General features: G+C 43.8%; 2 protein-coding genes across 4 annotated transcripts in view; one reads left to right on the top strand and one right to left on the bottom strand.

Annotated features, from left to right (window-relative positions):
* The first annotated feature begins 48,238 nt into the window (after window positions 1-48,238).
* LOC311240119 (glycerol kinase) lies at window positions 48,239-107,484 on the top strand. Of its 3 annotated transcripts, XM_084328649.1 has the most exons (21): window positions 48,239-48,375; window positions 60,705-60,778; window positions 62,111-62,217; window positions 63,710-63,787; window positions 66,622-66,701; window positions 69,740-69,877; window positions 76,045-76,154; window positions 77,807-77,873; window positions 78,248-78,265; window positions 86,421-86,456; window positions 86,787-86,854; window positions 88,061-88,103; window positions 88,237-88,317; window positions 89,485-89,563; window positions 90,772-90,868; window positions 94,143-94,227; window positions 100,062-100,182; window positions 102,549-102,692; window positions 104,011-104,097; window positions 105,759-105,845; window positions 106,611-107,484. In XM_084328649.1, exons 1-21 carry the CDS (start codon window positions 48,280-48,282, stop codon window positions 106,619-106,621), a joined length of 1,707 nt encoding a protein of 568 aa, XP_084184775.1. In that variant the 5' UTR covers window positions 48,239-48,279; the 3' UTR covers window positions 106,622-107,484. The 3 variants fall into 3 exon arrangements, with proteins under 3 accessions (XP_084184775.1, XP_084184777.1, XP_084184776.1); XM_084328651.1 differs by lacking the exon at window positions 63,710-63,787; XM_084328650.1 differs by lacking the exon at window positions 78,248-78,265.
* Window positions 107,485-119,686: 12,202 nt separating this feature from the next.
* mpp4b (MAGUK p55 scaffold protein 4b) overlaps window positions 119,687-144,179 on the bottom strand; it is a gene marked incomplete at both ends in the record, with an annotated part of 63,990 nt that continues 39,497 nt past the window's right edge. The window contains 6 exons of the mRNA XM_084320826.1: window positions 119,687-119,878; window positions 138,683-138,817; window positions 139,606-139,714; window positions 140,497-140,632; window positions 141,664-141,744; window positions 142,958-143,131. Coding sequence (XP_084176952.1) covers window positions 119,687-119,878; window positions 138,683-138,817; window positions 139,606-139,714; window positions 140,497-140,632; window positions 141,664-141,744; window positions 142,958-143,131 — 827 coding nt within the window. The remainder of the gene's footprint in view (window positions 119,879-138,682; window positions 138,818-139,605; window positions 139,715-140,496; window positions 140,633-141,663; window positions 141,745-142,957; window positions 143,132-144,179) is intronic.

Below are 144,179 nucleotides of genomic sequence, written 5' to 3'. Positions count from 1 at the left end.
TCGGAGGAAGCACGTGATAGCCTCCACTCTCCCAGATGATCTGACTGTGGGGGGTAAGTGCGCAGCGACCAGGAAGGGATTGGGAATTGGCATACGACTAACATTGGGATGGGAGAAAATAATAATAAAAAAAACAAAAATGGGGACCAAGGAACAAACGTTCTAATTCATCAACCTGTTTACCGGGGCTAAGAATACTGCGGCTGAACACTAGTGGGAGTTTCCTCCTCTCTGTCATTTCTTTTAATTGGTTGGTTATGTATTTCAATAAACGAATAGCCTAAAAGGGAAACCGTTTCAGTTATTTTCCAACATCACTGTCAATAGTAAAAGGAAAGAACACACTCATGTAATACTGCAGTTTTTTTTAATGCATGTGTAAAGAGAAGTTGAAGGAGAAGAAATAAAATGTGCTGTGATATTTATAGCTGATCTGGGACCAGCAAAACATCCCGTACCCAAGCTCCCTCAGCCAAGTGTGTACTGTACGTACCGTAAGTGTGGAGAAATGGGATAGCCACTCAGTGACCGTGTGGAGCATTGGATTATGGGATACACTTCATACTGGAAGCTTGCATTTTATACCCTTCATGGAAGGGAAGAAGAACAAGGGATTATAAATTAAGGTTATGCTCCCAAACTTCACAACTCTTAAAAGGAACACGCCAACTTTTTGGGGAAATTTGCTTATTTGCCATCTACCCTGGAGTTAGACAAGCAGATACATCCCTTTTCTTCTCTGTGCATGCATTAGGCTTAGGGAACAGCAGCACCGTTAGCCTAGCTTAGCGTCATTCACTGGAAGTAGGTGTGCCAGTGTAGCCTAGTTCCCAACAGTCATGAAATACACTCAAACGTTCCTGTAAACATGTTGTGACCTGTGTATTTACCACGCGGAGAAATACATTTAATCTTTGACATTTTAGTTTTCTAAGCAGATATATACTCGGAACTAGTTTTTGCCGAACCACTGCTGCCTGGGCGCAGTGATTCACCTCAAAAGCCCTGTTTTTTTTTTTAAACATGGCTTTTGAGGTGATGAAATCACTGCCCAGGCAGCAGTGGTTCGGCAAAAAGAAATCTGAGTATATATCTGCTTAGAAAACTAAAATAACAAAAATTATTCTCTACGTGGTAAATACACAGGTCACAACATGTTTACAGGAAAGTTTTGGAGTGTATTTTGTGACTGTTGGGAACTAGGATACACTGGCACACCTACTTCCAGTAAATGACACTAAGCTAGGCTAACGGTGCGGCTGTTCCCTAAGCCTAATGCATGCAGAGAAGAAAAGGGATGTATCTGCTTATCTAACTCCAGGGTAGATGGCAAATAAGCGAATTTCCCAAAGAGTTGGTGTGTTTGGGCGGCTGGGTAGCGCAGTGGAGAATGCACTCGCCTACCACTGCAGAGACTCTGGGATCGAATCCAGCTGTCAGCGGTACCTCCGGCTTGGTCAGTCGTCCCTACTAAAACAATTGGCAGTGTTAGCGGGTGGGAAGCCGGTGGGGTATGTGTCCTGGTCGTTGTAAACTGCGGTTCCTACTGGTCGGTCGGGGCGCCTGTTCAGCAGGGAGGGGATCGGGGGGCAAATAGCGTGAACCTCTGCACGCGTTACATTCCCCCAGTGAGAGTCCTCACTGTCAGGTGAAAAGAAGCGGCTGGCTGACTCCACATGTATCGGAGGAGGCATGTGGTAGTTCTACACCCTCCCTAGGCCGACAGTGGGACAATGCGCGCAACGAGTCCGACCAGGAAGGGAATTGGCATAACTACTCAATTGGGATGGGAGCAAAATACAGAAAAAAGTGATAAACAAATATAAAAGAGTTGGCGTGTTCCTTTAACCAAATCCCACTTTGTATGGGAGCTCCACCCACTGCTATTCATAACGCAGTTTTTGGCCCAGATAATTATAGCCACTCTCCTCACAAAAAGCCCCAGACGATACTTTCAACTGGTAGAACAAACAACCACTCAAACTGTAGCCGCACCCTGCGCCACACAATGACGTTTGTCGGTTGATGATTAGTTGGAGAAATGCCTGTCAAAATGGCGTCTGCGTTTTTCATTCAAATGGCTACTCCCCTTAAATAGGAGACAACAAGGTTTTTGCATCCAAATAGAATAGAATAGAATAGAAATCCTTTAATAATCCAGAGGGAAATTCGACACTCAAGTTGCCTCAAACCTCGACTACAACCGCGTGGAATCAGATTATTCTTTCCCTTTGGGACTTTTGAGTTTTTAACCAAGAGGCGATGGGTGCACCGTCAAGTATTCGAATTCAATGCGGCCAAAGCACCCGAGTTGAGGCTGGAGTTTTTATAATCCATCATGGATTATAGCGGGTCAAGTGATTACAGGAAGTTGTGGTGACAAAATTATTATTATCATTCTTTATTTCGCTCTAAAACATTAGCTTTTCTCTATGTTGTAGACCATCTCACAGAGGTGGAATATGCAATGTAAATAAATATTGGCTCTACCACCGATTTAAGAAAATATATATTTTCGGTGGCGGCGGAAAAACGCTTGACCTCCCTACTATGACACGGTGTGAGTCCTCATGTGGACCTTCATGTTTCCAACCTGACTGAACCCTTTACCGCAAACACCACACCGGTATGGTTTCTCCCCCGTGTGGGTTTTCATGTGTCGCGTCAGCTTGCCGTTCTCCCGGAACCGCCTCTCGCAAACATTGCAGCTGTATGGTTTCTCTCCGGTGTGAACGCTCATGTGGGCCTTCATGTTTCCGACCTTACTGAACCCTTTGCCGCAAACGCCGCAGCGGTGTGGCCTCTGTCCCACGTCGTGAGCGTCCATGTGGTCCGTGAGCGCGGACTTGGCCCAGAGGTTCCTCTCGCAGAGACCGCAGCCGCACGGCGTCTCTCCGGAGTGGCCCTTCGCGAGGAACGCCAGCTTGCGGTTTTCTCTCGATTTTCTTTCGCAAACACCGCAGAAAACGTACGGTTTCTCTCCCGCACGGACGCTCGCGCTTCCGACCGCCCCCCGGAACGCTTTGCCGCAAACGCCGCAGGTGTGCGGTTTCTCTCCGGCGCGGGCCTTCGTGTGCGTGTCGAATTCCCCGATGGAAGGAAATCCTCTGTAGCGGACGCGGGAATATGGGACAGGACAATGAGACTCGTCGGTGGTCGGTTCTGATGATCCACAGTCCTCCTCGTCAGCCTCGGTTTCCATCTGTTCAGAGGAGGTGCTGGGTAAAGGCCCTCCCTCTCTGGTTTCTACAGAGTTAAGATGTGGACTTTGGTGTTGATCATGGAGGCTTACGACAGGGATTATAGCGAACATGGAGTCTTTGGTATCAGCCTCCTCCAGCCATTGAAGCTGCTCTTCCTCCTGACTGGTCCAGTCATCCTCCTGTTCCTCTTTAATCTGTGGGGCCTCTGGCTCCTCCTGGCCCAGACTGGGGCTCCTCTCCTGCTGCTCATGGAGGACCTCGTCTTCATGGACAGAGAGTCGTGGAGGGTCTGGAGGGAAGAACGGAGAAACTTTTAACCTTCACAATTTTACTCAAATAGAATGTGTTTCATGTTCAGGGGAGGCATTTGTGAGGCTCACTGAATACTAGGGGTGTAACGGTACACGTATCCGTACCGAACCGTTTTTCAGTACTGGACCTTCGGTTCAGTACGTGCTGTGTACCGAATGAATGCAACGGTATGTTAACCACGTGCAGAACTTTTTTTTCCCGTGCAGAATTTTATTAAAAACTCCAAATTCACCCCTTCCCAAAATAGATGTTTGTAACACAGCAGGGTCATTAGGCCTAACAAAAATAATAGTTGGTTTCAGGTTGCCGACCGACCCTGCCGATTTAGGTGCGACCCAATATATTTTATGAGTTTTTAAAAAAAATTATAAAAAAGTAAATTAAAAAAAAAAAAAAAAACTTTTTTTTTTTTTTTTATAATAAATTTTCATAGAAATCTTAGTCAAACATTTAGTATTATGGATATTAAACATGCTGGCAGAGTACATGCATCCATGTTGTTGTGAACATTTTAATTATATAAAGAAATTCCCTGTCCATAGTCGCCGTGGGAAAGAATAAAATAAAAAATAAAATAAAATAAATTCCCTACCTACCCATGGCCAAACTGACAACCAACCTGAAACCAACTATTAATTTTGTTAGGCCCTACTGAACATTTTCATAATTTTCTTGTTCGCCAAATAACACACACACCAACTTTCTTCCGTGACTTTCACTCACAGCTGATCCAAGAAAAAAACAAATCCAAAATATTGATAAATCAATATGTGTAACATGTCATCTCAGAGTCTTCTTTCTCTGCTTCACGTGAAGTTAAATCTACTCTAGAAGTGAAACTGAAACTTAAAAAGCACGGTAAGGCAATTAATTTACTCAGTGGATGCCTGAACACAGAATGTCAATTTTGTTTTTACAAGCCCTGGAATAAGTAGCCTACTACACCCAAAGCAGGCTTCAGCATTTATCTCCTGGTTTGTAGATTGAAGAGATACATTTAACTTTCACCCAAATTACGTTTATTGCATTAATAGAAGGTCTGAATAAGAATTAAAACCTCTTTTGGGTGTAAGAGCTCACAAAAAAACATTTTATGACCTCATAGTCAGAGCTCCATTCATTGTCTATGGAGCAGCACCATTTCTTTTACATCCCAGTTTGGAGGTTTCAAAGAGGGTTCCATCTCCGATTTCTAGCTTTAGGAGAGTGCGGTGCATGTTCACACACACACACACACACACTCAATTGTCATAGGGCACGATAAAATGGGTGGCATTCCCCTTTAAAAACAGTGTGAAATGGCATTTAGAGCGTATGTTGCCCGAGTCTCCCTGGCTACTTCCACCATCGGCTCTGGAAAGATATGCAGACCGGAGAAACTCAGACAATGTATTATACCAGTAAAGGTACAAAAGGCTTATTTGATTGTTTAGGGTCTTAGAAAGAGACTCCTTCATGGGGCTCCTTCATACACATGTTTTTTTTATTGTAAATGTTATTGTAAATAGTTTGAGCAAGTTTGTAGGCTATGTCTGGTTTGTCTATATTTCACTATTAATTTCATTCAGCACTACATTAATTTCAAACCTTAAAACAGTAACTGGTCTGTTTGTCAGGAGTTAATTGATGCAGGTGGTGATGTTGATTAGTTGATCAAGCCTTGATTTAAAACCAGGTGTGTTCATGGTGAAGGCGCTTTTTGCATAGTACCTGCCAAGAGATGTTTGTAACTTGCTTTTTATCAACATTAAAAACTATATTTCTTGTAGGAATGCTTCTCATTGTTTTGTTTTTTAAAGCCTTTCGGTGCACAAGGTATGGCCAGCCTTGTCGCATAAAGACAACGCGGTTAAGGTAGTACTGATTAGATTTTTAATTAAACAATATTTATTTACAATATTGAAATTGACCGCTATTCCGGAGACAATTGTCGGTGTGCACATATAAGGGTGAATGACGTGGTGTTGATTGTTCGGCGAGATCATCGCCTCTTCCTACACTCGAAGCTCTTTGATCTAGCTGCTGGAACATGATCCATTCCCCAGTGAATCGGGAGGGATTTGATTTGATTGTTCAAAAGCGGGCGTACCAATAACAAACATTCAGAGCTGGATGCTGCTAGCTAGCATTGCACACCAGCACCAGTTCTCCCTTTGAGTCTGAAACAGGCAGAAAAGAAGAACTTTGACTTACCATGGTGGTGCGTTGTGATAACAATGACTTCCCATCTACACTGTTACGTATGCTGATTATGTGTGGAGTTTATGTATGGGGATTTATGCTATGTATGTTATGTAGGCCTGTCTTGTTTTGTTCTGTTGTCTTTTGTCTTCCCCCGTCTTTCTCAGGCCATGTCCCCACGTATCTGGATCTTTTGCCAAACGCACATTTTATTCCACGATTGGGCCTTTCATCCACACGTAAAGGGTGTTTTCAGAAACAAACAGAGATTTTCTTAAACGCATTTTAAAGTGAAGATTTTCCAAAATATCCGTTCAGTGGATCCGTGTAGCCACTGTAAACGCATAGTCTAGAATGTAAACTATGACGTCACAGCTCACTACGCATGCTCAGCCTGTTGTTCTATCTATGGCAATACAATAGGCACCCGTAGCCTTGAAGCGCAGAGGTAATAAGATGGACAGCGCCTGGTGCTGAAATGACAGACAGAAATAGCATGTAGTTTCTTCCCCCTCGAATGTATATATTTTCTCTTATTGATCTCTGCCTCTTAAGCAGTACTGTATATTTGTATATCTTGTATATCATTCATAAATGTCTAGATGTAACAGCTACTGTATACTCCAGTGCAGACAGATCCGGCCATCAGACGCTGCTTGCGTGTTTGATTGATTGATTGAAAAGTTTATTAACAGATTGCAGAATGGGTACAGTACAGTAGTACAGCTCAATACATACAATCAGGGGAGGAAATTAGGCCACTTTACTAGCCAAATGCTAGTATTTTTTACGTTTGGCTGGTAAAAAAATCAGATACCCGCCAGTTGGCTGGTAAGCCAAAAAGTTAGTTTCCTCCCCTGCTGGCGAGTATACAAAAAAATTAAACATTCTGCAATCACTGCACTGGCAAACGGTGCGCGTCTTCTGAGTGTTCGCTTTAGTTGACAGTGCCACAAGAGCACTGCACAAGACCACCCGCGGACATATAATGTTTAATAAACGGTTGCGCAGTACTGGCCAACCCGCGGACATATAATAATAAAAGTCCCGCGGTACTAGGCTAGCCATCAGGAGCACTCGCAAACAGATAACGTTAAACACAGCAGAAGATGGAAAACAGACAGACTGACCAACAGGGAACTGCATCCAACCCTAGTACAACCCTTGAGTATAAGTTACTAAGGACACATTTAAATCACAGAGGTGTAATGTTAGTCTACTGGAACTGTATACAGTGGTTAGCTTCTAGTTAGCGTTTTAGCTATAGCTGCTTGCTAGCTAACGTTAGCCCCGTGTGCTCAAAGCAGCCAGCTAGGTGTATCTGTTATGACTATAATGTTTCCAAAAAAGCACCGGACTACGACGTAAGGTTAGACATTTTATTTCATGCTCAAAAGCCCCTGGCTTGCACATCGCAGTCACGAAAGGGGCTAGCTCAACCAGTGCACTGTGCACAACAGCACACCAACCCAACTGACGTTACCACAACACTTGACGGTACTTCACAGCTGTCGTAAGACCACCGTGCTGTCTTAAAGGCACAGTGTGCCTACCCAGATGCATACACAACATTGACGCGGCTTGACATACAAAGAAGTAATTATCACAATTAGCGATTTTTTTTGTCTGGTAAAAAATCTGTTTGGCTGGTTAAAAAAATCAGATACTCGCCAGTTGGCTGGTAAGCCAAAAAGTTAGTTTCCTCCCCTGCATACAATTGTTAAGAGGATGCAGACCTGAGAAAGACTTTCGTCTTGTTTCCATCAGGGTCCCCCATTTTCAATTCATCATATGACACACACGACATACAGATAGACAGTACTGCTACATCTATACATTTATGACATACCAGATTTTCAAATACAGTACTGTTTGTGATACTAAAAAAATTCAGAAAAAGAGTGTATATACATTTGACATAGAAACTGTGCATTGTAGGAGGTTGGGTAGGTGGGGTGGGGCTGTACATTGGAGGTGGGGGGGGGGGGGTGGGTAGGGGGGGGACACACTGTACATTGGAATACTGACATACATTTGACATAGAAACTGTACATTGGAGGAGGTTGGGTAGGTGGGGTGGGGTTGGGTGGGGCTGTACATTGGAGGTGGGGGGGGGGGGGGGGGGGTTGGGTACATTGGAATACTGACAAAGCCATGCTTGGTCTTTATTGTACAACTGGGTTAGGACATTTGTAGGGGCCAGTTTTGAATTGCAGTCTCCCGTAGGTGTTCTTTGAGAGTGTTTTTGAAGGTGGGTAGTGATTCACATTCCTTTACAGCTTTGGGTAGGGCGTTCCACATTGATGTGGCATAATTACGAAACGTGTTTAGTCCCTTGTTTGAGCCGAATCTGGGTTTTACATGATTTGTGGAGCTCCCTCTGGTGTTGTGATCGTGGTATTCACTGACCTTTGGGAAGTATTTTGACATGTACATGGGTACCTTGGTCGTGTAGTGTATCTTATAGACCAGGCCCATTGCAAGTTGCTGTACTCTGTCGTCTACTCTAAGCCATCCTAGGTTGGCAAAGTGTGCAGGGGTGAGGTGGGTTCTAGGAGTCAGGTCAAGCAGTAGTCTGACTAGTTTGTTTTGAGATGTTTGTAATTTGGTTTTTAGTGCCTTTGAGGTGCTTTGGTACCATGAGGTGCAAGCATAGTCGTAGTACCCTTGAATGAGTGCTCCTGCTAGAGTCTTCAGGGTATTCTTGTTTACCAGAGAGGAGATCCGGTACAAGAATCGAGTTCGTTGATTGACTTTTTTGATTACATTGGATGCCATTTTGTCACAGGAAAGATTAGCCTCTAGGATGGAACCCAGGTAGGTAATTTCATCTTTCCTTGTGACAATATTGTCACCCACTGTAACTGAGAAGCCGTAGGTCTTGCTGAGTTTGTTATTTGAACCGAAGAGAATGGACTCTGTTTTGCCCATGTGTAATGATAGTTTGTTGTCGGCGAGCCATATGCAGATTTTGCCTAGTTCCGAGCTGAGGGTTTTTTCAACCTGTAACTTGTTCTTGTCAGAGACCAGCAGGGCTGAGTCGTCCGCAAACAGGAACAAGTTGCAGTCACAAGCTGACGACATGTAATTTGCATAAATTAGGGATGTATCTGTTATTTAGTTATACTGGACATTTTCGTTTACATAAGTAGATTTTTCGTTTTTGTTTATTTATTAAGTTAATATAAACCATGTTTCGAACATTTTTGAGGTTGTTAAATACAAGCTTTTGATTTATTTGAGTGGCGAGTGACGTTTTTTTCGTCCGCTTATTTCTCAAGCGATATCATACAATGTCAATGTTGAGTTGAGATCACAATATCGCGATTTCCGAAACAAAATAAGGCGAGGCATTATCACAAACTGTTGCAAAGATATTTAATGTTTTGCTAAACATGTCTAGTTTTGCGCCCAGCTTCAGTTAAAAGTCAAATTGCATTCTAAATTTAGTTAATAGACGGCGCGACAGAAGAGGTCTGCACCTGATGCTCTCTGATGTTGCGGATAGTTGAGGATGTCGGCACCACACGTGAACAGTACAATGCAATTAATGAATGTCTTGTTGTTTTGATTGATTGATTGAAAAGTTTATTAACAGATTGCAGAATGGGTACAGTACAGTACAGCTCAATACATACAATTGTTAAGAGGATGCAGACCTGAGAAAGACTTTCGTCTTGTTTCCATCAGGGTCCCCCATTTTCAATTCATCATATGACACACATGACATACAGATAGACAGTACTGCTACATCTATACATTTATGACATACCAGATTTTCAAATACAGTACTGTTTGTGATACTAAAAAAATCCAGAAGAAGAGTATATACATTTGACATAGAAACTGTGCATTGGGGGAGGTTGGGGAGGTGGGGTGGGGCTGTACATTGGAGGTGGGGGGGGTTGGGTAGGGGGGGGGGACACTGTACATTGGAATACTGACATACATTTGACATGGAAACTGTACATTGGAGGAGGTTGGGTAGGTGGGGTTGGGTTGGGTGGGGCTGTACATTGGAATAGCCATGCTTGGTCTTTATTGTACAACTGGGTTAGGACATTTGTAGGGGCCAGTTTTGAATTGCAGTCTCCCGTAGGTGTTCTTTGAGAGTGTTTTTGAAGGTGGGTAGTGATTTACATTCCTTTACAGCTTTGGGTAGGGCGTTCCACATTGTTGTGGCATAATTGCGAAACGTGTTTAGTCCCTTGTTTGAGCCGAATCTGGGTTTTACATGATTTGTGGAGCTCCCTCTGGTGTTGTGATCGTGGTATTCACTGACCTTTGGGAAGTATTTTGACATGTACATGGGTACCTTGGTCGTGTAGTGTATCTTGTAGACCAGGCCCATTGCAAGTTGCTGTACTCTGTCGTCTACTCTAAGCCATCCTAGGTTGGCAAAGTGTGCAGGGGTGAGGTGGGTTCTAGGAGTCAGGTCAAGCAGTAGTCTGACTAGTTTGTTTTGAGATGTTTGTAATTTGGTTTTTAGTGCCTTTGAGGTGCTTTGGTACCATGAGGTGCAAGCATAGCCGTAGTACCCTTGAATGAGTGCTCCTGCCAGAGTCTTCAGGGTATTCTTGTTTACCAGGGAGGAGATCCGGTACAAGAATCGAGTTCGTTGATTGACTTTTTTTATTACATTGGATGCCATTTTGTCACAGGAAAGATTAGCCTCTAGGATGGAACCCAGGTAGGTAATTTCATCTTTCCTTGTGACAATATTGTCACCCACTGTAACTGAGAAGCCGTCTGTTTTGCTGAGTTTGTTATTTGAACCGAAGAGAATGGACTCTGTTTTGCCCATGTGTAATGATAGTTTGTTGTCGGCGAGCCATATGCAGATTTTGCCTAGTTCCGAGCTGAGGGTTTTTTCAACCTGTAACTTGTTCTTGTCAGAGACCAGCAGGGCTGAGTCGTCCGCAAACAGGAACAAGTTGCAGTCACAAGCTGACGACATGTCATTTGCATAAATTAGGAACAGTAGTGGTCCTAGTATGCTTCCTTGTGGAACACCACAGTTCACTGTGAGGGGGGGGGGGATAGGGTACCGTTTACCTCCACCATCTGTTCTCTCCCCTCCAGGTAGGATTGTATCCAGCTCACTGATAAACTATCAAAACCAATTGCTTTTAGCTTGTCAATCAGAATGGTGTGATTGACAGTGTCGAAGGCCTTTTGTAGGTCTAGCATGACCATGCCGCAGTATTTGCCCGCGTCCACCTCTTGCTTGATGTGGTCGTTCAAATAGAGAAGGCATGTGTCAGTGGAGTGGGATGTTCTGAAGCCAGATTGGAATTCGTAGATTAGATTTTTATCCGTAAGGTACTTTTCGACCTGTTCGTATACTATTTTTTCCATGACTTTCGAGATGGATGTAAGGATAGAAACAGGGCGGTAGTTGCCTGGGTCTAATTTGCTGCCCTTTTTGTGCAGGGGTGTTACTCTCGCTATTTTGAAGTCCTTGGGGACGTGTCCCTGTTTTATGGAGAGGTTTATTATGTGTGTGATGACTGGGGTGATGGCGTAATTAGTATATATATAGTTTGTGATAAGGACTCGCCATCGCCATATTTAGTTTCAGAATCCGGAGATTGTGATCTCAACATTGACATTGTATCTCTCAGTCGCCAAGTGCGCAGAAGTAAAGCATTGAATCGTGTCATATCTAGATTGGTTGTTTTCTTTGGACTGCATCTAATCCACCGCTATATCCATCTATTTATTATCTACTGTATGTATGTCAATATAGCCAATGGAAGTGCTAGGAATGGTCACGTGGGCTGGGGGAACCAATGGACAATTCCTATCGTTTCTCAATAGTCCTGACCGCTCGTACCCAGGGGTGCAGTCGTAATATGGGCGAAGGCCAAACGCCCGCGTGCGCGTGCACGCGCATACATGTTCCCTCGGTTGCGCACAGAACAGATGATACACCTTGTCTCATCCTTCCAGTCGAGAGATCAAGCAACCCCCCACCTACAGGGCTTGTATTTGGTTGTCGGTATCCTATTATTATGCAAAGTATAGGTGATAAGTGCCGGCGACGAGTCATTTGTGTGGCCGGCCGGCACTTACCACCTAGACTTTGCATAATAATAGGATGCGCGCACTTCGGCCTCAGTGACGAAGCCCAAACGTCGTTTGACCGCGTATGCCCAGCACTGCACCCCTGCTCGTACCACTATGGTATTTGAGATATCGTTTATCGCCACCTACTGGCCCGCATGCTTGTTGGAGCAATTTATATGCGTTTGTGTTTGCGTCTGGATCAGGTTTTTTTTTTTTTAAGGGGAACTATTTTACTATTTCTTTCACTATTTGGGCACTTTTACACAATTCCTGTGAGTCTATGGAACACCTCTGTAATATATATTTTTTTTTATTCATTGTTTTGTATTTCTAATCAAGTCCTCAAAAACAGCATTTTTCTACCTCAAGATCTCGAGCCGTTTTGAGCTGATGTGGACTGGGGTGCAGGTGCTGGTGCCTGAGGAGCCACATTAACATGCAGCAGTGACTATATGACATCACATATAGGCACATTTTCAAACGACTCAGTTCAGTGAGGGTGAATATTGTGAGAGGAGAATTGGAAGAATGCGCCAATATGAGAATTTTGAGACATAGATCATATTAATATAAGTTCACATAGCTAGGAAACAATGCTAAACACTCAAAAAGGCCATTTATAAGATAGTTCCCCTTTAACACTGTCGTGTGGACGAGGATTTCTTTTTAAACTGAGCCTGAGAATATCCGTTTGGCAAAAGATCCAGATACGTGGGGACATGGCCTCAGATGCCTCCCCTGATTTCAGTCATCATCACCACCTGGTCCCAATCAGTACTTCAGTCCTCCCCGTCACCACCTGGTCCCACTCTGCAATCAACCTCCACACCCCTTTATGTATCCATTTTGTGTTCAGTTCTGTCTGTGGCTTTTGGGGTATGTTTTTGGTGTAGAGCTGGTGTGAGCTCTGGTTCTTTGTAGAGATGTCGCCGACTAAGGATTTGGATGGTCGACTAGGATTGGCCAAAATTTGCCGTTAGTCGACTATTGGTCGACTTAAACAAAAACAAAAAAAAAGTATAATATATATATTTTTTCTTTTTATCATTCCATTTGGGCTGTGGGGGTGCTTAATGTCTGAAGGAGTTGACTGAAAGCTTCTTGTCCTCTGCAAAAGCATGCAATTGGTCCACTGATGGATACATCTTGATATTTGTCTAGTATAGTGTGTTCATTAGATGGGTGAAATCCTCTTTCAGTGCCTCTGTGCCTGTTTTCGTAGGCAGTTAGCCTCTGGTATGCGTTCCATTAGCGTTAGCCACGCTTCAATGCCTCTTTTCTTTTGAAAAAAATGATAAAACAAATATATATTTTTTTATTATATTCGACTAAGAGGTTGGCCAGTCGACTACGGCCCCTTTCGACCGATTAGTCGACTAATCGATTAAAAGGGGTCAGCCCTAGTTCTTTGCGCTGTTTAATATAGAATTGTATCTTTTGTGAGCTCTGGTTCTTTGCGCTGTTTGTTTATTGAAACATATCTTTTGTTTTGTGGTACCCGTCATTGCACATTTCTGTTTAACCCCAACCTTTGTATATTTGTTATCTGTCATTTGTCACCCAGCCTACTGGGTAAATATTCCTATGTATTTACCTTTTGTTTTTGCACACAGGGCTGACAGGAAGATACCCTGGGGTCTACATTTTACATCACGTAGGTTACCTGCTGTTAAACCCCTAGTTTAGAGTGAGCACCACCCACTGTACTTTTGTGTGCTTGGCAAGGTGTAATTAAAATTACAAGAAAAAACAAAGAAAAAACAAGTGGACATGGGCACTCGCTCGTAAAGTTGACGTGTTCCTTTAACATTAACATCAACAGAAAGAAGACTGATATATTCTCTATCAAACAGGTTCCCAGCAACTGCAAAAACTACAAATTTAGAAATAACCGTCAACACTAATATGAGTGGCCGGGTAGTGAATTAGAAGTCTTGTTTTTCTTTAAATGAACTGCCTTCCAGAACTGAGCCAGGTTTGTGTAGGAACTTGTAATTAAGGCGAGACACTGCAGGTGAATAGGCAAATATACTTTTTTTGTTGATTTTGAGATTGTTATATTTTGCTTCCTAAACATGTCTTCTATGAAACTAATGACAATAAAACGTCAATAACACACATTTAGTTGTTTATTTTACTTCATTTAGCCTTATTGCATCCATAAATGTGCACATATTTAATGGGGAAGTGCCTCATTTGCATATATAAACATAAATTTCAGAAAACTTGCAATATATTTTTTCTTAGTTTATATGTACATAACAAACTGGGAAAGTTTCATAGTGATATCTATTTAAATATTTTTTGCCTATTAGGGGGTACTACACTGTACTACACTGTTTGTAGCCTGTGTGTAGTTATGTTCAGTTCAATAACATCATTATTATTATTATTCAGTTATCAGGCATGTGTTTAGGTTGTCTATTACTAATGGTTTGATTAGATATTGTGTTTGTAAATATCTGTTTCAAAAAAAAAAGTATGGCATTTTACAATACAGAACTTTGAAGGCGTTTTCCCAAAAATGAGTTTTAAGAGTTTTTCCTCATACTCTGAGCCAGAAATCTCCACTTCAGTAGCACTCACATACACCAAAACTTCCAGTTCTATTCATATCTATGTTCTAAAGGTATTTACAGAAGGGTTTGTTGATATCGCATTCATACCCAGATTTATATCACATTTTATTCCTAAAAACATGGCGAAATATGGAATTTTACCATAAAAATGGACTGAATGGAGTATTTTCTGATTTATGGAGTGATAAAAAGAGATATCCAAAATCCCCTCTGTAATAACCTTTGGCTCTAATATGTCAACCAAATGAAACTATAATTTTGAAAATGGCTTTATCCAATGTTCAGATTTCTGTCCTGGAATTATATGCAAATTAGTGCATATTTTAGTAGATAATGCCTCATTTGCATATTTAAACATACAATTTCAGAAAACTTGTAATACAAAAAAGTCTTGTCTTAATATAAGTAATCAACTGGGGAATTTTCATTGTGATATCTATTAGTTAATTTTTTTACCCTATTCACCTGTAGTGTCTCCCCTTAAATCTAAATAGTCATCCGATTTTGACTCTCATAGCTGTGGTACATCGGTTTCTGAGCCGTTTAAAGTCAAGCCAGTGTTGTGAATCACCTGAGCATCTAGCGTGTGACCAGGCCTTATTCCTGCCAGAGTTTACAGCTCATGCGAGAACCAGGGTGCTGTTCTATATTTAAGAGTCTCTTGACAGGAGCATGTTTATTGATCAGAGAAATAAAAGTATTCAGAATCTGCACCTGGCTCGCTGACAACAAACTATCATTACACCTGGGTAAAACGGAGTCCATTCTCTTCGGATCAAATAACAAACTCAGCAAGACCGACGGCTTCTCAGTTACAGTGGGTGACAATATTGTCACAAGGAAAGATGAAATTACATACCTGGGTTCCATCCTAGAGGAAAATCTTTCCTGTGACAAAATGGCATCCAATGTAATAAAAAAAGTCAACCAACGAACTAGATTCTTGTACCGGATCTCCTCTCTGGTAAACAAGAATACCCTGAAGACTAACAGGAGCACTCATTCAAGGGTACTATGACTATGCTTGCACCTCATGGTACCAAAGCACCTCAAAGGCACTAAAAACAAAATTAACATCACAAAACAAACTGGTCAGACTACTGAACATGTCGGTATTTTAAAAGTTTCTAAATAATGTAAGCCAATTAATAAAGACATTTTAAAATTGTAGAGCTGCCTTGGATCTCAACTTTTCTTCTATAACGAATCCTACCCCGGATTTAATCCAAAGAGCACCTACCGAAACAAAACAAGAACGCTGAAGCCCTCTCCATATCCTCTTTTTTGGTCAGACTACTGCTTGACCTTACTCCTAAAACCTACCTCACCCTGGGCCCTGCCCACTTTGACAACCTAGGATGGCTTAGAGTAGACAGCAGAGTACAGCAACTTGCAATGGGCCTGGTCTACAAGATACACTACACCACTCAGGTACCCATGTACATATCGAAATACTTCCCAAAGGTCAGTGAATACCACGACCACAACACCAGAGGGAGTCCACAAATCATGTGCAACCCAGATTCGGCACAAACAAGGGACTAAACACGTTTAGCAATTATGCCACAGAAACCCACAGCCGTAAAAAAAAAAGTGAATACCTACCCACATTCAAAACCGCTTTCAAAGAGCACCTACAGGAGGTTGCAATTCTAAACTGGCCACCGTAAATGTCCAAACCCCCCCTCCCAATGACCCACCCCCTCCTAATGGACAGTCTCCTCCCCATCATATATTATCTGTTAGGATTCTGGGTAACAGTACTGTATATTTGCATATCGTATATGTCACAAATGTAACAGCTGGTCGTTAGCCGGTTAGCTGCTCCGGTCGATATGCTAACATACTCCTCTCACCAACTTCGGAGCTTTTTCAACGCAGCTGCGCCAATCTGGCTGGATACCATCAGATCACTCGGACTCCTTCAACGCCCCCGCTATATACATCGAGCATCCCGCTACAAACTCATCTGCACAGATTCCACTATTCCAGTGGTAGTATCTGCTCTGCGCTTCCGTGTTGTTCATCAACGTCATCACAACACACCTCACGTGCGCACCAGCTGTCTGAAGCCCCTGGCCTGCTCAGACAGTAGCACCCCTCCCACTCTGCCTGTCTCCTCCACAGCCACGTTCATGCTGCTCAATACTCGCTCCCTCAATAACAAGGCACTACTCATCCATGATATCATCACTGAAAGAAAACTGGATTTTTTATGTTTGACTGAAACATGGCAAAATAAACAGGATTTCATCACACTAAACCAAGCTACACCCCCTGGTTACATCTACCTCCAGAAACCGCGCTCCACGGGCCGTGGCGGCGGGCTGGCTGTCATTCATCGTACAGACTTCCAGGTCAAGGAGATCCCCACTCCTGATCTCACATCATTCGAATGCATTACATTCTCTCTCTCCGGATCTCCTGAACCTCAACCTCAATTCGCCCTGATTTATCGCCCCCCCAAAGCCTCCACCACCTTCCTGTCAGAGCTAACCGAGCTCCTGTCCTCCTTCTGCTCCAGGTCCCTCACCACCTATCTGCTCGGAGATTTCAACATCCATGTTGACTCCACCAACTGCAACTTTGCCGCTGATTTCCTGTCGCTTCTGGACTGCCTCAGCATCACGCAGCATGTCCAGGGCCCCACCCACTCCAAAGGTCACACTCTGGATCTGGTCTGCTCCACCGGTAACCCCCCCTCCCACCTGCAGTGTCTAGACCTTGCGGTATCTGACCACCATGCCATTCTTTTCACTGTCCCTATCCCCCCGCCCAGGCAGCGCCCAACGCGCACCCTCACATTCAGGGACACCAAGTCAGTGTGTGCATCAGCCCTATCTGACCTCATCACTACCCACATGGCCCCGGTTCCCTCCGATACCTCCCCGGACACCTTAGCGGCCTGTTACAATGCCGCCCTCTCCCTCAGCCTGGACTCTCTGGCGCCCCTCAGAAGCCGGAATGTGTCCTTTCCTCGCCCTGCCCCATGGTTTACCTCTGACCTCCGCTCTATGAAAAGAGTGGGTCGACGACTGGAGCGACTCTCCAGGCGATCTGGCCTCACCGTCCACCGTCTGGCCTTCGTCGACCACGTGAGGTCCTACAGAGAGGCTCTCTCCAAGACTAGGACCGCATACTACTCCACCCTCATCACCTCACAGCAAAATAACCCCAGATCGCTTTTCTCAACCATAAATCGTCTCCTCCGCCCTCTCACTGCCTCCCACACTGATGCTCCTGACCTCTGCTCTAAGTTCCTGGACTTTTTCCAGGCTAAAGTGACTTCCATCCACCAACAACTCATGGTGCCCGCCCCCTCCCCTCCTCACTTACCCCTGACGCCGGACTACATGCTCCCAGCTGCATCCCTCCATCCCCAGTGCTCTCTCTCCTCCTTCTCCCCAGTGGATGTTCCGCTGGTCATGAAGCTGGTTACCAGAGCCAAAGCTTCCACCTGCTCCCTCGACCCCATGCCTACGGTACTGGTCAAGGCCTGCCTTCCTACCCTCTGCCCCATCATAACGGACATCATCAACTCCTCTCTGTCATCTGGAATAGTTCCCTCCTGTTTCAAAACCGCCTCCATCACTCCCATCCTAAAAAAGCCTGGTTTGGACCCTGAGGTGCTGGACAACTACCGGCCGATCTCCAACCTTCCTTTCCTAAGCAAAACCTTGGAAAGGGCAGTCGCCGCCCAGCTTCATCAACATCTGTCCAACCATGAGCTCTACGAACCCCTTCAGTCAGCCTACCAAGCACATCACAGCACAGAGACCGCCCTCATCAAGATCACTAATGACCTCCTCCTTGCTGCAGACTCCGGACACATCAGCCTCCTCATCCTTCTCGACCTCTCCGCGGCGTTCGACACAATATCCCACTCAGTCCTCCTCAAATGCCTCTCCGACAACCTAGGCATCACCGGTACAGCTCTGTCATGGTTTCATTCATATCTCACTAATAGATCTCAGTTTGTCAGCGTCAGCGGCTCATCCTCCCCCCCGGCCCCAGTCAACCACGGTGTCCCCCAGGGCTCTGTGCTGGGTCCCCTACTATTCACCATTTACATGCTCCCCCTCGGTCAGATTATACGTCACCACGGACTCAACTTCCACTGTTATGCTGATGATACTCAGCTCTACATCAGCACCTCACCATCCTCCCAGCTCCCCCCACAGTCTGTAGTCAACTGCCTCCACGCTATAAAAACCTGGATGGCAACCAAATTACTCAAACTCAACAGCAAAAAGACAGAGCTCATGGTTGTGGCCCCCAAGGCACTGCTCGGGAAGGTTGGAGATCTCCTCCTCCACGTTGACGGCTGTTCCATCTCCCCGTCTCTCGAAGTCCGTAACCTGGGCGTCACCCTTGACTCCACACTTTCATTTCACTCCCACATCAAATCTGTCACCAAGTCTGCCTTCTACCACCTCAGGAACATCTCCCGTCTCCGACCCTCACTCTCAGACTCTGTGGCGGAGACCCTGATCCACTCATTTGTCACCTCCCGGTTGGACTATTGTAATGGAGTCCTGTTCGGGGTACCCAGCAAAGCCCTGGACAGGCTCCAGTATGTCCAGAACTCAGCTGCCAGGGTTCTCACTCACACCAAGCCCTGGCAGCACATCACCCCCACCCTCATCCTTCTCCACTGGCTTCCAGTCAGGTTCCGCATCACCTTCAAACTCCTGCTCCTCACCTACAAATCCCTCCATGCCCTCGCCCCCCGGTACCTGTCTGATCTCCTCCACCAGTACACTCCATCCCGGAACCTACGATCCTCTGATCTAGGTCTCCTCTCCATCCCTCGCACCAGGTTACGGACTTTTGGGGACAGAGCCTTCAGCGTGGCGTCCCCTACCCTCTGGAACTCTCTCCCCCCCGAAATCCGCAACGCCCCAACCCTGGACACCTTCAAATCCGCTCTAAAAACACACCTCTTCACCAAGGCTTTCCCCATCAGTTAGTTTTAGACTAAATTAGGTCCATTATCCCCTACTTTCCCTCATCCCCTCTTCCCTCTCCCCCCCTACTTTCCTTGCCCTATTTTTTGTCCTGATTGTAAAGCGACCTTGGGTTCTATGAAAGGCGCTATATAAATTTGATTTATTATTATTATTATTATTAACAGTACTATATACCTGTATGTCATGTGTAGGCGCCGTAATGTTGGTCTCTTTATTATGATTCAGTATTCTATTTGTGTTGTATTATTAGTTGTACTGTCACTTTAGGTGGTGGGCGTGCTCACAGGGGTGTGGCGCTAATGGGAGTGTTTTATGGAATTTCATTCACCTTTTCACGGCTGACAGGTCTCGGTGTTTGACAGTTCACAGAGGTTGACAGTTCACGGAGAGAGGGGGTGAGAGCTAGGAGAGCATATTTTCTTTTGACCGCAATAATACCGCAAAGTGCAAATCGTATTTTGTTTGTCTCATGATGAAGCGAAAGAATAAATGCCTTAAAAGTATTTCCTGGACGTGGAACAGAGTTATTTCACGTTGCGTGTCAATTGTTTGAACTCCTCCGCTCAGCCCCTCGGCACTACCTGTCTATGACAGTCTACTGCCGCAACATCATGTATGTCCCTATGTCATAAATATCATGATGTCATGTATGTTGTGTAATGTGTATGTCATAAATGTCACTATGAATTGAAAATGGGGGACCCTGATGTAAACAAGACGAAAGTCTTTCTCTGGTCTGCATCCCCTTAACAATTGTGTGTATTGAGCCGTACTGTATTGTACCCATTCTGCAATCTGTTAAATAAAGTTCTCATTCATTCATTCATCTACTATGCTAATATGTACTACTATGTACTATACTGCCTATACTACTACCTACTATGCTAATGATGTAAATATAGCCTAGTACTACCTATGCTAATATGTATACTACGTACTATGCCTATATTACTATCCACTATGCTAATAATATACCATCTAGTATCTACTATGCTAATTAGCCCCTTCCGTGACTGCGATGTGCAAGCCAGGGGCTTTTGAATTCAAAAGCCCCTGGCTTGCACATCGCAGTCACGAATGGGGCTATATGCTAATATGTCTATACCATCTACTATGCTAATATGTCTCTACACTATGCTGAATGAATGAATGAATGAAAACTTTATTTAACAGATCGCAGAATGGGTACAATACAGTACGGCTCAATACATACAATTGTTAAGGGGATGCAGACCTGAGAAAGACGTTTGTCTTGTTTCCATCAGGGTCCCCCTGGTCCCCCATTTTCAATTCATATAGACATTTATGACATACACAACACATTTATGGCATAGGGACATATAGGTATTTAGTACTGATACATTTGTGACATAAACGGTATTAAAATATACAGTACTGTTACCCCTAGATCCTGACAGAGTATATACATATGATGGGGAGGGGACTGTACATTAGGAGGGGGTGGGTGGGAGAGAAATATACACACGGCGGGGAGGGAATATATACATGCGGTGGGGAGGAGACTGTCTATTAGGTGGTGGGGGTTTTGGGCATTTATATATATAATATATAATATATCTATACTACTAGGGATGCCCCCCGGACCCCGGTTTTAAACGGGAACCGGTACTATATTAGAAAATACCGGAGTATTTATAAGCTCTGACGTCCTCGGTACTGCTATCGATACTCTAGAGAAATTATTATTATTATTATTATTATTTAAAAGTTGCGAACGATCCTCTCTGTCTCTGCACGAGAAGCGAGCCGCAGCCAGCGAGTCAATTATTACACACACTCCTCGCGAGTCGCTCGCTAGTGCTACACATAGACATCCGGGTACTACATACGGGTACTCCTTAATGAAAGTCCCCGACGCCCCGTGCTATAGCGCTCTGCACACAGACAGCAGCTCTGCATGCACTGAGTCGTGATCATGGCGGATAGAGCGAAGCGTTCTAAAGTATGGATATACTTTACAAGGGTCAATGCCGACAATGCACGTTGCCACAAGTGCAACAAAACATTTGCCAGTAAGGGTGGCAATACGAGCAAATCAATTTATCAAAACATCTGTTGGCAAAACATGATATTAGTGTGCAGAAATGCGCGTATTCGACTGCCTTGCGCGCAGTGTTCCATCTGCATCCACTGCAGCCGTAACCGTAAGCCAAGATACGGAGTTGCCTAGGCTAATAACGAATTATTACAAATAGGCTAATAAACAAAACAATTGTTTAGCTACAAATACTACAATCTAAACTTTTTATAGATCGTCAAGCTGAGGCGTCAGCCACTATGTCCCAGGCCAGTGAGCCCAGGGCCACCACACATGCATCCTCCCTCTACCTCCCTCCACCACCCAAAGTCCTTTATCCCTAGCAGCTAGAGAAAGGATGACAGAGGATAGGGTGAACCAGTGTCACAGTTCTGTTAGCCTTTTGCATTTGTTGTTTATTATAAAAAGTCTATAATTCAGAGTCAGACACATTTAAAACATTGTTGCTGCTGTTGCTGAAGAAATTATATTAATTTATTATATTTATTTATAAAGTTATATAAAAGAACATTGCTGCTGCTGTTGCTGAAGAAATTATATTTATTTATAATACTTATTTATAAAGTTGTATTTATAAATAATAAAGCAATGTTGATTCTGTTCTTAATTAATTGTCTTTTTTTCTTGCAAAAAAAGAACCAAAAAGAACCGATAAGAGTATCGATAAAGTACCGAACCGTTAAGCAGTATCGATAAGAGTAGTAGTATCGATAAAATCCTAACGATACCCATCCCTATATACTACTATGCTAATATATCTACTATACTACTAGTATAATGCTAGGAGGTGGTGAATAATGGCATTGGGTGATCTATGGCTGTGTATTATGGTTATGGAATACGTGTAATGTATGGAATATCAGACATTCCGGATTATTCGGAATAGGACGGAGTAAGAACAGAGGATCTTCCCTCAAAACGACGAAAATAGTTCAGTTAACATGCGCTATTATTGTATGTTAACGGATTTCTATTTAATCTTCCAATTTCTCTGTCAAAAAAGCAAACTGTGTATACATGATCACAAACCTGCTCTTTGCATCTTCACGTCGGGGTTCATAACGAGATCCAGTAGTCTGTTTTGACGTTCTATATCCCCCTTAGAACGGGGCTCCTCGTCGTAATATTTAATCACGTTTTCAAAGACTCCAAATATCTCCTCGGCCGCTGCCGTCAGTCGCTCGATAACAAACGCCTTCAATTGTACCGGGTCGGACATGTCTGTGGATGAAAGCAGCATAGAGGATGAAAGTGAAGAGCAGGGTTTAATGATGTGTTTGTTGACGTTCCCACGGCGAGGCGACAGCAGGCTTTTTCCGTCGCATAACTGCTACGTCACACAGCATCTAGACCATAGATAGACCACTACTGCACTTCCGCGTTACTTTGAGCTCATGGGAGAGAGAGCGGGGGGAGAAAATGAATGAATGTGGATGGGAGCCTTGGCATTAAGTAGTTGAAGCTACGGCTGTGGGAGTGCTGGAGACATTATCCAATATACTTTTATAAATGCCTGAGTCTCCTGAACACGGAGAGACCAATCCCAAGTCGATCGGCACTTTCTCGGCCGAGCTATAGGCGCTTTTTTCACACCTACTCTGCATGCGCAGATTGATAAACCTAGATCTCTGGACAATCCAGAGAGACTCCGTGGCCAATCTGAGCATGTGGAGTTGAGGAGTAGGTGCGAAAAAATTACTATAGCTTGGCAGAGAAAGTGCCGATCGATTTGGGATTGGCCTCTCCGTGTTCAGGAGGCGTCTATTCGAATGCTAACGCGTGTTTGCTTCCGCGTTCACATTTTGCGCTCTGATTGGCCACTGCCGTTTCTGGTGCGATCTGATTGGCCACTGACGTTTCTGGTCATGTGACATGTGCGCCCAATCGCGTGACGCGCCCATTTCCGCCTCGACCAGCAGCAAACTACCTAACGCCTAGTTTATCACTGGTTAAGCTTAGGCGACTCTTTCGAAGTTGGTTAAGGTTAGAGTATGGAATCAGGGCTGGCGTTCTATCGCCCTGCTCTAAGACAAACTCTAACCATAACCAACTTCGAAAGAGTGCCTAAGCTTAACCGGCGAAAGAACTTGCCGTCACACGATTGGTGCGACCAGAAACATCAGTGGCCAATCAGAGCGCAAAACGCGAACGCGGAAGCAAAAACGTGTTAGCATTCGAATAGACGCGTTCAGGAGACTCAGGCGTATACAAGTCTATTGGATCATGTCACCAGCACCCCCGTAGCTATAACCACTTAATGTCAAGGCTCCCATCCACATTCATTAATTTCCTCCCCCTGCTCTCTCTCCCATGATTTCAGAATAGCGGAAGTGTTGCAGTGGTCTATATACAGCTCTGTTCAAGAGAGCCAGCGTTCGTTTAGTCTTTGTTGTTTTTGTCACTGCTTTTTGCTTTGTTTCGTGTGTACGTGGCTGATTTTGATGTGTTATTTTAGATCCACTCATGGAGAACCACAGGGGACGGGTGAGCATAAGAGATCCACTTTCTCAAAGCGGGACCACATCCGTCTGACAGTGACGGGTTCCCCCCTTGAGTCATAAGGTCTGCTCTCACATTGTGGAGGAAATGTAGACTGAGGCCCTATACGCCATAGATCCAGACGTTGTTGTCGGTGGAGAGCTGGAGAGCGTGCTCTGCCTGTTGGTGTAACGTTATGCCACCACGGTCTGGCGGTCGTCACCAGATGGTGGCAGTGTTTCAGTGTGCATAACACTGCGGAGAGCTACAGCACATTGATGTGACTATTCTGGGTCTCTGGCCATAGGCCTCCTATCGAGGAGGTCTGGTATGTTCCTCCCCAGCCCTGTGGGGATGGGAGGATGGGATAAGAGGATGCCCATAGGGAACCCCCTCGCTAGGGTGCGGGGGTTCCGCCGGTGATCCAGGTCGCATTTGACAAAGAAGGGATGGACGGTAATCCCGTGCGTGTGGAGCAGGCCACTAGGTGGGCCGTAGACATCAAGCCTAGTAGGCGCATGATGGACAGGGCTGTGACCATCTTGTGGGGGTGGAACAGCCGTAGTAACAACAGAATACTGTCCTCCTGATACTGTGTGGAGAGTGCAGCTGTCATGGAAGCTGAGGTCAGAAGGATGCCCAGATACGTCCTCTGCTGACTGGGGAACAGGGAGCTCTGTCTCCAGGAGGGTGAGATGCTGGGCGGCTAAGTGGCGCAGTGGGCAAAGCGCTCGCCACTAACGCAGGAGATGCTGGGTTCGAGCCCAGCTCTCGGCGTTGCTTCCGGCTTGGCTGGTTGTTCATACTAATACAATTGGCAGTATTAGGGGGTGGGAAAGCCGGTGGGTGGGGATCGGACGTTGTGGACAGCGACTCCTACAGGTCGGTTGGTGCGCCTGTACAGCAGAATCAGGAAGTATCGGGGGCAGCGTGAGCCTCCCACGTGTTACTCCTCGCCACTGAGAGATCGCGCTGTACATGTGAAAAGATGCGACGGCTGCCTCCTCGTGTACCGGAGGGGACACGTGATGCAAGGCTTCGTCCACATTGCAGCCGACCAGTGGGAAGCATGGTCTAACAACGTTCGAGACAGGGGAGGGTAGAATTGGATAATACGAAATTGGGATGGGAGAAAAAGTAGATTAAAAAAAAGGAGGGTGAGATGCTCCACCGGGGCGGCACGGTGGTCCAGCGGTTAACACTGTCGCCTCACAGCAAGAAGGTCCTGGGTTCGGTTCCCGCTTGGCGACCGGGTTGCCAGGTACCCAGGTGAGGTATCTCCCGGGCCTTTCTGTGTGGAGTTTGCATGTTCTTCCCCCGTGCTCACAAGGGTTTCCCCTCCAGAAAAAAGAGATCAACCCAATGGAAGAACATGCAGAACAGATCGCTAACACTGTCGCGTCCCTGACGAAGACTGAGAGGAGCACTTGGATTGGTCCCCGGATGCGGCCCCACACTGCAACACATGTCTGCGCCCAGCTGCCCTTGGGGGGGAAGGACGAGGGGATGGGTCAAGCGCAGAGAACATTTCACAGCCGACACACAAAAAATGCATGCATGTGTGTATGTGTGTGTGTGTGTGTGTCCTAGGCTATATGTATTGGCTCCATTCCTTTAGGTGAAAGCTATCCTAAGTTGTCTACTGTATCAACAAAAACTAGTACACTGATTAATGAACGGTCTAACAACCTGATACCCCCAATGTACTGTTTTTTTGTTCCATACAGATTTGTAAATATTGTATTGTAATATGTATTAATGTGTTGTTTCATACATAGCCATTATACGCATTCATGTGATACTGTGATGATATCTACCTGTCAATCTAGCCCTGCTAATTACTGATCATGACGTCAACCTAGCCTGTTTGCTGATTGCTGATTATTCCCACCTGCATGTTGTCAAAGTACAGCCTAGTTAAGGTTTGTTTGTCACAACTATCATTGCACACTGATGAAGGCCGGATGGCTGAAAGTTATACAACTTGTGCATATTAAAATAAAAACAAGATTTTCCACGAGTGCGGTCCCTACTCCATTTTTTTGTCCTATATGTCGCCCATTTGGCATGTGTGTGTAGTGTACGCTGCATGGCAATGTAGCAACGTGTGCTACAAATAAAGACTTCTTCAAGTCCAGTTTCAGTAGCCTGGTGTCGCTGCCTCCAGGATGTCGTCCAGGTAGAATAGAATCCTTATTCCCTGGTGGCCATAACGGTCCCCGTGCCGTGGTCACACATCATGGGGCCAGAGAGCATCCGAACGGGGTCCACTGGTACTCGCAAGCCATCCCTAGCAAAGCAAAATGGAGAAATGTACCGTGGCACAGAAAGATGGGTTACTTCGACATGCTAACCTTCAGATGGCCAGGTGTAAAATGGAACATGGATATGATCTGGATATGAGAGGCAGATGGGGCCTAACTTACAAATGTCACATTGGATTTGAAAAACATCTGATTTGCCTGCTGTGTGAACAAAGAACGTTTTGTTGTTCTAATAATAATAATAAATTAGATTTATATAGTACTTTCTTAGAGCTCAAAGTCACTTTACAATAAGGGGCGAGGCGCGAGGGGGGGGCGGAGCTGAGCGATCATGGAGTAGACGTGTTTCACATGAGCTCCCTTCTACCGTGCTGAATATACGTTTCTCCCCATTAGTCTTTATTTTATTTTTATTTGTTTTTTATCTGTTTGCTAGGTCGTCGTGTTTAGTATACATTCATCAACTTTTTTCGACTTTCTACGATGGCGGGGGTGGAAACCAGAGCCATGAAAGAATTAGGCACGACACCGGCACCGCCGAGCATGGCCGCACCGTCTCCCGCTGTCGGGGAGTTAAGCGAAGCTGTGCTCTTGGTCATGACCAAGCTACACGCAGACTCTGAGACACGCATCGCTGAAGCACAGAAGAAAGTGTTGGCGGATTTCTGTATCAGCCTCCGTCGTGAGATATCAGAAGAAATTCGGCTGGCGGTAGTACCGCTGACAGACAAGATGGAGGCGATACACGCTGCCTCTTCGGCTAATGCTAACGAACTAGCCATGCTAACAACGGAGGTATCATCACAGTGTGAGAAGATGGCGGGTCTTGAATCCGCCCTGCTGGCTAGGCAGGCTGAAGTCAACAAACTACAGTCGGCAATGGAGGAGATGCAGTCCCGGGATAGACGCCACAACGTCAGGATTGTTGGAGTACCGGAGACCAGCGGTGAAGGCCGTCTCTCTGAGACCGTGCCCGAACTGCTGCAGAAGATACTAGGGACGGATGTCCTCCCTATGCCTCCTATCTGTGAATCGGCCTACAGAGCGGGCAGGTTTTCTCCCGGCGTGAACAAAGAGCCGAGGCCCATCATAGTCAAGCTGAACAGACTCCAGCAGAGAGAAATCATCATGCGGTCGGCTCGTACCAGGAGGGGTAATCTGAGGCTTGGCGATCACAAAGTGGCCATTTTCGAGGACTTTACACCGGAGGTTCAAGCACAGAGAGCCGAGTACAAGGTGGTCCTGACTAAGCTATGGAAACTAGGCCTGAGGCCCACGTTATTCGCTCCCGCGAAATTATCTGTGTTGGAGAAGGTCGGTGGTCAGCGTTTGTTTTGGTCGTTGGCTAAAGCGAAGGAATATCTCGCGGAGACACCCGAGTCTGTTGCTTGATATCAATGGAGGGTGAGTGACTTGGCGGTTTGGGCCTATATACATTGATTAGGTAGACTATTCACAAACACTTGCTGTCATGCCCAGACATGCTAACTGTCCTCTGCCCATCCAACTAGCGGGGCTTCCCAATGACTTCTGTTACTTGCTAAAGCTGACCTCATGGTCGTACTTGTGTATCGCCTCTTTGGAAGCTAACGAGCTAGCTGAACAATGTACATAATAAGCTAACGTGCTATCCGGATTCATCACTAGCTTACGCGCTAGCCTCGGGCTGGCCAGCGGGCTTCGCCTATAGTCTGCGCTGAGACATTCGAGACCCGTTAATGGTTACGTATTTTGGTTGCTGTTGCTGTTCAAAGGGACATTGGTTTGCACAGTTAAAGAGTGACCGAGTCCCTAACTAACTTCTGGTATGCTTTTATTTTTATATCCAGGTTTTTTTTGAGCGTTGGGATCCAAGTAGATGCCAAGGTCGGTTGAATATGCATATACAATATATGATAACAGGTTGGGTCGGGTATGGCTTGCACTTCAAGGCTATATGGTTATATGGCCTGCACTTTAGCCATGCCCCTCTTTTCCTTTCTTTTTTCTTTCCTATTGTCGCTGTTTTTATGTCATCTGTATGCGCGATTTAAATGTGATCCGATTCTACCTTGGACTAACTGCTGATTCGCCTTAATTTTGTTTTGAATTTTCCGTGAGCCACTTATGCTATAACGTTGCGACATTAATATGCAGACTCCAAGGTAGATGGTTACAGGGCTGATGCTGAGTAATTATATAATAATTATTGTCGCTGTTTTAATGGCATTTGAATGAGCAATTTAACTGTGATTCGATCCTACCTTGGACTAACTGCTCCGACCGATATCTTTATTGAAACAATGTATGATAACAGGTGGTGTCAGGTGTTGCCTATTACCATCCCCGGATTAATTAATGAAGGTGTTTAATTCTATTCTTACATAGGTTATGTCATTTCAGCCGTTGTGCCTGATCAGAGGGACAGCTAAAGGGGTGCATTTTGACCGTAACCCTTTTTTCCCTTCTTTTTTTTTTGTCATGGTTTAATTGACACTGTTCACACAATTTTGCACAATTAACCTGTGACCCGAACCTGCCTTAGACTATCGGCTGGGATGCTTTAATTTAATTTTGTTTTGAATTTTCCTAAACCCTTTTGGGCTATAACAATGTGATGTTGAAGCGCAGATTCGGAAATAGAGGGCTGCAGGTTGATGTGGAGTTATTATTTAATAATGGCTATTTTTACCATTATGGTTGTCTCATGTTGGGGCCAGGGCTCAGGTGGGTTTCGACCGATATCTTTATTGAATTTTATTTTATTATTATTTGTGTTTATTGGACTAGTGGGGGTTCACTCAGGGGTTTATCTAGAGGGGGGTTGGAGTGGGCAGCGTCTTATTAATCCATGTCTCTAGTGGGAAGTGATAGGAGGATGACCATCCTCAGGGGATGGGGCATAGGGTGGGGATTGGAGAGTGGGTATAGGGGACCTTATATTAGGACGGGTGGGTTAGGGTTTAGAGTAGAAGGGGGAGGGGTTGTAGCTGGGGTGGTATTTTTATGTGTTTTATGTACTGTTTTATGTGTGTGTAATTGTTCCTCCTCTGAACTCCTGGGATTGACCGTCCGGGCCCGCCGGGATCGGCACCTCTGTACTCAGCCTGGCTGCACTGGTATGTTCTCTACGCATTTATACAAGCTCGACCATGGCTAAATTGAATATTTTAATTTGGAACGCAGGAGGGCTTAACGCCCCACACAAGCGTGCCAGTGTCCTTTGGCTATTGAAGAGGAGAAATATTGACCTTGCTCTCCTTAGTGAAACGCATTTATTGGTAGGTGACGTGTCAAGACTGGCAAATCGGCAATATCACGTTATCTCCTCATCCTCAGCCGATGATAAGACGAAAGGAGTAGTCATAGTTACAAGACGTAACCTTGATATCAAAATCTTGGATGTATGGTCGGACACGGAGGGAAGGATTACTATAGCAAAAGTTGAATTCTTGCATAGGAAGATGGCTATAATAGCATTGTATGCTCCTAACACATTTGATTCAGCGTTCTATAATACAATCACGAAGAATATGTTGGAACTTAATGGATACGCTCTCATGGTGGGTGGCGATTTTAATGCGTGCTGGGATGCTGAGATGGATAGGTCCGGGCCCTCTGAAACGAGCGACCAAAAACGGGCCTCTAAGGCCCTTAGGATGTGGGCTAAAGACACAGGGCTCACAGACCTTTGGCGTTTATGCAACCCCACCCTCAAAGATTACTCTCACCTGTCAGCCAGACACAAAAGCTTCTCTCGAATTGACTATGCATTCGCGTCCCCTAATATGTTTGATAGTTTCGATGTCTCATTGGTTCCCTTGGCTCTCTCAGACCACAAGGGGATTTTCCTTACGGCAACCTTTGGCAGGCTCTCCGCAAGAGCTCCCAGATGGCGTTTTAATTCGACCCTGCTAAAGAACGATGACTTCTGTTCTGAGTTCAGGAGTAAACTAGCTGAATTTTTGCAGATCAACGTTGGCACAGTAGAAGACCCTAGGGTCCTGTGGAACGCATTGAAAGGATTCATCAGGGGTCATGTCACACTATTTGCCTCCAATTTGCGAAAATCCCGGTCAAAAAAGCTAGAAGGACTGGAATCATTATATGCGGACCTATACGCATCCTTTCAAACTGACTATAATGAACGACTAAACACACAACGTAAGATAGTCAAAAAAGAAATAAACTCCATACTTAAACAACAGTCTGAGTTCTTGATACATAGGACAAGACAAAATTACTATTTTCACGGCTCCAGACCTAGCCATCTATTGGCAATGAAAATACGCTCAAATGATCATTTCTCGGATATCCCCTCGATTAGGACGAGCCAGGGTGCAGTCACTACTGATTCGAAAAAGATCAATGACACTTTTAAAGAGTTTTACTCACAGTTATATAGCTCAGAGGGTAATCTGGATGACTCTAAATTTGAATCGTTCATTGGCGGGCTTGAGATACCCCACATTTCTGAGGAAGAGGCCAAGGAACTGGGGAGACCGATTACTCTCGTAGAATTGAGGGAGACTATTGTTGAAATGCAGAGGGGTAAGGCACCAGGCTGGGATGGTATTCCACCCGAAGTGTATTTAGCTTTCTGGGACCAACTGGGTCCATTGATGCTCGATATGATCAATTACGCTATCGAACAAGGGGAGTTCTCAAGAGATGTCAATATGGCGTTGATTTCTTTACTTCTCAAGAAGGACAAAGATCCCAATGATTGTGGTAGCTATAGACCCTTGAGTCTTCTCGGGGCCGATTTAAAGGTGTTTGCCAAGGTGCTGGCCCGTCGCCTGCAGAGATTTATGTCTGTATTGGTACACTGCGATCAAACTGGTTTTATCCCGGGGCGGCTGGCTGCAGATAATCTTAGGAGGCTGTTGCATGTAATCGATAACAGTAAAGACAATACAACTCCATCCACAGTTCTGTCTTTGGATGCCATGAAGGCGTTTGACAGACTTGAGTGGTCATACCTGTGGAAGGTACTTGAGGTCATGGGTCTCGGAAAGAGTTTTATTCATATGATTAAAGTCCTGTATGCCTCGCCGTCTGCGATGATACTGACAGGCAAAAACTGTTCCACACTCTTTCCAGTCTCCAGATCTTCTAGACAGGGTTGCCCTCTGAGCCCGGGACTGTTCGCGCTTTCCCTCGAACCTTTGGCCCAATTTATTAGGCAATCGGAGGACATCGTCCCCATAATGGTCAACAATACTCCACACAAAATTGCTCTCTATGCGGATGACCTGCTGATTTTCATGGACGACCCCTCCCGGTCGGCCACAAAATTATTGAGGATAATCGACGACTTTGGTAAATTGTCAGGTTTTAAGATTAACTGGAACAAATCAGCCTGCCTGCCTCTTAATGAACTGGCCAAGGCGGTACGACTACCAGCTGATATCCCCATAGTAGAACATTTTAAATACTTGGGCATAGAGATATTCCCCACGCTGAACCAAACTACCAAGTACAACTTCACGGGTACTTATGATAAAATACGCCAGGATCTAGACAGGTGGTCGTCCCTTCCTAACTCCTTACAAGCCCGGGCTTCCATAATCAAAATGAACATCCTGCCTAGGATAAATTTTATTAGCTCAATGCTCCCCCTGCCCCCTCCAATAGACCACTGGCGCAAGGTACAATCGATGGTATCTAAGTTTGTCTGGAATAACAAACGCCCGAGAATCAAAAGGGCTACTACTCAACGTAGAAAACAAGATGGGGGCCTCGCAATCCCTGATTTTAAACTTTATTTCTGGTCCTTTTCACTGAGACCTCTGATGTGCTGGCTGGACCCTGTAGAGGCTGTATCGTGGCGCTCCTTAGAAGCGGCGGCGGTATCTCCGCTAAGATTGCAGGATGTAGTGTACTCCACTGTCTCTATTTCGAAATGCCGGCTGAGGTATGGACCGATCATAACTCACGTGATCCAAATGTGGCGTAGTGTACAGAGGTCGTGTGGGGTTAAATGCCCTTGGCACCTGGACTCTCCAATTTTTAATAACCAGCAATTACTTGTTGGACACAAGCCGGTTAATATTCCTCAATGGCAAAGGAGGGGAGTGCATACTCTGGAGGATATTTATGATAAGAACGGCCTCTGTGCGTTTCAGGACTTAAGAGAATTTTATGATCTTCCCGGCGAGTCCTTCTTTCTTTACCTTCAACTAAGGTCAGCACTGAGGGCGCATGGCGTACCGTGGGCTCAAGCCTTGCACCCACACCCCTTCCTCAGGCTCATAGTGGACAGGACGACATCCAGAGGGTTTGTCTCCGACTTTTATACGCTCTTAATTCAATCCACGTATAAAAATTTATCATTGGATACAATCTGGCGTGTGGATATCCCGGAGTTGGACCCCGAGTTTGACTGGGATGATGTTTGGGCAAATGTGGCATTATCTTCCCGCAACCCCAATCACCAGCAAATTAATTTTAATTATATCCATAGGACCTATCTTACACCTAGGAAGCTATATGCTATGGGACTGATAACCGACTCTCGGTGCACTTTGTGCTCTCAAAAGGCCACCGGCACTTATATGCATATGTATTGGGATTGCCCACCAGTGGCCCGCTTCTGGAGGTCAATAACGGACAAACTTTCAGATCTGTGTGGCTTAACTATCCCATTCACAGCTGTTACGCTACTCCTGAACGATATAACGACACTACCCGCGTCCGTACAACTGAAAAGGGTTGTCCTAGCGGGCGTCACAGCAGCGAAGAAGCTAATAGCAATGAGATGGAAGGAGCCTGAGAAGCTTACAATGATTAACTGGTCCCTAACTCTATTGGATGTGATTTATCTTGAGATATCCACAGCCCGGGTGATTGGGGTGGGGCAGGCTGGAATTGACCTGTGGTTCGCAGCAGCTGAGAAGGTAAAGACCGCAGTGTGCGCCTGAGCGGGGTTGGGGTGCGTGTTCGGGTGAGTCCGGCGGTCTCTTGGGAGGGGGAGGAGGAAATGTTTTTGTCTGTCTTGTCCTTTGTCTTGTCATCTTGAGTTTAGCTGGGGATATTATGGGGGGGCAGCTATTTGACTATTTCTTCACTGTTTGGCCACTTTTACACGGTCTCTGTGAGTCTATGGAACACCTCTACAGGTTTTTGTTTTTTCATGAAGGTTCATTGCTCTGTTTTCAGGTCGTGTTCCCAAAAATTGTCCTTGTGGTGGATTGGAGATGTACGTTTTATTAATATAGGGTCACACGGCCGGGAATCGGGGCTGAACACTGGGAAAGACCATTTATTAGATAGTACCCCTTGGAATTAATTTAGAAGGTTTAACTCTGTTTTTTCTTTTCTCTTGTCTGTATAACTGTTAGTCTGTATTATTATTATTGTTTTTGTTATTTTCTTGTGAAGTTCTATGTATTGTGATTGTGGTTAATGTGTTGTCTTGTTTCGTGTGAATAACAATAAAAAAAATTTGATCAAAAAAAAAAAAGGGGCGAGGCGCGAGGGTAGTCGTTTTGAAAAGAGCTTTTTGCACTCTGGTTGGATGCCAAACTTCTTTTTGTTGTGCTGTATAATGACAATACATTTGAACCTAATCTAGTGAGGCGACAGCAGCTGGTTTTGATTCCAGCTCCTCCCGGCGGTGTGTCGGAAGTGTCCTTGAGCGAAGAACCGTAACCCCTAACTGCTCCCGATGAGCAGGTCGGCACCTTGCGTGGTGTCTGTGTGTGATTGTGTGAGTGAATGGGTGAAATCTGAGGAACAAATTGTAAAGCGCTTTGGATAAAAATCGCTATATAAATGCAGTCCATTTACCATTTGAGGCAGACAACGTACAGACGACACAGACGCATGGAGATGGAGAGGGGGTGGGGGGGGGGCTATGAGAAGACTGAGGTGAAGAGGAGGGTCTCGGGCCGGGTCTTCTATTGGAAGATGGAGATTAGATTCAAATGCATTGTCATTAATTATACAGCACATGTACAGTACAACGAAAGGAAGTGTGGCAGAGTGCAAATGTAACTATAAAGTGCAATAGTAATATACAGGTAATAAAAAATATAAATGTTTTTATTTATTTTTTATTTTATTTTTTTTATTTTGCACCATTTCAGCAAAACAGTCAAAATCGAAACATTGACCATGACAGAAAGTGTATATAATGGTGCTAAGTAGAGGCAAGAGACCCAGACGGGCCTATACGGGGTCTCAACTCCTACATATATACATTATACATAATCAGATTGTTTTTAGTAATACTGTGCACGAGCATTACACTAGAGGTTCCAGTAGTGGGCAGCTTGAATTGCCAGGTCCTAGAACCAGCGCTCTGGGGAGATCTTTTATTTTTAGAGCATTAACTCTGTGGAATGGCCTGCCTCGGAACCTCTGCTGCATTTACAGTAGATTCACTTTTAAAAAGAATCTTAAATTGTTTTTAAATTGTTTTTAACACTGTAAAGTAATTTTTTGTTTTTGTTTTACACTAATGTAATTTTAGCTATATTAATTGTTACAGTAGGTTCATTATGCATTGTGTGTACTGACTTTTAATAATTTTGTTTTTTGCAATAGTGATTGTTTTTGTGTGTTTTTTTGTGTGTGGACCCCAGGAAGACTAGCTGGTTGCTATCGCACCAGCTAATGGGGATCCCTAATAAAATCAAATCAAAATCAACTCATTAAATCATTGGATTAAAAAACACAAAAAAGAAAAAAAATTACTACTGAATAATAGTGCTAATCAGGTATAGAGTGTTATGGTGTTATTATTTACAGTGATAAAGGCATAAGACGCTATGGTAGTAAGTCCTACTGGCCAGCATGTAACTAGTAAGAGTAGGTAAGGGATATGTACATGTAATAGGGTGGATTATCCCTACTTAGTGAGGGTGAATTTATACTGTCACGGGGTAGTGGGAACCCGGCAGAGCTGAGTCCGGCTGGGCCCCCGACTGCAGTGTAAGGGTACTAGATTCGAGCAGGGGCGTCATTTTGGTATGGCAAGGTATGGCCAAAAATGTTTAAAAAAAAGAATGTATTACAATCTTTTATGTTGATTTAGAATTAGAATGTCAACATTATGAACAAAGCTTCGAACTATTCGGTACAGCCCTAGCATGTTTTGATATTGTCAATATCTCACTTTTACTAGGTGACTTTACTGTGACTAACTGAAATATGCCCCAAAAAAAGAAAATGGACATAGGGACGTTTTTTAATCAAAGGGCAGCAGAGACAAGTGATACAGGGACACAGGTAAGGTCTGGCTTAGTGATTATAATAGTGCAGTTCAGCATTCAGTAACCCATACTTTTTGTGAATGTGTTTTTGATACTGCATTATGTTGAACACACACCTCAAAACCGTACCTAAGGAAAATTGGCTCAATTGCAAGAAAAGTAATAGACAGTTATGATATTACATTCTGCATAATTCGTATGCAAAATATTGTGGTTCCCTGCTTTAGTCTGTTGACACATTTCTATACTAAAAATGCTTGTGTAGTCCTGTGTCATACCTAAATGTCATATAACTGAATTGTATAGAAACAACTCACCAAAAGTGACTATTGCACATGTTACATTCAAGCCTAAAATATGGCTCGTCAAGGCCTTGAATGCGACGTGGTGGACACAGGACAAAAGTTTATCAAAAATAACTATTTATTTACAACTAACTAAATGGACAGAAATAGTGGGAGCTGGGTGTTCCAGACTCCAAAGTTAAATAACAAAACTATAGGCAAAAGGAAGAACAAGCCGAATGTACAACAAAACAATGAGAGCAGGTGAGACGCTGGAGAGCTGAGACATCTCCTGTGAAGTGGGGGAGACTTGACAACTGCTCCCTGCACTGCATTTGTAGGGCGTGGTGCCTCATCACCACACCTGTGATGAATTAGAAGGGCGGCCATTTTAATAACAAAAACAGGAAGAAACAGTGTGTCAATTAAACCACCAATTAGTGACAGCACACTTAACCACAATGTGAATATGCACCACAGACAGTAAGTATCCCTCCACCATGTGAAAGTAATACGTAACACCCCCACACCGAAGATTTATGTTCTTCTCCCAACTATAGCCCAAAGAAACCATCACCAAGAGAATGAACATAAATAAATAAGGGGATACTTACCAACCTTACCAAAAAAAAATGCAACCACACACTCCAACATGTGCAGCGCCTGTACTGTGTTGAGTGTGAGCCCCGGTCAAGAGTCACACTCAACTGTACACCAAAAAACTGTGACCCACGAATATGGAATTACCGTGAGTCACCACCACAAAGCGATAGTGGGTCGGCCCCTGTCGAACACGACCTTCAACTTAACCGAATGCTCCCCACCGGAGAACATTCGACAATGTTGTTCAACATAAACAACACTTCCCCGACTCCCGGCCAAACGAGACCTCACAAAAGGCCTGCAAAACAGAGACAATGAACTGGAACCAGCATGAGAGCTAAGCTCACCGCTCTCAGGACAGAAAACAGGAAAACAAAAAGAAACACGTCCCCGTGGCACCGCCACCGAGTCCGCCTCCCCCACTCCTGGCGTCACCAGGTCAGGAGATAGCAAAGCAGGATGAACCGCCACAGGCATGTCGTCCTCACCGCTGGAACACAGTAAACCATTATCCACAGAAACCGACATGACATCCCCACCACAGAAAATGGTGGCACAAAAATCAACGGCATGACTCAAAACGGAGGCACAAAAGTCTGCACGGTCATAAGCCACAAACTCTACTACAACAGGCCGCTCCACCGATACCGACCTGGTAAATAGAGACAACAAACCAAAGTTATGCCCTTGACAAAAATCAAACTCATTGCGCTCAGGACAACCAACAGGAAAACCATCAGCATACTTCCCCGGTACCATCACAGCACCCAACTCCTCCCCACCTGGCACTGTCAGGACAGGAGACCGTACTGAGGGCTGTACCCCCGTCAGCTGTACAAGAGACTGTGATTCACGAACATCCAGAGCAGGATGTACCGCCTCAGGCACGTCCTCACCGTCCCTGGAACATAGCAACACATCGGTCACAAAAGCACTTGGATCACCTCAAAATGGTGTCACAAAAAATAACGTGGTCAGGATCCAAAATGGTGTCACCCAAATCAGAACTGTCATGAGCAACAATGGTGTCACACACATCAACCTCGTCATGAAACAAAACGGTGTCAGAAACTTTTTTACTGTCACAAGCCAAAATGGTGGCACACACAGTAACATTGTCATGACACAAAATGGTGGCACACACACCAATTTCGTCACGATCAAAATGGTCGTCACCCATTAGACTAGGTTGTGAAGACTGCTCCTGCTGCACAGGACACAGGTAACTAGGTTGACTAGCATACCCAGTGCCTGGCAGAGAGTCAGTGTGGTCACATGAATCAATATCAGAACTACTGACCATACTGGGATCATCACTGCTGACAAGTGAGACATCATGAACGTCAGAGCTACAGGAAGGCCGGCAGCCTAATTCTGGCCCTGTAGCCTCTTTAACCAGAATGGTGCCACATGAAACATCAGAAATGGTGCCACACGAAGTAGCAACATCCCTCACAGCACCATTCTCACTCTCATCCTCCTCCTCCAAATCGTCTGTGGCCTCAGCCACTGCAAAGGCTGGGAAGCCCCCGAGATACTGCTCCGCCACTTGAGTATCTGGCACGCATGTCACCTCCGGTTTCAGCACCGGGCCTGACACTAGGGCACAAACAGGAACAACATTATGCAGAGGTACATTCACAGTGTGCACTCCAAAATCTTCAACAACAACACCTGCACCTGCAATAACTAAACCACGCCGTGCCATCACACGGTCAAACGCAGCCTGGGCACGTACCTCCTGTGCACGGTCAAACGCAGCCTGGGCACGTACCTCCTGTGCCAACTCAATAGCTTCCTGGGCCTCATGTTCTGCTCTGGCTGCAGCTGCTGCTGTAGCTGCTGTAGCTGCTCTTCCCTCACGCTCTCTCTCGGCAGTAGCATACTGAGCCACTTCGATAGCCTCTTGGGCCTCGCGCTCCCGTTGTCTCTCAGCTGCCTTTGCCTTTGCAGCTAGCACTTTAACAGCTCCTATAGCCACTTGAATAGAGCGAAAGCGAGCGCCGAGAACCTGGGCCTCGCCCCCTCGTTTCCTCTCAGCGTGCCATCTATCAAAACACTCACCCATTGCTTGCAGTAATACCTGCTTCTGTTCCTCTATAGGCAACAAGGATATGTCAAGATACATGACAAAATGCAAACATCCAAGCAACTGATATTGCAAGTACTCCTTCTCCAGGCTTGCATCAAACGTTAACATAGAATAATGAGCAGCTAATTGCACCAACTCATCGTCAGAACATTCTTTTACCTTTGCCACTGTTGGCCTCGCAACAAAATCCTCCATGTCCAACGTCATTTTTACTATGAGTAAAACCAGTAAATGACAACAAATGAAAAACAATATTAACTACTAATTAATTAAGTAATCAATCAATTAATTAATTACTAATACAAGGCAATACTACAATTAATCCACAACAAGGGATATAGTTCAGTATCCAAAACACAAGCAACTCACCCACCGTTCCTACGACCTGGGGTTCAAACTCCAATTTCCCTGTATCCACAAAAAGGTGTAGCACGTAATTAAATGACAGTGATTGAAGATACACGGCATAACACGCACGCAATTAAACTCACAAGCAGTAGTTCAAAACACGGCATTTTATGTTAGCACGCAAAACAAATCACACTGTATTTAAGACACACGGCATAACACATACTGGATCAAAAAGGTCAAGCTCAATAATGCACACAGATCCTATACTAGAGAATCACAGCAGACACTGCTACTGGACACTAGCTACAGGCCTCTGCTGAGATGAACCACCCACAAGACTAACCCTGTGGTAGGCATTTATCCCAAAATACTGGAACAAACGCTCTTCAGTAACAAACCAAGTGAGGCAAAACCCCTTGTGTTACTCAACAAACAAATTCAACAAACAAATTCTAATAATACAAACAGGTGCTCCATACAATCTGATTTGACTCACAAATAGCTTCTAAAACCTATACTGCAGTCAAAAGAAGGACTGCTAGGCCCACCACATGTCTAATCTAACAAAAACACTTACATCAGGTCCTAACACACTAATTACATTTCCCGGCCCCCTAACCTACCTATACTGAAAGCTAATGCACTGTAGACCTAGCTTTCTTCAACCACACCTGCTACCAGCCAAAGATCATATACCAATCACTTCTTTGACTGCCCCAGGAGTACGTGGTACACAGGAGGCTAACAACAGCCAGAAAACAATGAAATTACCTACCTGTGGTGTCCACTAAACTAAATATTTTAAAGCATACCAGTAGTCAAATCAAATTATAAATTAAGAGCATACTTACCTGTTTGAAGACCGGCTAGAGCCCCCATGTTACATTCAAGCCTAAAATATGGCTCGTCAAGGCCTTGAATGCGACGTGGTGGACACAGGACACTGGACAAAAGTTTATCAAAAATAACTATTTATTTACAACTAACTAAATGGACAGAAATAGTGGGAGCTGGGTGTTCCAGACTCCAAAGTTAAATAACAAAACTATAGGCAAAAGGAAGAACTAGTGATGTGACGTTTGAAGCGAGGCTCCGGAGCTTGTGTCGAGCAATCCAGCTTTTTTTAAGTGGAGCCTGTATCGAAGCGCGTATCAGGTGACGTACTGATGACGTCCGAAGCCTCGGTCCGGGGGGTACCGCCCCCGAAGCCCCACTCCGGGGGGTACCGCCCCCGAAGCCCCACTCCGCGTCACTGATTCAGGAAATGGCTTCGGGGTTGGTGCGCAACGCGTCTCCAACACGGGATCATCCCTATGTTCCCCGGAACATCCCCGCAACACAAGTGTCGACATAGGAATTCATTACGAGTTTCTTTGCGTTGGAGAATCCCGTGGAGTACTGGGAAAGACAAATAAATGTGTATCCTAATAATCCCAACATATATATATATAACAGATGGTAGCACGAGGCACTGTCAGTCACGATGGACTTCAAGCGTTGTGAAGTGACTGGCGAGTAGCGGTACTGCGAGTTAAACTCACTCCACTTAAAAAGACACACTTTACACGTCATGAAGAGTGAATTCACCTTGGTGTAGCGGTCTGTGCTGTCACCTGTCGCCCGTGTCACGGCAGACCCGGGTTCTAAACTCCCTCGGGGCATCGAAGAAAGTTAAACACAACGCAAAAAAGGTGACCATATGATATCATCTCCGTTACATATAAACTTGCTGTAATGTCTAAATTGCTGTGCCTAATCTGATCACATCTGTATGATCCAAATGCAGGATGGCATGTCGATTTTGAGTTGCTTTTTCTGAATAAAAATGAATGAAGCAAGCACTTGTCCCTGCCATCATTGTTAGAAAAACACACTATATTAAATTATAGAATGTTGTAGTAACACAAGCACTTTCTCCTCTGTCCCTGCCATCATTCTGTTAGAAAAACAGACACATTATTATTTGTTTATTGGCATCATCATCACTCTGCCTGTTCTACATTTATTGTCCACTTGATGGCACAGTAGAGCAAATGCACCATGAAGCTTCGACACATGTGTGGTACAATTGGATGGAAAGCCTCAATGCTTCATGAAGCTTCATCTCGCCATCACTAGGAAGAACAAGCCGAATGTACAACAAAACAATGAGAGCAGGTGAGACGCTGGAGAGCTGAGACATCTCCTGTGAAGTGGGGGAGACTTGACAACTGCTCCCTGCACTGCATTTGTAGGGCGTGGTGCCTCATCACCACACCTGTGATGAATTAGAAGGGCGGCCATTTTAATAACAAAAACAGGAAGAAACAGTGTGTCAATTAAACCACCAATTAGTGACAGCACACTTAACCACAATGTGAATATGCACCACAGACAGTAAGTATCCCTCCACCATGTGAAAGTAATACGTAACAGCACAGCACAACTGATTTGACAAAAAAAATCCACCAAGGGGGGGAAAAACGGGTCACAAAACAAAATTAATTACACAACAATAATTACACAACAGTTGGAATGACAGTCAGGCACATTCACATGTCTACATACAGATAAAGATATAGTATGTAACGAGGATTATAGGCAGGTATATAGATGTGGATAAATATACAGTATACTGTAAATATAAACGTATGTATACGGTATATACAGCTATTTGGAGGTAGTGGGGTCCAGAGCCCTGGGGCTGCCCTGGAGGCTCTGTGAGGAGGCTGGACTGAAGGCAGGCTGAGATCTGCGGGGCCGGTGAGGTGTTTGTGGAACAGTGGTGCATCGCCTCTGTTTCCAGGACTCACAGCAGAATTATGAGCATATTCTCTGATGCTTTTTTTAATGACTGTTTTGTTCCCGACAACTGGAGTGGAACCAAGCAGGTGGACCCGATAGCCCAGATAAAAATCTGTTCCCTTGACTCAAGTTCTGGAGAGATGTTTTAGGGAATAGCCTAGGGCTTAAAGTGGAAATGAAGCAGTGCAATAAATACATATTCATATCATCACATTAGTATTTAGATAAGCCACAGAAAAAAATCACGTTATAAAAATAAGCAGTTTCTAAGAAAAAACGATTTGTTATGTGCATTTTTGAAGCATTTATCATTATGGGCGCGGCCATTTTGTTGCTGACGTCATGGAGCTTGTTTGGTGTATACACTGCTGGTTAGCTGCCTATAGTGAATGGGTCAGTCAGTAAATAAAATGTTGCCTACAAAACAACGGGACCGCGGTGGTTCTGTTTGTATTGCTCCTGGCTGTTCAAACTAATTTTACCATGTGAGAGAGAGGAAAGTTGGTTAATTTCCACAAACTACCAGTGAAAAAAACAGTGTTGTTGGCATGTTGGCTCAGGCTGGCTGCACTCAGGCGGCGTGATCAGCCTGTTGGACAGGGAATGAAGATCCCCAGAGAACACTTCATTGCCTCGGATTATGTTGTTGGGGGTGGAAGGTTTGTCCAGAAGACCACTAATCAGCTGAAGCCTGATGCGGTTCCCTCGGTCTTCGACAGACAGACCGGCGTTAGCTCTCGGGAGCGATGGCTAGCTAGTTAGCAACAGCCGGGGACCGGCGTTAGCAACCGGGAGCGTCGTGGAGCATTCAGCCTGCTGGCTACCTAGATCCACTTCAACCAGCGTCGCGGAGCATTCAGCCTGCTGGCTACACAGCTTGTCGGTGTGCTGGAACCTCGGCAAGCTAACGGTAGCTGGCTACACAGCTTGTCTGTGTGCTGGAACCTCGGCAAGCTAACGGTAGCTGGCTACACAGCTTGTCGGTGTGCTGGAACCTCGGCAAGCTAACGGTAGCTGGCTACACAGCTTGTCTGTGTGCTAATAGCCTCGGCAAGCTAACGGTAGCTGGCTACACAGCTTGTCGGTGTGCTAATAGCCTCGGCAAGCTAACGGTAGCTGGCTCCAGGCTATTAGCACATCGACAAGCTGCTGGAGCTCCCGACGCTCGGCTGGTTGAAGTGGATCTAGGTAGCCAGCAGGCTGAATGCTCCGCGACGCTCCCGGTTGCTAACGCCGGTCCCCGGCTGTTGCTAACTAGCTAGCCATCGCTCCCGAGAGCTAACGCCGGTCTGTCTGTCGAAGACCGAGGGAACCGCATCAGGCTTCAGCTGATTAGTGGTCTTCTGGACAAACCTTCCACCCCCAACAACATAATCCGAGGCAATGAAGTGTTCTCTGGGGATCTTCATTCCCTGTCCAACAGGCTGATCACGCCGCCTGAGTGCAGCCAGCCTGAGCCAACATGCCAACAACACTGTTTTTTTCACTGGTAGTTTGTGGAAATTAACCAACTTTCCTCTCTCTCACATGGTAAAATTAGTTTGAACAGCCAGGAGCAATACAAACAGAACCACCGCGGTCCCGTTGTTTTGTAGGCAACATTTTATTTACCGACTGACCCATTCACTATAGGCAGCTAACCAGCAGTGTATACACCAAACAAGCTCCATGACGTCAGCAACAAAATGGCGGCGCCCATGTTGAAAACAGGGATATTATATTTGATTTTTCAGACAAATAAGATAGATTTCACATTTGATTATAGAACCCTGTCTTACACAAGGTACACAACAAACAAACTAGGATCACATTGTTCACTGCTTCATTTCCACTTTAAGCTATTGCTATTATAAATAGAAAAGCAATATGAAGCCACTGAAATGTATAATTAAATATTGTGTTCTTGATTGGTACATTTCATAAACCACAAAACAAAATAATATTTAAAAAAAATGATAAACATTATGACAGTCTGTCATATGGTTTATTATTAGTGTGGGTGACCTGGCGAAGCCAGGTTGCAACCCACACTATACATATCTATACTATTTTTATTTATTTATTCTTTATTCCACCGATTTTGCAAACACTTTGCAACACGTAAGCGTTCGCGCCCCATACACGTGAAAGGTATCAAAACGAGCGGCTTGCCTATGGCAACACCGGTCTCCGAACTCGTAAAGTTTCACCGCACCGTCTGGCTACGAATCGACTTTAAACGGTAAAATTTCAGAAATGCATGCAATTTAGAGTGCGAGATCCACCGATTTTGCCAACAAACTCCTCCCAGAGCGTTCGCGCCCCATACACGTGAAAGGTATCAAAACGACCGGCTTGCTCCAACTCGATGTGCTATTCGAACTCGTAAAGTTTCACCGCACCGTCTGGCTACGAATCGACTTTAAACGGTAAAATTTCGGAAATACAGTGCAATTTAGAGTTTCAAACACTTTGCAACACGTAAGCGTTCGCGCACCATACACGTGAAAGGTATCAAAACGAGCGGCTTGCCTATGGCAACTGCGGTCTTCGAACTCGTAAAAGTTTCACCGCACCGTCTGGCTACGAATCGACTTTAAACGGTAAAATTTCGGTCCCATTGGGAATGCATTGCAATTTAGAGTGTAGCAGCTGAAATAATCTTTTTCCCCCTACCTTGGGTGAATTGCGAGTGTGATCTCAATTTTGGACGTAGAAATAAAACAAACACATCAAAACGATGACACGGCTGTCAGTCCGCTCACAAAAGAAAAATAAATGGAATTGGACATTTCTATCTCAACTGACGACCATTTGTTTGAAGGTTCTCCTCCCCATTGACCGCCATGCAATCGCACTCTAGAAATCACTTTTTTCACACTATTTTTTAGCCTTCTGTTCCGATCGCCGAAGGAGTGCCACAATATCGCACGAATGCCACAATCTCGCGCACAACCCTTCGCCTACTCATTGTAGTGCTCTTGTGCGAGTCACAACGCTTCATCTCTTATAGTTTTCTTTTAATCAATGTGACAATGCAGTCATGCATCTGCCTCCATAGAAATGCATTGGATAGAAAATATGCAAGTCATAGTGATTGCTTCACCTGTGTGGCTCATGCTCACTCATGATTGGTTCAGCTGTGTGGCTCGTGGCTGAGCTGCCAATGACCTCATCCACTTTAACCCATCATTGCCCATCACTGTGTTGCAGTACTGAATTGCTGGACAGCGCCCTCTGTCTTGTGGGTTGTGTCATTGTACTCAGTAGGGATATCCTCTTTCATTTTTCATTGGTCCATGTTGACCACCTTTCATTGGTCGATGTTGACCACTCCCCCGATCCGTAGACCACGCCCCCTTTGGCCACACCCCCTCAGTGTATCTCTTGAACCGTTTGTCGTAGAGACTTGCGGATTGTGCCATTGGTCGATGTTGACCACCTTTCATTGGTCGATGTTGACCACTCCCCCGATCATTAGACCACGCCCCCTTAGACCACACCCCATCAGTGTATCTCTTGAACCGTTTGTCGTAGAGACTTGCGGATTGTGCCATTGTACTCGGTGTAATAGTGTAATAGTGTGTAATAGTGTAATAGTGTGTAATAGTGTAATAGTGTAATAGTGTGTAATAGTGTGTAATAGTGTGTAATAGTGTAATAGTGTAATAGTGTGTAATAGTGTAATAGTGTGTAATAGTGTAATAGTGTATTAATAGTGTAATATTGTGTAATAGTGTAATAGTGTAATAGTGTGTAATAGTGTAATATTGTGTAATAGTGTAATAGTGTAATAGTGTGTAATAGTGTAATAGTGTAATAGTGTGTAATAGTGTGTAATAGTGTAATAGTGTGTAATAGTGTAATAGTGTAATAGTGTAATAGTGTGTAATAGTGTAATAGTGTGTAGTGTAATAGTGTGTAATAGTGTGTAATAGTGTAATATTGTGTAATAGTGTAATAGTGTAATGGTGTGTAATAGTGTAATAGTGTGTAATAGTGTGTAATAGTGTAATAGTGTAATAGTGTGTAATAGTGTGTAATAGTGTAATAGTGTAATAGTGTGTAATAGTGTAATAGTGTGTAATAGTGTAATAGTGTGTAATAGTGTAATAGTGTGTAATAGTGTAATAGTGTGTAATAGTGTAATAGTGTAATAGTGTGTAATAGTGTAATAGTGTAATAGTGTGTAATAGTGTAATAGTGTAATAGTGTGTAATAGTGTAATAGTGTGTAATAGTGTAATAGTGTGTAATAGTGTGTAATAGTGTAATAGTGTGTAATAGTGTAATAGTGTGTAATAGTGTAATAGTGTGTAATTGTGTGTAATAGTGTGTAATAGTGTAATAGTGTGTAATAGTGTAATCGTGTGTAATAGTGTAATCGTGTGTAATAGTGTAATAGTGTGTAATAGTGTAATAGTGTGTAATAGTGTGTAATAGTGTAATATTGTGTAATAGTGTAATAGTGTGTAATAGTGTAATAGTGTGTAATAGTGTAATAGTGTGTAATAGTGTAATAGTGTAATAGTGTGTAATAGTGTAATAGTGTAATAGTGTGTAATAGTGTAATATTGTGTAATAGTGTAATAGTGTGTAATAGTGTGTAATAGTGTGTAATAGTGTAATAGTGTAATCGTGTGTAATAGTGTGTAATAGTGTAATAGTGTAATATTGTGTAATAGTGTAATAGTGTGTAATAGTGTAATCGTGTAATAGTGTAATAGTGTGTAATAGTGTAATAGTGTGTAATAGTGTGTAATAGTGTAATAGTGTGTAATAGTGTAATAGTGTAATAGTGTATAATAGTGTAATAGTGTAATAGTGTAATAGTGTGTAATAGTGTAATAGTGTGTAATAGTGTGTAATAGTGTGTAATAGTGTGTAATAGTGTAATAGTGTGTAATAGTGTAATAGTGTGTAATAGTGTAATAGTGTAATAGTGTGTAATAGTGTAATAGTGTGTAATAGTGTAATAGTGTGTAATAGTGTAATAGTGTAATAGTGTGTAATAGTGTGTAATAGTGTGTAATAGTGTAATATTGTGTAATAGTGTAATAGTGTGTAATAGTGTAATAGTGTGTAATAGTGTAATAGTGTAATCGTGTAATAGTGTAATAGTGTGTAATAGTGTAATAGTGTGTAATAGTGTAATAGTGTGTAATAGTGTAATAGTGTGTAATAGTGTAATAGTGTGTAATAGTGTAATAGTGTGTAATAGTGTGTAATAGTGTAATAGTGTGTAATAGTGTAATAGTGTAATAGTGTGTAATAGTGTGTAATAGTGTAATAGTGTAATAGTGTGTAATAGTGTAATAGTGCAATAGTGTGTAATAGTGTGTAATAGTGTAATAGTGTGTAATAGTGTAATAGTGTGTAATAGTGTAATAGTAGGTAATAGTGTAATAGTGTGTAATAGTGTAATAGTGTAATAGTGTGTAATAGTGTAATAGTGTGTAATAGTGTAATAGTGTAATAGTGTGTAATAGTGTAATAGTGTGTAATAGTGTAATAGTGCAATAGTGTAATAGTGTGTAATAGTGTGTAATAGTGTAATAGTGTGTAATAGTGTAATAGTGTGTAATAGTGTGTAATAGTGTAATAGTGTGTAATCGTGTAATAGTGTGTAATAGTGTAATAGTGTGTAATAGTGTAATAGTGTAATAGTGTGTAATAGTGTAATAGTGTGTAATAGTGTAATAGTGTGTAATAGTGTAATAGTGTGTAATAGTGTAATAGTGTAATAGTGTAATAGTGTGTAATAGTGTAATAGTGTGTAATAGTGTAATAGTGTAATAGTGCAATAGTGTGTAATAGTGTAATAGTGTAATAGTGTTATAGTGTGTAATAGTGTAATAGTGTAATAGTGTGTAATAGTGTGTAATAGTGTGTAATAGTGTAATAGTGTGTAATAGTGTGTAATAGTGTAATATTGTGTAATAGTGTAATAGTGTTGCGGGTTGTGTCATTGCACTCAGTAGGGATATCCTCTTTAATTGGTCTATGTTGACCACTCCCCCGATCCTTAGGCCACGCCCCCTTTTTGTATCCTTTGAACCGTTTGTCATAGAGACTCGCGAGAGACCCTCTCCCCCGTTGGCCGGCGGTGCACAGGCGTCACCCACACTTTCACAAATTCCCCCGCGCGGAATTGTCTAGTTATTATTATTATTATTATTATTATTATTATTATTATTATTATTATTATTATTATTATTATTATTATAAATTTGTCAATTTGTCAAATCCATGATGATGCCTCGACTCTGGATGATGTAACAACAAAAACATGTTGGCGTGGTGGTCACGTCATCACCGAGTGCCTAGTGTTTGGTCTGACGCACGTACGCTAGCGGCGTCTGAGTCTGACTGACGGAAAGGGGCGTGATTTATTCCCCGTAGCCTATGTGTGCGAAGACGCTCTCTGATTGGCTAGCCGCGTACAGCGAAGACCCTCTCTGATTGGTTTAGCGCCGAAGGGTTTTTTCCGCCTAACCCTAACTCTAACCTTAACCCTAACCTTGTCCTTAACCCTAACCAACCCTAACCATAACTCTAACCTTAACCTTAACCTTAACCTTAACCTTAACCTTAACCCGGTCCCTAACCCTAACCCTAACTCTAAGCATAACTCACTTCGAAAGAGGGACAAAGCATAACCACTTTGAAGCAGAGAATATTATGTACAAGGCGGAAAAGACCCTTCGGCGCTAAACCAACCAGAGAGCGTCTTCGCACACATAGGCTATGGAAAAGAATCACGCGGACTGACCGCCTCTTCGACCCCCCGCCCGCCGGTGTGTGGGTTTGTGTTCACCCCCCTCTCTCCCCTCAGTACCGGGAAGGTTCGTGGCTGAACAGCGGAGCCAGCGCACATGAAAGGTGCCAACATGGCCGCATCATCGAACCGGATCACGATGGGACCTCTGGTCGCTGCTATCGATCAGGGCACGAGCACGACGCGCTTCTTGGTGAGAAAACACTGATCACTGATGATGTGGTTATTTATTAGCGTCACGCAAGCGTCCGTTAGCTACTGTAGCTATTAGATAGTTCCTGCTGTGTGCCCTTGAATGCAATTAACCTTACCGACTGACCCATGGTGGGAATAGAATGAACTAGCCTGGTCCGGTCCGATTAAAGGACTAAACATGCCAACACAAGCACGCATGTGTAAAGCACGCAACATGCAATGTACAGTTTCTACGTCAAATGACTCTTTTCTGGACTCTTTTTGGATCACAAACAGTACTGTATTTGCAAATCTGGTATATCATAAATGTCTAGATGTAGTACTGTCTATCTGTATGTCATTATATGTTATGATGAATTGAAAATGGGGGACCCTGATGTAAACAAGACGAAAGTCTTTATCTGGTCTGCATCCCCTTAACAATTGTATTTGATTGATTGATTGAAAAGTTTATTAACAGATTGCAGAATGGGTACAGTACAGTACAGCTCAGTACATACAATTGTTAAGGGGATGCAGACCAGAGAGACTTTCGTCTTGTTTACATCAGGGTCCCCCATTTTCAATTCATCATAATATATATGACATACATTGATTGAATTGATTGAAAACTTTATTAACAGATTGCAGAATGGGTACAATACAGTACAGCTCAATACACACAATTGTTAAGGGGATGCAGACCAGAGAAAGACTTTCGTCTTGTTTACATCAGGGTCCCCCATTTTCAATTCATCAGGACATATATGACATACATGACATACAGATAGTCAGTACTGCTACATCTATACATTTCTGACATACCAGATTTGCAAATACAGTACTGTTTGTGATACAGAAGGAGTCAAGAAAAGGGAGTATATACATTTGACGTAGAAACTGTACATTTGATTGGAGGAGGTTGGGTGGGGGGGGGGTTGGGTACATTGGGATATTGACAACCATACTGGGTAATTTACATTGGAGGTGGTTGGGGGGGGGGGGGGGGGCACACTGTATAAACAAGCAAAACTGTACATTGAGGGGGGGGGGGGGGGGGAGACACTGTACAAACAAACAAAATTGTACATTGGACTATTGACAAAACCATACTATGTAAATGACTGTACATTGGAGGGGGTTGGGTTAGGATATTTACAGGGGCCAGTGTTGAATTGCAGTCTCCCGTAGGTGTCCCTTGAGAGAGGTTTTGAAAGTGGGTAGTGATCCACATTCCTTTACAGCTTTGGGTAGGGCGTTCCACATTGATGTGGCATAATTGCGAAACGTGTTTAGTCCCTTATTTGAGCCGAATCTGGGTTTAACATGATTTGTGGAGCTCCCTCTGGTGTTGTGATCGTGGTATTCACTGACCTTTGGGAAGTATTTTGACATGTACATGGGTACCTTGGTCGTGTAGTGTATCTTGTAGACCAGGCCCATTGCAAGTTGCTGTACTCTGTCGTCTACTCTAAGCCATCCTAGGTTGTCAAAGTGGGCAGGGGTGAGGTGGGTTCTAGGAGTAAGGTCAAGCAGTAGTCTGACCAGTTTGTTTTGAGATGTTTGTAATTTTGTTTTTAGCGCCTTTGAGGTGCTTTGGTACCATGAGGTGCAAGCATAGTCGTAGTACCCCTGAATGAGTGCTCCTGCCAGAGTCTTCAGGGTATTCTTGTTTACCAGAGAGGAGATCCGGTACAAGAATCGAGTTTGTTGGTTGACTTTTTTTATTACATTGGATGCCATTTTGTCACAGGAGAGATTAGCCTCTAGGATGGAACCCAGGTAGGTAATTTCATCTTTCCTTGTGACAATATTGTCACCCACTGTAACTGAGAAGCCGTCGGTCTTGCTGAGTTTGTTATTTGAACCGAAGAGAATGGACTCTGTTTTGCCCATGTGTAATGATAGTTTGTTATCAGCGAGCCATATGCAGATTCTGCCTAGTTCCGAGCTGAGGGTTTTTTCAACCTGTAACTTGTTCTTGTCAGAGACCAGCAGGGCTGAGTCGTCTGCAAACAGGAACAAGTTGCAGTCACAAGCTGACGACATGTCATTTGCATAAATTAGGAACAGTAGCGGTCCTAGTATGCTTCCTTGTGGAACACCACAGCTCACTGTGAGGGGGGGGGATAGGGTACCGTTTACCTCCACCATCTGTTCCCTCCCCTCAAGGTAGGATTGCATCCAGCTCACTGATAGACTATCAAAACCAATTGCTTTTAGCTTGTCAATCAGAATGGAGTGATTGACCGTGTCAAAGGCCTTTTGTAGGTCCAGCATGACCATGCCGCAGTATTTGCCTGCGTCCACCTCTTGTTTGATGTGGTCATTCAAATAGAGAAGGCATGTGTCAGTGGAGTGGGATGTTCTGAAGCCAGATTGGAATTCGTAGATTCGATTTTTTTCCGCTAGGTACTTTTCGACCTGTTCGTAGACTATTTTTTCCATGACTTTCGAGATGGAGGTGAGAATAGAAACAGGGCGGTAGTTGCCTGGGTCTAATTTGCTGCCCTTTTTGTGCAGAGGGGTCACCCTCGCAATTTTGAAGTCCTTGGGGACGTGTCCCTGTTTTATGGAGAGGTTTATTATGTGTGTGATGATTGGGGTGATGGCGGCTGCTGAGTCTCTGAGGAATTTGGAGGGGATGTTGTCATGGCCAGTGGCCTTGTTAGGTTGGAGGGCGCTCAGTTTATTGAGTACCTCATCTGTTGTTACCATTTCCAGCTTGAAGTCGTCCTTGCGGACCCCTAGGTTTTTGTAGTAAGCTACTATGTGTTCTACCCCATAAAGCCCTGAGTGGGAGGGTAGTTTGTTTACCAGTGTTGTGGCTATGTTTGTGAAGAAAATGTTTAAGTAATTGGCTACATCCAGCTTGTCTGTGATGAGCGTGTTGTCCGTTTTTATGTTTATGTTTGAGAATCTGGTTTTAAGTTTTTTACTGCATCCTAGTTGATTATTGAGTAATTTCCAAAGTTCACGTGGTTTGTTTTTGTTTTCCTCAGTTTTGTCATTGATGAAATTCTTTTTTGCAGTTTTGATCATGGAGTTTACGTCGTTTCTTAGTCTGTTTCTTTCTAGTTTGAGTTCAGTCACGTGGGCTTGGAGTTCACTGCTCGTGCTTTTAGTAAGCTTTGACTGACTTTTACGAAACTCAGAGCATTTTTTGTCTCTGGTTTTCATAGCGGCCAGTATTTCGGAGTGCATCCACGGCTCAGCGCAATTTTTTACCCTGGTGGTTCTTAGGGGGGCCATGTCGTTTAGTATTGTTGAGAATTTGGTTTTGAAACCAAGCCATGTTTCTTCAACCAGTGTACCATTGAGTTCCTCTGACCAGTCCAGACTCTCCAGTTCAAGGTTGAAGGCCTCGCTAGAGTAGGTTTTGAGGTCTCTAGATGTGACTGTTACATGACATACAGATAGACAGTACTGCTACATCTATACATTTATGACATATCAGATTTGCAAATACAGTACCGTTTGTGATACAAAAGTGTCCAGAAAAAGAGTGTATATACATTTGGCATAGAAACTGTACATTGGAGGAGGTTGGGTGGGTGGGTGGGGTGGGGTTGGGTGGGTGGGTGAGGGCTGTACATTGGAGGTGGGGGGGGGGGGGTTGGGTAGGGGACACACACACATTTTACACTGTACATTGGAATACTGAAAAAGCCTTACTTGGTCATTTACTGTACAACTAGGTTAGGAGGACATTTGTAGGGGCCAGTTTCGTGTATGTATTGAGCTGTACTGTATTCTGCAATCTGTTAAATAAAGTTTTCAATCAATCAATCAAAACGCACGATCGCACTGTACGTTGACGTTAACTAACCTAGCTAGTGACCCCTGGGCTTCACTTTTCCAAAATGTTCCCCTTTTCTTTTTTGCTTGCACGCAAACGGTGCTGTCCAGGTTCTGATTTCATATACACACACACACACACACTCTACTAGGCTACTACAGCGAGCCCCACTCATTTCATATAGTGCAAATTAATTGTTCAAATGAAGGCATCCAATATGATTAACGGTTCACTGATCATGAAATATGAACTAACTATACAATTGCAATAGTATTAGAAAGGATATTAACAACACAACAAGGTTTGTTTAAAATTCAAGGACATTTAATCAAGAGGTTTATTTGTCACACATACCAGGGCAAATGGGCAATGTGAAATGCAGGTGGTCATGCCTCATCGATTGTGCAAAATACAATAATAAGATAAGGAACTTGTACTTTTTAAAGAAGTTCGATGAAAAGGAACGTTTCTGTTTCCCAAAATATGTTTTAGGATATTCTGGCAGGACTGGCTGAGAGGGGCCAGTGTTTTTTTCTCCCAAATCAGTGTGGGGTGGATTACCTGAAGCCTCAGGTGATCAGGTCACAGTGTTGTTATGCCCAGGGGCAGGGCTCGCTGTGGCTTCACGGATGCGATCTTCTAGAGCTTCTGAATTACTGTTATCCTGCTCCTTTGCCTTGAAAAAATTACGTATATCCATTTTGCATTTGTGCGGCTGTCGCTGGTGTTATCTGCAAATAACTGGCGGGTGCATTCGAATGCAGATGTTTATACAAACGGGTGTGTGCGGCGTGATTGGTACTGCCTGCAGTCTGGAATGTTAATGGTCACCAACCCTACCCATTGACACCTCCGTCGGCCGACCCCAGCCCCCCCCCCCCCACACACATACACACACACAATATCGTAGCCTAGGCTGCCTATATAATAATACTGGGGCTGCCGCTGCCCACATATATTATTTATATATAAATGCTAAATATTTACATCAGACATGTACAGACAATGTACAAACAAAAAATAATTCTACATATTAGGTACAGGCAAGCATAATGGTGTTAGAGTTCTGCAGGGCTATGTTCACAAGTTATTTCTTAACCATGTTTTGAAGTGGGGGTGGGTGGGGGCGGCTATAAGCCGATTGATTGATTGAAAAGTTTATTAACAGATTGCAGAATGGGTACAGTACAGCTCAACTGTACACTGTACACTGTACATTGGAATACTGACAAAGTCATACTTGGTCATTTACTGTACAACTGGGTTAGGACATTTGTAGGGGCCAGTTTCGAATTGCAGTCTCCCGTATAGGTGTTCTTTGAGATTGTTTTTGAAAGTGGGTAGTGATTCACATTCCTTTACGGCTGTGGGTAGGGCGTTCCACATTGATGTGGCATAATTGCGAAACGTGTTTAGTCCCTTGTTTGAGCCGAATCTGGGTTTAACATGATTTGTGGAGCTCCCTCTGGTGTTGTGATCGTGGTATTCACTGACCTTTGGGAAGTATTTTGACATGTACATGGGTATTGGGTACCTTGGTCGTGTAGTGTATCTTGTAGACCAGGCCCATTGTAAGTTGCTGTACTCTGTTGTCTACTCTAAGCCATCCTAGGTTGTCAAAGTGGGCAGGGGTGAGGTGGGTTCTAGGAGTAAGGTCAAGCAGTAGTCTGACTAGTTTGTTTTGAGATGTTTGTAATTTGGTTTTTAGTGCCTTTGAGGTTTTTTGGTACCATGAGGTGCAAGCATAGTCGTAGTACCCTTGAATGAGTGCTCCTGCCAGAGTCTTCAGGGTATTCTTTTATTGCCACATGGCCAGGCCGTCTGGAATGTTAACAGTCACCACACCTACCCATTGACACCTCGGTCGGCCGACCCCAGCCCCCCCACACACACACACACACAATATCGTAGCCTAGACTGCCTCGAAAAAGAGATCTTTGATCTCAAGTGACTACCTGGTAAAATAAAGGTAGGAAAAAAAAATTCGTCGACTGGTCTGGGAAGGCATAGCCTGCCTGTGCCTTACATACCCGCCGCCTATGCATGTACATCACTATGAATTGAAAATGGGGGACCCTGATGTAAACAAGACAAACGTCTTTATCTGGTCTGCATCCCCTTAACAATTGTGTGTATTGAGCCGTACTGTATTGTACCCATTCTGCAATCTGTTAAATACAGTTTTCATTCATTCATAGAACGCTCCATCTAATTTATTGCGGGGATTCGTCCCACTCTGTTTTTACTCACCCAATAATTAATTGCTGTGACTTGGGGTCAGCTCGTGTCATATAGTATCAAATTAATTTGAAAGTTCTGACAGAAAACGTATATTTAGTAGAATATCTCTCTACTTTTCCACGAGATTAAGTTAATGAGGACCACATTCTGTGAAAGCGACAGCGTTCAAACGCAGGGAAAGACACAAAAAAACGCACATTTAATGAAGCTGATTTCGGATGGCAAACACGGCAGCACCAATCACATCACAACTTCCGTTGATGAGTCAGGTGTGTTTACAGTAAGCCCCTCACCATGCTGATGACCCAGGTGTGTTTACAATAAACCCCTGCTTCATGTGATTGGTGCTGCTGTGTTTGCCATCCCAAATCAGCTTCATTAAATGTGCGATTTTTTTGTGTCTTTCCCTGTGTTTGATCGTATTGCCTTCTCAGCCCCCACAAACCGCTCAGTTGCTCTGGTTAGGAAGCAGAGCGTCTCAAACTGGTGGACCAGGGTGTGATCGTTTGTTGCAGACCCGAGTTCCATTACTGTGTTCACGCCAACCGCACCCAGGGGGATAAATGCTCGAGGGTTACATTCAACCGGCCTAAACGAGGCAGAGGTTAAAGCACCCTAAACCTCATTTGCGTCTTAAGGATTCACACGTCAAAGTACTGTACGTCCACTAAAATAGCTTGTTTTTGCCACAGACGGGGTCAGATTGTTGTGCATTGCAGTGTGTAAAGGATCCCTACAGAGAGAGACCTTTTGAGTCTCTCAAAAGCGAATTGTCCTGCAGCACAGAAACGACGTGTGAATTCCCCAAATGGGTGACATTCCCCATTAAACCTGTGTGTCAGGAAATATTGGTTGGGAGCAGTTGCACCACATATATAGCTAATATATACTATTAGCTATGTACTATTACTTTTCTATTACTTACTGTCTCATGAAGAATAGTTATAGTGCAGAAATGAAGGCTATAGGTATCATTTAAACAAAAGATGGCTATGTGCACTGACACGTTCAGGAACATCACCACTAGCCCTAGACACCAGCAGGTTTACTGCCACCTAGAGGACAGACATTACCACTAGCTCTAGAGACCAGCAGGTTTACTGCCACCCCAGAGGAGGACAGACATTACCACTAACTCTAGAGACCAGCAGGTTTACTGCCACCTAGAGGAGGACAGACATCACCACTAACTCTAGAGACCAGCAGGTTTACTGCCACCCCAGAGGAGGACAGACATCACCACTAACTCTAGACACCAGCAGGTTTACTGCCACCCCAGAGGAGGACAGACATCACCACTAACTCTACATTTACATTTACATTTAGTCATTTAGCTGACGCTTTTATCCAAAGCGACTTACAAGTTCTGTACGACAAGTCATCAGGAAGGGCACAACTCTATCAGCTGAGTAACAATGTTCATCAAAGTGTTGCGTGTTACAGTGTAGGTTAGTTTATTAGGACAAGTGCATGACAGTAAGGTTAGTTAGGGTTCGATTTTTTTTTTTTTTTTTAATTTTAGATAATGGTTGAAGAAGTGAGTCTTTAGTCGACTGCGAAAGATTGGACGGGATTCGGCTGTCCTAACTGGGATGGGTAGTTCATTCCACCATTGTGGGGCAAGGACCGAGAATAGGCGGCTTCACTTTGATGACCCTCCGGGAGCTTGGATAGGAGTAGGTCTGAGGCGGCCAGAAGATGCAGAGCGTAGGGTTCTTGAGGGTGTGTAGTTAGAGACCATTGACCGGAGGTAGGCGGGAGCGGTTCCCTTTGCCGCACGGTATGCTAGGTCGAGGGCCTTGAAGCGGATACGTGCAGCAATGGGGAGCCAGTGCAGGTCCCTAAGAAGTGGGGTGACATGGGCCGACTTCGGTAGGTTTGAGATCAGGCGGGCCGCTGCGTTTTGAATGAGTTGAAGAGGCTTGGTGGCAGTGGCCGGGAGGCCAGCTAGCAGTGCGTTGCAGTAGTCGAGGCGGGAGATGACTGTTGATTGGACGAGGAGTTGGGTGGCTTCTTTTGTCAGGAAGGGGCGGATCCTTCTGACGTTGCTCAGGAGGAATCTGCAGGTTCTGGTTGTCGCTGCGATGTGAGCAGAGAAGTTCAACTGGTCGTCGAGGACAACACCAAGGTTCTTGGCGGTCGGCGACGCGGTCACAGCTGCATTCTCGACTGTGAAATGTATTTGTATAGCCCGAGATCACAGCCCCCATGGGCTGTACAAGTCTTCTACAAGTCAAGAAGAAACATCACAAAAGATCAAAAACAAAAACCATAAAATCCAAATATGCCACACTCCCAGACTTTCCCCAATGAAGAGGAGGAACGACTCACTAAAAACCTAGCAATAGGGGGAAAAGCACCACAGGCAGCGTGGAGGAGAGACACCTCAGATGGGCCGTTCAAAGGGGATCGATCCCCCAACAGGATGTCTGTGATGATAATATAGTGTCGCAATGGCTGATAGATGGATGGAGAATAGAACAGGCAAATAATTGGTATGAATGTATATATATATACTAGGGATGGGTACCGAATTCGGTACTTTTAAAAAGGTACCTACCGAAACACGTCGGTACTACAGAGTATCGATTCACGCGAGATCCAACGGTGCCAAAAAATATTCATTATAACTTGGCTCTGCACTGCCACAGGTCGCTGAGAGACAACCATTGTTCATGTATTAATAATATATAATATTGCAGCAAGCGTTGTCTGCATCTAGCTTTGTAAAGTGTAACAACACTTGCAACCGTTTTCGGCTCGCCATTCCCCCGACTGCTTTACTGTTGAATCAAGTCAAATCGTCACTTTTTTTTCTTGTACAGCAGGGCTGTACACTGCGACGAGATTATCGCAAATTGCCCCTTAATTTGGCCCGTGCGAGTGGTAAATAATATTTGGGGGCAACCTTGCGAGTAGTGATTTCAACCCTTCATTCGCATTTCACTCCTAAATTAATTGTAAAAAATAGTAAAACATTAGCCTACAACCAGGGCTGTACAGTGCGACATAATGCCGCGATGCTATGAAAGAATCGGCAATGAATGAATTTACTGCCATAGCCTGTGTAGGGAAAAAAAGATTTGCGTGTGAAGTGAATCTGGGTTACGCTATTCTACTTGGTAGTTGTAGTCTATCGTGCGATTAAATACCATGTCCCCGTCTGGTAGAGTCCATACATCCAACACCAAATCCCATAATTCCTAGCGAACAATCGAATCGAAACAGAATGTGAACTTCCTTTCAATAAGTTTAAGCCGCTAATTTTGCTCTGCAAGAAGAACGGAGCGGATATCAGTCCATCTTATGACAACCACGTCCGATGTGGAGAGATGATAAGAGACCATAACCTGATAAAATGTGCCGGAGGGTATGGATTCTTACCTATCTTGATGTGATTTACCTAGATATATCTACCGCACTAATTCTAGGTGTTAATGAAGCCAGCATAGCAATCTGGTCAGAAGTGGTGGAGAGGATAAAGCATTATATGAACTATTAATCCTTGGTATCAAACGGAATAATGGATGTATTCAAGGGGGGTCCGGTGGGGGGGGGGAATGAGTAAGAGCATTTATGTGTTTTATAGTGGATTTCTACTGTAAATGTTTGTATGTCATGTCAAAAAAAATTAAAAACATTTGTTCACAAAAAAATTTACTTTTAAGAAAAAGTTGAAAAACGCTAGAGACCAGCAGGTTTACTGCCACCCCAGAGGAGGACAGACATTACCACTAGCCCTAGACACCAGCAGGTTTACTGCCTGCCACCCTAGAGGAGGACAGACATCACCACTAGCCCTAGAGACCAGCAGGTTTACTGCCACCCCAGAGGAGGACAGACATTACCACTAGCCCTAGACACCAGCAGGTTTACTGCCACCCCAGTGGAGGACAGACATCACCACTAGCCCTAGACACCAGCAGGTTTACTGCCACCCCAGAGGAGGACAGACATTACCACTAGCCCTAGACACCAGCAGGTTTACTGCCACCTAGAGGAGGACCGACATCACCACTAACTCTAGAGACCAGCAGGTTTACTGCCACCCCAGAGGAGGACAGACATCACCACTAGCCCTAGACACCAGCAGGTTTACTGCCACCCCAGAGGAGGACAGACATCACCACTAGCCCTAGACACCGGCAGGTTCACCCCAGAGGAGGACAGACATCACCACTAGCTCTAGACACCGGCAGGTTCACCCCAGAGGAGGACAGACATCACCACAATATTGTCACAAGGAAAGATGAAATTACCTACCTGGGTTCCATCCTAGAGGCTAATCTCTCCTGTGACAAAATGGCATCCAATGTAATAAAAAAAGTCAACCAACGAACTTGATTCTTGTACCGGATCTCCTCTCTGGTAAACAAGAACACCCTGAAGACTCTGGCAGGAGCACTCATTCAGGGGTACTACGACTATGCTTGCACCTCATGGTACCAAAGCACCTCAAAGGCGCTAAAAACAAAATTACAAACATCTCAAAACAAACTGGTCAGACTACTGCTTGACCTTACTCCTAGAACCCACCTCACCCCTGCCCACTTTGACAACCTAGGATGGCTTAGAGTAGACGACAGAGTACAACAACTTGCAATGGGCCTGGTCTACAAGATACACTACACGACCAAGGTACCCATGTACATGTCAAAATACTTCCCAAAGGTCAGTGAATACCACGATCACAACACCAGAGGGAGCTCCACAAATCATGTTAAACCCAGATTCGGCTCAAATAAGGGACTAAGGCCTAACAAAAATAATAGTTGGTTTCAGGTTGCCGACCGACCCTGCCGATTTAGGTGCGACCCAATATATTTTATGAGTTTAAAAAAAAAATTATAATAAAAAAAAATACGATTTTTTTTTTTTTTTTTTTTTTAAGAATAAAGTTTCATAGAAATCTTAGTCAAACATTTAGTATTATGGATATTAAACATGCTGGCAGAGTACATGCATCCATGTTGTTGTGAACATTTTAATTAAATAAAGAAATTCCCTATCCATAGTCGCCATGGGAAAGAATAAAATAAAAAAATAAAATAAAATAAATTCCCTACCTACCCATGGCCAAACTGACAACCAACCTGAAACCAACTATTAATTTTGTTAGGCCTAAACACGTTTCGCAATTATGCCACATCAATGTGGAACGCCCTACCCAAAGCTGTAAAGGAATGTGGATCACTACCCACTTTCAAAACCTCTCTCAAGGGACACCTACGGGAGACTGCAATTAAACACTGGCCCCTGTAAATATCCTAACCCAACCCCCTCCAATGTACAGTCATTTACCTAGTATGGTTTTGTCAATAGTTCAATGTACAATTTTGTTTGTTTGTACAGTGTCTCCTCCCCCCCCCCCCCTCAATGTACAGTTTTACTTGTTTATACAGTGTGCCCCCCCCCCCCCCCCAACCACCTCCAATGTAAATTACCCAGTATGGTTGTCAATATCCCAATGTACCCAACCCCCCCCACCCAACCTCCTCCAATGTACAGTTTCTACGTCAAATGTATATACTCCCTTTTCTTGACTCCTTCTGTATCACAAACAGTACTGTATTTGCAAATCTGGTATGTCATAAATGTATAGATGTAGCAGTACTGACTATCTGTATGTCATGTATGTCATATATGTCCTGATGAATTGAAAATGGGGGACCCTGATGTAAACAAGACGAAAGTCTTTCTCTGGTCTGCATCCCCTTAACAATTGTGTGTATTGAGCTGTACTGTATTGTACCCATTCTGCAATCTGTTAATAAAGTTTTCAATCAATTCAATCAAACTAGCTCTAGACACCGGCAGGTTCACCCCAGAGGAGGACAGACATCACCACTAGCTCTAGACACCAGCAGGTTTACTGCCACCCCAGAGGACAGACTTTGTTTGGTGTGTGAGCTACTGCAGGAGAAATTGAGAATGTCTACGAGGACATCAGGGAAGTACTTTTTAGTAAAATGTCCTCCATTTATGTAGATTTTCTTGAGCGGGATGAATATGAACGACTTGAGTTGTGCTTCAGGAAGGGAACCTGTTTTGTAGCCGATTTTATTTGCCAAGCTTGGAAGAGAAGATGCAATACTTTGTTTAACCAAGCTGTAATCTGTATTTAGATAATGGAATGGAATAATGGAACACTGCAACAGTATTTTTGGTGCCTTTGTGGGTTGGGCTCTTTGTGTGTGACATGAACATTAAATAATCTATCAATCATACAAGGTATATCTAGTTTTCGGCATTAATACTATTATAAGGCTGTTGTACATTTCCTGTCCTGTGCTCTTCTTTTGTTGAAGGTGTTTAACTCAAAAACGGCAGAACTCCTCAGCCATCACCAGGTGGAGATCCAGCAGAGTTTCCCCAAAGAAGGGTAAGTTAAAAATCGTACCTCAGCATGCTCCCTTAAAAATCGTACCTCAGCATGCTGCATTAGGGCTGCAACGATTAGTCGACATAATCGACAACGTCGATTATAAAAAATTCGTCGACGAGGAATTGTTGCGTCGATTAGTCATTAAAAAAAAATATATATATATATTTTTTTTGCACTACCTATCTTTGTGAAAGTGGCTTCTCAGCTCTGGTCCAGCCAGCTGAAGACTTCTTAGCTTAACATAACAGACGACAGTAAGTTTGGGGGAACTAATGGGATAACTGGTCCTGACAAGAGTCTCAAAGCAACTCTGAGGTCATGCTCAATGTCCAATCTGTTCCTCTGCTCTGTCTTCAGCTGGACCAGAGCTGAGAAGCCACTTTCACAAAGATAGGTAGTACAAAAAAAAATAATTATAATTATTTTTTAATTTATTTATTTATTTTATATATAATTGTTTTTCGATTAGTCGACTAATCAGCATGCTCCCTTAAAAAACAGATCTCAGCATGCTCCCTTAAAAGTCTTACCTCAGCATGCTCCCTTAAAAAACAGACCTCAGCATGCTCCCTTAAAAGTCTTACCTCAGCATGCTCTCTTAAAAAACAGACCTCAGCATGCTCCCTTAAAACGCTTACCTCAGCATGCTCCCTACCTAGCATGTCCTATATGCTCTGTAAATAACTATGTACAGATACCGAGATGTCGCACCATGTTACCTGTTACCTGTTATTGCACAATGTTGTTTTTATTGGATTCTATTATATGTTGTACCACTGTATTGCACATCGTTGCGGGCAAGACCACCCGCATTTCATTGTATACTTGTATGGCGTGACAAATAAAACTTGACTTGACTTGACTAAAAGTCTTATCTCTGCATGCTCCCTTAAAACGCTTATCTCTGCATGTTCCCTTAAAATGCTTACCTCGGTATGTTCCCTTAAAATGCTTACCTCGGTATGTTCCCTTAAAATGCTTACCTCGGTATGTTCCCTTAAAATGCTTACCTCGGTATGTTCCCTTAAAAAAACAGACCTTAGCATGCTCCCTTAAAAATCTTACCTCAGAAAACTCCCTTAAAAAGCTGACCTCAGAAAACTCTTACTTACCATTGAACTTACCTTCAATACCCCCCCGCCCCTCCTTTGCTACTTGAATTGGATTATTTTCGGATGCTGGACCAGATGAGACATTACCACTAGCTCTAGATACCGGCAGGTTCACCCCAGAGGAGGACAGACATTGCGTTGGACAGAGGGTGGAACACGAAAAACGGCGATGACGTAACCACCACACCTCCCTATACTCTGTCTGGTTTCTCTTTAGATGGGTGGAGGAGGATCCCAAAGAGATCCTGCAGTCAGTGTACGAGTGCATGGAGCGGACCTGCGAGAAACTCACCCAGCTCAACATCGACATCTCTAACATCAAAGGTACTCACTCACTCATTCACTCACTCACTCACTCACTCACTCATTCACTCACTCACTCACTCACTCACTCACTCTGGAAGCCCTCCACCACCAGCCTGCACCCTTCAGTCTCTCTGGTAAATGAGCCGCGGCTACTAGAGGAAACAGACCTGGTGACATATAGGTCTATCTAGCCCAGGAGGAAACAGACCTGGTGACATATACTATAGGTCTATCTAGCCCAGGAGGAAACAGACCTGGTGACATAGGTCTATCTAGCCCAGGAGGAAACAGGCCTGGTGTGACATATAGGTCTATCTAGCCCAGGAGGAAACAGACCTGGTGACATATACTATAGGTCTATCTAGCCCAGGAGGAAACAGGCCTGGTGTGACATATAGGTCTATCTAGCCCAGGAGGAAACAGGCCTGGTGTGACATATAGGTCTATCTAGCCCAGGAGGAAACAGACCTGGTGACATATAGGTCTATCTAGCCCAGGAGGAAACAGACCTGGTGACATATACTGTAGGTCTATCTAGCCCAGGAGGAAACAGACCTGGTGACATATACTGTAGGTCTATCTAGCCCAGGAGGAAACAGACCTGGTGACATATACTGTAGGTCTATCTAGCCCAGGAGGAAACAGACCTGGTGACATATAGGTCTATCTAGCCCAGGAGGAAACAGACCTGGTGACATATACTGTAGGTCTATCTAGCCCAGGAGGAAACAGACCTGGTGACATATAGGTCTATCTAGCCCAGGAGGAAACAGACCTGGTGACATATAGGTCTATCTAGCCCAGGAGGAAACAGACCTGGTGACATACAGTATAGGTCTATCTAGCCCAGGAGGAAACAGGCCTGGTGACATATAGGTCTATCTAGCTCAGGAGGAAACAGACCTGGTGACAAAGCGGCAAAGCGCCCATCTGTAGGATTTCGAGAGCAAAACAATTGATAGTTTTTCAGGCACATTGAAACAAGTGTATATATGCAGTGTTTCCCATTAATTACATAGACTGTGGCGGCCTGCCACAGTTTTATAATGAACCGAAAATATATTTTTTTAGTATTTGTAATAAAAACTTTATTTTTATTTTTTTTATATAAAGTTTGCCAATAGGGATGCATCAGTAGTATTGGCAGTGGTAGTAGTCGTAATAGTAATCCAGTATATATCTTTTTATTTTCTAAAGAAATAAACGTCAACACAGGTAGCCACTTTTGCTTAATTTCTTTGATGGCACAAAGTTCATCATAGATCTAGCCTCTTTATTTTGCTCTCAAAGTGCACCAGATTGATGCATTTAACTTTAAAATTTACAATTTTCTTTTACGGCGGAGCATGCCCCCGGATCCCCCCTAGACTGGGTCCGAGGTTCACCCACCACAGTCTCACAGAATCCTCTGGGCAACACTGTATATGTATATGGTGATAAAACACTCGTCTATAACTCTAGGCGTTGCCCCGGCGACGGTGCTTACCTGTTGTTGCTTGACTGTTTCTAGCCATTGGAGTGACCAACCAGAGAGAGACGACGCTGGTCTGGGACAAGGTGACGGGGGAGCCGCTCTACAACGCTATTGGTAACGTTGTGATGGTGCAACATGTGCTCGGCCTCATGAACAGTTCTATTTTATTTACATCCTTTTTTAGGCGATCTATGATGCAATACGAAATCTTATATTTCAACCATGGTTTAGATTTTTTGTCATGTAATGGGACTAATAATAATACAATTATTATAATAATTAAAATGATTATGATAATTAAAAGGTGCTATAGATACAATTCTTACGTGAAGTTATATATATATTTTTTTAAATAATACTTCCACTGAGTTTTTTGGTGCAAAATAAAAGTGTTATTTTCCCCCAAAATACATTGATTAATGAATTTATAAATTTTTGCGGGTCCAAAATGAATGTTGTTGTTTACATGCTGCTGCATTTATCCCCTCCCTTCTTCCTTTATACCCACGTGGAAAGCACCTGATTGGATAAATCACATGCTGGTGCTCTAGTGTGACATCTAGTGACTGAATGTTATCTATAGCACCTGTGTGCATCATTGTTTATAAATTATTGACATAAATAAACCCAGATTTAATTGAATTTGTTTTTAATACCAATTTAACATGAAGTATAGAGAGATTTCCATATTATGACCCTGTTATTTCACAAGCAGATTGCATTCACAGATGAGTAACGTGCTCTGAACATCCAGTTAACACTTTCAGTGCCATTCACAAGTTTTCTCGGGTTTCCAATAGTTATGTTGAAAGCCACTCACGAGATTTCTCTGATTTTTTATTTTTAGCGATCTGAAATCATATTGCATCACGCGAGCCTACCCTAGTATACCCGAGCGCCGCCGGCGATCAGATGTGGAAAAAAGCGCCCCCTATCGTCTCCCAGATGACATAAGGGATTTTGGAATGGACTCAATGAAAATGGATGGGGGAAAAAATCCTGTACTCCACATTTTCCAGTCCAATTTCGTATCATCCAATTCAACCCTCCCCTGTCACGAACGCTGTTTCTTGCCTCCCACAAGCCGGCTGCAATGTGGACTAAGTCATACATAGCACAAGTCCCCTCCGGTACTTGAGGTAACAGCAGTCGCATCTTTTCACCTGCGCAGCTCGATCTCTCAGTGGAGAGGAGTAACGCGTGGAAGGCTCACGCTGCCCCCGACACTTCCTGATTCTACTGCGCAGGCGCACCAACCGACCTGTAGGAGTCGCTGTCCACAACGCCCGATCCCCACCCATCAGTTTCCCACCCCCTAATACGGCCAATGAACGACCAGCTAAACTGAAAGCAATGTGGAGCGCTGGGCTCGAACAGGCGAGCCCAGCGTCTCTGCATTTGTGGCGAGCGCCTTGTCCACTACTCCACGTAGCCGCCCTCACGTTGGATCCATACACTTATTGATTTTTTCGAATGGTGATCAGGAATTGGAATATACCAGTTGGATACCATCTGATGTCAGGTAAGGAATCTATGTTATCAGTGTTAGGATAATCAGACTCATTTTGATGAAGATATAAGCTGTTTTGTGAAATGGGCTCTATCGGTTTCACTGTAAAGATCCAAGAGGAAATGAACACGGCGATTATCCGTGCGCGGCTCTAATGTGCGTGCGTGCATGTATAATATTGATCATCTAGTGTTTATTTGAAAACGATTCATAAATAGGCAGACAAATATCAACGTTCTGGAATATTCCAGTAAAAGACGATTATCATGGAATGGTCCAGAATGGACTGTTTTTTACCTCAAAACGGGTGCTTTTCAAAATGCTCTCAAACGGAAATGAAGCGATAAAAAACCAATCTGCCTTGACAGCACTGACTGGAAAAGGATTCTTTGATAAGCGACGGGCAGATTAGACACATAGCCATAATTTAAAACATAGATTAGGCGATATTAAGCGTAACATTGGCGCAGATGGTGGCATTCAAGAGCTAACTCTGGCGCCACCTCGTGGCACTGAAAGTGTTAATGTAAATCATTCATTATCCACATTCATAATGATGCAGTAATTATTTCCTACACCCTTAGTACCAGGGGTGGGAATCACAAGAGGCTCCGTGACACGATATTATCACCATATTATAGTCACGATATTGTGATATTGCGATGCATTACCTTTGTTCAACTGTAAATGATGTCCCTAATGGAAAAGCTTGTCAACATTTGCAATAGAAATATACAGTATCTACATCAGTCAGTTTGTTCACCTCCAATAATTTTTATTGCAGCCAAATGGGATTGTCGAGCAAAAAAAACAACAATTTTAAAAATAAATATTGATACTTGGCGTCAGTGTATGGATATAATTTCTGCACACAAAATATCAATGTTTTCCTACACTCCTACTTAGTACATACTAGTCTGACGTAGGCCATTGTCCGAGTCCAAAGTCACCCTTCAGCACACACACGCAGACGCGTTATTTTCTTCCGTAGCCGCATTTTGCGGAGACGCTCTCTGATTGGCCACTGACATGTGCGCCCAATCGCGTGACAAGCTGTGTCTTTGCCCATTTCCAGGGTCTAACAGCCTGCAAACTACCTAACGCCTAGTTTATCACTGGTTAAGCTTAGGCGACTCTTTTGAAGTTGGTTAAGGTTAGAGTTTGGAATCAGGGCTGGTGTTCTATCGCCCTGCTCTAAGACAAACTCTAACCTTAACCAACTTCGAAAGAGTGCCTAAGCTTAACCAGTGTAGAAACAGGCGTCACACGATTGGGCGCACCTGAAACGTCAGTGGCCAATCAGAGAGCGTCTCCGCAAAATGCGGCTACGGAAAAAAATAACGCCACTCAGACATGCATGCCTGCCGTGAAGAAGAAACAATGGGGACTAGCGCCCTCTGATGGAACCATGTAAACATGACGGTGTGGTTCTGTGCAGTGTGGCTGGACCTACGAACACAATCAACAGTGGAGCGACTGATCAGCAAGAGCCCGGGAAGAAACAAGAATCACCTTAAGGTGAGCGACCAAGGAACCTATAAAAGAAGGAAGGGTCGTCACGTCACTGTGCCACAAGTGTGGAAAATTCGGCCGGCATTGAGTTGAATGGGATCACCATCTCCTCGTTTAAACAGGTTATTACCTCAGATGTCAGAATCATCAGCAATGTATTGCCTTGGTAACTAGTTAACGTTTGAAAGACCCCCACCACCCCAATAACAGCCTGTTCCAGCTGCTGAGGTCAGGCAGACGCCTGCGAATTCTAGAGACTAAGACGGAGAGGCTTAGGCTAAGCTTCTTCCCCCAGGCCATCAGAGCCTTGAACAATGAACATCGAGAGACACAGAAACTGAACTATCCACACACAAGTACATACACGACACGCACGCTGAGCACGCTCACACACTAGCAGCCACTTTAACACTCATACCGCACACACGCACACTTATGGCCAGAGGAAAGGCCACTTAAAATAGTATAGCATCAGGAACAGTGTATTGCACTACTAAAGCTAACTAGCATGTCCTATATGCTCTGTAAATACTAATGTACAGATACCGAGATGGCACACCATGTACCTGTTTATTGCACTGTTTTATTGGATTCTATTAATATGTTGTACCACTGTATTTTATTGGATTCTATTATATGTTGTACCACTGTATTGCACATCGTCGCGGGCAAGACCAGCCGCATTTCATTGTATACCTGTATGCCGTGACAATTAAAACTCTTGAATCTTGAATCTTGTTTGATATATTAGTTGATGTGTATTTCCTCAGATAGCTGGTATATTTTGCTTCTCCATGCGTCTCCCACAGGCTTCAATAGAACTGGCACCAAGCTGACGTGACAACCCTTCCTTCGTTTAAATGTTTCTTGATGTACACACTCAAGTACCAAATCTTTCCCATGTCTGCCAAAGTAAAAAGAAAAAAAATAAAGAAAAGGTGTACCTGAATATTTTCTGAAAGTATACATTGTATACTTTTATGTATTCAGAAAAGTTAAAGTTGTGTTAAATTAAAACCACTTAAGTTGTACTTAAGAGGCTAAATACTTTGATAGACAATGATGATCAGTTTCTCAGCTGGCCCCAAGCTTTCACTGCAAAGAAGAGAAAGACATGTTGAGTTGTGGTCATCAGGGGCCATGTGGTAGGATATGTAGCATCCATCTATCTACACGGTGGGTTGTGGTGTCATTAGGGGTCATGTGGTAGGATATGTAGCATCTATCTATCTACACGGTGGGTTGTGGTCATCATTAGGGGTCATGTGGTAGGATACTACCTAGGGCTGACCTTCGATTTTTTTTGGAATTCGAAGCTTCGGGGCCGAGATTCGATTTTAATTCGAAGCTTCGAAATAAAAAAAAATGTTAAAAAATATTATAATTTTTTTTTTTTTTTTATTATTATTATTATTTTTTATGTTGTGGGACTTGTACAGCACTTTGTTCAACTTTGTCAGTGCTGTAAAGTTTAAACCTTTTTAAATCTTAGACAAACTAAACACTTTGCTTCCATGAAATATTGTAAGCCGTCATTTGAGGCTTTATAAAAGCAGCACAATGAACACAAATCTGTCAGTGCCGAGTCCGACCTCATCTTAAATAACAAACAGCATTGCTTGTTGTAATTAACAAAGAGAGGCAGAGTTGATTTTGCAAAAAAAAAAAAATATGTATATATATTTTTTTACATAATCGAATTTTATTTTCATATTCAAATCCCATGCCCATCGAACGAAGCTTCGAAGCTTCGAAGTATTTAAGACAGCCCATAGCCTACCACATGACCTCTAAAGGCCACCACAACCCAACATGTAGATAGATTAGGGGTCATGTGGTAGGGTATGTAGCATCACATTGTCAATACCTGGTGTTGGGTCTGTTGAAGTTGGCAATGTTGTTTGGTGGCCGTTATGGGCCATGTAATACACATTCACAGTCTGTAGATCCATAGTATAATTATTTATAGACATGTTCGTCTTTCTTTTGGTGATGGGGGTGTGTTTCTTCATTGAGCACTTATCCTTATCATTAGGGCACACGTGTCTTGTGTTTTATTATAAATTATGATTTATGTACATTAGAAAATAAATACATGTAAATTGCAGGAGTTGTAAGTAGAAATAAGCTATTTCTGCACGATTGACCCATCTCAAACCCTGCCCTCCTTTCTCGATCCTCCAATCATGATCAGGAAAAGAGGGCAGAGTTTGAGATGGGTACTACATTCCAACTTCTTGTTCACAGTGAAGCATTCATAACACGTTCACAATGCCACAGCAGTCAAAAGAAAGAGCCATTGTTCATTAAGTGTGGGAACTCTGGGCATATCTGTCACTGACCCCCCCTTTACACACTGCATTTACATACATGTTCCATGTTCTAACTGTGTCTAGATATGGTTCAGCCGGGTTACATTAATGCCTGGCATTTAGGGCCAGACCCAATTGGGGAATTCCCCCCCCAAAAAAGATAATCCAATCACTGTTGATCGTGTTGAACTGCAGGGTAATGGGAAGTCTAATACAGCATGACATTCTCCAATATTTCAGAGATAATTCAATGAAGTATTTGCTTTTATTTCTGCTTATAATTGCCATAAAATGAACATTCATGACTCCAAACGGAGGGCACCTATTGCTTATGGTGACGCCATGAACTTTCCTCTAATACAATAATTGATCATATTATTTAACATTATTAAAGTATTGTATTAAAGTAAAGTAATACATTAAAGTATTCAAGTAAAGTATTGTATTCAAGTAAAGTACAATACGCTTTTTGGATTTCCTTGGCTCATCATATCTCAATGTACAGGTCTGTTTTACTGAATGTCTTTACAGCAAGTGTAAACACATTTCACAGCAAGTGTAAACACATTTCCTAATGCTTGGTTGTCTCATTCGGTCAGTTCTACCAAGGGCTCAAAGAATACATTTCAGAGAGGAAAAAAAATTACTCGTTTTTAACAATTATTTTACAAAAGTTACAATTGTGCCTTTAACTGGTTCCCTCTTGTGGTATCTTTTCTCGTGGCCGCGCAGCATAAGACTGGCCTCCCCATCAGTACCTATTTCAGCGCCGTGAAGCTCCGCTGGATGCTGGACAACGTGGAGGAGGTCCGCCAGGCGGTCGCGTCCCACAGAGCCATGTTCGGCACAGTGGACTCCTGGCTCATCTGGGTAAGACTGACCCCCCTCTGTCCAAACCTTGTCTGGTCATGTATAAGTCTATTTGTCAATCAAGATTAACGCACACACACACATGCGATGGGCCTACCACAGAAACACACACACATGCACTGAGTCGCTGACTAAATGTTCTCTGCACCTCCCATCCCGTCGTCCTTCCCCCCCCCAAGGGCAGCCGGGAGCAGACAAGGGCTGCAGTGAGCGCCGCGCCCGGGGACGCGACAGCATTAGCGATCTGTTTTTCCATTGGGTTTATCTTATCGGGAGGGGGGGGGAAACCCTTGCGAGCACGGGGGGAGAACATGCAAACTCCACACAGAAAGGCCCGGGAGATACCCCACCTGGGTAACTGGCAACCTGGTCCCCAAGTGGGAATCGAACCACGACCTTCTAGCTGTGAGGCGACAGTGTTAACCACTACGCCACCGCGCTGTTCCCGCTTTTAACCACGAATACGAGGAGACAAGCGGCTGCGCTGTGAACCGCATTAGTCATCGAGTAAAGGAGTTTGAACATGGCCAGCCAAATAATTCACATTTCCTGATTACGTTATTCCCAAGTTATTGCTGTAGCGTGTCAAAATAATGCCTGGCACATTCAAATACAATTTCCAACAATATAATCTATCAATTGAACATCGACATTGACAAAATTATAGGTCGTGGAAATTGCGTTTGTTTGTCACAGAATAGTTATAGAATCTGTAAGAAACCCTGGGGGGGGAGCTCCAGTAGCTCACCACGTACCGCGAGCGCTATTTCAGCGCCGTGGACAACCGTGCTCGTCACGGATCTGGGGCTTAGCGAGTTCGAATCCCGACTGCAGCCGTGCCTTTCCCAGAGTGTCTTCCCCCCCATCTGAACCCTTTCAGCCTGTTTCTGTCGGTCATCCTTGACCAGTATAAATGTGATAAACACATAAAAGAGCCAGGGGAATGGCCAAAGTTTAAAAAAAAAAAATAAACCCTGGGGATCTCTAGATTCCCTCTCCTACAGTCCTGACAGGTGTGACTCTTGTTGCCCTCTCTCCTATAGACTCTGACAGGTGTGACTCTCTTGTTGCCCTCTCCTATAGTCTCTGACAGGTGTGACTCTTGTTGCCCTCTCTCCTATAGTCTCTGACAGGTGTGACTCTCTTGTTGCCCTCTCCTATAGTCTCTGACAGGTGTGACTCTCTTGTTACCCTCTCTCCTATAGTCTCTGACAGGTGTGACTCTCTTGTTACTAGGGGTGGGAATCACCAGTTTCATCACGATACGATACGATATAGATTCTTTGGACAACGATACGATATTTTCCGATATCACAAAGTCTGCCACGATACGATACGATTCGATTCAGGTGCCTGCGATCGATATGAGACGATATTATATGCCCATTTAACACAATCAGTAACATTTAAATCAACAAAAAAAAAGGCAATGGAAATATCATTTGACATTTTTATTTTTGATCTCTTCCAGACATTTAAATGAAAAACAATCTATTGTTTTGAATACAAATAGACCTCCTGTTCACTGTTTATTTTAATTTTAAATTTTTTTCCTTCTCTATTAATATCATATTCACTGTCACAGCGCTGTATTTAGGCTGGAAAAGGCATATTGGGAGTCAGAAGGTGCAGTACCGGCCAGATCCTGTTAGTGGGGCTATCTCGAGAATGCAGTAACCCCCCTCCTTCCCAGTCCCTAGTGGACCTCTGCTGTTCTCTCTATCAGCTTAGCTTAGTTAGCTTACGCTAACACAACGTTAATTTCGGTATTTAACGTGACGTGGGCATAAAGGAATGGCGAGGATGGAAAGCATGTTAGATGCATTTGACCCCTTGTGGGGGAAAAAACAACAGGCACTTATTTCGGGTCGCAAAATAGGCGGACTCTGAAGCAATGCTGTCTAACGTTAACACACGCTGAGCTGCTGTTGTTGTTGCAGCCGGGCGGATATGCTCACCAGGGGATTTTCAAAATAAGAGCAATATGAATCGATCTTTTTACACTGCATCGATCCTATTTGATAATAGATCGATATGTCTCTGACAGGTGTGACTCTCTTGTTGCTCTCTCTCCTATAGTGTGACAGGTGTGACTCTCTTGTTACCCTCTCTCCTATAGTCTCTGACAGGTGTGACTCTCTTGTTGCCCTCTCTCCTATAGTGTGACAGGTGTGACTCTCTTGTTGCCCTCTCTCCTATAGTCTCTGACAGGTGTGACTCTCTTGTTGCCCTCTCTCCTATAGTCTCTGACAGGTGGGACTCTCTTGTTGCCCTCTCTCCTATAGTCTCTGACAGGTGTGACTCTCTTGTTACCCTCTCTCCTATAGTGTGACAGGTGTGACTCTCTTGTTACCCTCTCTCCTATAGTCTCTGACAGGTGTGACTCTCTTGTTGCCCTCTCTCCTATAGTGTGACAGGTGTGACTCTCTTGTTGCCATCTCTCCTATAGTCTCTGACAGGTGGGACTCTCTTGTTACCCTCTCTCCTATAGTCTCTGACAGGTGGGACTCTCTTGTTGCTCTCTCTCCTATAGTCTCTGACAGGTGGGACTCTCTTGTTACCCTCTCTCCTATAGTCTCTGACAGGTGGGACTCTCTTGTTACCCTCTCTCCTATAGTCTCTGACAGGTGGGACTCTCTTGTTGCTCTCTCTCCTATAGTCTCTGACAGGTGGGACTCTCTTGTTACCCTCTCTCCTATAGTCTCTGACAGGTGGGACTCTCTTGTTGCCCTCTCTCCTATAGTCTCTGACAGGTGTGACTCTCTTGTTGCCCTCTCTCCTATAGTCTCTGACAGGTGTGACTCTCTTGTTGCCCTCTCTCCTATAGTCTCTGACAGGTGTGACTCTCTTGTTACCCTCTCTCCTATAGTCTCTGACAGGTGGGACTCTCTTGTTGCTCTCTCTCCTATAGTCTCTGACAGGTGGGACTCTCTTGTTACCCTCTCTCCTATAGTCTCTGACAGGTGGGACTCTCTTGTTGCTCTCTCTCCTATAGTGTCTGACAGGTGGGACTCTCTTGTTACCCTCTCTCCTATAGTCTCTGACAGGTGTGACTCTCTTGTTGCCCTCTCTCCTATAGTCTCTGACAGGTGGGACTCTCTTGTTGCCCTCTCTCCTATAGTCTCTGACACGTGGGACTCTCTTGTTGCCCTCTCTCCTATAGTGTGACAGGTGTGACTCTCTTGTTGCCCTCTCTCCTATAGTCACTGACAGGTGTGACTCTCTTGTTGCCCTCTCTCCTATAGTCTCTGACAGGTGTGACTCTCTTGTTGCCCTCTCTCCTATAGTGTGACAGGTGTGACTCTCTTGTTGCCCTCTCTCCTATAGTCTCTGACAGGTGTGACTCTCTTGTTGCCCCCTCTCCTATAGTCTCTGACAGGTGTGACTCTCTTGTTGCCCTCTCTCCTATAGTCTCTGACAGGTGTGACTCTCTTGTTGCCCTCTCTCCTATAGTCTCTGACAGGTGTGACTCTCTTGTTGCCCTCTCTCCTATAGTCACTGACAGGTGTGACTCTCTTGTTGCCCTCTCTCCTATAGTCTCTGACAGGTGTGACTCTCTTGTTGCCCTCTCTCCTATAGTCACTGACAGGTGTGACTCTCTTGTTGCCCTCTCTCCTATAGTCTCTGACAGGTGTGACTCTCTTGTTGCCCTCTCTCCTATAGTCTCTGACAGGTGTGACTCTCTTGTTGCCCTCCCTCCTATAGTCTCTGACAGGTGTGACTCTCTTGTTGCCCTCTCTCCTATAGTCTCTGACAGGTGTGACTCTCTTGTTGCTCTCTCTCCTATAGTCTCTGACAGGTGTGACTCTCTTGTTACCCTCTCTCCTATAGTGTGACAGGTGGGACTCTCTTGTTGCCCTCCCTCCTATAGTCTCTGACAGGTGTGACTCTCTTGTTGCCCTCTCTCCTATAGTCTCTGACAGGTGTGACTCTCTTGTTGCTCTCTCTCCTATAGTCTCTGACAGGTGGGACTCTCTTGTTACCCTCTCTCCTATAGTCTCTGACAGGTGGGACTCTCTTGTTGCTCTCTCTCCTATAGTCTCTGACAGGTGGGACTCTCTTGTTACCCTCTCTCCTATAGTCTCTGACAGGTGGGACTCTCTTGTTGCCCTCTCTCCTATAGTCTCTGACAGGTGTGACTCTCTTGTTGCCCTCTCTCCTATAGTCTCTGACAGGTGTGACTCTCTTGTTGCCCTCTCTCCTATAGTCTCTGACAGGTGTGACTCTCTTGTTACTGTGGTATAATTATGTCCTCATGTAAATATATCCCCCTCCCCTGTGTTCACCATACCTGTGCCCCCCCCCCCTCTCTGTGGAATAAGACACCCCCCTCCCCTGTGTCCCCAAACCTGTACCCCCTCCCCCCCATCTGACCTATCAAATGGGACCACACACCCCCTTTGTTGAACTATAAAGGGCTCTTCCCGACCACAATTGAAGTTGATCTTACCTCAGGATGCGTTGGGTGTGCCTCAGGATACTTACCTCGCCAAGCCTCGGTTGACTGAGACATTCTTCATCAGGATATCCACAAATATCCCACATTACCCTCTCTCCTATAGTCTCTGACAGGTGGGACTCTCTTGTTGCTCTCTCTCCTATAGTCTCTGACAGGTGGGACTCTCTTGTTGCCCTCTCTCCTATAGTGTGACAGGTGTGACTCTCTTGTTGCCCTCTCTCCTATAGTCACTGACAGGTGTGACTCTTGTTGCCCTCTCTCCTATAGTCTCTGACAGGTGTGACTCTTGTTGCCCTCTCTCCTATAGTGTGACAGGTGTGACTCTCTTGTTGCCCTCTCTCCTATAGTCTCTGACAGGTGTGACTCTCTTGTTGCCCTCTCTCCTATAGTCTCTGACAGGTGTGACTCTCTTGTTGCCCTCTCTCCTATAGTCTCTGACAGGTGTGACTCTCTTGTTGCCCTCTCTCCTATAGTCACTGACAGGTGTGACTCTCTTGTTGCCCTCTCTCCTATAGTCTCTGACAGGTGTGACTCTTGTTGCCCTCTCTCCTATAGTCACTGACAGGTGTGACTCTCTTGTTGCCCTCTCTCCTATAGTCTCTGACAGGTGTGACTCTTGTTGCTCTCTCTCCTATAGTCTCTGACAGGTGGGACTCTTGTTGCTCTCTCTCCTATAGTCTCTGACAGGTGGGACTATCTTGTTACCCTCTCTATAGTCTCTGACAGGTGTGACTCTCTTGTTGCTCTCTCTCCTATAGTGTGACAGGTGTGACTCTCTTGTTGCCCTCTCTCCTATAGTCTCTGACAGGTGGGACTCTCTTGTTGCTCTCTCTCCTATAGTCTCTGACAGGTGGGACTCTCTTGTTGCTCTCTCTCCTATAGTCTCTGACAGGTGTGACTCTCTTGTTGCTCTCTCTCCTATAGTCTCTGACAGGTGGGACTCTCTTGTTGCCCTCTCTCCTATAGTCTCTGACAGGTGGGACTCTCTTGTTGCCCTCTCTCCTATAGTCTCTGACAGGTGGGACTCTCTTGTTGCCCTCTCTCCTATAGTCTCTGACAGGTGGGACTCTCTTGTTGCCCTCTCTCCTATAGTCTCTGACAGGTGGGACTATCTTGTTGCCCTCTCTTCCTATAGTCTCTGACAGGTGGGACTATCTTGTTACCCTCTCTATAGTCTCTGACAGGTGTGACTCTCTTGTTGCTCTCTCTCCTATAGTGTGACAGGTGTGACTCTCTTGTTGCCCTCTCTCCTATAGTCTCTGACAGGTGGGACTCTCTTGTTGCCCTCTCTCCTATAGTCTCTGACAGGTGGGACTCTCTTGTTGCTCTCTCGCCTATAGTCTCTGACAGGTGTGACTCTTGTTGCTCTCTCTCCTATAGTCTCTGACAGGTGTGACTCTCTTGTTACCCTCTCTCCTATAGTGTGACAGGTGTGACTCTCTTGTTACCCTCTCTCCTATAGTCTCTGACAGGTGGGACTCTCTTGTTGCCCTCTCTCCTATAGTCTGACAGGTGTGACTCTTGTTGCCCTCTCTCCTATAGTCTCCGACAGGTGTGACTCTCTTGTTGCCCTCTCTCCTATAGTCTCTGACAGGTGGGACTCTCTTGTTACCCTCTCTCCTATAGTCTCTGACAGGTGTGACTCTTGTTGCCCTCTCTCCTATAGTCTCTGACAGGTGTGACTCTCTTGTTGCCCTCTCTCCTATAGTGTCTGACAGGTGGGAAGTCAGGAGGGGTGCACTGCACCGACGTGACCAACGCCAGCAGAACCATGCTCTTCAACATCCACACCATGGACTGGGACCCGGAACTTTGCAAGTAAGAATTGCGTTGCCATTATTAGAGCGTGACACCATCTAATGTCCTTCATACACAACACCGAATATGTTTTGCGCAACCCGGCAACCCAGGGAGAAAGAAACGTATTGCCTGTGCTACAGAAATAATTCAAGAGTCTAACTTTTAAGTCGGCTTAATGGCCAAAATCAGAATGGATAAACTGTGGAACCGTATATAGCATGTTAAACAGGCTAATGTTGCGTTTTGGGACCAAACAGTTCCGCTGTCTCCCTGAGGGGAAGTACCCACTGGGGAGCTCCCCGAGAACTACACACCTTCAGGGCTGCATTCTGTTTGCATTCGCACCACCAAGAGGAACACTGAGGCGACGTAAGCCCACCCTGGGTCGGCATTCTCTCCCCGGAGAGCGGAGACGAGTGGCTGGGCGGTGCGTCCGTAGATCACACTAGATCGACATTGCCCGGTTGATTAACAAGATGAGCGCTGAAGTGGCATTATAGCGAACATTAAATACAAATATGAGGCCGTTCTGAGAGCACAATATTGATGTAACTAAGATACCCTGTGATGTTGTAGTTCAGTGGAAGTCCCCCATCACTGTCCGACCCCCCACCTCTATCCCTGTCCCCCACCTCTATCCCTGCCCCCCACCTCTATCCCTGCCCCCCACCTCCACCTCTATCCCTGCCCCCACCTCCACCTCTATCCCTGCCCCCCACCCCCACCTCTATCCCTGCCCCCCACCCCCACCTCTATCCCTGCCCCCCACCTCCACCTCTATCCCTGCCCCCACCCCCACCTCTATCCCTGCCCCCACCTCCACCTCTATCCCTGCCCTCCACCTCTATCCCTGCCCCCCACCTCTATCCCTGCCCCCCACCTCTATCCCTGCCCTCCACCTCTATCCCTGCCCCCCACCTCTATCCCTGCCACCCCACCTCCTAAAATGTTTGTTTACAAACTGAAGACGGCTCTGTGAGGGGGAGGGCTGGACTCGGAGGAGGCGGAGGGGCAAGCGTGCTCTGAACAGTGTGTCAACAACTTGCGGTAGAACACTCGCCAGCTGGTACCGATACTGCAGAAATCGGTATTTCGGGAAATGAGTATCGAAACCATTTTAAATATTCAGTATCGATATGTATCGATACTTCGATATTTTTGACACTACTGTGTAGTAATGCCCTCTTGTGTTCAAAAAGTAACTTTTCCTGAATATGTATTTCAATAGACAATGATAAGTAAATAACTTGTCGTTGACCGATGTGAAAAATAATCCAGCATTAATTTCCTTGGCCTGCTGTCTGCATATGTGGCCAGTTTCATCCACTGCAGTCGAGATTAGCTCCGCTTAGACGGACCCACACAAGACACACGCAACCAAGCACATAATCTCCTCCCAGGCTACCACCTGGTGGAGAAAAATTCAAACCGAACAATTAGTGATAAAAAAACCTTACACATTATAGCTTTAATTTGCCTTATACCAAAATCTAGTTGAACCATATCCGTGTGCGTGTGTGTGTGTGCGTGTGTGTGTGTGTGTGTGTGTGTGTGTGTGTGTGTGTGTGTGTGTGTGTGTGTGTGTGTGTGTGTGTGTGTGTGTGCATACTTTACCACCATGCATAACCTCTCGCATTCTGTATCTCTTCCTGTACTCATATCCTTGTTAGATACTTTGATATTCCGATGGAAATCCTGCCCAAAGTGAGGAGCTCTTCAGAAATCTACGGTTTAATGGTAAGTTTGTTGCCGTTTTATTTATCCATGTGCATTAACGTGGTTACATTATTATACTTGTAATCATGATAATTTCCCTGAAGATCTCGGTAACTATCCAGATCTATACCATGCTGCCAGTATCAATTCCATTATAAACTCTTAAAGTGTTATGCCCGTGTCTTTGTTATATTTGCGATGTAAATTAGTTTAGTCTTGTCTTGAAATGTCTCATGCAACAACCAGCTGCTAAAAGAGCAACCAGTTGTTGTTTTCTTGTCCCCTTTGTGTGTTTTCAAACTCATGTCCAGTGCATGAAGACTGTTGGAGACATTGTTTTAGGTTTTATTGTTTTTGTGTGTGTGCCATGTTTGTCTCTCCTCTCTCACGGGTAGAAAATATGTTCTAGCCTGGTAAGTAACGACCACCATTGTTGTTGCTCTCAAAGCTGTCCCACCTTGCCTCTCTGTGCCAACAGCGAGTAAACCATCAAACAGTGCATTTCCAAGTGTCATACCATGGTATTGGTTACCTTTGATTGGGAGGCTGTTACAGATTTTGTTACAAAGCTAGCTAGCTACAACTACTATTACTGTTACTACTACTACTACTATTGCTATTACTACTACCACTACTACTACTACTACTAGAACTACAACCATTTCTAGTGTTATTACTACTACTACTACAACTATTACTAGTGTTACTACTACTACTGGTGATATTATTACTACTCGTATTAATACTACTGCTGCTATTACTATACTATTGCTATTACGACCTCTATTACTGCTACTACCGCCTATTCTAAAACTACTATTCTTATGCATCAACCTGTTTCAACCTCACTCAATTAAACTACATGAACCAAAAGCAATCCAGAAGGTGATTGTAAGGTCCACAGTGCTATGACAAAACAGACCACGACTTTCCAGTGTAAATGATCTTGTTAAAAACTGCATATCGTCATCAATGGCCAAACAAACCCAAAGGGACACGCCAACATTAGCGCTTTACCGTCCTCTCCAGAGTCGAGACGAGAAGATGGACACCAATTTCCTCTCTGTGCGTTCAGTAGAAAGCTATCCGGCTGCAAGCTAGCCTAACTTAGCACAAATTAATGGAAGCGGATACAGACCACTAGCCTCGCTTAAATCTCCAGGAGACGGGTGTTTGTCGCCAACAGCTAAGCTAGCTGGTCCGTATCCGCTTCCATCCATTAATTTGTGCTAAGCTGTAGGCTAGCTGGCAGCCGGATAGCTTTTTACTGAACACACAGAGAGGAAATTGGTATCTATCTTCTTGTCTGACTCTGGAGAAGACTGTAAGTGCATTTCACATACTGTAATGTTGGCAGGTTCCTCTTTTAAGCATGTGGACTAGCGCACAGCTCGAGGAAAAACAACACATTAAAAATGCAGAAAACTGGATTTTGAAAGTCGGAATTTTGAACCATCAATGCAGAATCAGTTATTTACATGAATGGGTTATCTCTCTCCTGAACCCACACGCACATTAAGTATTGGAAATGTACTGGATGAGAATGTTCTCTGCTGCTGCCGTGGCATCACGCTTCTCGCCTACTGTCCCTCTGGCATCGTTCCTCCAGCTCACCTGGGAGGGTGTTCCTGTCTGGCTGCTTCTCCTGTGTCTCACAAATCTCTTCACTCTCTCTTGGGGCCCAGTCCTATTCGAGCCAACGCCACTCCCCTGATACACACAGCTACCAGACTAGACCGTCACCACAGCTACTAGACTAGACCACAGCTACTAGACTAGACCATCACCACAGCTACTAGACTAGACCATCACTACAGCTACTAGACTAGACCATCACTACAGCTACTAGACTAGACCATCACTACAGCTACTAGACTAGACCACAGCTACTAGACTAGACCATCACTACAGCTACTAGACTAGACCATCACTACAGCTACTAGACTAGACCATCACTACAGCTACTAGACTAGACCATCAATACAGCTACTAGACTAGACCATCACTACAGCTACTAGACTAGACCGTCACTACAGCTACTAGACTAGACCATCACTACAGCTACTAGACTAGACCATCACTACAGCTACTAGACTAGACCATCACTACAGCTACTAGACTAGACCATCACCACAGCTACTAGACTAGACCACAGCTACTAGACTAGACCATCACTACAGCTACTAGACTAGACCATCACTACAGCTACTAGACTAGACCATCACTACAGCTACTAGACTAGACCATCACTACAGCTACTAGACCATCACTACAGCTACTAGACTAGACCATCACCACAGCTACTAGACTAGACCATCACTACAGCTACTAGACTAGACCATCACTACAGCTACTAGACTAGACCATCACTACAGCTACTAGACCACAGCTACTAGACTAGACCATCACCACAGCTACTAGACTAGACCATCACTACAGCTACTAGACTAGACCATCACTACAGCTACTAGACTAGACCACAGCTACTAGACTAGACCATCACTACAGCTACTAGACTAGACCATCACTACAGCTACTAGACTAGACCATCACTACAGCTACTAGATTAGACCATCACTACAGCTACTAGACTAGACCATCACTACAGCTACTAGACTAGACCATCACTACAGCTACTAGACTAGACCATCACTACAGATACTAGACTAGACCATCACTACAGCTACTAGACTAGACCATCACTACAGCTACTAGACTAGACCATCACTACAGCTACTAGACTAGACCATCACTACAGCTACTAGACTAGACCACAGCTACTAGACTAGACCATCACTACAGCTACTAGACTAGACCATCACTACAGATACTAGACTAGACCATCACTACAGCTACTAGACTAGACCACAGCTACTAGACTAGACCATCACTACAGCTACTAGACTAGACCATCACTACAGCTACTAGACTAGACCATCACCACAGCTACTAGACTAGACCATCACTACAGCTACTAGACTAGACCATCACTACAGCTACTAGACCATCACTACAGCTACTAGACTAGACCATCACTACAGCTACTAGACTAGACCATCACTACAGCTACTAGACTAGACCATCACTACAGCTACTAGACTAGACCATCACTACAGCTACTAGACTAGACCATCACTACAGCTACTAGACTAGACCATCACTACAGCTACTAGACTAGACCATCACTACAGCTACTAGATTAGACCATCACTACAGCTACTAGACTAGACCATCACTACAGATACTAGACTAGTCCATCACTACAGCTACTAGACTAGACCATCACTACAGCTACTAGACTAGACCATCACTACAGCTACTAGACTAGACCATCACTACAGCTACTAGACTACACCATCACCACAGCTACTAGACTAGACCATCACTACAGCTACTAGACTAGACCATCACTACAGCTACTAGACTAGACCATCACTACAGCTACTAGACTAGACCATCACTACAGCTACTAGACTAGACCATCACTACAGCTTGATTGATTGATTGATTGAAAACTTTATTAACAGATTGCAGAATGGGTACAATACAGTACAGCTCAATACACACAATTGTTAAGGGGATGCAGACCAGAGAAAGACTTTCGTCTTGTTTACATCAGGGTCCCCCATTTTCAATTCATCAGGACCAGACTATACCATCACTACAGCTACTAGACTAGACCATCACTACAGCTACTAGACTAGACCATCACTACAGCTACTAGACTAGACCATCACTACAGCTACTAGACTAGACCACAGCTACTAGACTAGACTAGACCACAGCTACTAGACTAGACCATCACTACAGCTACTAGACTAGACCATCACTACAGCTACTAGACTAGACCATCACTACAGCTACTAGACTAGACCATCACTACAGCTACTAGACTAGACCATCACTACAGCTACTAGACTACACCATCACCACAGCTACTAGACTAGACCATCACTACAGCTACTAGACTAGACCATCACTACAGCTACTAGACTAGACCATCACTACAGCTACTAGACTAGACCATCACTACAGCTACTAGACTAGACCATCACTACAGCTACTAGACTAGACCATCACTACAGCTACTAGACTAGACCATCACTACAGCTACTAGACTAGACCATCACTACAGCTACTAGACTAGACCATCACTACAGCTACTAGACTAGACCATCACTACAGCTACTAGACTAGACCATCACTACAGCTACTAGACTAGACCATCACTACAGCTACTAGACTAGACCATCACTACAGCTACTAGACTACACCATCACCACAGCTACTAGACTAGACCATCACTACAGCTACTAGACTAGACCATCACTACAGCTACTAGACTAGACCATCACTACAGCTACTAGACTAGACCATCACTACAGCTACTAGACTAGACCACAGCTACTAGACTAGACCATCACTACAGCTACTAGACTAGACCATCACTACAGCTACTAGACTAGACCATCACCACAGCTACTAGACTAGACCATCACCACAGCTACCAGACTAGACCATCACCACAGCTACTAGACTAGACCATCACTACAGCTACCAGACTAGACCATCACCACAGCTACTAGACTAGACCATCACTACAGCTACTAGACTAGACCATCACTACAGCTACTAGACTAGACCATCACCACAGCTACTAGACTAGACCATCACTACAGCTACTAGACTAGACCATCACTACAGCTACTAGACTAGACCATCACTACAGCTACTAGACTAGACCATCACTACAGCTACTAGACTAGACCATCACTACAGCTACTAGACCATCACTACAGCTACTAGACTAGACCATCACTACAGCTACTAGACTAGACCATCATTACAGCTACTAGACTAGACCATCACTACAGCTACTAGACTAGACCGTCACTACAGCTACTAGACTAGACCGTCACTACAGCTACTAGGCTAGACCATCACCACAGCTACTAGACTAGACCATCACTACAGCTACTAGACTAGACCATCACTACAGCTACTAGACTAGACCATCACTACAGCTACTAGACTAGACCATCACTACAGCTACTAGACTAGACCATCACCACAGCTACTAGACTAGACCATCACTACAGCTACTAGACTAGACCATCACTACAGCTACTAGACTAGACCATCACTACAGCTACTAGACTAGACCATCACTACAGCTACTAGACTAGACCATCACTACAGCTACTAGACTAGACCATCACTACAGCTACTAGACTAGACCATCACTACAGCTACTAGACTAGACCATCACTACAGCTACTAGACTAGACCATCAGTACAGCTACTAGACTAGACCATCACTACAGCTACTAGACTAGACCATCACTACAGCTACCAGACTAGACCACAGCTACTAGACTAGACCACAGCTACTAGACTAGACCATCACTACAGCTACTAGACTAGACCATCACCACAGCTACTAGACTAGACCATCACCACAGCTACTAGACTAGACCATCACTACAGCTACTAGACTAGACCATCACTACAGCTACTAGACTAGACCCCAGCTACCAGACTAGACCGCGGTTTGTATTCAGGCCTGCTTATTGATGGCACCACCTGAGTCCTGAAGGAGTGAAGACGTTTTGATTATTGTGCTTCAGTTCATGGCTGCCGCTCCACCTCCTCCTGGCCGCTCACCTATAGAACGTTGTTTTCAAAGCTAGTGTCCGTTATGGTTGTTATTGGTTTAGGTCTTTATGGAAGATGAAGCAGTGTTTCCCCACAGCTCCGTGGGTTATTTGTGGTGGTGTGCAATGAATCAGCGCAGTGGGGACTGAGAAACAAACTTAATGTGTCCTATCAGGAAGGCTCTCCTCTAATGTGGTAGCAGGTAAAGCCAGACCGATACTGGATTTTGGGAGACGATACACATTTCCGATATCAACCGATATTCACAACCATTTTTAGAAGATCCCTCAAATTTGGTTCTCACAGAGTTGTTGTAATGCATGTAATTTCTTTTGTTGAAAAAATTAACTGCATGATCTTTGCCTGGATCTGCATGGGACTAGCATACATTAGGCAAGGCTGTAAACAGTGGTGAAAAGTAACTAAGTATTTTTACTCAAGTACTGTACTTAAGTAAATTGTCTAGCTATTTTCATTTTAGGGAACTTTATACTTTTACTCCACTACATTTCAAGGGCAATATTGTACTTTTTACACCACTACATTTATCCGAACCCATCAGTTACTAGTTACTTTGAAGAAAAGGATTTTCCATAGAAAACACAATATATATACAAAATAAAAAATGTATGAAGATAATATACTTTAACATTTGAAGCCTGTCAACTTCAAGAGGATGTAATCAGAGCAGCATAACTGGACCACATACCACTTTACCATATATAGAGGTCAATGGATACACAAACATCATGTAGAATGTGTACCTTTACTTTAGATACTTAAGTACATTCAATAGAAAATACTTCTCTACTTATACTTAAGTAGAATTTGAATGGAGCACTTTTACTTTTACCAGAGTACTCATTTAACTGAGTATTTCTACTTTTACTTTAAGTAAAGGAACTGTGTACTTCTTCCACCACTGGCTGTAAAGAGGAGACTTGTGTGGTTCCAATCAGCCCATTTTCTTTCAGATATCTTCAGGGGAGAATATCTGCCCTCTTTGCCAGTGAGCTAGCATAATAATAATAATAATAATAATAATAATAATAATAATAATAATAATAATAATAATAATAATAATAATAATAATAATAATAATAATAATAATAATAATAATACAATAAGCATGAATGGGCTGGTATCTTTGGATTCCTCCAGATCTCTAGTTTAATATGCTGCTACCAGTATCGTGGCACTAGCTCTAAAAGTGCCTGCTAGAGCTTGTAAAAGATGACCTATCAACTGGTAATGATATCGGTCACATACAAGCCGATACCGATATATCTGTGATAAGCCAATATCCGACAACCAATCAGTGATGCCACAGATTACTTGTAAAATAATCTGATGACTGATTACTCCTTTAAAAAGTAATCTAGTTACTTTACTTATTACTTGATTATCAAAGGTAACTAGGTTACGAAGTCATCCCCCCTGCTGCTGCCACAACATAATTATTATTATTTTTTTTAATAATGCTTTATTGAAAGCAATCAAATCAATCGGCTATAAACGTAAACGTGTGGCTGTGTGCGTGCGTGCGTGCGTGCGCGAGCGCACGTCCCATCTCCGGTCTAGCTGACTGTACCCCTGGCTCTCTTATCATCAGCATTATGAGATAGTAACTAAATAGTAACACACAGCCACTTGGAAAAGTAACTGTAATCAGATTACTGGGTTGTAAAAAGTAACAAGGCAATCGAGTGTACTGTAGTGAAAGATGGAACTCCATGCACCACAGAACTTTATTTAAATGTTTTGAGATTCATTGTGAGCCTACAGTTATTTTTTATTTGAACTGAAATTGTGCGACATTGATGCTCGTCTCAAGCGCCATAGTAGAAAAACACTGCAGGCAAGAGGAGCTGTCCGCCAACATGGTGCTGCTCTTCATTTAGATGTTTCTTTAAAACCATCCCCCCTATTTCTGGCACCAGTGGTAGTAGGCATGTGTGATATTGTGTGTTGAGCCACCACAAATAGATCTATGTATGGGAAACACTGCCGTATTTAATGTGAGCCACCACAAATAGATCTATGTATGGGAAACACTGCTGTATTTAATGTGAGCCACCACAAATAGATCTATGTATGGGAAACACTGCTGTATTTAATGTGAGCCACCACAAATAGATCTATGTATGGGAAACACTGCCGTATTTAATGTGAGCCACCACAAATAGATATATGTATGGGAAACACTGCCGTATTTAATGTGAGCCACCACAAATAGATATATGTATGGGAAACACTGCCGTATTTAATGTGAGCCACCACAAATAGATATATGTATGGGAAACACTGCTGTATTTAATGTGAGCCACCACAAATAGATCTGTATGGGAAACACTGCTGTATTTAATGTGAGCCACCACAAATAGATCTGTATGGGAAACACTGCTGTATTTACTGTTGGTCTTTTTGTGGCCAAATAATGTGCATTTCCCTTTTTTAAGTTTTAAGTGGCTTCTAGAAAATGCTGTTGATGTCAAAGAGGGTTGTGTGTCACGGTGTTTAAAGTGTACAAGTTTTAAGATGTTAGTTCTTCAATTGACCTATCTCGAGCCCCGCCCTCTTTTCTTGACCCTCTAACCACAACTGTTGCTTCCCTCGGACAAAAAGCAACAGTTGTGATAGGAGGATGTAGAAAAGAGGGCAGAGCTTGAGATGGGTAAATTATAGACAACCCACGGCCACAGGGGAAATATCAGCTAGTTGAATCGGGAGATGTGCAAAAATCTATATCACGGTAACGATCTGGAATTGATCTTCTTTTAGTTATTCAACTCATTCAAGTTCGAACACGTTCCGTCATCGCACATCCTGAGGATACTGATTTTACTCCGCAGAAGTGGAACAAAATATTAAACGCTGACGCTAAAATCCTTTTTCAAACATTTCTTTCGACAGAAATCGGGTGCTCTCTCAGGTATCCCGATATCCGGGGTGAGTATCTAATTTAATAATCAAAGGGGGCCAACATTATGGGAAATGTGCTTACCATCCTCTCCAGAGTCGGACAAGAAGATGGATACCAGTTTCCTCAAATTAATGGAAGCGGATATGGACCACTAACCTTTTAAGTTTTAAGCTAGGCTAGTGATCCATATCCGCTTCCATTAATTTGTGCCAAGCTTGACATAATGGTTCCCATAATTTTGGCGTGTTCCTTTAAATGATGGAGGTCAATGTCAACTACATACAGTACATGTACATGATGGTGAATTTGTCAGTGACTGATTCCTCCCCTCCCCCTCCCCCTCCCCCCTCCTACAGTGTCTTGGGGATCAATCGGCAGCACTTGTCGGCCAGATGTGCTTTCAGGACGGTCAGGCCAAAAACACGTAAGAGTCATCAGAAAACATAAATAAACCACATTGCATGCTTGCACGAGGAAGGATAATAATGATTGTGGGAGCTATTAACTATTTTTACATTTATTTGTTATGTGATTTTGTAGTATTAATTTGTTTACGGCCATATTATTTAAGTTATGAGTCGCAGCTAAATGCTTTTACTTTGAAGGGGTTCTGGGCAATTGGGAAGCACATCTGGGTGTATTTAAGTAATTAGAGGCAATAGCACAGTGGGCATCAGGGAAGGTATATGGTTTTTACCAGCGTCAGGAGATCATATAGAATCAAACATAATTTTTCTGTATTCTTTGATTAACAGACAATAAACGCCACAAAACTGTCAAATGCTGTCTGGACAATGGACTTCCTGATCTGCGTGAGATTCGCTGCCCTGGTGCTTCAGTGGCTTTTTAGTTTTTATTAGTTGTTGTTGACAAATAGCCACTACAATGATGATCTAGCGTTGATTTCAGGATGATTGGATAATCAGGCGAAAAATGACAACGTGTTTTGTGTATTCCACTAAAGGGCTATTATCGCGTCTTTTCCTGGGATTACTAGAAATCACAAACTATACTCGTACAAAACGGTTTAAAACGGAAATGTACCGATGAAAAAACAATCCGTTTCGTACATGTTGACTAGAAGCAACTCACTGATAAGCGACGGGTGTATTAGACCCATAGCTATAATTTAAGATATATTTTAAGCACTCGCAAATCTCGCAGTCCCCCCATTGATTAAAGCGGTGGCGTTCTAGCGCCATCTCGCGGATTAAGCTCCGGTGCTGAATGAGTTAAGACATAAAGGTTAGGGTTCGATCGCCAGCAGGGGACATTTTAATATGTAATATGTACTTATCTTACACAAGTTACATTTTCGATACAATACATAAATATATTACTTATGACTATAACACACGTACATTATGTACCTTTTTTCCTGTGGTCGTTTATTTACGTATTTTAAGTGAGACCGTGCTGGTATTAAAGTAAAACACTATTGCAACCCTCTGGAAGAGTGGATCTGACAGTTCAAAGTAAAACATAATTGCAACCCTCTGGAAGATCTGACAGTTCAAAGTAAAACACTATTGCAACCCTCTGGAAGAGTGGATCTGACAGTTCAAAGTGTGTACGAGGCCTATGGTTTCTTTGTTGTAAGAAGGTTAAGTCATCATTTCCCCGCTTGCAGATATGGAACTGGCTGTTTTCTACTTCTAAACACTGGATCCAAGGTATATTTATTGATACGTCGATCGCTGCCATTATTATACATTCCCTTTTTGTCTCTCAAAATAAAATGTTCAAAAACAACTGCATATGCTTCTTACTTTACCTTGTATTTCTCTTTTTGTTCGAAATCTGCAGCCTGTCATGTCTGAACATGGCCTGCTGACCACTGTGGCGTACAAACTGGGCAGAGACCAGCCCGCCTGCTATGCACTAGAGGTAGGCTATTAAACTGGGCAGAGACCAGCCCGCCTGCTATGCACTAGAGGTAGGCTATTAAACTGGGCAGAGACCTTGCCCGCCTGCTATGCACTAGAGGTAGGCTATTAACACTTTCAGTGCCAAGTGCCAACGACGAGATTTCTTGTTAGTTCATGCCAACCGTTGAGTGCCAGCCGACGAGAGATCTAGTTTTTAATCGAATTTTTTTTTTTATTATCGATTTCCATAACTTTTTCATCAATCTAGCCTCACGTTACCAGTGGGGATCTGTCTGAACTCGAACAGGGAAAATACCGCCACCTATCGTCTCTCCGGATGGTACTGCACCCCATTGGATTGAATGAAACGCATGGAGAAAAAAAAGTCCTGCTTCCACATTTTACTTGTCAGACAAGTAACCGGAGACGATCCAAGTTATTGCCCACCACCAGAACAGCGGAGAATATGTGTTTCCAGTACCCAGCGTTGGATCAATAAACGCGATCGATATTTGGAATGGCGATCAGGAATTGGAATAATCTTTTTGGAGAACATCTGATCTGAGGTAAGGAATCTATTTTACCAGTCTTGGGATAATCAGAGCTATTTTCACCTATATATCAGCGTGTGCCATATGTGTGTGTCTGTGTGTGTGCGATCAGGAAATAAGATAATCGATTTTTCAGCCCGCTTCTATAGCGTGCATAAGTACACATATACTATCGATAATCTAGCGTTTTTTTTTAAACGATTCTTAATTGGCCGAAAAATGACGTGTTTTGTGTATTCCAGTGTATTCCAGTAAAGGGCGTTTATCACAGAATCTTTATACTTTAAAAAAACGAGTAAAATGGTATAAAACGGAAATGAACCGATTAAAAGAAACAATCCGTTTCGACAATGTTGACTGCAAACAAGTCATTGATAAGCGACGGCCATATTAGACATAATTTAAGATATAGTTTATGCGTTCGCAAATATGAGAGCTCGGTCATTGAAGTGGGTGGTGGCACGCAACGGGGTTCCGGGGCACCGCATGGCTGGCACGGAAAGTGTTAAACTGGGCAGAGACGAGCTTGTCTGATGTGCACCAGAGGTAGGCTAAACAAACAAATGTTTTCCTTGCATCTCTTTTCTTTTGGTTGATTTTTTTGTTCCTACTTTCCTCCGATGTTCCCCTGCCAGGGTTCTGTGGCCATCGCAGGGGCTGTGGTTCGCTGGCTGAAGGACAACCTTGGCATCATCCAGACGTCCACCGAGCTGGGTACGTGTGTCACGCTGGTCCTCTGCAGTCTTGAATGAATGATCACTGCACTTTACAATGTAGGGTGAAAATCGCCTCCTTCACCGCCACTGTGTAGCACCCAACCTTGGGCTATGCAGGCTCAATGGCGGCCATACACTGGCACCAGGCACACATCACACCTGGCTGAAAGGCTCAGGAGACGGGGATTGATATCATCCAATTAAAGGGGGAGGGATGATTAGGTGGCCTTGATGTCACAGAGACCTGATTGGGAATTTGGCCAGCAACGTCGGAATGTTTTTTGTGTAGTTCTTTCTTCCAGCATGGCTGCCTGTAACCATTGGTAACCACTTTCAAAAGAAAATGCCTAATGTCTGTGCAGTGGTTGAGTAGGTAAAACACTGGGGAAGCAATTATATTACTGCTCCACTGTGACTTGTTTACAAGATCCAATCATCTCTTCTGTTACACTCATACCGATTTCAGACGGACACGGTTCTGGTTCTGGTTCCGTTCTGGAGTCTCAGAACCTCTGTGATTTCTGGCGAACCAGTCCACGTTCAACACCAGCCTAAGAGGAACCCAAGTTGTGCCCACAGCCTGCTCTTTCTAGTAATCTAGCTGTTCCTGGATCTGTTGATGTCCACATCACCACAGATAAAGTGAAGAAAATCTCCATCCCTGGTAGATGTTTAGATCCACGTTCCAGTGTTTTACCTTCTCCACCGCGACACAGAATCGTGGAATCGTTGTTCTGAAAGTGGTCATCACTGGATGCAGGCAGCCATGTTGGAAGAAAGAGAACCACACAGACATTCCTCTTTTGCTATTAGAGCAGTGCCATGGAAACCACCTCACGCCACTTGAACCATGCCGTCAGCTGTGCGCAGTGTGCTCGTGGGGAAGCTGGGTTTCTATATCTCACAACAGTCGTGCGTGAGGTACATAAATCGCACAAAAGACGTTGATTCCCACAGATTCTTCTCTGCAGTGTAAAGATGATCACAGTGGGTAAAAGGCAGATAGAAAAATGCCCACCTCTGGTCTGCAAGAGCATTTTAAGCCGGCACAGCAGTGTAAAGAGAGCTTTAGTTGGATGTAATCCGTGTCGTGTTCCTTTAACCCTGTAAAGTCATTAACTTTATTATGAATTCTAAATGACAATGAATAATAAGAACTGTATTAAATCTGTATACTAAGCATGTCCATCCTTCTACCCTACGCAGAGAAACTGGCAGCATCAGTTGGAACGTCCTACGGTTGTTACTTTGTTCCTGCTTTCTCTGGTTTATACGCCCCTTACTGGGAGCCCAGCGCGAGAGGGTGAGCACCAGCTGTATCTAACCCCCCCCCGACGCCGTATTAAAGCTGCAGTAGGCAACTTGGCAAGAGTTGAGTCTACCTGCCCAGCAGAAATACAGCAAGCTCTGCATCACTGTTCAAGCCCATGTACACAGCAGCAGCTTTGTGGCGCTTAGCAACAACATTTTTGTTTCATGTTGCAACTTTGACTTCCACTAGTATGCTTAGAGTAACACAGCAACCTTATGGGGAATGTGATTACTGTTTTTCCAGAGTCAGACAAGAAGATAAGATATTCATAAAAGTCAGTCAAAGCTTACCAAAAGCACGAGCAGTGAACTCCAAGCCCACGTGACTGAACTCAAACTAGAAAGAAACAGACTTTACTAGAAGAAATGACGTAAACTCCATGATAAAAACTGCAAAAAAAAAATGTCATCAATGACAAAACTGAGGAAAACAAAAATAAACCACGTGAACTTTGGAAATTACTCAATAATCAACTAGGCTGCAGTAAAAAACTTAAAACCAGGTTCTCAAACATAAACATAAAGACGGACAACACGCTCATCACAGACAAACTGGATGTAGCCAATTACTTAAACACTTTCTTCACAAACATAGCCACAACACTGGTAAACAAACTACCCTCCCACTCAGGGCAGTATGGGGTAGATCACATAGTAGCATACTACAAGAACCTAGGCGTCCACAAAGACGATTTCAAACTGGAAATGGTAACTACAGATGAGGTACTCAATAAACTGAGCGCCCTCCAACCGAACAAGGCCACTGGCCATGACAACATCCCCTCCAAATTCCTCAGAGACTCAGCAGCCGCCATCACCCCAGTCATCACACACATAATAAACCTCTCCATAAAACAGGGACACGTCCCCAAGGACTTCAAAATAGCGAGAGTAACACCCCTGCACAAAAAGGGCAGCAAATTAGACCCAGGCAACTACCGCCCTGTTTCTATCCTTACATCCATCTCGAAAGTCATGGAAAAAATAGTATACGAACAGGTCGAAAAGTACCTTACGGATAAAAATCTAATCTACGAATTCCAATCTGGCTTCAGAACATCCCACTCCACTGACACATGCCTTCTCTATTTGAACGACCACATCAAGCAAGAGGTGGACGCGGGCAAATACTGCGGCATGGTCATGCTAGACCTACAAAAGGCCTTCGACACTGTCAATCACACCATTCTGATTGACAAGCTAAAAGCAATTGGTTTTGATAGTTTATCAGTGAGCTGGATACAATCCTACCTGGAGGGGAGAGAACAGATGGTGGAGGTAAACGGTACCCTATCCCCCCCCCCTCACAGTGAACTGTGGTGTTCCACAAGGAAGCATACTAGGACCACTACTGTTCCTAATTTATGCAAATGACATGTCGTCAGCTTGTGACTGCAACTTGTTCCTGTTTGCGGACGACTCAGCCTGCTGGTCTCTGACAAGAACAAGTTACAGGTTGAAAAAACCCTCAGCTCGGAACTAGGCAAAATCTGCATATGGCTCGCCGACAACAAACTATCATTACACATGGGCAAAACAGAGTCCATTCTCTTCGGTTCAAATAACAAACTCAGCAAAACAGACGGCTTCTCAGTTACAGTGGGTGACAATATTGTCACAAGGAAAGATGAAATTACGTACCTGGGTTCCATCCTAGAGGCTAATCTTTCCTGTGACAAAATGGCATCCAATGTAATAAAAAAAGTCAATCAACGAACTCGATTCTTGTACCGGATCTCCTCCCTGGTAAACAAGAATACCCTGAAGACTCTGGCAGGAGCACTCATTCAAGGGTACTACGACTATGCTTGCACCTCATGGTACCAAAGCACCTCAAAGGCACTAAAAACCAAATTATAAACATCTCAAAACAAACTAGTCAGACTACTGCTTGACCTGACTCCTAGAACCCACCTCACCCCTGCACACTTTGCCAACCTAGGATGGCTTAGAGTAGACAACAGAGTACAGCAACTTGCAATGGGCCTGGTCTACAAGATACACTACACGACCAAGGTACCCATGTACATGTCAAAATACTTCCCAAAGGTCAGTGAATACCACGATCACAACACCAGAGGGAGCTCCACAAATCATGTAAAACCCAGATTCGGCTCAAACAAGGGACTAAACACGTTTCGCAATTATGCCACAACAATGTGGAACGCCCTACCCAAAGCTGTAAAGGAATGTAAATCACTACCCACCTTCAAAAACACTCTCAAAGAACACCTACGGGAGACTGCAATTCAAAACTGGCCCCTACAAATGTCCTAACCCAGTTGTACAATAAAGACCAAGCATGGCTTTGTCAGTATTCCAATGTACAGCCCCACCCAACCCCACCCCACCTACCCAACCTCCTCCAATGTACAGTTTCCATGTCAAATGTATGTCAGTATTCCAATGTACAGTGTCCCCCCCCCCCTACCCCCCCCCCACCTCCAATGTACAGCCCCACCCCACCTACCCAACCTCCCCCAATGCACAGTTTCTATGTCAAATGTATATACTCTTCTTCTGGATTTTTTTAATATCACAAACAGTACTGTATTTGAAAATCTGGTATGTCATAAATGTATAGATGTAGCAGTACTGTCTATCTGTATGTCATGTGTGTCATATGATGAATTGAAAATGGGGGACCCTGATGGAAACAAGACGAAAGTCTTTCTCAGGTCTGCAATGCATCCTCTTAACAATTGTATGTATTGAGCTGTACTGTACTGTACCCATTCTGCAATCTGTTAATAAACTTTTCAATCAATCAATCAATCAACCAATTTCCTCTCTGTGCATTCAGTAGAAGATTCTGGCCGCAGACTAGCCTAGAGAGTGCTAAGCTAGGCTAGCTGGCAGCCAGATGGCTTTCTACTGAAATCTTTTTTCCTGATCATTCCTGAATGTTTTGAGTAGTAACGTATGTATCATTGCAATGTTCTTTGTGGGACAATTACGCATTAGTGCCGTAAAATATTTGTTTCTGTTATTTGGCTCCTGGTCACTTAATAAGACTCTCTCTCTCCCCCTCTTTCTCTTCCCCTCTTCCTCTCTCCCTCTTTCTCTTTCTCTCTCTCCTCTCCCTCTTTCTCTCTCTCCCCTCTTTCTCTCTCCCCCTCTCTTTATCTCTTTCTCCCCCTCTCTCTCTCTCTCTCTCTCTCTCCCCTCTCTCTCTCCCTCCCCCTATCTCCTCTTTTTCTCTCTCTCTTCACTCTCTATCTCTCTCTCTCCCCCCTATCTACCCTCTTTCTCTCTCATATAAACAGGATAATTTGTGGGTTGACTCAGTTCACTAATAAGAGTCACCTGGCGTTTGCTGCATTAGAAGCTGTATGTTTCCAGACACGAGAGGTAACTAACTATCTATCTATCTATCTATCTATCTATCTATCTATCTATCTATCTATCTATCTATCTATCTATCTATCTATCTATCTATCTATCTATCTATCTATCTATCTATCTATCTATCTATCTATCTATCTCTACAGTATCTGTCTATCTATATATCTACAGTATCTACTATCTGTCCATCCATCTGTGTAACTCCTTCAAGCACTGCAGACACAAGTGGTTTCCTTTCGACGGGTTTATTAAAGGCTTGGTCCTCCAATCCACCGTGAAAACTTAAACAGAAACATATACGTTGCGTCAGGTCAACACAAACAATAATATACACGATATGAAAACAATACATCAGAAAAGCAAAATACAAATAAACATTAATTACCTCGTTGGCTGCATGCTACATAAAAAAGGGGTCTTGTTCTTCTGTTCTTGGTAACAGTCTTAGTGGTACACTACACATAGAGGTACACTCTTCGAATCTAGAGAGCCTGTACAACTCGTCTCTGTCCTCCTGCTGCTTGCTCGCAGGTGTCTTAAGGCGAGACACTCAGACCATCCCTGCCGCTTGCTCGCAGGTGTCTTAATCAGACCCAAATATAAAAACACAACAGCAGCCTAACGGGACACCATATATGACCAGACGTCAAAATGAATATATTATAAATTGTAGCAAATTAAATAATAAAGAAAATAAGAAATGAAACATAAATACATTCTCAAATATTACACTTACAAACTGAAATAACATAAATGATGAAACCATATAATGGCCACAGTTACACTCCCACCAAATCGCACACACGTGGGATTTCTCTGAACATAATTTGGTTATCTTCTAAATTAAACATATCTTGTGGTCATTCAGCCGCTAGTTGTGCCCCTCCTGGGAACTTGTACAGAACTTGTAAGTCGCCCTGTATAAAAGCGTCAGCTAAATGACTAAATGTAAATATTATTATTAACATAAGTTTTAGGCAAAACATTAAATTAGTCTGCTTCGAGTAGCGTTATAACCTTCTGTACAGGTATCAAGGAACACTTTTAGTTATAGGTTTACCTTTTAAGGTGGTGTCACTCACCAGCAATTTAAATTCTCTCACCCTACCATCTGACCCTGTGTATGGCCCTTAAACATAGACATGTAAGTAAGAGACCATATCCTTTGAGATCCTTCCTTCCTTCTCTAACATGGATCGGACCAAAGCAGTCTATGCCAGCGTAAGTGAAGGGTGGAGTTGCTTCCGATCTTGTGGTAAGTCACCCCCTCTTTGTCCTTCAGTACATCTTCTGTACTTTCTACACTTGACACATTCCGAGAATCTCTGTAGGCGATCCAATGATGATCTGTTTTCCTTTGCTTTAGTGTTGCACACAAAAGCCTTGTGGAGTTCAGGATCATCTTCCTTAATTTCTCCCACCTTGAGTTCTCTGTCAGGTAGTTCCTTTTCTTCTTTTTTCTTCTCTTTTCCTTTTCTTTGAATGGTAACGGCATGTCGTAGTGACCATTGTTCTTTTGCGTGATGGTCTCTCAAATTCGACAGGCACTTGATATGTTCTTGAGACACAGGGTCATGTTCTCCAGTTTTTTCTGAGAAGTCTGATTCAAGAACTCTTATGTCTGAGGGAGTCATTCCTTTTACTTGGGTTCAGCTCACATAGTGTACTTCAGTTTTGAGATTAACAGAACGTTTCACACCTGCTGTTACTCGTCTCAATACTATGCGATGGCTGATTCCGATGTCGTCGCCGTAGTCTACGCAGGGATTCCCATGGCCAACAATACTCCATCCAAGGTCTGTACGCTGTGCATAAGGCTGACTTTCTTCGCCAGACACAACTTCCCTTGGAAGCAGGGCTTGTGAGCAGTCGTACCCAATGAGCAGACCTACTTTACAGTCCTGCATAGGTGCAATCTTTCCTTGGAGGTGCTCTAGATGGGACCACGCTTTTGCAGTTCCATCTGTTGGTATGTGTGTTCTGTTGGCTGGAATGAAATCCCGAGTATAGACTGGTGGTAACAATATCTTCTTACCAGAGTAAAAGCCACGGATTTGTAAGTTGTCTATTCTTTCAGAGCTTACTACTGTGATTCTTGAGGTCATAGTAGAGAGCTTGACTTTGACCTTGACTTTGGTTGCTTCCAACGCTTCTGCTACTTCCCTTATAACAAAGGTTGTGTCGCTTTGAGAATCCAACAGAGCGTAAACAAGGACTTCTTGTGTTGGTTGATCTGTGGATGAAAGCCAGACAGGAATTATTGCAGTCGTTTGTGTGTTAGCTTCATGAAGTATTACTCTATGTGAAGTAGAGTTTGTGGTTGTTTCTTTGCATTGTGTCGATTGAGGTCTTTCTTTGTACCATTGTTGACTTGTACTTGGCTTTTCTTCATCTAGCTTTAGCTCGGCTTGTGGTGGTCTTTGTCCTTCTTTGGCTCGCTCCTCATGCAGACATGTAGGATGTTGCTTGTGGCACACGTCGCACACATTCCTACTGTTGCAGCTCTTTGAGTAGTGACCAGACTTGAGACAACCAAAGCATAGCTTTTCAGCTTGAACAAATTTGATTCTGTCTGTAACAGGTATCTCCATGAACTTCCTGCATTTATGCAAAGTATGCCCGTACTTCTCACAGAAAATGCATGTTATGATGACAGTCTTTTCATTGGAACATGTGGTCAGTGCCTTTGCTTCAAAGCTTTGATATCTTGGGCATTTTGGTTTTTCAGTCTCACCTTGTTTCAGTGACTGTAGTGATGTAACAGGGTTGCAGGCAATTTTTGCTTCTCTTGTCAGAAACTTTACAAATTGGCTGAAGGAGGGGAATTGGTTACGCTCTTCTTCTTCTTGGATAACCATCCTGTTCCATCTCGCTGTTAGCCAATCAGGCAACTTTAAAAGAATTTTCCTGTTTTCATTACAGTCATTTAAAATGTCCAATGCCTTGATGTTGACCATGGCAGCCTCACAACTCCTGAGAAAGTCTGCAAACTCTCTGAGCTCAAAGCTGTCCTTAGATCCCATCTTGGGCCATGCTTGGAGCTTGTCTCTGTATGCTTTTGCTATTGTAAATGGATTACCATATCTCTCCTCCAAAGTCTTCCATGCTGCAACATAGGCAGATTTGGTTCCGAGTAAGAAATAGCCATCAAGTGCTTTCTTAGCTTGTCCACTTACATACCTACGGAGGTAGTATATCTTCTCCTTGTCTTCAATGCTCTTCTGATCAATCAGTATTTCAAAGGAAAGTTTCCAGTCATTGTATTTCAATGGGTCCCCACTGAATGATGAAGGTTCAGGAATTGGAATTCTGTTGACACTCAAAGCACCTGCCAGCATCTTAACAAGCTCTGCTGTACTGTCATTTGAGGAGGTGGTCACAACTTGTGGTACGGGAGACGTATACAGGGACAGAGTACTTGTGGGAGCAGGCACTTTGTTGTCTGCTACCCTCTCATGTTCTAGTACGTCTTTCCGCTCTTCTGTGGCCTCCACTTGATCGTACACAAGAATTCTTGCTCGTGCTGCATTAAGACCTTTCACTGCCTCCAAATGCTGTATCTTTCTCCGCTTTTCCTCCAGAGTCCTTTGTATAGCTCCATGTTCTTCTTCCAGTTGAGCTTTAATTTTAGCTTCCTCTTCCTCTCTCTTTATTCTTCGTTCAACCTCTTCTGTTTCTCTTTCTAAACGTTCTGCTTCTCGTTCTAAACGACGCTTTATGCCTGCTGCCTCTTGCTCAGCTATCTTCTTTTTAGCTTCTGCTTCTAGGCACTGTATTTCCAATTGTTCTTTTTCTTGTTCTTTTAACACTTCCAGAACAGCTTGGCTTGCAGCAGCATCAGCGACAGCATCTCGTCGCTTTACAGAAGAACTGCTTGAATGCACTGAGGTGCCTTTTCTGGAAGAAGTGGCAGAACCAGATTTATAAGCACTTTTCCTGGAAGAAGTGGCAGAACCAGATTTATAGGTGCTTGAGTCAAAGAGAGCCTGCTTCTGGCCACTCTTTCTCTCCTTCTTCTAACACACTTCCCCCCAGTCTAAATGTGGCTCTGGACACAATTATCTCAGAAATCCCTGCACACAGATCCACTCTTAGACGCGTGTCCTGGTCTGGAGTTGAGATGTCACGTAGTTGATCATAAATATGCTGCACATCATTAGAAAGACCTGTGACATCTGTAATGATATCAGTAAGCAGCTCATTAGACAAATGTTCTGTTGATTGTGATAACGGACCTTTAGAAGATTTAACTTGTGTCCTCCATTTATTGTAAATGTAATTAAATCTTTGTTGTAGCGCTTTGATCTTATCCTCCTGCATTGCTTTACCCTTCTCTGTTAGAGTTTTGGTTCTTTGAGATCGTTTTGGTACCTCTTGCTGGGCTTCAGCACCTTCTTCCTGACCTTCTTCAGGTCGGTCTTGGGAATTTGCACTATCCCTAACACTGTCCCCTACTTCAATTGCAGGCCTAATTGGCTCTGTCATTGTAAATCACTACTTTAAATTGACCAAAATTTGTAAAGAAAAAATAGTAAATACACCTTTAAACCTTTAGCCTGTTTTGTACTCAAATTTGAATTAAATGCAGTACTCTCCGAGCAAATCAAATTGCTTAATTCAATTGGCTTTCAAAATAACCTCCACATATATATTAAGCGCTTCAGAACGCTTAGGAACATAAATATTAGATGCCAATAATAGCCTTCACCTATAAATTATACGTGCCTTTTATAGGTTATAATTTCCAAAACACACTTTAAATTAGAAATGAATTCAATCAGAAAATATTTATACTTTAACGTTGACACCTTAATGTGTACAAATGGTTAGCTTCAGTTAAATTATATAGGCAAATAAGTCAAAACGTTTTTAGCACGCACACCACAGTAATTAGAATTCACAGTCAAATATATTATAGAAACGTTTACAAAGCACTCTTCTTGACCTGACCACTCTTAACTTATAATGTCCAAGTCCTTTATGGCTTTATCTTGAAACGCTGCTCATTATACTGTGTGCATCTTCTTACTTCTTTGCGGTTATGCGTGTAGTGCGTATTGTTTGTGACTCATCTGTCCTTTGATGTCGGCGCGCCGGCAGCGCAGCAAACAATTGTCGGGGAAGATCCGCTGGACGCCGGCCTTAAACTTGGACTTGCTTCATCGCCCACTTGCATCGATGAACAACGAGTTTTCACTATAACTCCTTCAAGCACTGCAGACACAAGTGGTTTCCTTTCGACGGGTTTATTAAAGGCTTGGTCCTCCAATCCACCGTGAAAACTTAAACAGAAACATATACGTTGCGTCAGGTCAACACAAACAATAATATACACGATATGAAAACAATACATCAGAAAAGCAAAATACAAATAAACATTAATTACCTCGTTGGCTGCATGCTACATAAAAAAGGGGTCTTGTTCTTCTGTTCTTGGTAACAGTCTTAGTGGTACACTACACATAGAGGTACACTCTTCGAATCTAGAGAGCCTGTACAACTCGTCTCTGTCCTCCTGCTGCTTGCTCGCAGGTGTCTTAAGGCGAGACACTCAGACCATCCCTGCCGCTTGCTCGCAGGTGTCTTAATCAGACCCAAATATAAAAACACAACAGCAGCCTAACGGGACACCATATATGACCAGACGTCAAAATGAATATATTATAAATTGTAGCAAATTAAATAATAAAGAAAATAAGAAATGAAACATAAATACATTCTCAAATATTACACTTACAAACTGAAATAACATAAATGATGAAACCATATAATGGCCACAGTTACAATCTGTCTGGGGTCATGTGACTCTGAGTGACGGCTGTCTCTTCTCGGGGGCGTAGATCCTGGACGCCATGAACCAGGACAGCGGCATCCCGCTCACGCAGCTCCAGGTGGACGGGGGCATGACCTCCAACAGACTGCTGATGCAGCTGCAGGCGGACATCCTCTGCATCCCCGTCGGTAGGAGACGCACCGTGCTGCTGCCCACCCACTGGTTAACCCTTTCACTGCCACACTACAGAAGGTTAACCCTTTTACTATCACCGTCTGTAGTGTGATAGTAAAGGGTTAACCTTCTGTGTGTCGTCGCAGTGAAAGGGTTAACAGTTTGGTAGTGCGGTAGTGAAAGGGTTAAAGGAACATGCCGACATTATGGCAAATGCGCTTCTCCAGAGTCGGACGAGAAGATGGATACCAATATCCTCTCTGTGGTTCAGTAGAAAGCTTATCCGGCTGCATGGAAGCGGATACGGACCCCCCCCCCCCGGAGTTTTAAGCTAGGCCAGTGGTCCGTATCAGCTTCCATTAATTTGTGCTAAGCTATGGTTAACTAACGAATTGCAATACAATACAATAGAACTGTAGCCATAATAAGAATAGAAACATAGAATCCTTTAAAACCTTACACACTCAAAACACTATTTAAAAACAATTACAGATTGTGGTGACCTGCTTGGTCACCAGTGCTCTTAACACATTCCCTGCCATAACCTATATCATCAATATAGCCAGTCTGCCACCACTGTAAGCCTATGGAGATGTTCACCTTCTTTGCAGGGCTATAACTTTTTAAATTGTATTGCTAAATTGACATTACTATGGCCCATTCAACATCGATTATCTATCGTTCAGGATGTAGGAACGTTATACTTTTTCATTCATACATTCATACAAAAATACCTTCTAGAATATAAGTGTTTTTATCGTTTTCTGCAGTAATTCCTAGAACGTGAGTTATAGGCCTAAACGCATATATAGATTATCGATTGCTGTTTATTCCCTAGACACGCTATATTAAAAAATGCAACTGTATATGATCGTATACGTTATGCGTCATCATGCGCGGAGGAAAGGGGGGGGGGGGTCGTTTATAATTCCGTGATCGTCAGTAAATGCTTTATGTAGTATGGGTGATATATTGATCAGATGGTTTGCAATGAAATGAATAAACAATTGGGCTGAAAATAACGTCAGTGTCCTCTTACCGTGCGTCAAAGAGACTGGCGGTGAAATATCCCAAGTATAGGACGTTGATCGCCTAGGTCCATTTCCGGTTTGTATGTCGCAATAAACGCCGAAATCATATCGATTATTACGTTTATAAAGCGATCCATATGTACTATAGTGTCTGTCGGGAGCCTTGCAACAATGTCTAACGGCCGGATGAATTTAATCGACGCACAGCCCCCACTTCCTGTTGTTCGAGTGTAACTCGCCCGACCATCCACCAGGCGGCGGTATTGAGCCATCGTTGTATTGAGCCGTAGGGTCCAGCTGCAGCGTCGGAGGTGTATATATGAATTATGAATGCCATGGCGAAAAAATTTAATATTGATCTCAATAACGCTGTACAGCGAGATCTGGCGGTCAAAGCATGGCGGGCAATAACGCTTTACAGCGTGGATGGCGGTGGATGTGTTAAGTGGACCCATGGACACTAGTGCACCTCATTTCAGTGTCCACTGCAGGGCGTTCCACCATTCAGGAGCACAGAAGACAAAGGCAGACAGTATTAGTACTTAGTAATAGTATAAACTCTAGGCACTTTTAAGTCTTAGCCAATCCTTGGTTAGTGTACTATAGGGTCCATTCAGGACATTGAACACTGAACTCTCCACACACAAGTACACATGAACACACACATACACACACACACAACACACATGCTGCATTCGCCGACACACAAACGGTCACTTTAAACACAATGGAAAGGACACTTTAAAGGAACGAGGAAAATAAAGGTCACTTTAAGGAAAGAACTGATGTGGTTCTTGTATAGTATAGTTTAGAAATAGCAAGTATAGCATAAGGATATAGAGTAAAAACTGTATATTGTATAGTAGTGTACATAGGACCCAGTGCCTTAATTCGTAGCTAACATTGTATTGCATTATCTCAGGACTTTAGCATGTCTATTTTATCATGCCTATTTTATGTCTAATTTATTACCTGTTTATTATGTCTATTTTATTATTTAGTATTATTGCATATACAAAGCGGGCATGGCCACCCGCATTTCACTGTATGCCCTAGGGGTGGGGGAAAAAATCGATACGTAGTAGTATCGCGATACTTTGCGTGGCGATACTGTATCGATACAGGGACACCAAGTATAGTGGTGATTAGTGAACTATTGTATCGTGACGCAAGTATTGCGATAGTATCGTATCGTGAGGTCTCTTGCGATTCCCACCCCTAGTATGCCCTGGTATGTATGTGACAAATAAACCTATTGAATCTTGAATTCCAATAGTGAGGTCATGTCATTTGGACAATCTCCACGTATGGCTTCATAATGTAGACCTCTGTGCTCTGCGTGGTTTCAGTGAAGCCCTCCATGCCGGAGACCACAGCTCTGGGGGCGGCGATGGCGGCGGGATCCGCGGAGGGGGTCAGCGTGTGGAGCCTCAACCCGGAGGACCTGAGTGAGGTCACCTCGGAGAAGTTCGAGCCACAGATCAACCCTGAAGGTGACCCACACACCGCCTTCTCCGTCGCTACCGGCCATTAGAGGAGGCATTTCTCCCCATCTTCGTTGTCCTGCTGTGAGGACGTGTGATCATACGTCTCTGCAGCTCTGCTCAGGTTTGGGCTGCTCAGGTTGAGGAAACAACATCTGCGCTCCTCCGGGTGACATCATCCGGGGGAGTTTTCTTGGCAGGGCTCTCGAGACACGGAACACGTCGGCTGTTTTTTTTTATGTCCGATTTATCACATGTCCTCACAACAGAACGACAGGATTCAGGTTGAAAGTCGGTGAAGTGGCCCTTTAACATGTGACTAGTCGGCTAGTCTGTGTTGTTGTGTCCTGTTCTCTATTTTCATCCTCTGCTCAAAGCACATCAAGAGTTCTAGTCAACAGTCTCCATTAGGGCTGTGCGATTAATCGTAAAAAATTATAATCGCGATCTCGATTCATAGACGTATACGATCTAATTTCTAAATGACGACGATTCTGATGTATTTGCGTCAAAATGGAGATCAGTTGCATTAAAACACTCCTATTCCCCTAGGACCTATGCATTCATGTCACGCTGCATTCACATGTTTTGACTTATTTGCTTCGATTGCTTCAGTTGCGATATAAATCACACTTACACGATGTAAAGCAAAACACGCTATTAATTCAACATTCAATATATTTTCTTACTTTTGTCTTGACTTGTCGCCAGATTCCAGTTTTTGGGTTCCAGGTGAGAGGTAGTAGCTGTACAACACAACGGTTCCATAGCTTGAAGTCTTAGTCATACAGGCCAAAGTTTATAAAAATCACACGAAAAATGAGTGAATGAATTTTGTAATGTGTGTACCGGTAAAACAGCATTATTATCCAAAATGGCCGTCCACTTCATAACATTCTGACACTAGAGTCGGGACAAAGGTCAGAACCGAAAGTGGTCATTTGACGGAGCGCTTGTCAAATTACGCCCTGAGCTGACTGACGAGAGCAAAGTGCGGGCGTAAGAGAGGAAAAGAGACTAGAGTTATTTTGTATGTTACAAGAGACTTAAGTTTAAGTCAAGCACTTTCATATATGTTTTGTTTAAGTTTAAGTCAAGCACTTTGATATATGTTATGTTGTCTGTTTAAGAAAGAGTGCAATAAATGTTTTTATTGGAAAAAATAAGAATCGTGTTAGAGAATCGTGATCTCAATTCTTAGGGAGAAAAATCGTGATTCTCATTTTAGCAAGAATCGTGCAGCCCTAGTCTCCATTCATAAGAGGTTTGTGATTCTGCTGCATAAAATGTTTTCAACATGGCTTGATTCTTTTTCTGCTGTCGTTAGAGAGTGAGTTCCGGTTTGCTCGGTGGAAGAAGGCAGTTCAGAAGTCCATGAACTGGGAGACGACGGAGACCGTCTGTAATGGAAACGGTGAGCATGAACACGTGAAACTTTATTATTTACATACAAAGAGTTCCGTTACAGATTATATAAATACTATTTCTTCCTTGATTTAAAGGGGACGTGCATTGCTATTCCTTGCACTATTTGGGCAACTTTACACAATTCCTGTGAGTCTATGAAAGACATCTGTAAGGTTTATTTAAAAAAATAAAAAATAATTTTATATTTCTAATGGAGTACTCAAAAGCATCATTTTCCAGCCTCAGGATTTCATCCTGTTATTGGATGGGCTCCGCCCATAAGCACTTTCAGTGAGTCACCCACACAGCGTGATACATACGAGAGACGAAGAGAGAGAGAGAGAGAGATGTCCCCGACACACACGCAGTCAAGTTTGTGTATGTGTGTGTCCCCGACGAGGGAGAGAGATGGCGCACACACATTTACACACACTTCTGCAGTCCCTCCCGCCGTCCCTTGCTCTCTCTATCTCTCTCTCTCTCTCCCTCTCGCTGTTCTCTGCCTGTCAAACCCTGTTTGAGGAAGTGTCGGGTTACAATGAAAATGAAAATTTTGGGCGGGCATTGGCTCCAACCACAACCACAACCAATCGGATCGCACACACTGCTGCTTTTTAAAATGTATCCGCTGTTCTTTACCTTGTAAAAAACATATACCTTGTAGTGGCTTTAACAAATCAGCCACTGTTGGAGCGGGGTTGACGACACGCAATCCAAGAACCAAAAATCCAACGTTACCATTTAACAAAGGAATTTATTAACAAAAGATTTAAAGAAGGATATGAACCGCTTTGCCTTCAAAACCAACTAAAGTAAACAATGATTCAAATCTATATTTGCGGTAGAAAAACTCAGGATTGTATAGTTTGTATAGATCGTTGTATATTGTGTTTACAAATCTACTATGGTTGAGGAATCGGGGGGAAAAACAAGCATCTCATAGTTTTTCGTCTCCTTGTTACCTCATGTCCCCTTGTTACCTCCCCTTGTTACCTCATGTCCCCTTGTTACCTCATGTCCCCTTGTTACCTCATGTCTCCTTGTTACCTCATGTCTCCTTGTTACCTCATGTCTCCTTGTTACCTCATGTCCCCTTGTTACCTCATGTCTCCTTGTTACCTCATGTCTCCTTGTTACCTCATGTCTCCTTGTTACCTCATGTCTCCTTGTTACCTCATGTCCCCTTGTTACCTCATGTCTCCTTGTTACCTCCCCTTGTTACCTCATGTCCCCTTGTTACCTCATGTCTCCTTGTTACCTCATGTCTCCTTGTTACCTCATGTCTCCTTGTTACCTCATGTCTCCTTGTTACCTCATGTCTCCTTGTTACCTCATGTCTCCTTGTTACCTCATGTCTCCTTGTTACCTCATGTCCCCTTGTTACCTCATGTCTCCTTGTTACCTCCCCTTGTTACCTCATGTCCCCTTGTTACCTCATGTCTCCTTGTTACCTCATGTCTCCTTGTTACCTCATGTCTCCTTGTTACCTCATGTCTCCTTGTTACCTCATGTCCCCTTGTTACCTCATGTCCTGACCCATAGTTTAAGAACCGCCAATGCATAAATAACACCACTTAGTCGACTAAGCAGCTACTGTTTGTTTCTAAGTTTGTTATTCGCCCCCCAGATGAAGGTTTATCTAACTTTTCTTCCTCTCTTCTCCGTCAGGCGAGTCCAGCATCTTCAGCAGCGCTCCGCTTGGCTTTTACATCCTGGGTAGCTTGGTGATGTTAATCGGAGCGAAATACATCGCAGGTCAGTGTGGGTTTGACTGTGTACCGTGTCTTTTTAGCGTGTATTTTTTAAGCTGCTTCCCTGTGGTTCCACATGTTCGGTCAGTTTAGAAATCGACCAGTAAACCCAGAATGTCGCACACATTTTAAGTGTGGTTTATAAAAATATGATTGTTCTGTAAAACTCAAATTGCGTGATATTCTGGGCCTGCTGGCTGAATGTGTGAAGCCACTTGATTTCAATGATTTGTAAAAACTTGCCTGCTAGCTATCTGCTGTATGCTGTAACACTAGTTGTTAAAGGAACACGCTAACATTATGGGAAATGCGCTTACCGTCAGGCAAGAAGATACCAGTTTCCTCTCGTTTAGTAGAAAGCTATCGGACTGCAAACTAGCCTAGCTTAGCACAAGTGAATGGAAGCGGATACAGACCAGCTAGCCGAGCTGTTACCAAAAACGCCTCTCCCTGAGTTTTAAGCTAGGCTAGCTGGTCCGTATCCGCTTCCATTAATTTGTGCTAAGCTAGGCTAGCTTGCAGCAGGATAGCTTTCTACTGAACACACAAAGAGGAAATTGGTATCCATCTTCTTATCTGACTCGGGAGAAGACAATAAGCGCATTTCCCATAATGTTGCCATGTTACTTTACCATGAATCTGTGCTCCCCATAGGTTGGCAATAACTGACTAACTGTATCCGGGTAACATAAGTGTGACCAGGGCTCTATTCCTACAACGTCTTATTTCTCTGCGATATCTTTGTTCTTACTTCTCCACCGACATTCAGGCCACAATTAGACCCGGATCCGCTTGGAAAGAGAAGAACGCGGGGTGGAGCAACGAGGAAGCCCCTCCCTCTACATTTCAGCCTAGCACGACGTCTGAACTCCCGCTTATGGCACGTTTTCCCCAAATGAACATTCCAGAAGAAAATATGTCACCGTAGCTCCAGTTTGAACCCTACTGTTGTTTGGGGAATCAAGATGAATTGAATTTGCGTAACTGAGCCTGGGGTAGCAAATATGAGAGCTAGGTACTGTGATATGGACTTCCCCTGTTTTTTTATCATTATAATTATTAGGGATGCCCCGATCACGTTTTTTGCCACCGATACCGATCACCAATATGAGCCATATCGGCCAATACTGATACCGATCGTTTTTTGGTTTTATAAAAAAAATATATATATATATATTTTTTTATAAAATATATATATTATATAATTATACTTGTAGTTGTATTATCTGCAAGACATCGCCACCACGCAACAAGTCAAAATGCTCGCTATCTGCAAACAGCTCCACTGTCTGTGTGTATACTCTGCTTTGATCAAATCACATTCAGCATGCCCTCAGCTAGCCCCTTTCGTGGTGGGATGCAAGCCAGGGGCTCGATTATGCATCGAATCAATGTTATAAGACATTGATATCAGGAGCTATCTGTAGCTACTGCTAGCCGTCTAGATAACGTTAAGACAATGCCTCAATGAACTATTTAGTTTACTGGGACATTTCATATAAACAGTGAGCTAACGTGAGCTAACGGAGGTATCATGCACTCGACTATTGCTGGAGCATTTGTTGATATCAGGAGCTATCAGTAGCTAGCCAGCTAGATACCGTTAGACAATGCCTCATGTATTAAACTAAAAGTGAATAGTTGACTGGGTCATTTTGTTTAAACAGTAACGTTAGCTAGGTAGCTAACGTTAGCTCACAGAGGTCGCATGCACTAGACTAGAGCAGACTATTGCCGGAGGCAATAGGAGCCTCTGTTGACACGGGTCTGGGAGGGGCAGGGGGAGGAGGGGCAGTGCGCTGCAGCTCTGTGTGCCTGAGAGAGAAGTCAGCGAGTGAGAACTCTGCTAAGAATTGGATCATGTTTTTCGATCGGTTTTCACGATCGGCGAAAATAATTATCGGAATTCACCGATCTCATATTTATACTGAATATCGGCTGATCGATCGGGGAATGCCTAATAATTATTGTTTTTTTCTTTCTTTTTTTATGTGTATTATCCTCTGGACATTATTGACAGCAGAATTGGACCCTGAGCTGTAAATGATGCAATATTGTTCTTTTCTGTTTTTATACAAGGTTATTTTGCCCGAGTTTGTAATCTATGTAGAAGTCGTACTTGATCCTCGTTGTGACACTGACGGTACATCCAGCCGCGTTGTTCCTGATCCCTCGCCTCTCCGACGTCATCGTCCCAAAAGCCGTGTTGATCAAGATGCTGTGAACTGTAAAGATTTATTTTCTTTTCCGTTGAGCACTTTATAGGTTTGGGTTTTTTGTCCCTGTGAGCGTTGTGGCAGGAGAGACACTGATTACGTTTTGAGTTGGTTGTAGGAGAGAAAGAAGGGCTGAACGATTAACCGATTTTAAATCGAAATTGTGATTTGAAATGATCACAATTTTTTTTTAATAATCTTTTTACATTTATTTTTTTTAACCAGGAAGTCCCATTGAGATACAAGATCTCCTTTGCAAGTTGTTGTTATTGTTGTAGGAGCGGTTTGGGAGAGGGAGGTAAGGGGTTTTAGAATGTGTGTTGTGAAGTTTAGACTTCAGAGAGGAAGAGTAAAGTACAGAAAAAAAGTACCTTTGGGTACCGGTATCTATTCCCAGGTAAAAAGAAACATTTTCAGGCTCGGTGTCCCGAACAGACCCACCGCGTAGGCCAGATGCAAGCCGCATTTTTGCAATAAACCTCTGTGTGGCTGCTTAAAAAAAATTATTATTATTATCAAATTTTATCGCAATCGCAATATCTGTCAGAAAAATCGCAAGTAGATTATTTCCCAAAATCGTGCAGCCCTAGAAAGAACCACAGGAATGGTGTAGAATTATGCCTCGTCTCCATTAGCCATGTTCAGCCTGGCTGGGGCTAGCTATGTTCAGCCTGGCTGGGGCTAGCTATGTTCAGCCTGGCTGGGGCTAGCTATGTTCAGCCTGGCTGGGGCTAGCTATGTTCAGCCTGGCTGGGGCTAGCTATGTTCAGCCTGGCTGGGGCTAGCTATGTTCAGCCTGGCTGGGGCTAGCCATGGCCAGGTTTGGTATGGTTGTGTTTGTCTCCATTAGCTATGTTCAGCCTGGCTGGGGCTAGCCTTGGCCAGGTTTGGTATGGTTGGGTTTGTGTCGCCATCGCGTTTCTTGTAAACTCCGGTTGTAAGGCAACCTTTTAAAAATTCACACCAACAACTGTGGTACACAATCTAAACCATGATTATACAACCAGGTGTGGTCAGGTTGTGAAAGGCGGCTGTCTCACCCGGGGTCCAGCCAGGTTTGGCAAAGGTTCTAAAGACAATGGAGACGCTCACTGTGTGCGCCAGACATTGTGCTAGCCAGACGGCTAAACCCTGGCTAGTGGAGACGAGGCCACAGCACGGCTAAACTCTGGCTAATGGAGACAAGGCCACAGCACGGCTAAACCCTGGCTAGTGGAGACGAGGCCACGGCACGGCTAAACCCTGGCTAGTGGAGACGAGGCCACAGTACGGCTAAACCCTGGCTAGTGGAGACTAGGCATTACTGACCTGATTTGGTTTGTGTTTGGTCTACGGAACATGTGTGTTTGAAAGCTGATGAAATGTAGAAAGATGTGTTGTCTGTCGTTCTGTTGGGGCAATCGGGAACCCACCCACTTCCAAAAGTAAAACGGGACACTGAGAAGGCAAACATCGCCCTGAAACAATTCACATGTGATCTTCCTACGAATGCAAGTCAGTCCAATCAATATTTGTGAACGACTGTCTCACAAAGCTAGAAACAAGACGACCAAGGCTAGTTTCTGTATCTTATCAAGAGGCAAAACCAGGGGCTGCTACGTTGACAATCGGCTTGTTCGAGATGGGATAGGCGGACGCAGATCTGCGCATGTTTCACTACTGCCTCGCCAAGCGCGTTGCATGACTGTTAGAATGTTGTCCGACTTGCTCTGAAAATCTGACGAGGCGAGGCGCGGAACTCCCGCGGGAGCGAGCCACGCGCAGCCTTCAGAGCGAGGCTCCACAGTACCTCTCACTCGGCTGCTCCCGGCTGGGAAGCGACTTGCTACGGTCGCGCAAAGCGCCTATTGGCTCAGAAAAGTTGTCAGTCACCAGCCACGTGACAGCCAGGGAGTTATGAGACGTTTGATTGATTGATTGATAACTTTATTATGTTATGCGTTATCATCATATCATCATGATAAACTTCAAGCTGTCAGACACACACACACACATGCGTCATCTGTTTTGCCTCAATACTGTATATATAATTCTGTTTTGCCTCAATATACACAGTATACATATATATATTGATGCAAAACAGAATTATTCAGCAGTGTGTTGTGTGTGCGTGCGGCCAGGAGCGCGCAACAAGATGGTATACATTATGGTATATGAATAGTATATTCCACTATAGCAGTATATGGTGTGCTGTACATTTGAATCTGATCTAATTTTGCACACGGCCATCGCATTATAATGAGCTGGACAGGTGTGTAATGTGTGTGTGGTGAGTGAGTCGGACGTGAAAGCGTATCTGCCATGCGAGACTAGGCGAGAGGCTCTCGTGAAATCGGCAGTGTCCGCCTTTTTAACTCCTCCCCCGGCTTCACTCGGCTACTCTCGTCTACTAGTCGAGGCAAACCGAAATCCATCTCGAACAAGCCTAATGAATTGACTCTGCTTCACTGTGAGGCTGCCATGTATACAACCTCTAATGGAGGCTTGAGTTTAGCTACTGAAAATCAAATGGGGATTTGAGATATTGTTAGCAATTGCAATGGCTGCTTGGTAAACGAGGAGATGAGACTTTGATGTGAAGTTTTAATCGGCTACCAATGAAATTAAATAATTTAGCTATTTATAACTTTTCCACAAGTCAAATCAAGTCGGATTTATTTCTAAAGCACATTTCAAAACAACCCATGTTGACCAAAGTGCTGTACAATCCATGTCCATCTAATTAAGAAAAGGAAAAAACTCAACTAAACAGAAAGAGCTCACATGAGGGCGGTTAGGTGGCGTAGCGGAGATTGCGTTCGTCACCAACCCCGGAGCTCGAATCCAGCTCACAGCTCCGGGGTTGTCACCAGCTTGGCTGGCCGTTCACACTAATACAATTGGCAGTATTAGAGGGTGGGAGAAGCTGGCGGGGTGGGTCCGGGTCGTTGTAAACAGCGACTCCTACAGTTCGGTCGGGGCGCCTGCTAAGCGCGGATAGGACTTGAGTGGGATAGTGTGATCCTTCCACACGCTACGCCCTCTCAATGAGAATCCGCGCTGCCAGGTGAAAAGAAGCGGTTGATTGGCTGGACGTGTGACGGAGGAAGCCCGTGATAGCCTCCACTCTCCCAGATGATCTGACTGTGTGGGGTAAGTGCGCAGCGACCAGGAAGGGGATTGGGAATTGGCATACGACTAACATTGGGATGGGAGAAAATCGGAGGAAAATGGAGGGGGAAAAAGATCAATTAAAAAAAATAAAAAATAAAAAAATAAAGAGCTCACATGGGCATCAATACACATAATAGTGCATTGGCACAAATCAACAAATTATAAACAGATCATAGGCACAAATCAACAAATTATAAACAGATCATTGGCACAAATCAACAAATTATAAACAACATATCATAGGCACAGATCAACAAATTATAAACAGATCATAGGCACAGATCAACAAATTATAAACATCATAGTAACACACCATATCAGTGGGATCTAAAGGCTAGATAATGAAGGTGTGTTTTCGGGAATCAAAGCATCAACCGAGGAGGCAAATCTGATCACAGACCTGGATGATTAGCCTGTTATTGTCCTGCGGAGGTGAGGATAAAGTGGTATAAGAATAATTATTTAATTCTGTTCTAATCTAGATGGGAACCTCAACCTAATTCTTTAAGCAAGGAAGCGGTCCAGCGTTATGCCTGAATGTATAGTAGCCGTTTTCTTTTCTGTTTGACTTGAAATACCCAGCAGTCGTCTGTACTACAGTACTTCCACAGTGAAATCCACATGCAATTACATTCTAAGGTGGGCTGTTAAACCTGCGGGAGCATTGTTTTGTTTTTTGCGTTCATACCAGCGCCTCACGTCTTCCAAGCACTCTACCCTGTATGTAAATATTCTAAATTAATCTTCACCTTTTTATGAAGGAAAGTGAAAAGTCAGTATTTTTAAATACTAAAGGAAGAGAAACTGAGACAATTGCTAGTTGTTTTTGGAGTGTTTTCTTTTTTTTATGTATTTATTTAATTTCACTACTGTTAGTTATTTATTGAAGTAGTTTAGCCGTTGAACCTTGTAAAAGGTCAGAAATTACAATGTTCAATGGCATGAAGTGCTTTTAAACAACATAATTATTGGCATTGTAAGGTTGTGCCCAATAAATTATTAATGGATGACTACAAGGGGAAACTGTAATCTTGTGTTATTTATTTTTATTTCAGTTATGATTCATTGGCTGAATTGACTGCAAAGTGAGTCCAGTGTGCTTCATAAATTGTCTTACTCAGTAAATAAGCAAGTAATAACCATTCTACTACTCACCTGATGAACGATTAATAATCCTTCTACTACTCACCTGACAAACAATGAATAATCCTTCTACTACTCACCTGACGAACAATTAATAATCCTTCCACTACTCGCCTGACAAACAATGAATAATCCTTCTACTACTCACCTGACGAACAATTAATAATCCTTCCACTACTCACCTGACAAACAATGAATAATCCTTCTACTACTCACCTGACTAACAATTAATAATCCTTCCACTACTCACCTGACAAACAATGAATAATCCTTCTACTACTCACCTGACGAACAATTAATAATCCTTCCACTCACCTGACAAACAATGAATAATCCTTCTACTACTCACCTGACGAACAATTAATAATCCTTCCACTACTCACCTGACAAACAATGAATAATCCTTCTACTACTCACCTGACGAACAATTAATAATCCTTCTACTACTCACCTGACAAACAATAATCCTTCCACTACTCACCTGACAAACAATGAATAATCCTTCTACTACTCACCTGACGAACAATTAATAATCCTTCTACTACTCACCTGACAAACAATAATCCTTCCACTACTCACCTGACAAACTATAATCCTTCTACTACTCACCTGACAAACAATTAATAATCCTTCTACTACTCACCTGACGAACAATTTCCATAGCTTCATTTGACACACAATTTGGATAATATATTGTCAATACACAGAACAAATATGAAAAGAATATAAATCCAGTATGCAAAAAATGTCTGTCCTCTGCTGTCCATCACTGTTCTGGTGTCTCCTTGTACTGTCCTGCTACTCTCCAAGGGTCTTGCCATGTGGTGTTCTGCTGCTTTCCTGGGGTGCCTTGCCATCGTCAAGACCGTGGCAAGACAGCTCAGACAGTACAGTGTGGAGAGACACCCCAGGACATTTAGTAGAAGAATTAATATGCTGCAGTGAAGATAACATGGAAGGATAAGATCAAGAATGAGGAGGTACTGAGAAGAGCGGGTATGCAAGGAGGACAGCTGCTGGAGAGGTTGAAAAAGAGAAAGATGGAGTTGTGCAGGCACGTGCTGAGAGGATCCAGTGGGGAGATGGGGAATGTGGATGGAAAGAGAGGAAGAGGCTGGGTAGACGACGTCTGTGATTGGAGCGGAGTGAGAGGCGGAATCACTGAGTTGGAGAGAAGAAGTGGGAACAGAATGGGTTGGAGAGTGATAGGCAACCTTCGGAACGAAGAAGCCACCTGATGATGATTAAGGAGTTGGACACGCCTTCCCAGAAGAGAAGAAAAAGAAGCCTACTGTGGTGCTAAACAAGTACAAGTACTGTGTCTCAAATGCAAGGAAGCTTCCCATCACCTTATTTACCTAACTAGGTTCCTAATGAGGTACCTTATTTGACTGGTGTGGATAACCTTTGTAGGCAACATCATGTGACTGACTCCAGCTGAGTTCTAGGCAGGAGGTCAGTTCCGCAAACTTTATGACAAATTCATTAATCAATCATTTTTGGGGGGCGGGAAAGCAATACTTTTATTCCGCCCCCGGTCTAAAAACTCATGATAAGAAAAATATATTACTCTACATATAAATGTTATCTATAGCACTTTTAGTACTGTGAAACATAGAGGAGCCCATTTTTATTTATTACTGGCTGACGGTCTTATTTCATTTCAGAATAATGTTCCATTAATAGCAGACGCATGCAAAGTTAAACATTCTGTTAATTTATTAGCAATTTCTCTATTGTCTGCTAAATAACAAAACATATCAGACATAATTATCAGAATGAACCCTCATTACTTTGAATGAAAGAGACCTGGGGAGTCACGTGACGGTTCCAAGACCCGCCTGGTTCAAGGGAGTCTATTATAGGGAGTTTCTCAAGGTAGCTGGGTTTATAACTTAATAGCTATTATTAGCTTGCAAATGCATAATAATTTTTTATTAATTTCACATACCTACTCTGTGGAAATACGTTTTGTGTGAGACCAGTTAAAGTGGTAAGGTGTTCTTCATTCTCCAATAGTCCAGGACCAGTTTAACCTACAATTGCTAATCTTACAAACTGTGGGTGAATAATTAAATCATAATATGTCATTTCAATCTATAAAAGATAAGGATAATAAGTAAATTATCCATAAATAATGCATCCTTACCCACCTTTTAAACTACCCTGATTGTATCATTGAGGCACCAGAGAATGAACAGAAGTGCATTTACAACATACTGAGCTGTAAACTGAATAGATAAACAAAATGACCAATTAATAAGCAAGTGACCTCAGGAAAATGCACCTATCTTTTAGGTATTATCATGTGTCCACCTGCAAAATCATCTGTACTATTTTTCATTTCGGCCCCCTTGGTAATTGAGTTCGACACCCCTGATCTACAACAAGCTTTGCATGTGAATAGTAATTTATACATTTACAACAGTTAACATGGTATGCTACTCCTTGGTACATGTTTAAATTTAGGATTAGAGGGCTGCCTAACAGTTTGTAAATAACTTATATATTTACTTAGATCATTTGTAACGGTTAAGGAAGAACAATTTACACTTTAGGTTTAGGGGGGATGCAAAATGGTTTGTAAATACTTTGTGTACATGCATAGACCCCTGATTGCAGGTAAGAGTGGTCTGAAAGTGATAGGTTAGACATGTATGTATGATGAAGAATTGTTTACACTAGCGGCTACGTGGCGTAGTGGGCAAGGCGCTCGCCACGAATGACGGAGACGCTGGGCTTGCCTGTTCGAGCCCAGCGCTCCACATTGCTTTCAGTTTAGCTGGTCGTTCATACTAATACACATTGGCCGTATTAGGGGGTGGGAAACTGATGGGTGGGGATCGGGCGTTGTGGACAGCGACTCCTACAGGTCGGTTGGTGCGCCTGCGCAGTGGAATCAGGAAGTGTCGGGGGCAGCGTGAGCCTCCCACACGTTACTCCTCGCCACTGAGAGATCGAGCTGCGCAGGTGAAAAGATGCGACTGCTGTTACCTCAAGTACCGGAGGGGACTTGTGCTATGTATGACTTAGTCCACATTGCAGCCGGCTTGTGGGAGGCAAGAAACAGCGTTCGTGACAGGGGAGGGTTGAATTGGATGATACGAAATTGGGATGGGAGAAAATATAGAAAATGGGAGAAAAAGTGGATCAAAAAAAAATAAAATTGTTTACACTTTAGATGCAAAAGCAAAACCACTTGTAAATTACTTGTAAATGATTCAGTAACACATTTACACACCATTTGTAAGAGAAGAGGAACAGGCCTCATTAAAAAAAACTAGTGCTGTCAGGCGATACATTTTTTTAATCTAATTAATTACAGGATTTGTAATTAATTAATCTAATTAATCACATAACCATTTTATGCCTGATATTCTATATTCTATAATCATATTTCAAATTGCATGTGTCCGGATGGCAGAATTCAGTACTATATCTACAAAACCTTCTGTTTAATCATCTTCCATCTATTAATTTGCTTAGATTTTTCAGGTCTGGTCAATTTGAGCATGGTGTTATTCAGTCAAAGATAAAAAAAAAAAAAAAAAAGATGTATTGATATTCTCATTTGGTTCATTACAATTTACTCAAGCCTAGTAACAGACACAGTATTTCTGACACTGGGAATACATTCCCTGAGATCCATAGATGTCCCTAGAATCAGATACCAAGAACATGCAAATGGACCATATAAAAAAAGGCTGTAAATGTGTATTCTACGTTCTTATGGAATGAATGAGATTTAAAAAAATATATATATATACATTTTAGTTAATTTTCATAACGTGATAATTTGCTGTGTAATTATTTAATAAAATTAACGCGATAAACTGACAGCCCTAAAAAAACATTAGGTAAACATTTGTTTATGATTTGTTTATGAACATTTCATAATTAACTAATAATTTGTAGATGACTTACAACATATTTGAGATGGTAACAGCATTAACTAGGAAGGTGCGCTCAGTAGAGCGCAAATCTCCAGGAGACGGCAGCATAGACTAAATTACAAGCAGGGCTGGAGTAAACAGGAAGTGACACACATTGTTTTATTTTGAGAGAGAAAAAACAACCAGAGGTCTTAGCCACTAGGTGGCACTAAAGTCCCAAGCATTATTGTTTTACTCAAGATTTGTTTTCTTTATTGGGATTGTGTAAAACATTCATTTCAACTAGGGATGTTCAATATTGGCTTTTTTACCGATATCCGATATACCGATATTGTCCAACTCTTAATTTACGATACAGATAGCAACCGATACCGATATATGCAGGGTCCCCCCCCCCCCCCCACAAAAACTAAATAATTTCAGGTAAATAACATTACATATGTCTTGTCGTGGAATTAACACAACATTATGCATACTTTTGACAATAAAAGCATCGATAGGTTAATTTCACTGGATGCATTCAACAAGGCATTCTAAATGTAAACATTATCTGTGCATCTCCCCTTTTCTTATCACTCTCTCTTTCTCTTTCCCTCTCTTTCCTTTTCTCTCCCTTATTTATTGTAGTTTTCCTTGTATACTATTGCTACTGTAATATTTTTTTATTTACTTGTATACTGTACATAACCTTGTTTTTGTTGCAGCCTCCCACCCCCCCTTCCCTCAAAAGGCTTTTGCTTTTTGGTCAGGCTGCTTTTGTATATAAGAATTTGTTCTTCCTAGATTGCCTGTGTAAATACAGGTTAAATATATATATATATATATTTTAACGATACAGATCATTTCCGATATTACATTTTAATGCCAATATCGGCTGATAATATCGGACATCTCTAATTTAAACTCTTACCACGGCACATTCCTGCCTAATCTGTCACTTCACAGTTCATCCTTCCTGGCCACGATGGCAGTCCATGTGAACCAGCCATCTATTCATCCATCCATCTACCTCTCCCTCTGTACATCTGTCAGTGGTGTAGTGTTAGTCCAATATATTTCCATGGTACATACTCCACAAATAGAAGTGTGTACACCTTCCCCTACTGTACACCATCAATCAATCTCTCTCTACTGCGTCTTCAAGCCACTTCTCTCTCTTAGCGACACCTTGCTCTCCTCTCTCTTAACGACACCTTGCTCTCCTCTCTCTTAACGGCACCTTGCTCTCCTCTCTCTTAACGACACCTTGCTCTCCTCTCTTAACGACACCTTGCTCTCCTCTCTCTTAACGACACCTTGCTCTCCTCTCTCTTAACGACACCTTGCTCTCCTCTCTCTTAACGACACCTTGCTCTCCTCTCTCTTAACGACACCTTGCTCTCCTCTCTTAACGACACCTTGCTCTCCTCTCTCTTAACGACACCTTGCTCTCCTCGCTCTTAACGACACCTTGCTCTCCTCTCTCTTAACGACACCTTGCTCTCCTCTCTGTTAACGACACCTTGCTCTCCTCTCTGTTAACGACACCTTGCTCTCCTCTCTCTTAACGACACCTTGCTCTCCTCTCTGTTAACGACACCTTGCTCTCCTCTCTGTTAACGACACCTTGCTCTCCTCTCTCTTAACGACACCTTGCTCTCCTCTCTCTTAACCACACCTTGCTCTCCTCTCTGTTAACGACACCTTGCTCTCCTCTCTGTTAACGACACCTTGCTCTCCTCTCTTAACGACACCTTGCTCTCCTCTCTTAACGACACCTTGCTCTCCTCTCTCTTAACGACACCTTGCTCTCCTCTCTTAACGACACCTTGCTCTCCTCTCTGTTAACGACACCTTGCTCTCCTCTCTTAACGACACCTTGCTCTCCTCTCTCTTAACGACACCTTGCTCTCCTCTCTCTTAACGACACCTTGCTCTCCTCTCTGTTAACGACACCTTGCTCTCCTCTCTCTTATCGACACCTTGCTCTCCTCTCTCTTAACGATACCTTGTTCTCCTCTCTCTTAACGACACCTTGCTCTCCTCTCTCTTAACGACACCTTGCTCTCCTCTCTCTTAACGACACCTTGCTCTCCTCTCTCTTAACGACACCTTGCTCTCCTCTCTTAACGACACCTTGCTCTCCTCTCTTAACGGCACCTTGCTCTCCTCTCTTAACGACACCTTGCTCTCCTCTCTTAACGACACCTTGCTCTCCTCGCTCTTAACGACACCTTGCTCTCCTCTCTGTTAACGACACCTTGCTCTCCTCTCTGTTAACGACACCTTGCTCTCCTCTCTCTTAACGACACCTTGCTCTCCTCTCTCTTAACGACACCTTGTTCTCCTCTCTTAACGACACCTTGCTCTCCTCTCTCTTAACGACACCTTGCTCTCCTCTTAACGACACCTTGCTCTCCTCTCTCTTAACGACACCTTGCTCTCCTCTCTCTTAACGACACCTTGCTCTCCTCTCTGTTAACGACACCTTGCTCTCCTCTCTTAACGACACCTTGCTCTCCTCTCTCTTAACGACACCTTGCTCTCCTCTCTCTTAACGACACCTTGCTCTCCTCTCTCTTAACGACACCTTGCTCTCCTCTCTGTTAACGACACCTTGCTCTCCTCTCTCTTAACGACACCTTGCTCTCCTCTCTCTTAACGATACCTTGTTCTCCTCTCTCTTAACGACACCTTGCTCTCCTCTCTCTTAACGACACCTTGCTCTCCTCTCTCTTAACGACACCTTGCTCTCCTCTCTCTTAACGACACCTTGCTCTCCTCTCTCTTAACGACACCTTGCTCTCCTCTCTGTTAACGACACCTTGCTCTCCTCTCTGTTAACGACACCTTGCTCTCCTCTCTGTTAACGACACCTTGCTCTCCTCTCTGTTAACGACACCTTGCTCTCCTCTCCGTTAACGACACCTTGCTCTCCTCTCTGTTAACGACACCTTGCTCTCCTCTCTGTTAACGACACCTTGCTCTCCTCTCTCTTAACGACACCTTGCTCTCCTCTCTCTTAACGACACCTTGCTCTCCTCTCTATTAATGACACCTTGCTCTCCTCTCTCTTAACGACACCTTGCTCTCCTCTCTCTTAACGACACCTTGCTCTCCTCTCTCTTAACGACACCTTGCTCTCCTCTCTCTTAACGACACCTTGCTCTCCTCTCTCTTAACGACACCTTGCTCTCCTCTCTCTTAACGACACCTTGCTCTCCTCTCTCTTAACGACACCTTGCTCTCCTCTCTCTTAACGACACCTTGCTCTCCTCTGTTAACGACACCTTGCTCTCCTCTCTGTTAATGACACCTTGCTCTCCTCTCTGTTAACGACACCTTGCTCTCCTCTCTTAACGACACCTTGCTCTCCTCTCTGTTAACGACACCTTGCTCTCCCCTCACTTCCTCCTCTTTCAACGTTTCTCCACTCCTTCCCCCTCCCCAGTTCCTCTCTCTCAGGAATCGTCCGTAGGTCGTATCCAGCTGGCGGGGACCCACTGCAGCTCGTCCTGGGCCTTCCCCGCCACCGCCAGGAGCTCTTCGCACGAGTCCTGCAGCTCGTCATTCACGATCACTTTGTCGAAGAACTGGCAGTAGTGGGACTCGATCTTCCTCGCTGCGTCCTCCATCTCCTGAAAGTCTTCATCCTGGGGATTGACAAGAGAGGGTTACCATTTCAAGTTCAAGTTTGTTTTTATTTGTCACGTATAAAGTATATGTACATTACAGTGAATTACATTACAGTGCTTGGTTCTGTATGAGCCCCCTGAGAATGTGCTTCATACAGTAAAAAAGAATAAAGTCCAAACACTATACAAAACACTATACAACATAATAATATACAAACTAAAGTACAACCTAAAGTACAAAATGCTAACTTTTTTAAATGCAAAAACGAGGTATGGATGTAGTGCAATCTTTTTGTAATAAATAGATGGTGTAGTGTTAAAAGTGTTTTAAGGTGTCTAAGTGAATGTTAAAGGTGAGTGTTTGTTTAAAGTGAGTGTGTGTGGGGGTGTGGCTAGGCGAGCAATGGAGTAACACGCTGTTTGTTCTAGCTCCCGTCGAGCCTCTACTTATTTTTATTTTATCTTAATTTAATAAGCTTACGGATTTACAAAACTTAGTGAATCTTACTTAGGGTACATTTGTTCAAACCAATTGTTGTAAACCATTGTTTACACGGACAGATGGCATCAAACCTACGCAAATACAGTTACGTCTCGAATCCAAGTAGGCATGTAAAAGCCTCGACTTCCATTTCTGGGCCACCACCGTCCACACCGTCAAAGATGTCCGGCGTGGATACCACAGCCTTAAAGGCGGAGATTCTCCTCGTGCTGAAATCGGAACTCGCAGAGATAATACAATCGGAATTGAAAGGTGCACTTTCCAAAGAGTTCGACCTTATCAGAAATTATTTGAGAGTGATGAATGAGGAAATGCGAAGATGTGTAGCCACACTGCGTGTGGACATGAACAAAATGGAGGCTACAGTTAAAGGCGTGGAGGGTGGTCTCTCGAGGTGGTCGGACGAGGTGGTAACGCTACAAACCACAATCGAAGACTTAAAATCAGAGATGGCGGGTCTCAGAGGGAAATGTGAGGACATGGAAGGAAGAATGCGGAGGTGCAACGTGAGGATAATTGGGGTGGCTGAGACGGAAGGCTCGAGCTCCACTGCGTCGGTCTCAAAACTACTGAGAGGCGTGCTACGAATGAATAATGAAGTGCTGGTAGACAGCTCGCACAGAACACTGGGGCCGAAGAGGACGGACGGGAAGCCTTGTGCTATCGTGGCTAAACTCCACTACTACCAGGACTGTGTCGAGGTTTTGAGCCGGGCGCGCGCTCAGGCCCCAATACAGTTCAACGGAATGCCTATTGCGATCTTCCCAGACTATGCCACGAATGTCGCGAAGGCCAGGGCTGCGTTTACGGAGGTGAGGAAGCTACTACGCGGTCGTGAGGGCACCCGGTACGGCATTCTTTTTCCAGCCCGACTTCGCATCACGCACAGGGGAGAAGATAAAGAGTTCATCGATGCAGGTGAAGCAATGAGCTACGTCAGAAAGAACATTGTACACGCTGCAGCAGGTGAGACCACATAGAAAGAGAGATGTATCAGTGTGTACGTGCTGCTTATGATATGCAAGTGATGTGAACAATGTATCATATTAACTTCAACAGGACAATATATGTATAGAGGCTACTGTAATGTCTACTGTGTGATAATCTATGTGTAGCGTCATCTGCCTAGCATTGAGAGGACGCCACTGGACACCATATACCAAGCTAAATGACTCACCAATCTCCAGCAAATTCATTGATCTCTACTTATGATGTACAGGTGATGTGAATTTTGGCCCCAATAGGACAATGTGTGTATACACATACAGACATATAAATGTGTACACACATGCTCACACCTACGATGACGCACATGCTTGCACACCTAATGGATGCACTATCTAGAGATTCTAGACGTACCACACACACGTGGGCGCATATTACGCGCATGCACAGACACACATATAGACACATACACGTTTACACATTATACAGATACAGGGGCATGGACCCACACACTCATGCCTACACACCCATACGCTTACACCCTGGCTGTGTCCGATACATCCATACACACACACACATAGGTTCACGTGCACGCAACTGCACGAACACTGAAGGGCATATGCCCAGGTACTAGGGGTGTAACGGTACACAAAATCCACGGTTCGGTACGTACCTCGGTTTTGAAGTCACGGTTCGGTATTTTTTCGGTACAGTTTTTTTTCTTTTTATATAAATTATAATTTTTTTTTTTTTATACAGCTACTGTTTTATATATACTGTTTTTTAGTAATAACTAGAAAGTAATGGTATTTATTCAACAACAGGTGATTGATTAATGATACTAATACAAATCTATACAATGAGTATGGGGCTGCAGCACTGCAGATATACCCTACTCCAATGATCCACACACGGACATTACACGGTGTTGCACTCGCTACCCAGTGGCTCTGCAGATATACCCTACTCAGTCTACAAGGCTCCGTTGATGTAGCATAGAGGATCTGTTGTGAATGATTTTTGCACAATAAATATTCAACATTCTCTTTTGAGACTCCGCCTCAGACTCTTATCATTTGGCACTAAAAGCTAAACATTGTCACCGATATGGCTGTCCGCAACATGTCATTAATTCTGTACGCGAGGTGGTTCAGTGACGACGACTCTAACGTGAGCTAGGTTAGCTAGCAGGAGCTACCGAGAGATGGAAAGACTAATGTTACTGGTGAAAATGTGATTTACGTTGGAATACTCCTTTGCCAACTTGCTGTACTTTGCTTGCAGGTCTGCAGCCATTATTGCTGGATTATGAATAGCCCCAACGTTAGCCAAGGTAACGTTATGGCTAAACCTTTAATGTTAGTTAATGCTAGCTTTCGGTTAGCTGTTCAATGCTAAATAACACCAGCAAGCTCCCCGTCAACACCCCACTCGCGGGAGGATGGCATTTAAGAAAGTATCTGCTGTTAAAATGACAAACAGCATTGACACTTTAATTCACAGTCGGTTAAACACACGTTTGTTTTATAATGCTCACAGCAGACCGCAGTGTTGTTGATAAATTACGTGGGGCCGGGGGGATTTAAGTTCCGCAAAAAAAGGTTGACCATACCGTTGTAATCGTACGGTGCACAGCCTGTACTGTACCGGAGGACCACATTGACGCGGTACAGTACGTATCCGCGTACCGTTGCACCCCTACCAGGTACACACCCATTTGTAGACGCATTGACACACGCACACTCCCACACCTCTTCCAATTTATTCTATATCACCTATCAGGCACCCTTTTTTGTGTTTAACGGGGCATGTTGGTTGCCCTTGCTCGGGAGTAAGGTGTTGTGCCTTATTTCGGGGCCTGCTTGATGTGAGGTTGTTAATGTTAAATATATTATTGTTATGCTTACCGTTTACCGTTGCCACCTATATTACCTTACCTGGTTGGGTGTATCCCACTGGGCAGCTGAAGACCTTATAATACCAAGATCTGAGTGAAAACTTTTACTCTTACTTTTCTTTTCTTTCTCTTTATTATTTTCTTTTACCTAAGGGGCTTGACGGGGGCCTGAGCGGCTGGCTCCATAGGTAGAGCACCTCCAACACAAGCACATTATGTGTGGATTAGTTTCTGAAGGGTATTTTGGGCACCTTGTTTTTTATAGGTGTCAGGGGGGGGGGTTACCGGACTTGTACATTCAACATGCTTAACTGATCAGCCGTCTGTTTTGCTTTTCACCTGCAGTTGTGCTGAGCTCTCTCTAGGTTCCAGATGCATGGCCTCTCTCATCTACTATGATCGACACGGGTGATACCATGGGGCTGGAAGGGTGCTCTGTCAATTTCGTGAGTTGGAATGTTAAATCACTCAACCACCCAGTAAAGCGTAAGAAGATACTTACACATTTAAAACAACTCAATGTAGACGTGGCGTTTTTACAGGAAACACACTTGAAAGCTGCGGACCATGCTTGACTGAGGGGGGGGGGGGGGGTGGGTGGGACAGATGTATCACTCCAACTTCCACACGGAAGCCAGAGGAGCAGCCATTTTGATAGATAAAAACACGCCATTTACTATGTCAAGTGTAGAGGCCGACCCTGCAGGGCGCTATATTATAGTGGTGGGGAAACTGCATTCATTTCCGGTCATTCTGGCTAATATCTACGCACCAAACTGGGACAACCCTTCGTTCTTCACCAGCCTTTTTTCTCGCCTACCGGATATGACCTCGCACCATCTCATCCTTGGCGGCGACATGAATTGTGCACTCTCCCCGGTGCTGGACCGTAGCTCGCCCAGAAAGGCCCCCCAGTCCAGCTCGGCCCGCGCAATCCGGCGCTTTCTTAAATCATATGGGGTAGCTGACGTGTGGCGGTTTCGTAATCCTACATCCAGAGGATACTCCTTTTTTCCCCCGGTCCATAATACCTTCTCGCGCATAGACAGCTTTCTCCTGGATAAGAGACTCCTTCCCCTCGTAACCAAATGCAAATACGGAGCGATAGCTATCTCATAACTGTCCCTTAGTTATGAAAATGAGTATCCCGAATACACGGCTCGGCCACCGCCAGTGGAGACTCAACCCGTTGCTCCTGGATCACCAGAGTGGAAGAAAGGATGGCAGAGGTGTCAATCGTGACTGAAACCAACTCCACTGAGATATCGGAGGTCGAGGATAAATTCCTTTATTACGAAAATAAGATCGCAGACCTGGAGGATCGGAACAGGAGGTGTAATATTAGAATTTATGGCTTGCCCGAGGACATTGAAGAAGATGCGCCGATCTTATACCTAGAAAAGATGATACCACAATGGTTTCCGTCCTCGTCCATCAAAATACCGGAGATTGAGCGGGCACATAGAATTTTTAGGAATGGCCCCACGGAAAAAGCCAGACATCCACACGCTTTTATCTTTTGCTGCTTGCGGTTCCCTACACGACAGGCTATTCTACGAGAGGCCAGAAAACACCCTCCGAAAATGGGCAACTATACCCTCAGATTCGCCGCCGACTTCAGCAACCATACCGCCAGGCGCCGCAGGGCCTTCTCGAAGGCTATGGGGATTGCTCGAGAGAGGGGCATAGAAGCATTCCTAATTTACCCTGCGACTCTGAAAATCAAGGAGGGCCACGGAGTTGTGTCCTGCAACCACCTATTCACATCGGTGTCCGAAGGGGAGCGGTTCCTCAGACGCGACATGGCGACGTCCACCCCGCCCGAGGATGGTGAGCCGAGCACCAGGGAGTAACATGACTCCGGGCCTTGGTTAGCTTAGCGCAAGCTATGCTAACTGTCTGGCTCTTTCAGCTAACTATAACGTTCCACTCGCCTACCACGGCCTTTCGGTCCAACAGAACAGTAACATTCATGGTTTATCTACGCTGTATATTTCCAGAAATGGGTATGTACATTGACTATTTTCGGATATAATTCAGACGCCTTGTGCTTTTTGACGCATTGGTCTTTTTATTGTCTGAGCATTGAACTTCGCAACTGGACTTCGCATTGACTGTTATGCATACTGTCTTTTTTCGAGTTTGTATTTGGATTAACTGTACTTCATAACTTTCACTCGAATGAGCTATGTGCTAACGTATCTGCCGGTCGAGAGGGATGGCCCTCTCTTGGCGGAGCTATCTACGTGAATCAGGCTAACAGGCCTTAGCCTGATTAAGCAATGCTCAAGACATGCCGGTTGACCAGCTCTCCTAGCTAACATTACCTCACCACGTGTTTACTGTGGCTCGTTTGCTACGGTTGCACACTGACCTTTTTCAAGTATAATTCAGACGACCGGTGCTATTTAACGAATTTGCCTTTTTATTGTCTGCTCTAGTTCATCTCAGACAAATTGTGTTTTAATGCACCTGTTGTTACCGTCTGCACTTTAAACTGCACATTGAACGTTGTATAGATTTCTTCTCTCAGTTGAGTGAAATGGGTTCTACTTTTCTGATTTGTTACAATATGTGACCCAGTCTGGTGATGATGCCTACAAGTCGCCAGGGTGAAATGACAGAGAGACACAATACATGTTGTTTTATTTTTATTTTTTATATATATATAACTACAGTTCGAGAGTTGAAGAACATATTTAGTATAACAGCGAACAGATATAATAACTCTAATTGTAAGAATTCTGTTCCGTGTTTAAAAAAGGCTGTTTTGAAACAGTTTGTCCTCTCCACAGAGGAGAGGTGGGGGCTGGGTTTATTTTTGCATCTGAATAGAGCTGTGCGTTGGGAGGTATGCCCACGCTGTGTGTTTATTCAGATTCACTGAGCCAGGTAAAGGCATTCACACAGAGAGAGTCATTAACGTTAACAATGGACGCACAGAGATTGTCAGTATACGTGGCCTGGCACGCTCAGGTTTGACAAGGTCCCTGGTCGAGGAGCGCAAAATCCATGGACTGAGGAGAGCTCTGTACTCGATCCCCTGCGCGGTATTCCAGCCTGCTGAAGTAGACCGAGACAGAGAGCTCTAATAGCAGCGGGGAAGCAGTCTCTCTCTCTCCCTCTCTCTCGCCCACTACTGCATCAGCTAACGCTAGTCAACAGCCAGCAGACCGAGAGCTCTCATAGCAGCGGGGAAGCAGTCTCTCTCTAGTACTCATTTATATATTTGATTATAGTTATACAGTAGAAGCCCTTAGAAGTCCAGCATTTACTGCTACTCTACCACTACTCCACCACTCCACTTTGTGACTCCTATTGTTCTGGATTTCACACCTCCACTGCCTGCCACAGGCTGGGGAGATTTTCATCTTACATTTTTATTCGTCCCAAATGTCCCAGCCCCATCCAATTTCTTAGCTTTTTTCACTGTTTATTTATCATGCATTGCAACACTAATATATGGTACAGTAGCCCAAGTCAGACTGCCCATATAAAAATTATCTTGGGGGTGGGCGGCTACGTGGCGTAGTGGGCAAGGCGCTCACCACAAAATCTGGAGACGCCCAGCGCTCCACATTTGCTTTCAATTTAGCTGGTCGTCCGTACTAATACACATTGGCCGTATTAGGGGGTGGGAAACTGATGGGTGGGGATCGGGCGTTGTGGACAGCGACTCCTACAGGTCGGTTGGTGCGCCTGCGCAGTAGAATCAGGAAGTGTCGGGGGCAGCGTGAGCCTCCCACGCGTTACTCATTGCCACTGAGAGATCGAGCTGCGCAGGTGAAAAGATGCGACTGCTGTTACCTCAAGTACTGGAGGGGACTTGTGCTATGTATGACTTAGTCCACATTGCAGCCGGCTTGTGGGAGGCAAGAAACAGCGTTTGTGACAGGGGAGGGTTGAATTGGATGATACGAAATTGGGATGGGAGAAAATATAGAAAATGGGAGAAAAAGTGGATAAAAAAAAATTATCTTGGGGGTCTGAGGGCAGTAGCCCCCGACCCCCTCCCTAAGGGAAGCACTTAAGTTAAGTACCCTTGCGTTGTTTACAGCAGAACATTTACTTAAGCACTTACGTTAAGTACCCTCGCGTTGTTTACTGCAGAACATTAACACCTAGTGCTAGTTCTAAAGTGACATCGGAGTGACATAGGAGTGGCAGAAGGGACCTGATTCTGAAAAGATTCATCTGTAGTTAGATGTTGGAAAAGCTTGAAAAGGCACCTTGAAAATGCATGAAAATTGCTTGAACTATGATTATAGTTATCTACTGTACAATGTCATGTTATCTGCTGTATAATGTCATGTAGACTTTTCACAATCATTACTGTGACAGCACTTAATTATGTTAATGCTATTCAGGTGAGGGTAGTTGTCCACACCCCCCCCCCCCCCCAAACTAGCTAAAGTGTGAAAATCTTTGAGAGGCATTTTCTCCCCTTGAGTGTTCTAGACAACAGACTGCTTTACAAGATTTAAATTAATATATGATATTCAAAACATTCTCAGATTTCAAAGTATGACACATCATTTGAAAGCTTACATTCTGTACTTTAACAATCTGGAAAATGAAAATGGAGACATGTCGGCACAAATGCTGGACTTGGTCACATATACCTTACAAGTTATTAGTATGGTTAAGATTAGGGTTGGGCATCGTTTGGATTTGAACGATTCCGGTTCCGATTCTCCATTTCGATTCCTGTTCTAAACTATTCTCGATTCCGATTCTTTGAGGTGCAGGTCAAAACAGGTCACAGCTTATTTCGCAGGAGAATATTATTATTATTTTTTTATCTTAAATTTTTTTTCATACTATTCACATTGTCAGTTGACTTGATACAGTTTAATTTGGTTGCTGTACTGTAACTAGGGTATTAATTAACAAAGTAAAAAAAAAAAAAAAAAAATTCTTTCCAAATCGAAATTAAGAATCGAAATGCAAATATGTTACTTCCGGTTCCAGAACCGGAAGTTAGGAACCGGTTCCTATTAGAACCGGTTCTCAGTGCCCAACCCTAGTTAAGATACATGTTGTTGTTGTGATTGCTGTGCTCGGTCAGGGTTGACCAACTGATGTTTGATCGATACCGGACAAGTATTTTGAAGGGGGGGAGGGGGGTGGGAATGGGGGATTGTGAGGTTTTATGTTTTTCTTTGCATTCGAATCGCTCTGTTTTATGTTTGTTCTCACGCTCGGATCTCAATAGGACCTTAACACAATGGCGCCCGACCACGGAGATCTCCGTGTTTCGATTCCACCCGTTGTGGACAGAAGCACGGATATATCCGTGGCAAGTTGTTATTGCTTTTATTCCATTTTAATAACCTATTCAAGGTCGCCGAGCGGCACTGCAGATTTACCCTACTCTTTGAATTCGCCAACGTGCAATACCGGCCAGATCCTCTTAGGGGCGCTATCGTGATAATAGAGTGTTCCCTGTGGCAGAAGTTGTCTTTTTTTTTTTGGATCTCTAATGTAGTTTTCTACTCATCTGAAGCGATAGCTATTGTCTGTTGCACGGGATACAGTTTGAATTGCGGATTTCACTATGCAATAAGGGGATTTATCATCAGCCAATGGACATATCGATCTACCAGATGGCGATCGATAACGGGGAAATGCTCGGGGGGATCCAACCGGCTCATGGTAAGATCTTTTTCACGTAAATTACAGCCCAATCGAGCCTTGTTATGATACGATACGATCGGCCTACTGAATGTGGCTACTTAGACGAACACGGTTATTGGTAATCAATAATAAGAAACGACGTCCCCCGCCCCCCCCCCCCCCCTTTCATGCATACATGCTTGAGGATCGTGCCGATCATATGCAGTTTGAGTTTTAACTGTAGCATCTGTATAACGGAAATGCCATTGGATATAACGTTAGTAACTATTAGCCCTTTATCTCGCCTCCCAGGAAATATACTAGACCAAATACCGTATAACGCTTATATTCACGGCGCTATAAAATGAGAGCGTATTGATGATTTTTTTTTCTTTAATCCATTTTGAAGGGACGGTTTATGGTCCCAATTGACAGATAGCAATACTATAAAGTATAGATTTAGCTCTACAAACAGCCCCACGTCGGTTTACATTTGCCGGTCCTCTAGAGATTTATTAGACGCATCCCAATGGCCCTGAATGTGTTAACAAATGGTTATATATCTGTTATGGTACTCTACTCCAAACGAATTACGTTCAGTCATACTGCAGCCTTCGTAGACTATGGCTAATTTGAACATATTCATCTGGAATACAGGGGGTCTCAATATAATAATAATAATACATCTATTTTATATAGCGCTTTTCCAGGTGCTCAAAGACGCTTCACATGGGCAGGAGAGACAAACTATGGCAAAACAAAAAAACAGAACAAAACAGAACAAAAATAATACATGACAAAATAAAATAAAACCGACAGAATTAGAGGTCAAAAGCAAGATTGAAAAGGTGGGTTTTGAGGGCTGATTTAAAAGATGTCAGGGTGTTTGCATCACGGATATGGCTGGGGAGGGCATTCCAGAGGGAGGGGGCAGCAGCAGCAAAGGCCCTGTCGCCCCAGGTCCGGAGCTTGGTCGTGGGAGGTGTTAGGAGGTTGGCATCTGCAGACCTAAGGCGACGGGTGGGCGTGTGACGGTGGAGGAGGTCGGACAGGTAGGGAGGGGCAAGGTTGTTGAGGGCTTTAAATGTGATGAGTAGTATTTTAAAATGTATCCTGTATTTGATTGGAAGCCAGTGGAGGTCGTGGAGGACAGGGGTGATGTGATCAGAGCGACGGGTGGAGGTGAGCATGCGGGCAGCAGAGTTTTGGACATATTGGAGTTTATTGAGAATAGTGTTTGGTGAGCCGTAGAGGATGCTGTTGCAGTAATATAGTCTTGATGATATGAATGCATGAACCAGTGTTTCAGCAGCGGAGAGTGATAGGGAGGGGCGAAGACGAGCAATGTTCCGGAGGTGATAGAAGGCAGATTTGGTTATGTGGTTCACATGGGGGAGGAAAGAAAGGGTGGAGTCCAGGATGATGCCAAGGTTACGGACGTGAGTGGAGGGGGTGACAATGGTACCATCAATATTTAGGGTGAAATCCTGGGTGTGGCTGGTGAGGGATTTTGGACCGATAATGATGATTTCTGATTTATTGCAGTTTAATTTGAGAAAGTTATTTTGCATCCATGTTTTGATGTCTGTGAGGCAGGTGCTGAGGGTGGAGAGAGTGGCTGGAGTGATAGTCTTGGTGGAGAGGTAGAGCTGAGTGTCGTCTGCATAACAGTGAAAACGCAGGCCATGTTGGCGGAGAATCAGACCAAGTGGAAGGATGTAGAGGATGAAGAGCAGGGGACCAAGTTCTGAGCCTTGGGGGACACCATGAGTGATGGGGACAGTGGGGGATTTGCAGTTGTTGATAGAGATGAATTGGTGCCTGTGTGAGAGGTATGATTGGAGCAAGGTGAGGGGGATTCCGGAGATGCCAACGGAGGACTGGAGACGAGTGACGAGGATGGGGTGACTGATGGTGTCAAAAGCAGCGCTGAGGTCTAGGAGAATGAGGATGGAGAGGGAACCAGAGTCGGCAGAGAGGAGTATGTCGTTGGTGACCTTTAGAAGAGCAGTTTCGGTGCTATGTTTGGTGCGGAATCCGGATTGAAATGTATCATAAAGGTTATTGTTGTCGAGGTAGGATTTTAATTGGGAGGCAATGGCTCGCTCAATTATTTTTGAGAGGAAGGGGAGGTTGGAAATGGGGCGGAAATTATCAAGGGTTTCAGGGTTGAGACCGGGTTTTTTTAGTAGGGGGGTGACAGAAGCAATTTTGAGGGCGGGGGGAAATAGGCCAGTGGTCAGAGGTGTTTACAATGGAGGTGATTAGGGGAGAAAGGGCAGGGAGACAAGCCTTGACTAGGATGGAGGGGATAGGGTCCAGGATGCAGGTAGAAGTTTTCATTGTAGAGAGAATATACCGCATAAACGCACAAGTGTACTAACGTGGCTAAAAAGGAAGGAAGTGGACCTTGCATTACTGAGTGAAACACACCTTTTATTGGCGGATAACGCAAGACTGGCAAATAAATTTGACCATAACACCTTTTTTTTTTATCTGCTTTTTCTCCCCATTTTTCTATTTTCCTCCTGTCCCCAATTTCGTATTGTCCAATTCTACCCTCCCCTGTCTCGAACGTTGTTAGGCCATGCCTCCCACAAGCCGGCTGCAATGTGGACGAAGCCTTGCATCATGTGTCCCCTCCGGTACTCGAGGAGGCAGCCGTCGCATCTTTTCACCTGCACAGCGCGATCTCTCAGCGGCGAGGGTCTGCGTGGGAGGGACACGTCGCCCTCGTCGCTTCCTGATTCTACTGCGCAGGCGCACCAACCGACCTGTAGGAGTCGCTGTCCACAACGTCCGATCCCCACCCACCAGCTTCCCACCCCCTAATACTGCCAATTGTATTAGTATGAACGACCAGTAGGGATGGGTATCGTTAGGATTTTATCGATACTACTACTCCTATCGATACTGCTTAACGGTTCGGTACTTTATCGATACTCTTATCGGTTCTTTTTGATAATTTTTTTATGGTTTTTATATTTGCAGTTGAGAGCATTGGTCATCTCCCTACAGTAAAGATTAGAAATGATTGAATTATTGTAAATGTGTGTGGAGTGGTGGGAATAGCTGCTTCAATAATAACTTATAACAACAACAGACAAGTTAGACAACTATGTATACAAAAAAAACGATATACACTGAATGATTAGTTGTTACCTAAAGTCCTTGGACTCCACTGTAGAGAACGGGTGCAGGCCTTTGACAACAAACTTTGTCACAGCCCTGTGACACTCGTTCACCCTATCCTCTGTCATCTTTCCTCTAGCTGCTAGGGAGAAAGGACTTTGGGTGGTGGAGGTAGAGGGAGGATGTGTGGTGGGCTCACTGGCCTGGGACACATTGGTGGCTGACCTCAGCTTGACGATCTATAAAAAGTTTTTAGATTGTAGTATTTGTAGCTAAACAATTATTTTGTTTATTAGCCTATTTGTAATAATTCGTTATTAGCCTAGGAAACTCCGTATCTTGGCTTACCGGCTGCAGTGGACGTGGATGCAGATGGACCACTGCGCGCAAGGCAGTCGAATACGGCGCATTTCTGCACACTAATATAGTGTTTTGCAAACAAATGTTTTGATAGATTGCTCGTATTGCCACCCTTACTGGCAAATGTTTTGTTGCACTTGTGAACGCTTCGCTCTATCCGCCATCACGACTCAGTCCATGCAGAGCTGTCTGTGTCTGTGTGCAGCGCGCGTCGGCACGAAGACAGCGCTGAGATGCTTCCAGCTGCAGCACATCAGGTGTGCGGGGCTTGTATGTGCGGGGCTTGTAAGCGCTGCTGTCTGACGTGCTGCAGCTGCATACTATTGACAGCGCTTTCATTAAGGAGTACCCGTATGTATGTGTAGCGCGACTCGCGAGGAGTGTGTGTAATAATGACTCGCTGCTTCTCGTGCAGAGACAGAGAGAGGAGAGATCGTTCGCAACTTTTAAATAATAATAATAATAATAATAATTTCTCTAGAGTATCGATAGCAGTACCGAGGACGTCGGAGCTTATAAATACTCCGGTATTTTCTAATATAGTACCGGTTCCCGTTTAAAACCGGGGTCCGGGGGGCATCCCTAACGACCAGCCAAGCTGGTAGCAACGCAGAGAGCTGGGCTCGAACCCAGCATCTCCTGCGTTGGTGGCGAGCGCCTTGCCCACTGCGCCACCTAGCCACCCTACCATGACATAAGTTATTCTTCTTTTGACACCAAGACCCGTGGGGTAGCCATAATAGCGAAGCGGAAATTGAATATTAAACTGTTAGATGTGTGGTCCGATGCAGAAGGCCGAATTACTATTGCTAAAATAGAATGTTCAAACCGCAAAATTTCGCTGATTTCTGCTTACGCCCCTAATGTGTATGACGCTAACTTTTATGCTGTTCTCACTGCAGCAATGCTGAAACTACCTGATTACTCATTAATAGTAGGAGCTGATTTTAATGCAGTTTGGGATCCATTGATTGATAGGTCCAGTCACGGTGAAACCTTTGATCAGAAGCAAGCTACCACGGCCCTACGGGCCTGGTCTAAGGACACGGGGGTAATCGATATGTGGCGATCGCTCAACCCATCCGCGAGAGATTATTCCTTCTTCTCATCGAGACATAAGACTTTGTCCAGGATTGATTATGTTTTTTCTTCCCCACGGCTCTTTGATAGCTTTGATGTTGACTTATTACCCATAGCACTTTCAGACCACAAAGGTAACCTACTTAAGGTTTCACTCAGTAAAATAACATCCCGTGCCCCTAGGTGGCGCTTTAACTCTACACTACTGAAAAACGGAGAGTTTAACTTGCAATTTAAAGAAAAGCTCACTGAATTCCTGCAGTTTAATGCAGGCTCGGTACAGGATCCCAGAATTATATGGGATTCGGTTAATGGTTTTATCAGAAATAACACTACTCTCTTTGCATCTAATCTCCGCAAGGGACGTCTCTCCAAGCTGGTGGAACTGGAAAAGCTTCATGCCACGTTGATCTCTTCATTGCAGCACAACTACTCTAGTCGACTGGAGCTTCAAATTAAGGTAGTGAAAAAAGAGATTAACTCCATTTTAAGACAACAATCTGAATTTCAAATGCACAGAACAAGACAGCACTACTACTTTCACGGTTCCAGGCCTAGTCACCTATTAGCTATGAAGATACGTGCCAGTGAACAATTTGCGGATATCCCATCCATTAAGAACCAACAGGGGGAGGTAACCATCAACCCCAAAAAGATGAATGATACATTTAGCTCTTTTTATTCCAACCTGTACAAGTCAGAGGTGGTCTTTGATCATACCAAGCTGGAGGATTTCCTTGATCGAATCAACTTACCACAGATCTCGGAAGATAGTGCTAAACTGTTAGCTGCACCTATCACGCTAGCTGAACTTAGAAGTGATTGCAGATATGCAACGGGGCAAGGCTCCTGGATGGGACAGCATCTCACCGGAACTCTATCTTGCATTCTGGGATGTACTCTGTCCCTTATTACTCTCAATGATTTTACATTCAATCAAAGAGGGCAATTTTTCCAGAGATGTCAATATAGCACTTATATCTGTTTTACTCAAGAAAGATAAGGACCCCACCGAGTGTGGCAGCTACAGGCCCCTAAGTCTCCTCGGAGCCGATCTTAAGCTATATGCCAAGGTTCTAGCCACCCGACTTCAAAAGCATATGACATCTCTAGTTCATCCTGATCAGACCGGCTTCATAAGAGGCCACCTGGTTACTGATAACATCAGACGGTTACTGCACGTGATTGATGCCAGCAAGGATGTGGCAGTCCCTACAGCGGTCATGTCCTTGGACGCAATGAAGGCATTTGACAGATTGGAGTGGTCTTACTTGTGGGCAGTTCTTAGAAGGATGGGGTTGGGAGAGGATTTTATTCATATGATCAAAGTTCTCTACACAGGACCTTCGGCCATGATCTTAACAGGAAAGTTCTTCTCACCACTCTTCTCTGTCTCGCGCTCTTCTAGACAGGGTTGCCCTCTTAGTCCCGGTCTTTTCGCCTTATCTCTCGAACCTCAAGCTCAATACATAAGACAATCCCAAATTATATCTCCTGTTTCAATTCAGGGCACACAGCACCATATCAGCTTATACGCAGATGATGTACTCCTGTTTATGCAGAATCCCTCCGTCTCTCTACCTCATCTTCTCAATGTGATAGATGAGTTTGGCAGCCTATCCGGCTTTAAGATCAACTGGCCAAAATCTGCTTTTCTTCCACTTAATGAGCCTGCGAAGGCTACCATCCTGCCTGCAAACATACTTATGGTGGAGCACTTTAAATGTCTCGGAATTGAAATATTCCCTACTATTAGCCAGGCGATACGGTATAACTACTCCAGCTTGCGTGACAGGATTACAAATGACTTCAACAGATGGTCCAAATAAAAAAAATCATTACAGGTCCGTGCGTCAATGATTAAAATGAATATTTTACCCAGAATATCAGCTCAATGCTCCCGTTGCCTCCTCCTGTTGGTTATTGGCAGAAGTTGCACTCTGCCTCATATAAATTCGTTTGGAATAATAAACGCCCGCGCTTGAAGAGATCAACTGCCCAAAGAAGTAAACTCGATGGAGGCTTAGCATTTCCAGACTTTAAATATTATTTTCAAGCTTTCTCTCTGAGACCTCTGATCACTTGGTTTGACGCTCAAGCAGCTGTGTCTTGGCGACCATTGGAGGAGAAGATGGTGTCCCCACATAGACTTCAAGATATTGTGTATACCAACATTTCAATTAAGCAATGCAAATTACGATTTGGCCCGCTTATCACACATGTGATCCAGACCTGGCGTGATACCCAGAAAGCATGTACTAACCGCCATAAATGGCACACACATTCCCCTCTATTTAATAACAATTTACTCCTTATTGGACAACAACATATTAGGTACCCTAGATGGGAAAAGAAAGGCATCCATACGTTGGGTGACATCTTCGATAACTCTGGTCTCCGATCTTTCCAAGATCTATCCAATGGATATGATCTCCCCAGAACCTCCTTTTTCTTTTATTTACAAATAAGAGCAGCCCTGAGGGCTCATGGCGTTCCATGGGATGTTCCACTAGAGCGTCACACTTTCACAAATTCTTTTATGACAAAGAGACATAGAGAGGCTTCGTTTCTGACTTTTATCGCCATTTACTTAGGTCCTCATATAAGGACCTCCCCCTGGATACGATTTGGAGAAAGGATGTCCCGGAGTTGGATGTAGATTTTGATTGGGATGCAGTCCGGGAAAATGTACGGCTGTCCTCACGCAACCCAGATCACCAACAGATTCATCTAAATTTTGTTCATAGGACTTATTTGACCCCTAGACGATTGAATCTAATGGGTCTCAGACCTGACTCTCGATGTACTTTATGTCCAAACGGTGCCATCGGAACATTAATGCATATGTACTGGGAATGTCCTCCTGTTGAGCTTTTTTGGGAAGAGATTGCCACCCAGCTATCAGATATTTTCTCTCTGACCATCCCTGTTCTGCCTTCTGTTTTATTATTGAATGAGATTTCTCAATTACCGACATCTACACATGTGAAGAGACTCATTCTAGCCGGCCTCACAGCCGCCAAAAAATGTATTGCCTCACGATGGATACACCCAGACAAGCTATGTCCGAAGGTATGGATTCTTACCTACCTCGATGTGATATATCTGGAGATATCCACTGCACAAGTTTTAGGGGTTAACGAGGCGAATATTGCAATCTGGTTGGCAGCAGTTGCAAAGCTTAAAGGTCAACCTTCACGTTGTATTTTTGTTCAATAAACAATGTGGACTAGGCCAACAGTGACTTTCATGAAGAATGGGAAAAAAAAAGTATTGAAATTGACCCAGTTTTAGCGTTTTTATCAAACATTTTGTCTGCCCAACACAATCACCACGCACGTGCATATTTTAATCAATGGTTCATAACGTGCGTGTGTAATCGAAATGATCGTCACAACAGGTGCAGGGCACCAGGGGGCTCACCAGGGGGCGCTGAGAGTCACACACAGCTAGTGGCAGGCACTGATATATGCTTGCTACTACTAGCCGAATGAAAATGTATCTGTTTCACCTAACACTATTGCTCCGTGATTATAGCCACCCATCTCTAAAGCCACCACCCATCTCTAAAACCATAACCACGTTACCATATTTGTAATAATGTAAATCATTGTGTCGTTGTACACATATTGTGTTTATAACGTTAGTAGCTAACATAGCTTAGCTTGGTAGCTATTGTGCTAACAAAATATCCCGACATCCGGCTCGCTGGCCGGCATGAACGGCCGACCCAAAATGGTTCTCTCCTCTCTGTACACCCCGTCCCCACGGGTACCCTGCCGGGGGGCCATGGACGCGACAACGGCGACAATGGTGGCAGCCTGTAGGGTGCTCGAGCCCGTAAAGGCTAGTGGTTCACGATAGCTATGAGCTAACAACGGCCGCCGCTGTTGTCGCGTCCACAAGCTCCTCCGCAGGACACCCGCGAGGACGGGGGCACACAAAGAGGAGAGAACCATAGGCTAACGTCAGTGTAGTGGTCCTGACTGTAGGCAGCAGGGACGGCGGAGCTATATAGGCTAACTGTGATGCACCTAGTGGGCCACCATTGAACTAGTACTATGACCCGGACGGGCAAGGCATTTCCTGAAGTGACGTCACGGCCGTGCTAGCTTTTAGATTCGGCTCATTAATATGCACCTGTAGTGACGTCGGCGTTTGATAAGCTTTTTTGATTCGCGCGTGCATGTTATTCGTGCGTGGACCTTTTTAACTCTTTCAGAGTGGCATTTCCGGTGTCAAATGGAAAAAAATAAATAATGAAATTATATACCAATGATGTAAACTACCCATAATTGATCAGTAGGGTTTAACCTGGAGGTTGGGCTTTAAAGAGCGCATATGATTTTCGATTGCTAGATAATATATTATGTATGGGGGGGGGGGGGGGGGGGGTGGCGCGGGCGAAGAGCGAGCGAGTGCCCATGCCCACTTATTTTTTCTTTTAGTTTTTTCTTGTAATTTTAATTATGTATATTTTTTGGGCCCCCTTTGGCTGTGGATCTGGTGGTCGTGGGCTCGGACTGGGGGGGGCATGGTTCGGGGTTTCTGCGGGTCAGGGCATTAAAGAGGCGTGATGCTTTGGCTCACGGGGGCGCCGGATTCCGGGTCCTCCGGGGTTGGGGTTCGCGGCTGCCGGGTCTGGAGTTGGAGGGGACTCAGGAGGCTCATTATAGTCCATGTATCTATTTTTCTTTTATAATTATCTCTCATTTTAAGTCTGTTGAAATATTTTATTTTTATATTATGTCTTGTCATTATTATTATTATTATTATTATTATTATTATTATTATTATTATTATTATTATTATTATTATTATTATTATTATTATTATTATTATTGTTGTCGATGTCATGTGATTTGTGTTATGTCAAAAAAGAAACAGAATAAAAATGTGATCACAAAAAAATTCAAAACATAACACGAGGAAATGGTATTTTGACACCGTTACGTAACCGTGTAACACATCCATGCACCGTTACGTAACCGCGTAACACACCCATGCACCGTTACCTAACCGTGTAACACATCCAGGCACTGTTACGTAACCGTGCAACACATCCAGGCACCGTTACGTAACCATGTAACACATCCATGCACCGTTACGTAACCGTGTAGCACACCCATGCACTGTTGCATAACCGTGTAGCACATCCAGGCACCGTTATGTAACTGTGTAGCACATCCAGGAGTAAACGAGATGGAAGGAAAAGTTGTTTTTACAATTTATGTGTATTTGGAAAAATCTGGTTTGTGCGCAACACAGAAAAGACGGAGGGGGGGCTCACTTTGAAAGGTCTGTTGACGTAGTAGGGGGTGGTGATGTGGGCGGTCTGTCTGGTCTCTCTCAGGCGCTCCACTGGCGGTGGCTTCACGTAGACCACGTACGCCTTCAGCTCGTGTGTCCTCACAGACTGAATAGCCTGGAAGGACAAAGAAAACGGCAAGGATTCTGTGTTAAGGCACCTTTACCTTTACGGAGGTTTGTTTACATCGGCAGAGGCTGCGAATAGTTTACAAAATATATTTATTATAGAATAGAATAGAATAGAATAGAATAGAATAGAATAGAAATACTTTTATTATCCCGTGGGAAATTTGACACTGCAAATCGCTCAACATTTAAACATTTAGACAGAACAGGTCACGAATTAGAATAATAAAACGAATCAAATCAAGTTGCCTAGGATAAGAGTAGAGTAAAATAGAATAAAAATGGAATAAAATATACAGTAAATAAATACAGTAAAAATATACTGAAGTCTACAGTAGGTGTAATATTGCACAGTGCTGTTTCAAACTAAGTCTTTACATTACTTGTACAGTAATGTAATTCTTAGAATTATTCAAATGTATGCCTTTCTAAATTGTGTCTTTACATTTGATCATTTAGCCGACGCTTTTATCCGAAGCGACGTCAGCAGGAAGGGTACAACTCTTTCAGCTGAGTAACGATGTTCATCAAAGTGTTGAAACTTGAGTGCTGCAGTGTTGAGTGCATAGTAGTAGAGACATATTAGTATAGTAGGAAGAGTGCATGATAGTAGAAGACCGTAAGTAGGTTTGTTCTTTTTGTGTGTTTTTCTCATTTCAGATATTGATTGAAGAAGTGTGACTTTAGGTACAGGTGTTACTTTGACATTCCAGAAAAGATGGGATCAGGGATCTGAAAGGAAACAGGGATCTGAAAGGAAACCGAATTAAGACGTACGTTGGGTTCGATGTCGATGACACAGATCTTTCCGTTGGCCAAAACCTCCTTCACGGCCTCGATGCTGGTGCCGTAGAAACTGCCTTTGTACTCTCCGTACTCCAGAAACCTGGCGGACATCAGAGAGGTTTGGTTTAGGTAGTTGTTGTTTTTTCTTATTTTAATTATTTGAAATCTTCAGATGAAGAACTATGTTACATTTGTTTGAATGAAACCTGTCACTTTTTCATGAAATTTAAATATTGCTTTTTGTAGCTAGCTAAATCACTTCTAAAAGACCTTCACAACAGCGATGCATGCATAGCTAGTCTGTTATATAAAGTCAAGATATCACTTGGAGTGTGAATGTGATACCGGTTCTCAACCTCTATTGATAGCGTGTACACCAACACTCAAACTCACTCAAACCTTGAGATAATCAGGTCTGAAAACGTTCACATAACGTTGATTTTGTTAAGTGAGTAGTTTCAAGTGAAACAGAAGCCGTACCTATTGTTAGGGCTGCTCGTTTGTGGTTATGATTCTTTTTTATTATATTAAAATCATGATTATTAAACACGATTACTCATTGATCCGAGAACATTGTATGCGTTTATTGCACTTTTTTTTGTTAAATGTAACTTGAAATTGGTTGTGTTTCCTTGCGGTGTAACAAATCTTGCACAGTATTTTAGCCTGTTCAAAGTCCAAAATAATAATAATAAAAAACAAGTGTTTTTCAGACTACTGAATTAGTTTCACCTTTCTTCTCGAACAAAGGCCTTTCTGTCATCTTCTACAAAATAACTGGAGAAACGCGCCGTGGTTCCTCCCTCCTCAACACAAGCTGAAACTACTGTTTGGGCTTGAGGGAACCGCTGTGAAGGAAGGGTGCGCTGCATTTACATTTACCTATTGTTATACACCATGTTGTCGACCACCTCGCGGCTGGTGAACTGGTACTCTCTTCCACTTTCCTCGTAGCTCTGGGGGGTGAACTGGTACTCTCTTCCACTTTCCTCGTAGCTCTGGGGAGCCCGGGTGGTGTCTGGCGTAATGGAAGGACACATCAGGTTAGATCCCAGACACTATCACACACACACAGCTGAGGTATTGATTCTGACGCCGCGTTCCGGAAATGAAGAACGTTGGAAATTCCGGCCCGACTAGGAAAGATGCAGTAGAACGTAAGGGGCGCTTGAATTTGGAATTCTGAGTTTGAAATACATGTCGTCTTTGGAAACTTTTAAATGACATTTTCTAAATAAATGTTACTCCTGTGGTCATTCAATTCAAAGCGTTTTTCTGCAGGTGTTTCTGGTGTTCTGACCTCTGGTCCTCTGACCTCTGCCACACTAACATCTAGCATGTGTCTCTGCTGCTCTGACCTCTGACCTCAGCCACACTAACATCTAGCAGGTGTCTCTGCTGCTCTGACCTCTGACCTCAGCCACATTAACATCTAGCAGGTGTCTCTGCTGCTCTGACCTCTGACCTCAGCCACACTAACATCTAGCAGGTGTCTCTGACCTCAGCCACACTAACATCTAGCAGGTGTCTCTGCTGCTCTGACCTCTGACCTCAGCCACACTAACATCGAGCAGGTGTCTCTGCTGCTCTGACCTCTGTTTTCTCCTAAGCTGGACCCATGGAACACAGAGGTCCAATAATAACATCCCAATTGGGAATTTCCAACTCTAAATTAAAGGGACACTTCACCAAAAGATAATGTTGATTTATTTTGCACATAATCTCACACACATCCAAAAACCCTCAACAGTTTTGCATAGATTAATTTAGTTTGACAGTTGAGAGTAAATGAGTTTGGATATGGCCACCCGTGATGTCATCGGGGGCATTGAATCCTTGTGTTGTGTTAATCACAGCTCCATGAAATAACAAGGTAGCAGTCCCTATGAGACAAGGAAGGTATTGCTATTTTTTTTTATCTACATAATTTCACGGTGGAGCTGTAATTAACACAACACAATGATTCAATGTTCCGATTGTCGTTGAAGTGCCCCTTTAAAATGTTTAATTAAAATAAAGAAAAGAGATTTGATTGAGATTGATACGTACGAGGCACGGCCCCTTGGAAGACAGTGGGGTTGATTTCAATCAGTCGCCTCCGAAGTTCGTTCACTCCCACACCAGACGCACCTGAAGAGGAGGAAGAGGTCATTTGTTTACATTTACATGTAGTCATTTAGCTGAACGCTTTTATCCAAAGTGACTTACAAGTTCTGTTCAACAGGTCAGCAGGGAGGGTACAACTATGGCAGCTAAGGCTAAGTGACATTGTTCGTCAAACAGTGTCAAACTTGAGTGCTACAGTCTTGGAGCATAGTAGTAAAGACATATTCGCATAGTAGGCAGTAATAATAGGAGAGGTGGATTCCTTAGTAGCAGAGTGCATATTAGTAAAAGATGAAGTAGTAGTGTTCGTGTCCCTGCTCCGCAGGTCGATGGGACGAGATGGTTAGAGGAAACCAGTGCTAGTGGTCAGAACGGGGACACACTCATCACGTCTCACTCGTCACGTCTCACTCGTCACGTCTCACTCGTCACGTCTCACTCGTCACGTCACACTCGTCACGTCACACTCGTCACGTCTCACTCGTCACGTCTCACTCGTCACGTCTCACTCGTCACGTCTCACTCGTCACGTCTCACTCGTCACGTCACACTCGTCACGTCACACTCGTCACGTCTCACTCGTCACGTCACACTCGTCACGTCACACTCGTCACGTCTCACTCGTCACGTCACACTCGTCACGTCTCACTCGTCACGTCTCACTCGTCACGTCTCACTCGTCACGTCACACTCGTCACGTCACGTCTCACTCGTCACGTCTCACTCGTCACTCATCACTCGAAGCTAAATTACTTTGTCTACCAGTTGAGACACGCTCTTCACACCCGGGAGCTGCCCGGGTCAACCACAGTCCAACAGGGTTAATGCCTTGCTCAATAGTGGGAGCGTTGTTCATTCATTCACTCCTGGCCACAACCTCTAACCACGAGGCCACCGCTACCATGTTCTCATGTAGGACACCTTTCCATCTTACACACCTTTAATTGAATAAAAAAAAATCAGTATTTTTTGTTATATTACCCCAAAATAAATATATTATTAAGCAAAGGTAATGTCTCGGTACAGTACATGAAATGTTGGTTTATGATCAATAAAAAAATATCACCAATATTCTCTCATTGAGTTATCCGTGACGTTATGCAACGGATGAAGCTGCTATGAATACTGAAGACTCTACACACATGGCCAGGTGGTGAGATAGATGCAGGAAGCCCATATTAAAGTGTCTCCCTTCTCCAGCTTTGGAGTCACAGTCGTATTGGACGTCTGACCGTACCTAGGAGGGCGATGACGCGGTACTTCTCCTGCGGGACGCGCTGGTAGCGCACCACGTCCTCGTACGGGCCGGGCGGCGCAGAGGGGCAGCTGCTGGGGCCGCGCGTGTGACAGGACGCCTGGCTGGTGCTGTGAGACCTCCGCCTGCAGAGACGCATGCTGCGCCTGAACCCCGCTGCAGTCATCATAATATAATAATAACTTTATATAGCCTGAACCCACTGCAGTCATCATAATATAATAATAACTTTATATAGCCTGAACCCACTGCAGTCATCATAATATAATAATAACTTTATATAGCCTGAACCCACTGCAGTCATCATAATATAATAATAACTTTATATAGCCTGAACCCTGCTGCAGTCATCATAATATAATAATAACTTTATATAGCCTGAACCCTGCTGCAGTCATCATAATATAATAATAACTTATTATAGCCTGAACCCACTGCAGTCATCATAATATAATAATTTATTATAGCCTGAACCCACTGCAGTCATCATAATATAATAACTTATTATAGCCTGAACCCACTGCAGTCATCATAATATAATAATAACTTTATATAGCCTGAACCCCGCTGCAGTCATCATAATATAATAATAACTTTATATAGCCTGAACCCACTGCAGTCATCATAATATAATAATAACTTTATATAGCCTGAACCCTGCTGCAGTCATCATAATATAATAATAACTTTATATAGCCTGAACCCACTGCAGTCATCATAATATAATAATAACTTTATATAGCCTGAACCCTGCTGCAGTCATCATAATATAATAATAACTTTATATAGCCTGAACCCACTGCAGTCATCATAATATAATAATTTATTATAGCCTGAACCCACTGCAGTCATCATAATATAATAACTTATTATAGCCTGAACCCACTGCAGTCATCATAATATAATAACGTTATAGCCTGAACCTCGCTGCAGTCATCATAATATAATAATAACTTTATATAGCCTGAACCTCGCTGCAGTCATCATAATATAATAATAACTTTATATAGCCTGAACCCCGCTGCAGTCATCATAATATAATAACTTTATATAGCCTGAACCCACTGCAGTCATCATAATATAATAATAACTTTATATAGCCTGAACCTTGCTGCAGTCATCATAATATAATAACTTTATATAGCCTGAACCCCGCTGCAGTCATCATAATATAATAATAAGCTATTATAGCACCATTCGTACA

Source organism: Notolepis coatsorum (genome assembly GCF_963971535.1).
Source record: "Notolepis coatsorum genome assembly, chromosome: 1".
NCBI classification, from domain to species: Eukaryota; Metazoa; Chordata; class Actinopteri; order Aulopiformes; family Paralepididae; genus Notolepis; species Notolepis coatsorum.
The sequence above is the reverse complement of the archived record's forward strand: the minus strand, read 5'-3'. Positions and strand labels throughout refer to the sequence as shown.

Bases quoted from the DNA above. Each gene is read 5' to 3' on its own strand.
- LOC311240119 (XM_084328649.1), top strand. From the start codon at position 48,280: ATGAAAGGTGCCAACATGGCCGCATCATCGAACCGGATCACGATGGGA. The intron at 48,376-60,704 runs GTGAGAAAACAC...CTTTTGTTGAAG, and splicing joins CGAGCACGACGCGCTTCTTG to GTGTTTAACTCAAAAACGGC. The intron at 86,457-86,786 runs GTGAGTATCTAA...CCCCTCCTACAG, and splicing joins CAGGTATCCCGATATCCGGG to TGTCTTGGGGATCAATCGGC.